The 121,896-nt window shown below is 39.6% G+C and overlaps 3 protein-coding genes across 13 annotated transcripts; 1 reads left to right on the forward strand and 2 right to left on the reverse strand.

Moving 5' to 3' along the window:
• Positions 1-16,103: 16,103 nt before the first annotated feature.
• On the reverse strand, positions 16,104-61,657 carry MRPL42 (mitochondrial ribosomal protein L42). 9 transcript variants are annotated; one of them, XR_012324263.1, is made up of 7 exons: positions 43,628-43,808; positions 42,311-42,342; positions 39,378-39,441; positions 38,097-38,181; positions 32,170-32,248; positions 16,429-16,571; positions 16,104-16,274 (listed from the first exon to the last, which is right to left on the reverse strand). XR_012324263.1 is itself a non-coding variant. In XM_073788353.1 (7 exons), the coding sequence occupies exons 3-7, from the start codon at positions 43,695-43,697 to the stop codon at positions 16,229-16,231; spliced, it is 429 nt and encodes a 142-aa protein (XP_073644454.1). In that variant the 5' UTR covers positions 43,698-43,766; positions 46,417-46,589; positions 61,517-61,657; the 3' UTR covers positions 16,104-16,228. The 9 variants fall into 9 exon arrangements, 7 of the variants coding, with proteins under 7 accessions (XP_073644454.1, XP_073644456.1, XP_073644455.1 ...); XR_002179934.3 differs by having other exon boundaries at positions 32,085-32,248; positions 43,628-43,798; XM_073788353.1 differs by lacking the exons at positions 16,429-16,571; positions 42,311-42,342 and adding exons at positions 46,417-46,589; positions 61,517-61,657 and having other exon boundaries at positions 32,085-32,248; positions 43,628-43,766.
• A 146-nt stretch (positions 61,658-61,803) lies between these two features.
• UBE2N (ubiquitin conjugating enzyme E2 N) lies at positions 61,804-96,453 on the forward strand. 2 transcript variants are annotated; one of them, XM_019952685.3, is made up of 4 exons: positions 61,804-61,971; positions 93,984-94,230; positions 94,424-94,564; positions 95,424-96,453. In XM_019952685.3, the coding sequence occupies exons 1-4, from the start codon at positions 61,942-61,944 to the stop codon at positions 95,462-95,464; spliced, it is 459 nt and encodes a 152-aa protein (XP_019808244.1). In that variant the 5' UTR covers positions 61,804-61,941; the 3' UTR covers positions 95,465-96,453. The 2 variants fall into 2 exon arrangements, with proteins under 2 accessions (XP_019808244.1, XP_073644453.1); XM_073788352.1 differs by lacking the exon at positions 61,804-61,971 and adding an exon at positions 74,898-75,146.
• Positions 96,454-103,468: 7,015 nt separating this feature from the next.
• On the reverse strand, positions 103,469-119,788 carry NUDT4 (nudix hydrolase 4). Of its 2 annotated transcripts, none has more exons than XM_033866262.2 (5): positions 119,288-119,788; positions 109,359-109,469; positions 108,524-108,568; positions 106,576-106,663; positions 103,469-106,283 (listed from the first exon to the last, which is right to left on the reverse strand). In XM_033866262.2, exons 1-5 carry the CDS (start codon positions 119,384-119,386, stop codon positions 106,081-106,083), a joined length of 546 nt encoding a protein of 181 aa, XP_033722153.1. In that variant the 5' UTR covers positions 119,387-119,788; the 3' UTR covers positions 103,469-106,080. The 2 variants fall into 2 exon arrangements, with proteins under 2 accessions (XP_033722153.1, XP_033722154.1); XM_033866263.2 differs by having other exon boundaries at positions 106,576-106,660; positions 119,288-119,787.
• Between the last annotated feature and the right edge of the window lie 2,108 nt (positions 119,789-121,896).

Consider the following 121,896-nt stretch of genomic DNA (forward strand, 5'->3'; position numbering starts at 1 on the left):
AAGAGATCCTTGGGACACTGCATGGATAGGTGTTCTAATATTAGGCATAGATAGAAAAAAATCATTTTGGACAACTGCAACTCTTATTAGGAAAAATACAACAGCATTTATGGTCACTTTACTTCTTACCATTTTGGGTGGGATGTTTGAGATGCTTATCAAAATGAAGTTAACTTTCTTTTTTTTTTTTTTTTTTTTGCGGTACGTGGGCCTCTCACTGCTGTGGCCTCTCCCGTTGCGGAGCACAGGCTCCGGATGCGCAGGCTCAGTGGCCATGGCTCATGGGCCCAGCCGCTCCGCAGCATGTGGGATCTTCCCAGACCAGGGCACGAACCCATGTCCCCTGCATCAGCAGGCGGACTCTCAACCACTGCGCCACCAAGGAAGCCCTGAAGTTAACTTTTGACAATATAAGTGAAGTTAGCTTTTGACAATGTCAGTTAAACACAGATTTACTTGAAGTCATATGAGTGAGGTCTCTCTCTTTGGGTAAAAAGTGACTGAAACCCACATCAAACTAGCTTAGGCAAAAAAGAATCTATGTTGGAAGGCTCAGATAGTCCTGAGATGGCAAGGACACACCTGGGCCTCACAGACAAGGAATCAGAGATTCAAACACCACCCAGAGTCTTCTCCTTTAATCCCTTATCTCTGTTTCTCTTATGCTGGCTTTATTCCTAGGAATTATGCCAAAAACAAATCGAATGTTCCACTTCTCAATTTGTCTTAGGGAGAGAGTAAGCCTCTTTGCCCAGGGCCAGTTTTTCAAATCCTGAAGAAGGACTCTCATTGGCCTGGTTTAGGTTATCTGCAAACTCAGGACCAAAACACCGTATTTTGATCAGCCCTACTTGATATGGTTACTCATCTCTAGTCCAATTTGCTAAGGCCAGGAGTTGGGACTCCCTACAAGATGTCTGTGTTAGAAAAATAAACATTTTCCAGAAGAAAGAGGGTTGAAATGCTAGGTCAACAAAACCAGAGATGTTCACATCAAACATCCAATTTTTTCCTTAATAATAAGGAATATTAATGCCAATAAACATAATTATCACTTTAACAAGTAGAGAGTTACAATTTCAATGCTAAAGACCACAAACCAAGATGAAATGCTTGGCACAGGTAGATAACCAAACATTTCACAGGTGGTGTCAGGCTTTGCTGGCTGTCCACCCTTGTCAGATGGCCTCCCTACCCTGCTGAGATCATGTAGTGTCTGTTGAAAGTCAGAGCTCTGCCCAGATTTCCTAAAATGAATCCTAACCTTAACCTTGGAGTTCTATGTGCCACTCTGGGACTCAAGATCAAATCATCTTTCACCTGCTTTTGACCTTAAGTTTCAATTCTAATAATCAGACCTCTGCTTTGCTCATCTTTACCTAAGCCAAGTTTCCCCCTCTCTCCGTCCTTCCATTCTCTTATGTGACACTGCAGAGCCACAGCCCTTCACAGACATGCTTCTTAAAAGGAGTAGTACGCAAGATCTTGGTTTCTAAGTACGATTTTCCACTCAAAGGAAACAGGAGTCCTTAGAAATGGCTGATTCCAAAGCTACAGGAAGGAAGTACAAGAGGAGCCTGAAACACCTTATTGTACCAGCAAATAAAGAGGCACTCAAAACTGATGGGGAATGTCAAAGAGCTTGTAGGGCTCCTTATCTTAACTGAATTCTTAGCAGTATATAAAACTATTAATCTCATCCTCCTTCTTGAAACTCTCATGTCCTCTAACTTCTGGTCATTTTCTCAATAACAGCTCCTTCTAAGAGTCTTTTCTGGGTATCTCATTTTCTGCCCACCTCATAAACACAGGTGTTCCTTGGGGTTCTGTCCTCAGCACTTTTCTCATTCTATTCCCTCCCTGAGTGATCTTAGCTAATCCCACAGCTTCAATTATTATATAAACAATGGCTCTCAAATATATACTTGCAAGTATATTTATATGTAGGTAGCAGAGGAGAGATAGATTTAGCACAGACAACTCTCTTAAAGCTCCAGAACCGTAAGTCCATCCAATTGCCTCCTGGATATCTCCACTTAGTTAACTCACTGATATCTCTAAGATAACCTGTTAAAAACTGAAGACATTTTTGTCATCTCGTCTAGTATTCTTTATTTCTATTACCGATGCTACCAACATCTGACTGTCTAAGCAAGAAACTCTGGGGTTATTCTTAATGTCAGTGCACTTCAGCCAGAGATCACCAGAAACACATCTCTAGTTGAACAAACTGAATTTATTACTCATTGTAGTGAAGGAGGAGACACAGCCTAGGGAACCCCAGGACTCAGAAAGAGAGTGTTTGAAAGAACCTATTAGAGAATTTGAGATTTGGTTGAGTGAGCTGAGAGAGGGCTGAGGCAGCAGGGGTCTGCTCTAGATCGGCCACTGTTGGAAAGAAGAGGCTAAATTTTACGACCGGCATCTCAATACATCTTATCTACAGGAAGGACGCCCCAGAGCAAGGATAGCACTATATATTGGTAAAGAAGTAGCTGTCACTCATTTCAGCCGAGAGAGGGGCGGGGTGTTTTGTGTTTTGTGGATGGCACAGTGACCCTGTTTTTGTCTGTGCTTCAACAAAATTATCAACTGGACTTGTTTTGTCTCATGTTGTGATGGTCTCAGAATAATCTTATCTGATGCTGGTATTCTGTGAGATTCTTATGCCAACAGAAAATAACATGGCCTAACTCTGAATGCCAGGTCAGATTCTGCATGTCAACAGCTGCTTTTTTCCCCCTCTTTCTCATTCATTACTCTCTGTCATTCACATATAAATTTCTTACCAAGTCCTATTAATTTTACTTCCTACATATCTCTAGAATCTGTCCCCTTCTCTCCATCTTCTTTTCTGCTTCTCTAATCCAGGCCATTATCATTTGTCATCTGAATTACTACATCAGTCACCCCACATTTCATCTTGCTCCTGTTCTAGTCCATCCTCTACCCTCCCCCAGTTAGCCAGAATGAAGTTTCTAAAAATATCACCCCTGCTTAAAATCTTCTTTGGTTACATTATCAGTCATGTTGCTAACATTTAAATGGTAAAATTAAAAATCACTGAGGTTAGCACTGAAATAAAACTATTCTTTTCTCCCTAAAAGGAATTAAGAAGGGTGGAAGAATTTACTTTTACACAAGGAATCAGCTGAATTTGGACACTATTTTGATACGCCTTATGACTCAATACAAATCAACAGAGTGACATGACTGCTAAAAAACAATGCATTATTGACACCATTAGCAGAAGTATACTGTCCAGAACAAGAAAGTGATGTTCAGTTCAGTTCTAGGTAATACATTTTCAGACATTATTTTTAAAATATGTCCAGAAGAGGGCAACCAGGACAGGGAAACCATGTCATATGGATAATCAGAAAAAGTGGAGCTTAAAGAAAAATAGGGATATGACAAGTATTTTCTAATATCCAAAGAGCTGTCATATGTAGGAGGGACTAAATATATTTTGTATAGTTCTGAGGACAGGATCAATTCTGAGAATTACAAATCATAGGAAGATTGATTTCTACTCAGTATAAGGAAACACTTCCTAATAATTGGAACTGTCCAATAATGAGTTAGCTGCCTAAAAAGGTAATGAACTCCTGGTTACTAGAAGGGTTCAAGCCAAAGCTGAATAACTGTCTGGAAAGAATGCTATAAAACAGGAGATGTCAAACCATCTGTGATAAAGGTACAGTTTTTTTAATCCATTGTGGTCCAATACTTTTATAAATTATAATAAAACTAAATTGGTAGAATGAAAAGAAAAAAATTAAAAGTACAAGCTCAAAAGTTTTATTACCTAATTCAATGAATATAAACTTAAATTTTAATAAATAGAATTAGAACAAACATAAAGGAAATAAAAAAGAATGATAAAACTTGTTCATTGAACATGTACATTTAGGATTAATATAGAAAATTTCTATAACTATTAACATTTTGTTGTTCTTCAATTGTAACTGAAAAAAATTATGAGTGAATTAGCAGTTTTCTAGATTAGCCCAATATATGCATACTTTGAATAAATACCTTGCATATTAATATTGTAAAGTTTTAATATTTTAAAACACCGTGTGACAAATGAGCTTGTTTCTTTCTTGTTAAAATATCTACAACAGGGCTTCCTTGGTGGCGCAGTGGTTAAGAATCTGCCTGTCAATGCAGGACACATGGGTTCAAGCCCTGATCCGGGAGATCCCACATGCCGTAGAGCAACTAAGCCCGTAAGCCACAACTACTGAGCCTGCGCTCTAGAGTCCGTGAGCCACAACTACTGAAGCTCACATGCCTAGAGCCCGTGCTCCACAACAAGAGAAGCCACCGCAATGAGAAGTCCGCCCACCACAACGAAGAGTAGCCCCCGCTCACCGCAACTAGTGAAAAGCCCGCGTGCAGCAACAAAGACCCAATGCAGACCTAAATAAAGTTATTTAAAAAAAATTTAATCCAGGTTGGATTGACGACAATGGTACTTTCAGGGAATGATGTACATCTAAACTACTTCTATGAGATGTTTTAATATCATTCATAAGAAAGAAGTGAGTTTAAAAATAAGAAACAAAACCTATGGCTCATATCATAAAAAAAAAGAGAACTGAGTGTATAAAGGGATGATGATGGGAATGGAAAAGAGAGGTTTTAAAATAATTTCAGCATGCTCAAACTATTCATTTTTAACTTTTCTCCAAAATGAAGGGAGTGATCCTGTAATTTCAAATTTTATTTTTAATTCTTCATTAGTTGCCAGTTAGAACAATGTATCCTGTAAGCCTATAATTAAACTTAAATCATCTTTTGATGAAATAAATGGATACCACATCTATGAATTTACTGTCTGGACATTCTTTTAATGGAAAATAAAATTCTAAGCATTCTATCAAATTAATAATAGTTTGATGATAACTTTTTGCAGATGTGCAACATCAAGATAATCACCTCTTTCACTGACAATTGTTAAATTATGGAACATGTAATCACGATCTGTAGAAACCCTGTTCTTCCAGGCTTCTACATTTTGTTTTTGCCCTTTGATTTTATCTTCCACTGAAAAACAGCTTGCATTCCTCCTTTGAGTGGACAAATTCTGAAGATTCAAATTCTGGAGATATCAAACAAATTAATAACTCTAGCTGGCCAATTTATATCTAAAAAGTTGGGCCGTTGCAGGGGATGCGGGTTCGTGCCCTGGTCCAGGAGGATCCCACGTGCCACAGAGCGACTGGGCCCGTGAGCCGTGGCCGCTGGGCCTGTGCGTCTGGAGGCTGTGCTCTGCGGCAGGAGAGGCCGCAGCGGTGAGAGGCCCGCGTAGCGCAAAAAAAAAAAAAAAAGTTGGGACCAAGCTGGCTTCTTGCAATGATGCTAAATATTCAAATATACTCAATAGAATTTTCCCCCAGATAACCATCATATCTCAGCATGAAATCATAGTTCTTTATGATGTTTCCCAATTATCACATAATAAAGAGTAATTTCAAATTTATTGGATTAGCCTTTACATAATTTATAATATTTACTAAGTCACTAGCACACTTTAATTCAGCTGATGAGCTTTTTATACAAAGACTTTCTGAAAGAAAGAAGTGGTATGTTAACTTATATTCTGGGTCAAGGTCCTTAATTTAAGCAACTACTCCAGAATGTTTTCTTATCATTGCAGCTATTCATCTAATTGTATTCCTACTCAAAATTTCAAACCACATTCATTAACAATGTAATCTTTCACAGCTTTCTGTTGTTTACAGTTAGTTATGTTTGTCAGCAATGAAGCTGAAAAAGAGAATTCTTTGGACTTGTCTCTGATCGTCTAAGGCTGGGAGTTGGGGAGGAGAGGCAGCAAAAGGAGCAAGAGGTCAATCTGAGGGATGATGGAAATGTTCTCTATCTTGCCAAAGCAATCTTAAGAAGAAAAGAGCTAGAGAAATCATGCTCCCTGACTTCAGACTATACTACAAAGCTATCGTCATCAAAAGAGTATGGTACTGGCACAAAAACCGACACATGAAACAGAACAGAGCCCAGAAATAAACCCACACGTTTATGGACAATTAATTTATAAAAAAGGAGGTGAGAATATACAATGGGGAAAAGACAGTCTCTTTAACAAGTGGTGCTGGGAAAACTGGACAGCTACATGTAAAAGAATGAAGTTAGAATGTTTTCTCACACCATATACAAAAATAAACTCAAAACAGATTAAAGACTTAAACGTAAAACCAGAAATCATAAAACTCCTAGAAGAAAACATAGGCAGAACACTCTTTGACAGGCACACGTAAAGATGCTCAACACTGCTAATCATCAGAGAAAGGCAAATCAAAACCACAATGAGAAACCACCTCACACCTGTCAGAATGGCCATCATCAAGACCACCAATAACAAATGTTGGCGAGATTGTGGAGAAGAGGAAACCCTTGTGCACTGTTGGTGGAATGTAAATTGGTACAGCCACTATGGAAAATGGTACAGTACGGAGATTCCTCAAAAAACTAAAAATTAGAACTACCGTATGATCCAGCAATTCCACTCCTGGGTATATATCCGAAGAAAACAAAAACACTCCATGGAGAAGATACACGCACCCAATGTTCATAGCAGCATTATTTACAATAGCCAAAATATGGAAGCAACTTAAGTGTTCATCAACAGGTAAATGGAAAAAGAAGATGTGGCATATATATATATATATATATATATATATATATATACACAATGAAATATTACTCAGCCATAAAAAGAATAAAATTTTGCCATTTGCAACAACATGGATGGACCTGGAGGGTAATACGCTTAGTGAAATAAGTCAGACAAAGAAAGACAAATACTGCAGATTATGACTTATATGTGGAATCTAAAAAAGTAAAAGAAATGAATGAATATAACAAAACATAAACAGACACACAGATGCAGAGAACAAACTAGTGGTTACCAGTGGGGAGAGGGGAGTGGCAAGACAAGGGTAGGAGATTAAGAGGTAAAAACTACTATGTATAAAATAAATATGCTACAAGGATATATAGTATAGGACAGGGAATATAGCCAATATTTTATAACTTTAAATGGACTATAATCTATAAAAAATTTGAATCACTGTGTTGTACACTTGAAACTAATATTGTAAATCAACTATACTTCAATTTTTAAAAATGTTCTCTATCTTGGGCTTCCCTGATGGCGCAGTGGTTGAGAGTCCGCCTGCCGATGCAGGGGACACGGGTTCGTGCCCCGGTCCGGGAGGATCCCACATGCCATGGAGCGGCTAGGCCCGTGATCCATGGCTGCTGAGCCTGCGCGTCCGGAGCCTGTGCTCCGCAACGGGAGAGGCCACAATAGGGAGAGGCCCGCGTAACGCAAAAAAAAAAAAAAAGTTCTCTAGCTTGCTTGTGGTGGCAGTTACATCAGTGTATACATTTAACAAAGGTCATTAAACCCTATGTTTAAATATGTGCATTTTATTGTATGTAAATAATATCTCAATAAGGTGGATTTAAAAAATGGTTCTCCAAGAAGCAATCTTCCTCAACTAATCTAATCCTCAGTGACTGCTTCTTTTCCTGAACTTGAATGACGGTACTCAATTCATCAGTTGATTACTTAACATCTTATTCTGGCCTCCAATTGTTAAGCAGACCATGCTGCTTTATTGTTTAGCTCTCTCCCACCCCCACCACACCCTTAGCTAACCAGTGTGTGTGTAAAAGAGACAGTATTAAAATATATGGTTTAATTGAAGGAAATTATCAGTTATTGAGCATATCAGTGAGTGATCATTCAAGGAGAGCTGGTTTATAAGTAAAAGAAATTGTCCGAATTTCTTCTGGGAAAGAAAACTTCAATTTCTCACTAAAAGCCAACCATACCATGTGCATTCAGCTCTGTCCTACAGACACGTGATGATCTAAACGCAAAAGTAAATCAGTTAAGATTAGTGATTCCTATTGTGATGGAAGGGTCATCATATTTGCTGCTTCTCTTTTCAAAAGGCAGAGTCTCTTTCCCCACTCCCTGAACCTGGGATGGCCTTGTGGAAGTGATGCTGAGCCAGTTCAAAGGCTTGGCCTTAAGAGACTTTACAGCTTCCAGTCTTGTACCCTTGAGACCCTGAAGCCATGTGAACAAACCAGGGCTGGCTTGCTGGATAATGAGAAACACAAAGGTCCTCTTATTGCCCCAGCTGACAGCCATTCAATCGCTGTTGACATACAGATGATGCCATCCAAGACTAGCCAGTCTCATCAACCCAATTAATAACCAGATGTATAAGCCCAGCCTACACCAGAAGAGTACCCAAAAGAACTGTGAACTAAGTTGTCGTTTTAAGCCAATGAGTTTTGGGGTAATTTGTAACTTAGCAATAAATAACAAATACTCAAGGATTCATACAAGGTTCTCTTAAAAGACAGACCAAGTAATTTTAGACACTTATCAACAAGTCATTAAATCCTTAAAAGAAACTGAAAGTGAAGGTTGAAGCTGCCACGTAAGGAATAGTTTTTCTCCCTGGAAATATTAATCAGAAAATAAGGTAAAGTGTCTCCGAATAGATAACTAGAATGAGTGAGGAAATAATCCAATGTTTTAATAGTAAGTGTATGATTTCAGGGGTACAGCCAGAGGAATGCTAGAGCTAGTTCACACCAACCTGTGAGATCCAATTATTAAATTTTCAGAAATTTTGTGAGCCAGTTGCTAAACCACTGGTAGATTAAATCAGCCATGATGAGTATACTTACACCATGGAAATTGGCAAGCACTCCCAATCAGAGCCAGTTGTTAAACCTTTACTAGTATACCACTGGGCACATCTGCTATTGGAGGCAAATTTCATCATCAGTAGGTGTATACATACATATATACATTAAAACATCCTTAGGGTTTCCCTGGTGGCGTAGTGGTTAAGAATCCGCCTGCCAACGCAGCGGACAGGAGTTTGATCCCTGCTCCGGGAAGATCCCACATGTCGCAGAGCAACTAAGTCCATGCACCACAACTACTGAGCCTGCGCTCTGGAGCTGTCAAGCCCACAACTACTGAAGCCCACGCACCTAGAGCCCATGCTCCGCAACAAAAGAGGCCACCACAATGAGAAGCCTGTTTGCCACTAGAGAAAGCCTGCGTGAAGCAACGAAGACCCAATGAAGCCAAAAATAAAATATATATATAAATTAATCTTAAAAAAAAAAAAGACGATGACATTGGTTGGTTCTGCCATGATATATGACCTTGGGCAAGTCAATTAGTCTTACTGAATCTGTTCCCATATCTGTAAAATCAGTCTATGCCTAAAAATCATCTTTAAAGGTTTCTTTCAGGTCTACTATTCTATCTTCTATGATCCTAATGATAGTAATTATACCTGGATGGCAATGACGGAAAAGGCCAATGGGAGCAATTCAAATATCACACTGACCATGCTACTAACCACAAACTTTGCTCTAATTCAATACAAACTAAAGTGGTGGTATAGTAGTAATTAAATGTGTTTTGGGTTATGGAGGAGGAAGAGGTGAATTCTGAGTAGAGGGGAAAGAAGAGAAGGTCTGGGCAAGATATTTTATCAATCAGGAATGAGATCTCATCTTTGAATCCACAGTGGCTTGAACTCTGTAGGTGCTTAATAAAATTTGCTGAAATGATTAGCCCCTGAATAAAACTTTAGAAGATACTATCCTGCTGAAATGAAGTTCTACTTGAGATTACCAGGTGTAACAGTGAGATTTTGCCTCAGTTTCTCCATCTAAAAACAAGCACTCATTTTTTAAGCAAAAATTCAGGCAATCATGACTGTGAAGTATTTTAGGCTTCCTGCAGGAAAATGTTATATAAATGTGAGGTGATGTTACTAAATCTAAGTAGATGCCTTTCTGCAGAATTAGAAAACACAGTACATACTCTTTCTGAGCATTTCTTCCCAGTGCATTTAACTGTTTAACTTTCAAAGGTTAAACAGCACATGAGAAAATAGTAAGGGGCTAATAGCTGAGCTGTAATAGGGAAAAATGTCTTTAGCATTGGAATATTTGCAAATTATTTTGGTAAAAATATTAGCAAGTAATTTTGAACTTCCGTGGAAAAAAAATCTAAGAAATCATTCCCTTTGACTATAAGCAATGGAGACATTTATTTATGCCTTCAGCAAAAGAAATGGTTTGCTAACTTCTTGTGTTTATGCACTGATATCCAAGCTGACTCATTTCCAAATACACATCTGAAACTGGAAAAATATTCCTTGATGGAATTATCCCATCCAAAATGAAGGCACATGATGTCTTGTTTTCCTCTTTTCTTAAAAATGCTGGAATCTAATTAAGGTTGCTTCTGAGAATATGTGGAAACCACACTTTCTTTCAGGCATATCAGTATCATTCCAGTACTAATGTTACTATGTGCTTAGCTGCAGGCAAATAAGAACTAGAGCATAATGTGACATAGTCTTTAAGGAACTGCTGAAAAACTATTCCTAGGAAAAACCACAGACAAAAAATTCTCAAAATTCTACACAATTTCAGGAGTTTCATAGATAATCCCAACCCCAAATCCCATTTACAGAATCCTTAGGTTAAAATCTCTGCACTAGAGTAATTTCTTTTACAAATCATATTAAGATGCTTGTGGTACAATGAATGTACCAGGCCATATTAGGCTCTAGGGACATGGTGGTACACATAGCCACTGAGGGTCTTTGCAAGTCATGGAGTTTACAGTCTACTAGGGAAGATGGACATTTATCAAATAATCACACACACGCAAAAATGCCTAATTAAAAACTTTTATCAAGTATAATGGAGAAAAGAATTACATCTGATCTCTCTTCAGACACCATGCAAGAAAGAAGAGAATGAAGTGAAATATTTAAAATGCTGAGATTAAAAAATCCACCAACCTAGAATTCTGTACCCTGCAATATTATCCTTCAAAAGTAAAGGATAAATACTTTCTCAAACAAAAGTTGAGGGAATTTTCTGCCAGTAGATCTGCCTTGTGAAAAATGCTAAAAGAAGTTCTTTAGAGAAAAGTAAAATGATATAGGTCAGAAATGCAGATCTACACAAAGAAAGGAAGAGCAGTGGAGAAGGAATAAGTGAAGGTGAAATAAAAACTTTTTTTGGAACTTCCCTGACAGTTCAGTGGTTAAGACTCCACGCTCCCAATACAAGGGGCCCAGGTTCAAACCTCAGTCAAGGAACTAGATTCCACATGCAGGCTGCAACTAAGAGTTTGCATGCCACAACTAAGGAGCCGGAGAGCCGCAATTAAGGAGCCCATGTGCTGCAAATAAGGAGCCAGAGAGCCACAACTAAGCAGCCCACCAGGGAGCAACTAAGACCCGGCACAACAAAATAAATAAATAAATAAAAATAATAACAAAGTATTTGATTATGCATATATATGCTTGTGTATGAGAAATGAATGACAGCAATGATATAAGGGATAGAAGGGAGGAATTGGGGTTTTGTTATTATAAGGTTCTTGCACTACCCATGAAGCAGTATAGGGTTATGGGGTAGTGCAAGAACCTTATAATAACAAAATAATCCAGCAGTATGGGGTGGACTTGGCTTAGTTGCAAATATGTATTGCAAGCTCTACGGCAATCACTATAAAAGGTCTAAAAAAAAAGAAGTATGAGAAATATGCTAAGAGAAAACAGAATCATATAAAATTATTATTTAAAACCAAAGGCAAGGGCTTCCCTGGTGGCGCAGTGGTTGAGAGTCCGCCTGCCGATGCAGGGGATGTGGGTTCATGCCCCAGTCCGGGAGGATCCCACATGCTGCTGAGCAGCTGGGCCCGTGAGCCATGGCTGCTGAGCCTGCGCGTCCGGAGCCTGTGCTCCGCAACGAGAGAGGCCACAACAGTGAGAGGCCCGCGTACCGCAAACAAACAAACAAAAACAAAAAAAAACAAAGGCAAAAAAGAGTAGAAGACAAAAATAAGAACAAGGGCAACAAATAGAGAACAGTAACAAATATGGCAGATAGTATTCCAACTGTATCAATAATCACTTTGAATGTCAATGGTCTAAATGCACCGATTAAAAGACAGACATTGTCAGAGTGGATCAGAAAACAAGACCAACTATATGCTGTCTGCAAGAAACCTATTTTAAACATACAGACACATATAGGTTAAAAATAAAGGGATAGAAATGACAACAACAAAAAAACAAACAACCCAATCGAAAAATGGGCAGAAGACCTAAACAGACATTTCTCCAAAGAAGAAATACAGATGGCCAACAGGCACATAAAAAGAGCTCAACGTCTCTAATTATTAGAGAAACGCAAATCAAAACTACAATGAAGTACCACCTCACACTGGTCAGAATGGCCATCATCAAAAAATCTACAAACAATAAATGCTGGAGAGGGTGTGGAGAAAAGGGAACCCTCCTCCACTGTTCTTGGAATGTAAAGTTGTACAACCATTATGGAGAACAGTACAGAGGTTCCTTAAAAAACTAAAAATAGGGGCTTCCCTGGTGGCGCAGTGATCGAGAGTCCACCTGCTGATGCAGGGGACACAGGTTCATGCCCTGGTCCGGGAAGATCCCACGTGCCACGGAGTGGCTAGGCCCGTGAGCCATGGCCGCTGAGCCTGTGCGTCTGGAGCCTGTGCTCTGCAATGGGAGAGGCCACAACAGTGAGAAGCCCGCGTACTGCAAACAAAACAAAACAAAACAAAACAAACAAACAAAAAAAACCTAAAAATAGAACTACCATATCATCTAGCAATCCCACTCCTGGTCATGTATCTGGGGAAAAACATAATTCAAAAAGATACATGCACCCCAATGTTCACTGCAGCACTATTTACAATAGCCAAGACATGGGAGCCACCTAAATGTCCACTGACAGAGGAACAGATAAAGAAGATGTGGTACATACATACAATGGAATTTTACTCAGCCATAAAAAAGAATGAAATAATGCCATTTGCAGCAACATGGATGGACCTAGAGATTACCATGCTAAGTGAAGTCAGACAGAGAAAGCAGAATATCATATAATAGCACATCTATATGTAGAATCTAATTTTAAAAATGATACAAATGAACTTATTTACAAAAGAGAAACAGACTCACAGATCTTGAAATCAAACTTACGGTTACCAAAGGGGAAATATGGGGGGAGGTGATAATTAGGAGATTGGGATTAACATATACACACTACTATATATGAAATAGATAACTAACAAGGACCTACTGTATAGCACAGGGAACTCTTCTCAATATTCTGTAATAACCTATATAGGAAAAGAATCTGAAAAAGAATGGAGATACATATATATATATGTATAACTGATTCACTTTGCTGTACACCTGAAACTAACACAACATTGTAAATCAACTATATTAGAATAAAATTTTTAAAAATTAAAACGGCTTTCAATAAAAAGTATCTACCAGGATGTTAATAAGAGCGTTCTTCCTAACAGGGAACAAACAGAAACAACGATTATGTCTAACAGTACGGAGTTAATTAAATTATGACAATCCACATTATAAAATAATATGAATCCATTAAATGAGAGTATTTACTGATATGGCAAAAAAAATTTTATGATATTAAGTGAAAAAGCAAGTTATAAAACAACATGCATAATAAATATAATTTTTTTGAAATATATTTATGCAGCAAAATAACAAGAAAGAAAGGTAGCAAAAATGTTAGTGTTATCTTTAGCTGGGGCAATTATGGGTAATTTTATTTTCTATTTATTTAGTCTCTAATTTAAAAAAATAATGATGCATTATACTCATGTTTAATAAGCAACGTTGGACTTCCCTGGTGGTGCAGTGGTTAGGAATCCACCTGCCAGTGCAGGGGACGCGGGTTCGATCCCTGGTCCGGGAAGATTCCACATGCTGAGGAGTGGCTGGATCCGTGTGCCACAACTATTAAGCCTGTGCTCTAGAGCCCACGAGCCACAACTACTGAGCCCGTGTGCCAGAACTACTGAAGCCCGTGTGCCTAGAGCCCATGCTCTGCAACAAGAGAAGCCACCGCGAGGAGAAGACCGCGCAACGCTACAAAATGTAGCCCCCATCGCCGCAACTAGAGAAAGCCCGTGCACAGCAACAAAGACCCAACGCAGCCAAAGATTAATTAATTTAAAAAAAAGAAAAAGCAACGTCATTAGAAAAGTTAAGTAGCTCAATAGATACTAGTTAAGTAGATACTATGCTCCTTAAGAAGGGCCTATTTTTTGTTATTGGCCTGCCAAAAAGTATAATGCCTCTCCATATGTAGTAGGGGTTCAATAAATGCTTAATGACTAGATCGATAGCATGAATACAATAATGGCCTCACTTAATTTCACTACGTCATTTACTCTACTAGTCATTCTTACCTAAAGAAATCCACAAATTGTCTGTTGACTGTTAAGTCACTATCCTTTGGTTGAGGAATGTTCAAATTAAACCCTATGTGAGAGTGCCCTCTGGTGGTTTCACTGACAATGCTTTTTATCAATTTGAAGTGTGTTAATCCCCCGCACCAATGGAAAGAAATATGAGAGTAAGAACAGGGTAGTAAGATTTTCATGAAGCTAAATTTATTCCATTTAAAGAACCATCAGACTTTATGTACTTTTTAAATTTCTGAAAAAAACAAACTGACCTTTCACAAAGTGTTAGTGATAGTGGATAATAGGTTACTCCTCTGAGGTGGAGAAGCAGAGGGGAAGTGATAGTGGTGATGAAACACGTACTTATTCAGCAACTCATGAAGACCAAAATTCCAGGAACTACAATGTTAACTACAATGTAATATATTTCCAGTACAACAAGAACTAACTTAATTCTCCAAAGCACTGACATGTGAATGTGTGGTTTGGGCATCTTACAATTGAACAATCTCTATTTAGTAGATCCTTGTACTTAGAAGAAAATTTGTTATTTAATTAATTTAGTTTTTATTCTTCCTACTTTTATAACATGGCATATCTCAATCTTTGTAAAAATTTGGATATAAATCAACCAGAAAAAAACTATTTTCGAAGCTATGTCACCAAACACAGCCAGTTAATATTTCTGATTATCCAACTCTATTGACTTGTTTTTCCTTTGATCTTTCCCCCCAAATGAATAATATATTAATGAAAAGAGCATAAACCACTTAAAAACACTTCCTTTCTGTAATAGAGGGTGGCCATTATTATTTTCTTTACTCTTTCCTATTCACTATTCCTTACATTTTACTCAACACTTGACCCTTCACCTTCCTCTATTCAAAGAACTAGATTAAGCAATAGACTTTGAATGTGAAATCATTTTTCACACCAAATTTTAAAATATCACAAATATTGCACAAGTTTGAATAAAGCACCTTTTCACCTTCTTAATAAAGACTCCTCACCTCCTAAATAGAAATCACAGGGGCATCAATGCTATTAAGGATCATATATAAGCTGGTAGGGATAATCAACAGAATAGACTATTAACATTTTTTAAGACTACTTTAGTAATATTAACATTTTAATCACAGAGTTGTATGTGCTCTGAAGCAAGCATAATTTTTAAGACAGCCAGAAAAAAAATCTCAAAATGAATAATATAATATTCTTTCTAGGAAAGCACATTCTTGGGTGAAAGAAAACACCTCTTGTCATAGTGATGCCTTGTAAAAAAGGCTCTGGACAGTTTGGATCCTGGCTCTCCCACTTGTTAGGTAGGTAGGCTTCAAGTCACTTAGCCTTATCTGTAAAATGGGGATGATGCACCTTCTTCAAAGGATTATTGTGAGAATTTAATAATAATGTAAACTAAAGACCTAGCAGGTAGTAGAAACTGATTAAAATGTAACTATTTCCTAGAGCCACAAAAACGGAAACATTGTAACATCTATTTTCTGTGTGGATCTCATGAGTTTCTTTTCAAAGGCAGTTTAAAACTCTTCAGGAGAATCATGCACGTTTTTATTCATCATATTTATACTACTATTCGGCTGATAATGTAAAAGTACTTAATCATACCAGGCGCATAAAAATAAATAGTAGACTTTAATAACTCAAAAGGAAAATAAAAATAGGCTTCCGTAAATAAGAATGTGAAATCCAGAACTACTTAATATATATAAAGAAATACACATTCTAATATATGAGAAGACATTTTATTATTTTACTATATAACGTATTAATGAATATACGCAATTTGTATTTTCTCAAATGGCAAATGAGACGCAGGATAACATTTCTCTTTGATTCCTGAAAACCTCAATATCATCTGTCTTTTGGAGGATTCAGTTTCCTACGACGTCTATGATACCTTGAAAAGAAGAAAATATTTAAGATAAGATTATTTTAATACAAGTTAACTGTTTCTGATAGAAATATCAAATTTCTATTACCCTGCTGTTTACTGGTATTCAAAAAAATCAGTGAAACCTAATACACACACACACACACACAGTTAGACACACCTCAGGTAGAAGATACTTCTTAATAATAAGTCACATTTTCCTGCTGTGAAAATTGTCTTCTATTAATTAAGCATTTGGAAAGTCTTTTTTTCAGATCTTGAGGTAGTTTCAATACGGCAATCTGGATGACTGTTCATTAAACACTGTGAACATGCAGAACGTGCTCTATTAAAGTTTTATTCAAAAGGGGATGATCAGCTCTAAATGGAGGCCTCTAAAGCTGCAAGATCATGTTTTTATAATAAAATACGATTAGTAATATGTATATGGAAAAATGTGCAATATCACAAAAATGGAAGAAATGCAAATTAAAACAGTGAGAAACGTTTTTACTTTTTTTTGCAATCACAAATATTTTAAAAATTATAATGCACAATCCAAGTATGAGTATGGTGAAGCAAGTAATATCAGACCCAACTGCTTAAAGTATTAATCAGTATAACACTTTTGAAAAACAGTGTGGCAATACTTAAAAAAATTTTTTTTAATAATCATAATTTTTGACCTAGTAATTCCTCTTCTGGAAATCTATCCTAAAGCAATAAGTAAGCAGTTAAAATATTAACTATTTTAATATTAAAATATTAATGGGGAAAGGGATGATACAGGATGCAAATTTATATATACAGTATGATAAAAACCATGTAAAAATTTATGTGAACTAATAAAGATTAAAACCATGTAAAAATTTATGCAAACTAATAAAATTTATGTATAGAAAGAAAAAGAGAAATAAAATGCATTGTTAGCAGTGACTAAGTGATTTCGCCATGAAGAATTCTTTCTTCTTCTCAACATTTCCTTATTTTCTTTATTGAGTTAAGAAAATGTCTGCACAGAGTACATTTGCTTTCGGTGATGAATTCTCTTCAAAAATTCCCTTAAGGCCAGAATCTTGCAAGTTGGTCTGAGCTAATTTTTAACTTTTTTTGCTAGTGTGGACATTCACTATAAAGATCTCTACACCATAAATGATAAGACATGTTCTTATGCTCTTTCGTTGTTGTGATTAAGATGATCTGGGGGGACTTCCCTGGTGCTGCAGTGGATAAGACTCTGTGCTCCCAATGCAGGGGGCCTGGGTTCGATCCCTGGTCGGGGAACTAGATCCCACATGTATGCTGCAACTAAGATTCACATGCCACAACTAAGGAGCCCACATGCTACAACTAAGGAGCCCATGTGCTGCAACTAAGGAGCCAGCGAGCCGCAACTAAGGAGCGCACCTGCAGCAACTAAGACCTGGTGCAACCAATTAAATAAATAAATGAATTAAAAAAAAAAGATGGTCTTCAGTATTTTTTGCTTATCTTACGGTTTCATAAGGCAACTTTCCTATACACTGTTTTTTGATATTGATTTTTTGACAAATTGCAAAATACAGAAATTAACTTAAAAAAATGAAGCATATCTATATATACTAACATGGAACCCTAAGCTGTAGAATAATACATATAGCATAATATCAATTATCTAAATAAACATTTCTGCATGTACTTATATTGGCATTGAGAAAATTACGGTTTTCTTAAGGGTTCCAGTTATGTGCCAGATAATCAAGGTTTTACTAGTGCAATAGTATCCCTGAAAGGTGTTCTCTCAAAGCAGTTAGATACCAGAATAGGGCGGTTTGGGAGTCACAAACTTACTGAAATTATTTATAAAAATTTTGTATATGTGTTTTTCTGGGAAGTGGATTCATAGGTTTCATCAGATTCTCAATGAAGTCTGTGGCCCTAAAAATCTAAGCATTATCCTATAAAAATGTGATTCAGCTTACAATGCTCAACCATTTTCACTACCCAAGACTGACTGAAAATGCCTGAGACCCTGATAGCCCTAAACCTAACAAAGTCGAGCTCTGAAATATGCTCAATAAATGTTAAATAGCATTTACAGATTTCTTATCATGCATGAATGTCAATATATGCTATAATCACTCAGAAGCAAGCACCTGAATTTTAGGGTGCCCTTATAACTTATCATCCAAACTGGGATCCTTTAAAGAATAAAAACCCACTCTATTAATAATTAACAAAAGAGTTAAACTGAGACTGTCCCTGGGAAACCAAAACATATTGTTACCCTTCTTAAATTACACAATGACTCAGTGGTATCTGAAAGATCTGTCTACAGTTCTTAGTCCAAGACAGAACTTCACCTCCTGGTTCACAATGCAGCTAGATGTTCAAATGTCTCCTACTCATGGTGGTAGCTAATTTTTGTTGCCTCCATGGAAAAATATTAAAGTAGTCCTTTAAATAAAGTCGTGCAGCTATTCATACATTTATAGAATTGCTTTATATTTCAGAAATTTAGAATTACTTTCCAGATCCTTCTTACTTTCTATCCAGACTTCTTTCAATCCTTCCATCCTTCTTTCTTTCAACATAACTTTACATTTAGTGGAGTTATGTTAGCTATTTTCTTTTTTAAGAGATATTATGAAAATCAGAATCATTCGCTCATTCATTTATTCATTCATTTTAAAGGTGTGGAGCATCTACCACATGCCAGGCACCAATTTTAGGCGCTAAGGTTTCTGTGGTACACAAAACATGACAAAATCCCCACCCTCATGGAGATTACATTCCAGTGTATTAGACAGAAAAACAAGATAAACAAGTTGACCAGGGAAGGCTTCAGTGAGTAAAAACGCAAAATAAGTAAGACAGCTATCTTTGCTGGTATCAGCAGGAAAAAGTATTCTATATAGAGTAAACAGCAGGTATAAGGGCTCTGAGGTAGAAGGAAGGGCATGTTCAAGGAACAGAAAAGAGGTCATGTGGCTGGAACAGAGTGAAGAAAGAAGAGAATAGTAGGAAATGAGAGTGGAAAGGTAAAAGAGGGTCAGATCACATAGGTTCTAGTAGATAATAGTTAAGGTCTATAGCTTTTCTCTAAATAAGATGGAAAGCTGTTGGAGGGTTTTCAACAGAAAAATTATAAGAACTAGTGGAATTTTTAACAGGATTACTCTGGCTGTGTGCTAAGAACAGACCACAGGGAAGCAAAGGCAGAAGTAGGGAGACCAGTTAGAAAGCCAGTTCTATGAACCAGGCAAAAGATGGTGGCGTGTACCAGGATGATGGCAGAGGGAATGGTGATAAATGGTCAAATCCGGATACATTTTGGAGATAGAGCCAACAGGGTTTGCTTATAGACCAGATGTTGGGTATGAGACAAAGAGAAAAGTCAAAAATGGCACCAAGATTTCTGGCCCAAGCAGCTAGAACAATGGAACTCGCATTAACTGAGACAGGGAAGGCTGCAAAAGAAGCTGGTTTGTGAGGGACCACGAAAAGCTCAGTTAGAGACACATTAAGTTAGGGATGTCCGTTACACAAGTAGGCCCGTGGATATACAGGTCTGGAGGTGAAGGGACAGGAAGAGATAGATTTGGGAGCCAATGCAGATGGTATTTAAAGCCATGAGACTGGATGAGATCACTGTCTTAGGGAATGGGAGAGAAAAGAGAAGAGAACCAAGGACTGATCCTTGGGAAACTCCAGAATTTAGAGATAAGGGAAATGAAATGGAATCAGCAAGAGAAACCAAGATAGTATATGAACTTTGGGTACATAAACAGAGTTTCAACAAACTTATTAAGGTTGAATTAATGAGAAAAACAATGGAAAACTCAAACAAAACCATTAGGAACTCTGCCATATTGCTAAAATGATGTATTTTGCAAAGAATTATAATGGAAGGAATGCTCCACTGACTTTTTAATTTTTTTCATGCCAATTGAGGAAGACTGAAAAAAGGAAAAAGAGCTTGTACACAGATGCTGGCAAGTGAAGCACTGATATGTCCTGCTTCCTGAGTACTGGCAACACTAGAGGCCAACAGGAGATACCTCAGGGGTTGCAGAGAAGGGCAAAACAACTCAGAATCATGTCCCCAGCAACTATTTACAGAGGAGCTACCTAATGCAAATTGCTACAGGAATACAAAAAAATTGATTTGCATAAGGAGCACCTTTCAAAGAATATGTTCGAAGCCCCATTACTTCAGGTAAATTATAATGTAGTGGCTAAGTTAGTTTAATTTGTTTTCATCACCTGTAATATCATCAAACAGGAAGTAGCAGGAGCCTCATGGTTACAGATGCTATTTTTTTAAACCAACCTTTGCACAACTGAATATAAAAATAGTCATTCAGGCAAAGGCAGAGAACAGGGAACTAAAAGTTCAATTTAACCTCAAGTCCAATGTCCTGGATTTCCTCACCACTCATCTCTCACACTAAAAATTCAAATAGTTCTAGTATCCAGTTTCAGTATAAAGCCTAAATCTAAGAAGACTCTTTGAATTGCCATCCTAAAGCAAACAGGATCACCAGGATTAGGAAACAGTAATATCCAAATCATAAATTTAGTGGTAACAATTTTAACCTTCGATCTCCAGACTTGAGATAATCTAATCTCCAGTGCTTATTGCCTACTAGACTATTTCAGCATCAATTCTGTATAGTCATACTACATATACTCTCAGTCCACCCCACCCTGGGTGAGGCCAATAATTAAATGCAGGTAGGTTTGGGATTGGATGAGGTGGGCAACACCCTGGGATCATAAAGCCTCTGCTGACCTTGATTCAGAATTTGATAATGAAGAACATCTTAATCCACAGGTGACCTACCTAGATAAAATGGAAATTAGATAAATCCACATGACTTGATAGCTGAACTCTGGGAATAAAACTTCCAAGAATCACTGGGAAATTTACCAGCAGACCAACCCAAAGACTAGCATAAAGTATGGTCTCAAAGAAAAACTGAACACCTTCAAGAAGCTGTGAAGATAATTAGGTAAGATAATATTCCATCAGACAGTAACTTAACACACATACATTGTATTAAAGATATTGTATTAGAGGTCTTCTGGTAAACTACAAAACAGAAGTTGCATCCCTGATAAAGACAGAATAATTGAGAGCAAACGATGAAAACAAAAAATTACCCACAAATATAACATTAACAGATCTCTAATAACAGATATCTAATATCTAATATAGTTGCATATAGTTATGCTAATAGGGGTGGTAGCTATTCAAAGTGACTATAATCAAATTAAATTTCATGAAAAAAGTGAGCTAAGGGCAAATGGCAGAGGAAGAGTGAAAGTCCTGAAAATCAAAACAGAATGCACTTAAGATGACTTGACACTGAAATGAGAAGTCACATTGGATAAAAAAGCAAAATCCAACTATATTCTATTCATTAAAAAAGACCCACTTTAAACTTAAAAATTTTTACACAACAAAGGAAACCATAGGGCTTCCCTGGTGGCGCAGTGGTTGAGAGTCCGCCTGCCGATGCAGGGGACACGGGTTCATGCACCGGTCCAGGAAGATCCCACATGCTGCAGAGCAACTAAGCCCATGCACCACAACTACTGAGCTTGCATGCCGCAACTACTGAAGCCCGCGTGCCTAGAGCCTGTGCCCTGCAAGAGAAGCTACCGCAATGAGAAGCCTGCATGCAACAAAGAGTAGCTAGTCCCGGCTCACCGCAACTAGAGAAAGCCCACACGCAGCAACGAAGACCTAACTCAGCCAAAAATAAATAAATAAATAAAATTTATTTAAAAAAAAAAAAAAAGACCCATACTGAACATCATAGTTAATGTTTAGATGATTTTTTTTAATTAATTAATTTACTTTTGGCTGCTTTTTAATATGTTCCTAGGAGTTTTCTGCATAGATGATCATGCCATCATTGAATAAAGACAATTTTACTTCTCCTTTTACAATCTGAATGCTTTTTATTTCTTTCTCTTGTCCTATTGCACTGCTTAGGACCTTTAGTATACTGTTGAGTATAAGTGTTGAGTGTGGACATCATTGCCCTTTTCCCAGTTTTAGTGGGTCTTTAAACATTAAGTATGGGCTTCCCTGCTGGCACAGTGGCTAAGAATCCACCTGCCAATGCAGGGGACATGGGTTTGAGCCCTAGTCCAAGAAGCCAAAGCAATCTTGAGGGAAAAAAACGGAGCTGGAGCAATCAGCCTCCCGGACTTTATACTACAAAGCTACAGTAATCAAGACAATATGGTACTGGCACAAAAAAAGAAATATAGATCAATGGAACAGGATAGAAAGTCCAAAGATAAACCCACACACCTATGGTCAACTAATCTATGACAAAGGAGGCAAGGACATACAATGGAGAAAAGACAGTCTCTTCAATAAGTGGTGCTGGGGAAACTGGACAGCTACATGTAAAAGAATGAAATTAGAACACTCCCTAACACCATACACAAAAGTAAACTCAAAATGGATTAAAGACCTAAATGTAAGGCCAGACACTATAAAACTCTTAGAGGAAAACACAGGAAGAACACTCTTTGACATAAATCACAGCAAGATCTTTTCTGACCCACCTCCTAGATTAATGGAAATAAAAAGAAAAATAAACAAATGGGACCTAATGAAACTCAAAAACTTTTGCACAGCAAAGGAAACTATAAACAAGATGAAAAGACAACCCTCAGAATGGGAGAAAATATTTACAAACAAATCAACGGACAAAGGATTCATCTCCAAAATATATCAACAGCTCATGCAGCTCAATATTAAAAAACCAAAAAACCCAATCAAAAAATGGGCAGAAGGGGCTTCCCTGGTGGGGCAGTGGTTAAGAATCTGCCTGCCAATGCAGGGGACACAGGTTCGAGCCCTGGTCCAGGAAGATCCCACATGCCGCGGAGCAACTAAGCCTGTGCGCCACAACTACTGAGCCTGCGTTCTAAAGTCCACAAGCCACAACTACTGACACCAAGTGCCAAAACTACTGCAGCTCTCACGGCTAGAGCCCATGCTCTGCAACAAGAGAAGCCACTACAGTGAGAAACCCGCCCACTGCAACAAAGAGTAGTCCCTGCTCACCGCAACTAAAGAAAGCCTGCGTGCAGCAACAAAGACCCAACACAGCCAAACTAAATAAATTAAAAAAAAAAAATGGGCAAAAGACCTAAATAGACATTTCTCCAGGGAAGACATACAGATGGCCAAGAGGCACATGAAAAGTTACTCAACATCACTAATGGCTAGAGAAATGCAAATCAAAACTACAATGAGGTATCACCTCACACCAGTTACAATGGGCATCATCAGAAAATCTACAAACAACAAATGCTGGAGAGGGTGTGGAGAAAAGAGAACCCTCTTGCACTGTTGGTGGGAATGTAAATTGATACAGCCACTATGGAGAATAGTATGGAGGTTCCTTCAGTAACTAAAAATAGAGTTATCATATGACCCAGCAATCCCACTACTGGGCATATGCCCAGAGAAAACCATAATTCAAAAAGACACATGCACCCCAGCGTTCACTGCAGCACTATTTGCAATAGCCAGGGCATGGAAGCAACGTAAATGCCCATCGACAGACGAATGGATAAAGAAGGTGTGGTACATACGTACAATGGAATATTACTCAGCCATAAAAAGGAACAAAACTGGGTCATTTGTAGAGATGTGGATGGATCTAGAGACTGTCAATACAGAGTGAAGTGAGTCAGAAAGAGAAAAACAAAAATCGTATATTAATGCATATATGTGGAATCTAGAAAAATGGTACCGATGAGCCGGTCTGCAAGGCAGAAATAGAGACACAGATGTGGAGAACAAACGTACGGACACCAAGGGGGGAAAGCGGGGGCGGGTGGGGGGGTGGGGGGATGAATTGGGAGATTGGGATTGACAATATATACACTAATATGTATAAAATAGGTAACTAATAAGAACCTGCTGTATAAAAAAAATAAATTGAAAAAAAAAAGCTACTAGAATTATCTCAAGATCACAGGATACAATGTCAATATACAAGAATCCACTGTATTTCTACATATGAATAATAATCCACTGAAAATTTAAATTAAAAATACTATTTACAATAGCATAAAGAATACAAAATGTTTGGGATAAATTTAACAAAAAATGTACAATATTCATACACTGCAAACTATGAAACACTGTTAAGTGATATTTTTTAAAAGACCTAAATAATGGAGAAATATACTATTTTAATTGATGGGACGATTCAATACTGTTAAGACATCAATTCTCCTGAAATTGATCTAGAGACTGAATGCAATCTCCTTCAAAATCCCTGCAGGCTTTTTGTAGAAACGGATAAGCTGATTCTAAAAGTTGTAAGAAAATGCAAAAGACCTATGACTGCTAAGACAATTTTTTAAAAAAGAACAAAATTAGAAGACTTACTCTACCTGGTTTCAAGACTTTAGTTATAATAGCCCAAACTGTGTGGTATTCCAAAGACGAACATATATTAATGGAACAAAATAGAGTCCAGGACCCACATATATGGTTTCAATAAGGGTGTTAGGGCAATTTAATGGGGAAAGATAATACTTTCAACTAGTGGTGTTGGGACAACTGGATATACATAAGCAAAAAAGAAAAAGATCCCCAACCTATGCCTCACACCATACATAAAAATTAAAACTTTGGGAAGAAAACATAGGAGAAAGTCTTAGTGACCTTAGGTTAGGCAAAGATTTTTTAAGTAGGATGCAAAAAGTCTGAAAAATTTGTAAACTGAACTTCACCAAAATTTTAAAACTTCTGATCTTCAAAATACACTATTAAGGACATAAAAAAGCAAGCCACAGACAGGGAGAAAATACTTGCAAAACATTTGTCCCATAAAGGACTTTGATCCACAAGTTTTACACCTTAATAAGAAAACCAATCTGCTTTTTAAAAAACAGGCAAAAGATTTGTACAGATACTTAACCAAGTAACAAAAAAAACCAAAAAACAAATGTATGCATTGCCAATAAGCACATGAAAAGATGCTCAAAATGATTAGTAATTCATTAGGGCAACATAAATTAAAACCACAATGAAATACTACTACTCACCCAACAGAATGATTGAAATTTTAAAAACTGATGATATCAAGTGTTGGGAAGGATGTAGAGCAACTAGAACTCTCACACTGCTAAGTGGGAATGTAAAATGGTTCAGCCACTTTAACTGTGGCTCATGAATTTAAACATGTCCTTATCACATGACCAAGTAATCCTACCCTTAGATATTTACTGAAGAGAAATAAAAACATGTCCATACAATGACTTGTACTTGAATGTTTATGCAGCTTTATTTACAGCCAACAAACTGGAAAGAACCCAAAATGTCCAACTGGTTAATAAACAAACTGTGGTCTATCCATACAAGGGAATACTACTCAGAGTAAAAAGGGACAAACTACTGGTATACACAACAACATGGATGAATCTTGAAAGCATTGTACATAGTGAAATAAGTGAGACACAAAAGGTTATGTACTGTATAATTCCATTTACATGAAATTCTAGAAAGGGTAAAACATGAAATTCTAGAAATCCATGAAATTCTAGAAAGTGATAGAAAGCAGAGAAGTAATTGCCCAGGGTGAGGGTTATAGGAAGGGAACTGACTGCAAAAGGGCATGGAAGAACTTTCTGGCGTTATGAGACTAGTCTATATTTATGATTGTAGTAGTGATTATGAAACGTAGCAGGATGCTATGGTCCTTGCCCCCCATGTCCTCAGCCTGCCTTATGTCTGTGGAAAAACTTTAGCCAATGAATAAGTTTAATCAGAGAAGTGAGAAAATGCATAAACAAAGGAAAACAGCCCAACAAGACTAACAGCCCAACAAGACAAGTTTAGTCATTAAGCATAGTCTAGGACCTTTAGTTCCTCTTCAAGGGATGTAGATAATATTCTGAGCTGTATCCTGTGAGCTGTCTTATAGATACTGAAACCCCCACCAGGAGGAAGAAGTTAATTAGATGATGACCAGACTGTAGCCATGACATAAGCTGCCACAATTCCGAGAGCTGGACTCAAAGAAATGGGAACAAACCAACCCTGGAACTGAAGATTAACTGTACTTAAAACAATCAAAATGATGCTGGCCAGACCACTGATAACCAATTTCAAGATGACTGTCAGAGCTGACTGTGCTGTTTCTGCATCTAGCTCCCTCCCTCTGTCTATAAAAGCTTTTGCCCATTAATAGTCAGTGGGGGGCTCAGCCTTTGGACAGGCAGCAGTAAACCACCCCCACCTTGGGTGCCAGCCTCCAAAATAAAGCAAACTTTCCTTTCCACCAACCTTGCCTCTTTATTGGCTTTTGAGTGGCAAGTAGCTGGACCCCCATTTTCGGTAACAATTATACAACTGTATACATTTGTTAAAACGCATCGAACTGTGTACTTAAACTGGTGAATGCTTTACTTAAAACATTTGTCAAAACTCATGAAGTTGTACCCAACGCAGCCAAAAATAAATAAAATAAATAAATTAAAAAAAAAAAAAGGGCTTCCCTGGTGGCGCAGTGGTTAAGAATCCACCTGCCAATGTAGGGGACACGGGTTCGAGCCCTGGCCTGGGCAGATCCCACATGCTGCGGAGCAACTAAGCCCGTGCGCCACAACTACTGAAGCCTGCGCGCCATGCTCCGCAATAAGAGAAGCCACTGCAATGCGAAGCCCGCGCGCCGCAACAAAAACCCAACGCAGACAAAAATAAAATTTAAAAAAAAAAAAAACAAAAACCCTCATGAAGTTGTATACTTAAAACTGGTAAATTTGAAGTATGTAAATTATACCTCAAAAGAGCCTAGTTGGGCTTCCCCAGTGGCGCAGTGGTTGAGAGTCCGCCTGCCGAGGCAGGGGACACGGGTTCATGCCCCAGTCTGGGAAGATCCCACATGCTGCAGAGCGGCTGGGCCCGTGAGCCATGGCCGCTGAGCCTGCGCGTCCGGAGCCTGTGCCCGCAGCGGGAGAGGCCACAACAGTGAGAGGCCCGCGTACCGCAAAAAAAAAAAAAAAGCCTAGTTAAGAAAAGATGCTTCAGGGAGTTCCCTGGTGGTCTAGTGGTTAGGATTTGGCACTTTCACTGCCATGGCCCAGGTTCAGTCCCTGGTCGGGGAACTGAGATGCCACAAGCCAAGTGGCACAGTCAAAAAAAAAAAAAAAAAAAAAAGATGCTTCTAAGAGAATAAGAGAAAAACTATGAGTAGGAGACAATGTTAATAATTATCATTACCACATTATTACTGTACATATACTGTATGCCAGGTGCTTAACTTAAATGATTATATTTTATCTCAAAACCACCAAGTAAATTAGGCATTATTATTTCTACTTTCTTTAATAGATAATAAGATTGAATAACTAGCTAGTAAGTAGCAGAGACAAGATGATTTGAGTCAGTCTGGCCTCTTTAACAAAAACTTGTACTCTCAGAAAAGTGTTCTACTTTATTGGAGTTCAAAAAGCACAAAACTGAGTATAATATGAGGTTGGGCTATTCACAAAGGTAGAGTTTAACAGTGTTCATCTATGGGGAATAGGGCATTAGTAGGTATAAAAAAGATTTTTATTTTATACTTTAAATACTTCTGAATTGTTTAAAAATATTTCTTAAACAAGCATTTTATACCTTTCAGTAACATATTTAAAAAGATGTTATAGGGGGCTTCCCTGGTGGCACAGTGGTTAAGAATCTGCCTGCCAATGCAGGGGACACGGGTTCTGTCCCTGGTCTGGGAAGATCCCACATGCCACGGAGCAACTAAGCCCATGAGCCACAACTACTGAGCCTGCACTCTGGAGCCCGCAAGCCACAACTACTGAGCCCATGTGCCACAACTACTGAAGCCCATGCACCTACAGCCCGTGCTTCACAACAAGAGAAGCCACCGCAATAAGAAGACCAAGCATCGGAACGAAGAGTAGCCCCTGCTGGCTGCAACTAGAGAAGGCCCGCGTACAGCAACAAAGACCCAATGCAACCAAAAATAAATTTTAAAAAATGTTTAAAAAGATGTTATATATCTCTAATTATTAAATTCATAATGGGTCCCATTCTTCTGTTATAAATCTAAAATTGTGAAATATTTAGTAAAACATCCTTCTATATACTGCCTGATGTTTAAGAGGTGCTAACATCTAGAAACCAACATTTGAAATGGCTTACATTAATCCAAAATATATATGTAGATACCAAATAAATACTTGTTGAGTATCAGTAATCACACATTAACTTATTTAAAATTTTGAAAGATGATGCATCACAAGGATAATGCCTACAGGTTAAAATTTTCCTTATACACATAAGCTAGCATCTAGAGTTTTCCTGTTGAACTCTTTATTAGGAGAGACACTGGGATAATCAATTGTATCTAATTAAAGTCTGCTTATAACTGAAAGTGCCTAGAAATCCTGATGCAAGAAGACATACCATAGAGATTAAATTAATTAGCAGTCAAAGCTAATTAGCACTAATAAGATTAAATAAGTAATAAGATTAAACATAGGTGGGGTACTAGACAAAAATGTCTGGAGATAACATGTTTGGTTTTAAGACTCCCCAATGGTCTTCTTGCCTTCAGTCTTGCCCCCTTTACGTTACACATCTACAGAGGATTTTCATAACTTCAGCGATTTGGTTATGAACAAAAGATGGCAAGAAAACTGCAGCAACATGAAACATGCAGGAAAGAAACAGGTACTGAAATCCATTATAGAAAAATTTCAAGGTGGGGCTTGAACTAAAGTATCTACCTAATAGGACAGAAATAAAAGATAAACATGAACAATGTTATGAATCATGGAAAGAAATCTTAGAATACAGCAGTGATTTAGATACGGGGCTATATAATGGCTTGCTAATTTGTTTTCCCATAACCTAACTTACAATTACAAAGAGGGAATGCATAAACAAAGTGGATACAAAATAAGAAAGAAAAATCAAGGAAGGGGACATAAAACAGATGCAGAAATTGAAAGACATTATGGTGGTCAAGAGATGAATGGATAAGGAAGATGTGATAAATACATACAATGGAATATTACTCAGCCATAAAAAAGAACGGAATTCTGCCATTTGCAGTGACATAGATGGACCTAGATAGTATTATATATTTTTTTAAAACTTTAGTTTTATTTATCTATTTATTTTTGGCCACGCAGCGTGGCTTGCGGGATCCTAGTTCCTGACCAGGGATTGAAATTATGCCCTCGGCAGTGAAAGCGTGAAGTCCTAACCACTGGACCACCAGGGGATTCCCAGTATTAAGTTTAGTGAAACAAGTCAGAGAAAGACAAATACTCTATGTTATCACTTACATGTGAAATCTAAAAAGTAAAACAAACAAATGTATATAACAAAACAGAAACAGAAGACTCACATATATAGCAAACAAACTAGTGGTTTCCAGTGGGGAGAGAAAAGGGGAAGGGGCAAGATACAGGTATGGGATTAAGAAACACAAACTGCTATGTATAAAATAAATAAAAAGGATATATTGCACAACACAGCAAAATATAGCCATTATTTTCTATTAACTTTAAATGGAGTATAATCTATAAAAATATTCAATCACTATGTTGTACACTAATAATGTAACATTGTAGGTTGACTGTACTTCGACAAATAAATAAAAACAAATATTGTTTTACCTTAAAAAAAAAAAAAGGCTCTACAGGAGAGTTCCCTGGTGGCACAGTGGTTAAGAATCTGCGTCCCAATGCAGGGGACACGGGTTCGAGCCCTGGTCTGGGAAGATCCCACATGCCGTGGAGCAACTAAGCCCGTGGGCCACAACTACTGAGCCTGTGCTCTAGAGCCCATGTGCTACAACTACTGAGCCCGTGCGCCTAGAGCCCGTGCTCCACAACAAGAGAAACCACCACAATGAGAAGCCCGCTCCCGTTTGCCACAACTAGAGAAAGCCCGCATGCAGCGACGAAGACCCAAAACAGACAAAAATAAATACATAAAATAAATAAATTTATTTAAAAAAAAAAAAAGGCACTACAGTGGTCAAAAAAAATCACAGATTTTTTCCTTGGGAAATTGATACAGAAATATCACTTCTATTCCAGGAAGATTATTAAGGGAGGGGCTTTTTTAAGATAGGAAAAGAAGAGTTGTGTTTTGTTATAATGAATTTAAAACTTTGGACAGTTATCTAGTTAGTAATATTCTAAGAACAATGACATTGGGAATAAGGCTGAGGAAATTAAAAAATGTATAATGGAGCAGGTTGCATGTCATCTATATAATGAATGTAATTGAAGCTCTCAGAACAAATTTTAGCAAGACATGGAGTATAAGGCAGAGCCCTGAGGAATCTCTACTGTAACTACAGATAAGGGAGAAAGTACCTTTCTAAAAAAGTACTAAAAAAAAAGAAACTAAAAAAGTAAACCAAGCTCCAGGTCCATACATGCCCCTGCTTTCAGAACTGCTCCCCACCAGATGATCCAGAGTCTTCAGACTCAACATAACCAACAATAGGTTCATCTTCCTCACTCTCTACTGTTTCCCCACTTGTATGAGTGGCACCACCATCCACCTGAACACCTCTGTCAGAAACTTGAGAGGTCTCCTATCTCTCTAACTTTCCCCCTTTCTGTTCCCGTTGCTAGTCCTTTCATGTAGATCTTCAACAAATTTCACCTGGACTATTTTAACAGTTTCATAGCAAGTCCCTCTGACTCCAATCTTTCCACGTATCACCTTATCCCAAATACAGAACCTACTAAAGGATCTCCTAATGCATAAACTTTGGGGATGTCAGTTTGATTCTTAGAATTTGGCAATGAAAATAAAACCTAAACTCCTCAGCACGACACAAAATCCTTCATAAGACCCTTCTTACATTCCCTCCTCATATTCTGGGTCCCATCCAAACTGAACTACTTGCAGTTTCCCCAGCTTACTCTATGACATACTGTTCTCAGCCTGTGAAGCCTTTTCCCCATTCTGCATGGCTAGCTCCTAACCATCCTTCAAATGTCAATCTCTTGATTTGTTTATTTACTCTACTATCTTCCTTCCTTGACTATTAACAACTTACAAACAACGATTGTGTTTCTGATCACCCATCACTTCAAGCAGCTCAATGACTGCATATTCATTAATTCCATAAGCATGTCCTGCCATAAATATGCCAGCCCAGTGCTAGTTACTGGGTGAGTAAAAGCAAAGTGAATAAAACAAGTGAATAAAAACAAAGTTTGCTCAAACAAACAATTTTAAAAAGCCACTTCTTAGTTTTAGCTTCTTAGTTTAGTAGGGAATAAGATAGATATGAAAGAAATAAGAATCAAAAGAAGTAAACAAATTAAAGCCAGAATTAGATACGAGGTAAGAATCAATGTAACAAAATGTGAGTACTGGGAAACAGAGGGGCAACTGTAGTTCCTAAAGGAACTGAGAAATATATATACTTCCCAATCATTTGCTGTACCCCAATTTTTTCTGCAATAACTCAAAATCTGTTAAATAAATGGATAGAGGGCTGAGGACAAGATCAAGTATTCATCAAGAAGATGAATAAAAACAATACATAAAATGACTACATCACGGAATGGAAAAATTTTCAAGAACTCTTGCAAAATTCCCTGAAAGCTTTGGTTAAACTCCCCCACTAAAATAAAGGAAAAGAAGTACTATTTCATTTTAGCTATATATATGTAGATTTAAAAATACAATTTAATAGGTGATATACTGGGTGTTAATTCCTTCATGCAAAGTACAACCTCAGAAGTTTGTCAATAGAAGTAAAGTTATGTATTTCTGTAGGGTTCAGTGAGAGTTGAAGAAGAAAAGAAAATAGAACTTACTGTCCACGAGGATACCAACGGTGCTTAGTAGTAAAGAACATTTTGCTAAGTTGTTCTATCATGGGTCCTTGCTCTAAGTATTCACCTTTTTCTTCTAATCTGGTTTTCAGCACTAGATCATGTGTTTCTTCATTATTCTGCACAGGATCTGGCCGAGGGATAGGCTGCAAAATAATCAGCAATGAACAAATCAAAATGTAGGAATGTTAGCCAGCATCTGATTGAGTTTACAATAAAATAATTACCACACTGAGTACTTCATTATCGTACCTAAAGGTGGGTAAATAAGTCATCAGAACAGTTTCACTTAGCTGTACTATTCATTAAAGAATCAGAATTTTTTTTTTGGCCACACCAGGCAGGATCTTAGTTCCCTAACCAGGGATCGAACCCATGCCCCCTGCAGTGGAAGAACAGAGTCCTAACCACTGGATTGTCAGGGAATTCCCCAGAAATATTTTTCTTCTCATATCAAGTTTTGGGTTCCCTTTCCAATAATAAAGTTCTTAAAGTTATTTTCCCCCAATAATAAAACATATTTTAGTTTCTATTTCTCAAAACTATAAATTGTGCCCATTATTTTTTAACTTAAAAGTTTAGTCTCTACCTTGCATACCATTAAAGTGAGATACAATGAAAAACCTTTAATAGAAAATGACATTTCTTATATCCAAAAGAAGCAGGAAATTTTTCAATGTTTTCATTTTAGGTACCTGAAATGCCATCAAATGATGCTTTATGGTAATTCGAGTAGTTTTTTCCCCCAAAGACATTAATTACTAAAAAAAATCTCATCTCCTCCCAACACATGAGTGATATAACATATGCCCATCAGCAACGCTGGCTGACTAAAGCCCTTAAAAATCAGTATCTTGGAAAGTCAAGCTACCTATATTTTAAATATTAAGTGATAACATATGTAACACAAGACTGTAACATTGCCTTGCTTTACAAATACCATAGATATGTATTACAACACAATGAAAACCTAAATTTACCATCAAAAAAGAAACAATTCAAACACAGATGTCTTCTTTACATTCACACACTATTAACGACAACTGCTACATTCTACCACTGTACTGAATGTTACAGCATAGACTCATATTTATTTAGTTTATGTACAGGAAAAACTGAAACCTCTTTAAAAGGCAATATATAAGTACATGATGGTGGCACAACTGACTAAGTACTATAGAGATGCAAATTAACAAAGATATTAGTGAGAAATAGAACAGGAGCCAAGTCAGAGCCTTGTCACAGAGTGCAGAATGAATTCTAGAAGGAATAACAAACATTATACATAAAGCAAAGTAGGTAAAAACATACAATAAGCAGGTGATCTTAAAAAATGGATCTTGAGAAATCAGATTATGAAAAGCTTTCAAAGTTAGATTTAAGTGTAACAATTTCCTTTAAGTAGGAATAAGGAACCACTTCCTTAGTGTGAGAGGGAATAAGGAGAAAGTATAATGAAGAGGTTAAGAATTGGGCTTTGGTCAATAACTACTATCTCTGTGACCTTGGAATAGTTATTTAAGCTCTTAATCTCCCTTTTGTAAAATCTAAGGAGTAATTACCTACCTAATAAGGGTTTGATGAGGATTAAGTGAAATAATAACATGCTGAGCTGTCCCTTGTACTCTTTGAGTTCAATAATGGTAGGTAGCTGTTAACATTTATTTTAAGGCCTCAAACAGGAAAACAGTGATATAAATTTATTTTAAAAAAAGTGCTCCTTAGACATTTTAAGTCATTTTATATGATCATCTCTTACATGTAGAATGAAATATTAATATTCGTGTCTTTGCAAGTTACTATCAGACCCTGAGGTATACTAGCAAATGCTAGATTAGAGCCTATAGTTTTCTCTTTTAGGTTACTACACTTGTTGCTAAAGGTCAAATGTTTTAACTATTATCAAACAGTTATTTTCAAGTGTTAATAAAAGTTCATTGTCTCTCTTCCTATTCCCAACAGGCTCAATTCTAATATATAACAAATTCTCTCTGCTTTGTATTTCTTTTCCAGGCACACAGATAAAAGACATTGGAATTAATGGCTTCTTAGAAGTCTAAACCAAAAGCCTCTGCAGACTCAGAACTGATTTTTAGGTTGTATTTGATCTCCTTGATCAAACTTCAAAGAAAGGGTACATGAATATTTCAGTAAAAAGTAAAAACTAAAATAAAACTGAATGTCAACTTTAAAAAAAAAAATTCAGAACTGTCATCCTGAATTTCCCTTGTTTTTCTTAATAATTTTCAAATTTGACTTTTGAAAATTTCCACTAAATCAACCACTAAAAAGAATTTTGAGTACTTACATTTTTACTTTATTTTTCCAAATCATTATTTTTTGCCCCTGGTTTAAAATCTTTATCTTCCTAAACTAGAAATCCTAAATTCTAGAAAAATATTTTTAGTTTTAATAAAACACATACCTGGCTGAAACAGAAAGAAGGATCTTTTTACCTGGATCCATGGAAAATAATCAACATCTTTTAGATTCAAATGTAAATTACCAGAAAACCAAAGATACAAATCATCTTAACTTTCCTAAAGCCAGTGTCAGTAGGTATTTCTACTTATGACCAGGATCTCTGTATGCAATATGCTTTCCAGGGCCTAGAGAATGAAAGGGCTCACTAGAGTTGCAGCTACTTCCTTGAGAAAAGAAGAAAATCAAATCTAAATTTTAAGTCACCTTTAAATATAGTTATTTAATGTTATACACTATCTTCATGAAATTTGTAAATCTGGATTCAAAAGGAACATATTTTAACAGTAACATGTTTTCGAGAATGTTTCTTATTGTAAATAAAGTCCAATCTATAATTTATTACTTTAGAAGCAAAAAATTTCCATGCTTCTCCATGTAAATATCTCTTAGCCTTAAAACAGAAAACCCTTAAGCATGAAGAGAGAGGGCCAAATTTATTTATTTAATCAACAATATTTATTGTGCACCTACCAAGTACAGGTATTATTCCAGGTGCTAGCAGGGAACAAAACAGACAAGGCCCTGTCCTCATGGAGCTTACATTTTAATGGAGGGAGACAGACAGAAAAGCAAGAAAATATCCAGTGTGCCAGAAATGATAAATGCTATTAAGAAAAGCAAAGCAAAGTGAAGGACAATAGGGATTCCAGGGGCAGGGGTACTATTTTAAATGTAGTGGCAAGGAGGGTCTCTAGGTAACAAATATGGAAAGATCTAAAGGAAAGGGAATAAACTATGAGGATTTCTGGGGGAAAAGCACTCCAGGCAGAGGAAGCAGTAACTACAAAGGCCCTGAGGCAGGAGCTTCCTAAGTACTTACCTTAAAGAACAGCATGGAGGCCAGTGTGGTACCAGTAGAGAGATTAGTGTGAACTGACAGGAGTGACCTCCTAGACTAGAGAGAGGAATACTGAGGACATGGGAGAGGAGACAACTGATACAACAAAGGGAGTTCAACAAAAAAAGAGGCAGGGACATGGATATGTATGCAAGGGAGTGATTATGATGATGACCATGGAATCTATGCTGGGTAAAGAAAGAAGTGAGAATGTACAAGATACATGAAGGACTGTGAACAAGTGGTTCGATCAACTGATGCAGATCTTAATGAGGGGATGAATAATTCCTGAAGCTGGGAAACTAGGGGGAGTTGGTAGTAAGCTAGTGGAATTCTTAAAAATCTAGATTGGGAGGAAGGAAGAGGAGTTATTTGTGATTAAAACATCTCTAGGGTACAACCACAGGAGTGGGGGGGGCTCCACTCCCATGCAGAAAAAAGATCAAAAAGTTAAGAGGCTGGGGTAGTAGACAGATCATCTACATGGACACTGAAATAACAAAGAATTAGGACACAGTGTTGGAGAGTGTGAGAGTACATCTAAAATCTTCAAAGAAGAGTGGAGGGATGGGGGCACGTGAGGGTGAGGAGAAGTGAAATGCGTGATGACAGATAACAGCAAAAGAAAAAAGATAAGTAGATGGTATGGTTTAATGATACAAACTACAAAGCTAGAAATTGTTACGGAGGAGGAAAGATGATCTGGATATGACAGTGAAGAGCCACAGGGACACCTATTCCATCTCTATGCTCAGTAGTAAAAGGGTTTAGGAGAGAAAAGCACAACTACTTAAGAGTGCTAGGGAAGCAATGACACCAGGGTACAGCCAAGTTTCTGTTAGAGTCAGAAGGTGAAGGCAACATTCTGGAAGAAGTTAAGGTCATGAGAGATTTTAATGATGATAGTAAGTTCTAAAAGTACAGTGGAAAAGTTTTGAGAGTTGGGAAAGATAGGAAAATCATCAGATTCAGGGATGCAAAGAGCCATATGGGGATGAGAGTTTGGACACTGAGAAATGATCACACAGTCCTGGGCTTCTTAGTATAAACTGCTAAAACAAGGATAAAGCACGCGACCAGAAATATAACAAAAAATAACAATGTAAGAAGGCACAATATAGTATGAGCTAGAGGTTTACAGGCCAAAAGTCAGTGACTTACTCCTATTTTCTACACACTGTCCAAAGAAATGAAACAAAAAAGGAATACTGGAATACTGCCTACAGTATCTAGCTAGAATACAAAGCAGGCAGACAAAATGGTGAGGTTTTAAAAAGGGGATACAAACTAGTAAAATAACATTAATTTGTTTTGTCAAACCGGTACTCTGGCCCTAATGATGATTTTTAAAAATAGGTATCACTAGATGCATCATGTGACGAATTATTTTCTCCTCAAAAAGCAAATCAAACATTACGAAATATAGCAGAAGAGGGCTTAAAGAAATAAGAGGAAGCTATTCATATATAAAATAATAAAAAGACTTGGGTCAAGTTAAATTATATTAAAAATAAAAACAAAACCTCCTTTATCTAGTGCCTGGCTTTTGAAGATATATGGAAAAAATTAAACTAGGCCAGTTAAAATATATGCCCATGTTGGCCCATTAGAAAAAAAAAACCAGGGGCTTCCCTGGTGGTGCTGTGATTGAGAATCCACCTGCCAATGCAGGAGACGCGGGTTCGAGCTCTGGTCCGGTAAGATCCCACATGCCGCAGAGCAACTAAGCCCATGCACCACAACTACTGAGCCTGCACTCGAGCCCGTGAGCCACAACTACTGAGCCCGTGAGCCACAACTACTGAGCCCACAAGCCACAACTACTGAAGCCCACACGCCTAGAGCCCATGCTCCGCAACAAGAGAAGCCACCGCCATGAGAAGCCTGCGCACCACAATGAAGAGTGGCCCCCCTTTCACCACAACTAGAGAAAAGCCTGTGCGCAGCAACGAAGACCCAATGCAGCCAAAAATAAATAAATTTATTTTTTTAAAAAAAAGCAAAAGAAAAAACTAACCGAAAAAAGAAGAAATTCACCAAACATGAAAAGGATTATCAAAACCAACACAATATAAAAGTTATGTAACAGTACACTAAAATACAAACTTTTCATAATTTATTAGATTGCAATATATAGTAAGTAGTATGGGACAATGTGGTGGTGTTTTTTTTTTTGCGGCACGCAGGCCTCTCACTGTTGCGGCCTCTCCCGTTGCGGAGCACAGGCTCCGGACGCGCAGGCTCAGAGGCCATGGCTCACGGGCCTAGCCGCTCCGGGGCATGTGGGATCTTCCCGGACCGGGGCACGAACCCGTGTCCCCTGCATCGGTAGGCGGACTCTCAACCACTGCGCCACCAGGGAAGCCCGGGACAATGTGTTTTTAAAATTTATACTAGGTGTGTTTGATCCCTAGTCAGAAATCTACCAAATTTTAGACCAGAAAACTAATGTTGTAATTGTGTTTAAATGTTTCACTTTGTGTACTGAAAAAAACCTTTAGAGAAAAATGATGAAAAGAAATAAGAGAAAAATCAAAACAGTAAAATAAAAAAGCCAAAAGATCTAAACCAAATAAAGAAAATCAAACAATTCCCTTCTCTTTGGATACTGTAAAGAAGGGTGAATAGTCCAACAACAAATTAAAAATTACAAGAGATTTTCTTATACATACTTTTGTGTGTTCATACGGAATGTCCACAGAAGGGTGATAGCATACTATTGTCCTGCCATCAGATGTCAAAGCAAGCTCTACTTTGCTAAAAAAAAGAATGTTTTAGAAACAGAGTTATACTGTATTCAAGGCAAAATGATTATTAGAGCCAAAATTTGTTAATCACAAATCCCTGAAGAATAAATGCCATCATGTCACTGGACTGGCAAACCAGGTACCCATATTACAGGGGACAACTCATACCATCCCACAAAATATATCAGCTTAACTACCACAACAAACCTTTACTGCATTACCCACTATTTTATCTAAATTATTCTTCAAATTATTTGTTTTGTTAAAGTTACTTGTTTTCTTAACCTTTGGAAGAGATCTTCAAGTTCATTCATCACTATTAATAGAACTTCTTTTCCTTATCTAAAAGCTACCTTCAAAAAGCTGTAAGGAGATTACTTAAATTATTAAAACCAAAGATCAGCAAAATACATAATCTTCCAGGTAAAGGATCACCTGAATTTCCAATCATAAAGACTGTAGCTGAGCACTTTTTCTAGATCAGCATTTCTCCAAGTGCATTTGGCATAATGCAAAACACGTCACATAAGACTCAATCTTTTCAGGTTCAAAAGTGCTACCTATTTCCTAGTCTTATTTCATCACTATCTTAATACTTACTAAATTTACAATTAAAACTGGTATCAAGAGGGAAGAAAATACATTTTTACTAAAATTCACAATGAAAACAATGTAACTTAAGAAAACACGTTGTAGTTTCTGCACATAAGACGCTGCTATAGAGATAAAGGACAATATTTCATTCATATGTTATTCCTAGTTCTTAGCATACTGACTAGAATAAGTACCAAATAAATTGTGGTTGAATTAAATATTTGTAATTTAGGATTATTCAATGTTAACAAAAGATAAGATAAATAACTGCTTAAGCTAATACATATGAACCCTAAGAGAAAACCATAAAAAGTATTTAGTTTTTCCAAAAAGCTAAAGAATACTTCAGGAAGAAAAGACAGCATTTCTATCAGCAAGTCTGTCTTACAACAAATGAAGTATTCAGTGAAACACAATGATAATGATTTTTATTTAAACCATTTATAAGCCCAGACACTGGGTAAATAAGATCACTGAAATAATTTTTAAAAACAAAATTAAAGAAAGAATAATCAGAAAAGAAAGCAGAAAATACCAAAACAAGAAATAAAATTAAATCATTTCAGATAGAGCTAACGAACTTTTTTTTTTCAATTGGATTTCAATACATACCAATTATAGTCATCTGGAAGAGAAGAATACGTAGTTTTATGACAAACACAATATAAGGCTCCATCTGCAAAAACCCCAAACAGTAAGATGGATTTAGTTAATTTGAGCATATGTCCTCACACCAATGTAAAGCTAGTTTTACTCATTCAACCACTATTTACTGTATTCACTATGAAACAGGGCTGTACGTGGAGCTAGGGATTCAACAAGTTAACATCCAGTCCCTGACCTCAAAAAGGGTACAAGTCTGGTGAGAGAGAGACAAGTAAACAATTCCAATATAAAGATAAACCCTGTTAGGAAGGGTAAGCATTGGAAGTGAAAGGGACACACGGACAGATTACAAAACAGGAGTGTACAGGTTCAAGAATGCTTTTCCAGTGGAGATGATGTTTAAGGTGTTCTGAAGGATGATGGAGTAAGCTGGAGTTGTTAGGGGATGAGTACAGTGTTCCTTGCAGAGGGAATAAAAAGTGCCAGGACCAGAGGAAAGAAAGAACATAAAGTTTCTGAGTATTCTAAAAACTTTAGTGTTGGGAATTCCCTGGTGGTCCAGTGGTTAGGACTCAGCACTTTCACTGCTGGGGTCTGGGTTCAATCCCTGCTTGGGGAACTAAGATCCCGCAAGCTGCACGGCTCAGCCAAATAAATAATATAATAAAATAAAAACTTTAGTGTGACTGGAGTGCGTAGCTCATAAAGGGCAAGTGCTTAAGTAATGAAATACAAAATAAACTGTTCAAAATCAACTTTTCTTAATCAAAATGCAACACTTCAAAGCATATTTTCCGTTTTTAGAATACCTGCAAATTCAAGAGCCATAACTACTTTTTTTAAAGTTTGTGAAAGTCCCTCTATGTTCAGAGCAATTATGTTCTTTTAAATATAAAGAAAAAATGTAAATGTAGCTCAGTACGGTTAAAAAAAAATTCTGAATATATCTTGGCTAAAACCAAGGATCAACTTCCCTCAACTGAGCCACTTGCTCCTGAGTATGGAATGCCATCCCCACTTTGTTCAAATACCACTCATCTTTCAAGAGTCAAATGCTACCCTTCCATGAAATCCTTTTCCCCCTTCCTGCCCTACATCCCCATCACAGAAAGAGTTGTCTATTTTACATGTCCCACAACCAACACTCCATATGACATTGCTATACCATCATTGTGTCCTTTTTTTTAATGCATCAGTTATTTATATGTATCAAAGATGTCTAAACAAAGATTTGTAAACTCTCCTTTCCCAAAGGATTGCATATACTTAGAGGTCTAAATATAAATTCTTACTCCAATGCATTAAAAGTACCTTAACAAAATTCATTAGTATCATAAAAGATTACTCAGCAAAATGTCAACCCCAAAATTCTATTGATATAAAGATAACAAAATACAAAGAATTAGAAATATAACCTCATCTTTCAAAAGATTTATTAATTTTCAAATATCTGTGCTAGTACAGAAGAGCATTTATTAAGATAAATCAGAGGGTAATGTAAAAATCATTTACACATATTTTATTTTCTTGTCTGACACTGTTGGGGATCTTCTTAATTATGTATGGATTAATATTAAAAGCAGTTTGTATTCTCTGAATACACCAGCTAAGTGATGTACATGTTTGCTGAAAGAAACAGGGTTGGGTGGCAGAGGCAGGACAGACAGAATCTACCATTCTTAACTAGGCAGGAGGGAAAACTCAAGACAACAGTATTTAGTTCAACAGGAAACTGCAAAATTTGTACTCTGCACTAACCTAGACATTTGTTTGTACCCTCATGACATACATCACATTCTACCACATCATATTCCAGGTATTGTTTCCATAGGTGTCTGTTTCAACTACAAGTCTAAATAAGTTCCTTAAGGCCAGGAATCCCACCTTGTTCATTACTGTGTCCCCTATAGTTCCTACTAATAAAGAAGAGATTGTCAAACTGCCTCTAAAATGTTAATTTCTGCATAATTAATACTTGAAAAATGCATTTGACATTTTATCAAGAGAAAAATTCTAGATATGGTTAAGTATCAGAGGTTCTAAATGCATAATTAGAACTGATGCCAAAGTTAACATCAATCAATCCAAATCAACTCAATGTGCCGAAAAGAATTTCAATGAGAGTCAGCTCTCCACAACTCACAGGCTTTTCTTGTTTTACATATATATATTTATACACACACACATTTAATTGCATTTTGACATGATCTATAAAAGCTGATAGTCCCACTTCATTTTCAAATGTTGAATATTTTAAATTACAACAACAAAGAAGGTATAGCAGAAAATATATTGGGAAGACATAGGTTTTGATCATAGGTCTAATTTACCAGATATGCAACTTTGGTTGAGCTTCTGAGGGCAAGAGAACCCAAGTTCCTTCATCTTCAGAAAGAGAATAATGCCACGTGATAGGTAAGTTATTGTAAAATTCAAAGTTGTAAAGACCAAATGACTTAATATGCTTAAAAGCTGTAAAATTCCCACATTGACTGTATATTTTGGAAGGTTTTAAATGTTCCTTCTGGAATACAGGGAGGCCTTTTTATTTGTGCTCACTGAACTTTCCAATCACAGTTTTGCTTTGCCTCTAATCTTAATGTCCTTCCTTTTCATATAAAATATCAATAGTAACAGTAATAATACTTTACCTTCAATAGTAATAATAAAAATTGTGTAAAACAAGAGGCTTAAGGATGCAAGAAGTTAGGTAGTCATTAATTACTAGGATGACTGAGTGACAATGGAATAATTTTCTGGGGTAGCCCAAATTCATTCTTCACTAATCAGATATTTTGACAACTGCGATTCACTGAGATCCATTCAACAAACTTTTATTTATCACCTATCATGTATGAGAGGCACTGAGGACACTAAAATAGACACTGTACAAATTTACAATCTAGTTGGTAAAGTATACACAGACAATTTTAACTTACCCAGGGGCAGATGAACTGGTTTGCAGATTAACCTGAGTGAGGACAAATTGCTGTTTCAGGACATGAGCTAGGTAAAAACTGATTACGTCTGAGTTCCCATCAGCCTTGAGGCTGAGTTCCTATCAGGGTAAAAGGGAAACTAAGCAGCAGAGGTCTCTCTCCCAATTCTCAACAACAACAACAAAATGCTCCTAGGTAATCAAGAGCTGACTACAGTTTTGTTTTCACTATGATTTTAGTGTATACCTACAGTCTCTTGGCAATCTCCTCCTCTGTTTACTTAATTATACTTTCATTTATACAGCTTTTTACCCTAGTCTTCAAACAACTCTTTTCCTCTTAATTCAATAAAAATGTTCAATTACAAATGGTATTCAATAGGAAACATGAAGGAAGCAATTAAGGTCAGGCAGAGATGTGTAAAAAAAGTTGGCTCACTAAACATGAAAAAGCAAACCTATTGTAGCCTCTAACCGTGTCTTCTTTACAAATGGGAGAATGCAGTTCACAGACAGAGGAAAAGTAAAGTGAAAAGAAGGTTGGTCAGGAAATAAGATTTTAATAGACTATTTATATAGATCAATTTTTGACTATCAAACATGTGTTAATAGGCTTTGAAGAAAATATGTGACTACGTTTCTTCAGAAATTACATTTTTTTTTAAATTACACAGAAAAAACACAAAAGAACACACCAAAATAGTAACAATAATCACCCTGTAAGATGGAATTGTGAATTTGCCCTTTGCTAATTTTAGGAACTACTAAAAAAAGCAGTATGTGAAAATATAAATAAAAGTGATTCAAACTAGAAAAAGTTCCTCTTTATCAATCCCTCCCTTGCCCTCGGTTAAATCCCACTTGTGGTCTACAGAGATAACTTATTTGGTTCACATCTTTTACTCTGCATTTATACATATATACACACACACATATATGGTCGATCATCTTTTAAATGCACAATGAGATCATACGATATATACTGTTCTATGACATACTTTTTCCCCCTTCTATACAGAGATCTTTCCACGTTACACTCCTATACAATAGCAGGCATATACAATAACTACATTAAATGTTCTTCAATGAACATGTATTACTATAATATTTGAAAAAGTTTAAAACTTTTTAAATATTGGACTTCCCTGGTGGTCCAGTGGATAAGACTCCATGCTCCCAACGCAGGAGGCCAGAGTTCAATCCCTGGTCAGGGAACTTGATCCCGCATGCATGCCAAAACGAAGATCTGGCACAGCCAAAATAAATTAATAAATATAAAAGAAACAAACACTTTTTAAACATTAAAAAACTCACTTACTTTGAATTGGAAATAAATGTTTCAAGATAGTTCTGCTTGATATAGCCCATTTTACTGCTGCCAACGCCATGGTGAATCAAGATGCTTATCAGGTGGTATGAAAGATGATTTGAAGAGAAACTGCTTTTAAAATCTGCTTCTAAAAAAAAAAAAAATTGCTTCTAGGTATACTATTTTCACCCCTGCATAAGAGAGAAAGAAAAATCAGTGCTACCTATGATAAATTAAAGTGACACAATACACTGAACACTACAAAATAGGATCACTGCCGAGAACTACAGTTGCCTAACACAAAACTTTTAAACAACTTTCCATTTCCAGGCAATACAGTACAAAAAGCAACATCATCAAAATGTATAGTAAGATCAGAAACCCAAGAACTATGTCCATTACTATTTATCTTAAATGCAAACTTCTCAACACCTAGTGTAGTTCTTTCCATTCAATGAGTGCTCAGCCAATGTGTAATTACTCTTAGAAACAGTCACTCACACATGCTACACAGAGCATTCTCCTTTCATAAAGCAAATGTGTCGGTGTACAACCTCCCAGGTACCATACACAAGATTTTATTACATCTCTTAAAGGGGTATTCTGTTTCTGATTAAATGAAATATTAAACAAGAAGGCCTAGCCTTGGCTTATTAAATATTGACTTGGAGAAACACATATAAACACCCAAAATCCCAAATAAAATTTCACCCTTTTATATAAGCTTTTTAACTTTCCAAGGTGCTTCCACTACCATTCATTTTACTCTCATCCTAATCATAAGAGGCATCTTTATTTTGATTCATGAAGAAACTAAGGTACAAAATTTAACTAAATTGCTTCCAAGAACTTCAGAGTCAATCCCTTACAAACGGGAAAAGTTTGGGCAAGTCATTAACGAAGCATTCCACGGTAAAATGGGGGGAAACAACCCCAAGCTCCAGGTCTGTTGTGAATAAATGACATACATCACTTGTTTTCAATTGGCCTCGATGACTATTCCCCTCCCACCACCCCCGCACAGTGATAAAAGCTTATTTCATCAGTCTTAGTCGTTGAACTACGCAGGCTGATTCCTTGCACTGTCGGTACATTAGCACTGCCATCCCTGAGTACCTACAGTGTGCCTCCTACACTTTACGACCCATTTTCCTATACATTATATGCTCCTTCACAAGTCTGTGAAGTAGGCGTCTCCATTTAAAACACTAAGAAGCGAGGCTCCGAAAGCTCAAACGGTTTACCTGCCACTTTACTGCTGCTTAATAGGTACTATGGGTGTAACGCAAGCCCACAGCTTCTGACCACGAAATGAGAAACAAAACACTTGAGGGGACGTTAGGTCCCCTCTGTCCGAAACCCAGAGGTCACATTATTCACCCCAGAGAGAGAATTCAGAGGGTAAACCCCCTGGCCCGGAATTCAACGCTGGAGCAATAGAGGACTGCGGAGAGTCTGGGAGGGACTGAGGCTTGAGGAACAGGCTACCAGAACCAGACCCCACGGTAAGCGCGCAGCCACACGCCGGCCCTTCTGCAGGACGGACCGAGTCTGGTAATGCCAGAGGCTTTATCTTGCCGCAAACGACAGGCAGGAGACCTCGACAGCTGCCTATAAACTTTCTGGGCTTGCCCAGCTCTTAGGGACTCCTAGACGGGAGAAGGAGAGGGAACTGGTTACCTTAACTGCAACTCACCGCGAGCCCGCCATCTTACCTCAACCCGGGTCCTAAGAGACACCTCTCCACGCGCCTTCCTGGCTCGCGGGGCACTCTGGGAAATGTAGTCTCCGCGGGAAAGAGCCCCGGTTGCCGTGGGTAAGGCGGGGATCCACCCAACGTGCGCCCGCGTTTAGTTCCAGCAGTTTGCCTGCAGCTTTACCGGCGCTACCCAAGAAAACAAATTCACTGCCCCCACACATATCCTTAGAAAGTAACGAACGCTATTTTTTAAAGTTTATACTAATAATTAGAGCAACTTGAGATCCCTCCTTGCATGAGTTAGGTTTCCCAGGGGAAGAGGCATTTCAGAGAAGTACTGAAGCGGGGTGTGGTTGGATTTGACGTTTGAAATGGGGAAGCATGGGACAGGCTTCAACCTATGTTCTGAGAACTGTGCTAACCAGAACAGTTATTCATTATGGGAGGAGGACGTGCAGGATCCTGGACCTCGCCATGTACCTTAGAGGGAAGAAAAGCCCCCTGGGACTGGGCCCTTTCTGTTCTCATTGCCAGCAATGGTCTTCTCTCACTGCTTCTCATGACCACTGACTTAGTTTATGCAGCTCTTGCTCAAATATAATTTCAGAGAGGACCACATCATTAAAATAGCTTCACCCGCCCTTGTCCCATTGCCCTCCTTTATTTTTTTCATAACATTTACCATTATATGACATTATATTTTCATTTGTTTCCTTGTTTAATGTCTGTCTCTTATGCCAGAATTCAAGATCCATGAAGGCCAAGAGGGACAGGTATGTTCTATACGGTATACAAATCTAATATCTAGAACTGTGCTTGGCCTCATCGTAGGCCTCCAATATTTGTTGAATGAATAAAACAATTAAATAACACTGCATGTATTCAAGATAGTAGGTGATTGACTGATAAAGCCTAGTTTCACCTGGGAATTCCTTTCCTTCATGATCTGCAAAATTTCGGATTTATGTACATTTTTCTGAAAAGGATTCATAGCTTTTAACATGTAATCAAGGGGGTTAATCAATCTCTCAAAAATTTAAGGGCCATAGTCCTGAAGTAGTCCTTAATATCGAAAATAAGTGAATGTAAGTTCACTTACATTCACAGCATAAATTTGGACTGCTGTGATGTCTCTCTTCACTTCCCACAGAATATCAGGCTGGTTCTGCTGCTTATCTTTGCTCCTATGGAAGCTCACATTGAGGACCCATCTCTGTCCTTTCCGAATCTTGTCCATCCTTCAAAGCCACCCCGTAGTCTTTCTGGACTATGCTGTAGGGAGAGACAGAGAGAAGAAACATACTTGAATGAACTATCAACTGGACTTGTCAAACATTCACTGTGCAAAGCAGAAGAGGGACGGATCAAAGATGATTCCACAGGACATGTCTTGATGGCTGTGAGTAGAGTGGGGACCACTGACCAACAGGGAGACTCAGTGCAGCCAGGAAAGGTTCACAAAGCTGAGACCAGGAAAGAAGCCAGCCATGTGCATGTGAAAGAGAGCAGAGACAGCTCTAGGCTGAGGGAACAATTTAAAAGTCTAAAAGGGGGTGGAAACAGCTTATCATATGCTGGAGTATGGTGTGGAAGAGAGCAGCAGGAGATGGGGTAAGGTGCAGGTCATGTTGGGCTTTATAGGCCTTGGTGGTAATAACATGGAATTAGGACACAGATTCATTTGTGTAGATGTTATTTTAATACAGTAGGGCAGGGCTTCCCTGGTGGCGCAGTGGTTGAGAATACGCCTGCCGATGCAGGGGACACGGGTTCATGCCCTTGTCCGGGAAGGTCCCACATGCTGCGGAGCGGCTGGGCCCGTGAGCCATGGCTACTGGGCCTGCCCGTCTGGAGCCTGTGCTCCGCAAAGGGAGAGGCCACAACAGTGAGAGGACCGCGTACTCCTAAAAAAAAAAAAAAAAAAAAAAAAAAAAAGCACTAACACAGGGAATTCCCTGGTGGGCCAGTGATTAGGACTCTGTACTTTCACTGCTGTGGCCCCGGGTTCAGTCCCTGGCGGCGTGGGGTGGGGGGGACGAAGATCCAACAAGCTGCGCAGTGTGGCCAAAATAAAAGTGCTAACACAGATTTTAAAAACAAAACCCAAGAGATAATCACTGCTAATATTTTGATGTAAAACCTTTCACTTTTGTCTCTTCGTATATCTATATTATGATAATAGCTAACATTTATTGGACACATGATGTGTACTATTTTAAAGCCCTTGGCCAGTGATGGAGCTGAGATGTGAACCAGCCAGCCTGGTTCTCCTTCAGCTCCCCTCTCTTTCACACAAACACATTATATTTAGGTTTTCTTTTATTACTGTTAATATACATGTACAGATAAACATGCATGCACAATAGATTTTCTTTCTTAATATATCTTTTTTCCCACTTAACCGTGTATCATGAACATCTTTCCTCTGAATAGCTTAAATATTGTCAGTTTCAAACTGCAAGGCTCCTAGAGATCATCAGGACTTACTTTAGATTATTAAAGATCCTCACACTATAGTCTAAAGTTATTTCATTATTAGATGCTTTCCTGCGACTCCTAAATTTTAACTTTATTCTACTTTGTTCATTCATTCAATAACTATTTATTGAGCACTTATTAGATGTACCAAACACCAGAGCAACAGTTTATGTCTTCAGAGATTATACATCAAGTGGGGATGACAGATAGTTAATGTATAATTGTGTAATTAATTATTTTATTATCATTGTCCTGAGTGCTCAGAGGGAAAAAAATGCCGTGGAGCATATAACTAGTCTGTTGGTGTCTGACTAGTCTATTAGGGTTAGGAAAGGCTCCCCTGAGGATATGAATTTAAGCAGAAATCTGAAGGAAGGGTAGAAGTTATAAAGATGAAGAGTACAAGAGAGAACAGCCTGAGTGAGGGCCCTAAGGTAGGAAGTAGTATGATTCTTACAAGAAACAAAAATAAGGTCAATGTGACTAGAATACAGAGTGCTAGCAAAAACAATGAGGCTGGTGACAAAGGCAGATCTATTTTATATTTTTAAGAACTATTTCACACTTGGCAGGTAATGCTTATAAAGGGCTTTCTGGGAGACCACATATATTTGAAACTTATCCAAAATAACAAGACCCCGTTTTTCTAGTATGCATTGAGTATTGTCCTTAAGAAGTGTTTGTTTTGCCTTGTGAAGATAAATTGCACACCTTTAATTACATTGATAAATAATCTCACCAGGAACTGTGAGAAATTTACAGCAGAAACTGTTATTCCCCTATAGCTATTTCTCCCTTTCTTCCATGTTAATAGAACCCCTAATCTTCTACTGAGTGTATGTCTACTCTGAATTAAAAAATCTACATTTCCCAGCCTCCCTTGCAAGCATAGATGTAGTCATGTGACTAAGTGCTGGCCAATGAAATGTAAGCAAATGTGTCTTGCAGCAGCTTTGCTCTCTTCCTTAAAGATAGCTGGTGGGCACTCTTTGCCCCTTACTCCATCCTTTCTCCAGGAGAGTGGATGTTATGGTCACTATCTTAGAACACTAGCATTTAGAGGGCCTAGACTTAGGAATGATGGAGTAGTCAGCTGGAAGGAGTCTGGGTTTTTGATAACTTTGTGGACCAGCGCTCCTAGTCCCTGCACTTCCTACTTAGGGATTTTTACAAGAGAGAAGTAAACTTTTATCTTGTTTAACTCAGTGTTACTTTGAGCCTCTTTTCTAATAGTGGAACCTAATCCTCACTGAAATGACAGAATGAAAATAGTTCAAATCACAAATGATTCAAGAAAAATATATCTAAAGGATTAGTACTGATTAAAATGTAAGGGCCTTGGACTTCCCTGGTTGCACAGTGGTTAAGAATCTGCCTGCCAATGCAGGGGACACGGGTTCAAGCCCTGGTCTGGGAAGATCCCACACGCTGCGGAGTAACTAAGCCCATGCACCACAACTACTGAGCCTGTGCTCTAGAGCCCGTGAGCCACAACTACTGAACTCGTATGCCACAACTACTGAAGCCCGAGTGCCTATAGCCTGTGCTCCACTGCAATGAGAAGCCTGCACACCGCAACCAAGAGTCGCCCCTGGGCAGCAACAAAGACACAACATAGCCAAAAATAAATGAATAAATAAATAAATTTATTTTAAAAAAAGTTGTTTCCTGAAGATGGAAATTTCTTCTTAAAAAAATTAAAAAAATAAAGTAAAATAAAATGTAAGGTCCTCCATAACACTGAACATAATACGGAGCACAAGTTATAAACGGCTTTTCCTTCAAAAGCTCTCTTATGAATGCTCCAAGTGGTTTTTACATTTATGTCTTCTCTACCCATAAGATCTTGGGCTTCCTGCATGTAGGTGAACCTTATTTTCCAACTATAGAGCTCACATGTATAGCATAATGTTAAGGAGGCAGTAGAGTGCAGAGGTTAACAAGTAGATTCTGAGAATCTCTGCCTAAATTTGAATCTTGATTCCATGACTTCCTAGCTATGATATTTGGGGAAATTTATTTTCTTAATATTTTTTAGTCTCAGTTTACTCTTCATAAAAGGGGGAATAATAATTATATTCCCTACTTTATAGAATTATTGGGTAAATAACAGAAGGTAAGTAAAATGCTTTGCAAAGTACCTGACATGTAGTAAGCACTCAATCAATACTAGCAATAATTGTATCTTGTAGGTGCTTAATAAATATTTGTATAATAAATTTTTATGAACATCTGACCCAAAGAGGTTACTTATTTCTTTGGCATTAAAATATATATTTTGACTGTCAGGAATAATCTACTGAATGTAATTAAAAATGAATAAATGGACTTAGTCTAAAATGGACAATAATTATTTCTAGCTTTAAGTTGGCATATCACTTAGTCTCAGAGGAAAGCAAATGACATACTCAAACTGGTATCATTCCAGGAGCAGTAGTGGTATAACCTGGGCTTAGTACCACTGGCTGTTCCTTCCAGGCCAGAAGGGACAAAGAGAGGGAGCAGTAACTGGATCCCAGGAGAGAATCCTGTAGTTGGCTACCTTGAGGAGAGCAGTCATCTGTTGAAGGGCGTAGCCAGCCTGAGGTGACCTTGCCAGGAGCAACCCAGGGTAATAATTAATCTGACTTCCCTATCCTTTCCTTCTCTAATCTCCTGCAAGGGCTTCTCATTGGCCCAAACCAAACAGAAACCAGAGGTGAAGGAACCCCCTCCATATAGTGTAGTCTATTCGAGTCTGCTTCCTGGGCAGAGAGCAGAGTGGACAAGATGAAGAGTGGATTTGGAGGAACAAAAGGGAGGTTCCTGGCACCATGTCAGAATAAGTGTCCTTAGGACGCCTTTGGTATTCTGACTGTAAAGCCAGAGATTGGTTTAGTAATCCAATTGGATGTTATTTAAATATAAACAGCCCATACTGATAGAAAGTGAAAAGAATTCTGAATAGCTTCCAGCAGTAAATACCTTTATTGAATATGTTGATAAATCAAATAAGTGAAACAGCTTGGGTAGGAGGTTAGAAACTCAAATCACACTGAAGATTTGGTAAAATGTATAACGTGAATTTAGGTGACATGGGTGGTGAGACCACTCCATTTGGAGAGTGTGGACTGGAATTCCTATTGGCACAGCAACCATAAAAGAGGGCTCTGTTTCTCCTTTCAGGTCATATAGAAGACTGCACTTCCAGACCTCACCCTCACAACCAACCTGGAAGGCACCCCAAACTGCTTGCATAAGTTACCCCAGGTTACTTGGGGGTTACTTGTTTCCTTGGGTGTAAGTGACTTTTAGCTCCATAAAGATTTTGAATTAAATGTAGAAATGATGATGTAAATCAAACCCACCTAGTAATATTATTTTCCAGTTAGCATTGAGAATATAACACACAAACATGTGTATTCTACGTTTACATTTAAGTATTTAGAATATATAAAAGAATTTGGACTGTTAACTTTGCTGTTAGATAGCTTTTTGATTCTAATTTTTAAAAACTTTTTATTACAGAAAATTTCAAACACATACAAATTAGAAAGAAAAGTATAATAAACCACCATGTACCCCTCATTCAGCTTCAACAATTGTCAGCTTATGGGCAATTTTGTTTCATCTATACTCCCACCATTGGGGACTTCCCTGGTGGTGCAGTGGATAAGAATCCGCCTGCCAATGCAGGGGACATGGGGTCGAGCCCTGGTCCGGGAAGATCCCACATGCCGTAGAGCAACTAAGCCCGTGTGCCACAACTAGGAAGACCATGCTCTAGAGCCCGCGAGCCACAACTACTGAGCCCGTGTGCCACAACTACTGAAGCCCGTGCGCCTATAGCCTGTGCTCCACAACAAGAGAAGCCACCGCAGTGAGAGGCACGCGCGCCGCAACCAAGAGTAGACTCTGCTTGCCACAAGTAGAGAAAGCCCGCGTGCAGCAACAAAGACCCAACACAGCCAAAAATAAATAAATAAGTGAATTTATACTCCCACCATGTTCCTTCTCCTATATCATTTTGAAGCAAATTTCAAATAGCCTATTATTTCATCTATAAATATCCCAGTAAGAAATGCTAAAAGATAAGGCCTCCTTTCTTCAAACATAACCACAATATTACACAACTTAAAAAAAAAGATGATGATTATTTAACATCATTAAATATCCAGTCAACATGCAACTTTCCAAATGGCTCATGAATGTCATATTTTCTATTTAGTTTGCTTGTTTGAATCAGATCCAAATTAGATCCACACCTTTCGTTTGCTTAATAACATTTTTAAGTCTCTTTAACTTATAAGTTCCTTCTCCATTTGTCTTTCTCTTTTTTCCTTGTACTTATTTGTTAAAGAAACCAGGTGTTTTTCCTGTAGAGATTCTGACGATCTGGGCTTTGCTGAGTACATTCTGGAGCAAACTTTAACATGTTCCTAAGTCCCTTGTGTTTTCTGTAAGTTGTGATTCCAATTTGAACTTGTCATTAGGTGACTGATTTAGGCTTATGATTCTGTGTTGAAGGGTGTGAAAGAATTATATTGTTTGGAAGCAGTATTACAATACTTAATAGAAGACTCACTGTATTAGAATTTTTTTTCATTTATAAGAATTATTTAGGTGCTTGGGAATGTTTGTCAAAATTGAAGGGCTGGAAAATAAAATTGAATATGTTAAATTTACAAGTGCAATTTAAAATGTTTAAACGTAGGTAATTTACTTTTATGAAAAATTCCCTTAAAAGAGTTTTATTTTAGTTGCTAGTCTTATAAACAGAATAATAAGATTTGTAAACTGAATTTGAAAGCTTAAGGAAAAACTAGACTTTACTGTCACTACAGTAAATTGAATGTTAATTAAAAACTAATCTGTGAAATATCTCCTTGTGCAGGAAAACTGCCTCAAAGACACCAAAAATACTCTTGTCAGCATAAAGATGTTTTTGCCCTCCTCTCTCAAAAATTATACTCAAACAACAATGAGAACAAGATGGGAAAGTCAAGAGATGCAGGAATGGCTCCTGACTTAGCAGAGCAGAGGAAAGTTAAGCATGCAGGTTGTACCAAGGCTCAAGTAATTGGTAGCACCATATATTCAGGAAGAGGGAGTGAGGAAGGGGCTGAAAACTGATGGAATATTTGAAGGTCAGTATAAGGTGCAGTTAGACCCAAGACTCCCATACACGCCAGCCCATCCTCGTCAGAAATGGGAATCTGAATCTGAGAAGCTGTAGACTCAGGAACACATACCTGGAGGAGGGTAAGGGAGAAGCGTCCAACAGGAAACTGACCAGGCAAGTCCCCGGGCTCCCTTCCTTGCCCACCTCCAGAATGCCAGCATCCTCTGGTCTGCAGCCTTCCCTCTGACCATATGAAACACCTGATGTCCTCCCAATAAATTCTGTATCTGTTAGTCCGAATCAGCTTCTATGCCTGCACCCAGGAACCCTGACTAAAATAACATTTCACACTTACCTTGTATTAATGTCATTAATATATATTTGCATCCATTCTCTCCCAGGGTAATTCCTTGTCTGGTTTGGCTCATCATTTTCCCTGCAGAAACTAATATTGTGCCTAGCACTTAGCAGGCTTTTACTAACTGTTTATTGAATAACTGAGTGAATAAAACCTTCCCTGTGTCTTACGTATACTCTTCACTGTATCTTATGTGGTATCTCAATTACAGAACTTATCACATCAAATATATTAATTTGTTTAAATGTCTGTCTCCCCTATAAGAACATAAGTTCAAGATCAAAGATCCTATCTTGCTCATTTAAAAAAAACATCTCCTAGGGAAGGTCTAGTACATAATAGGTAGAGAATGAAGGAAGGCAGGAAGGAGGGGATATGTGCTAAGCATTATGTTACCGCTGGACACACAGCAAATAAGAATATGGGTGGATAAAAAGGCAACATGACATCAGTGACAAGGCAACAAGATGTGAAAATGATGATGTTAGAGAGAGAATATGTATGATGGATCACGGGATATTCAAAGCAACGATGAGATTGTCCATATTGCGGGCTGAGGTTGCCTTTGGGGAACTGGGATAGAAAGTAAGCAGTAGTTTAAGAAAATGTCAGGTGGTTTTGTGATTAGAAGGTGAGAGGAGTAAGTTTTCTAATTGGTGAATTTAAAATAATGAGCTGGGTCCTCTCAGCCTTGTCTCCTTCCCTCCTTTCTTTTTCTCCCCTCCCTCCCTTTTCCCTCTCTTTTCCTTTCTCCCTTCTATTTCTTTCTCTCCTTCTTCCTTCCTTCCTTTTTTTTTTTTTTTAAAGCAGTCTGTCTTCTGCTCTCATGCATGCGCATCTGCTCTGTCTTGGCTTAAGGGGCCTGCAGTTGTCTGGCTGTGCTAAGTGACTGGGTGGCTGTGCTTGCAACTGGGGAGCTGGTGGGAGGACTATTAATAAGCCCAAATGACTGCCCACTTAGAACTGTTTTCTCCAATCAGCTTTATTGGTAATGAAGGCAACATTTTGGTCTCCATCTCTTTCAACTGGTTATAATTTCAGGAGTGGAAATTGGGTGTTATTTATTGGCCTCTTCAAAACCCAGCAATCTGGAATACTGAACACGTGGGCCAACTTAAACTCCAACTATCTGGAATATCTAACACTTGGATCAAGAGAATTAGAACAGACAGGAGGAAAGATATGGGTATTGGGCCAAAAGGAATTAGAAAAACAGGAACAAGAAATATAAGTCCACAAATATGTATAAAATAGATAACTAATAAGAACCTGCTGTATAAAAAATAAATAAAATAGGGCTTCCCTGGTGGTGCAGTGGTTGAGAGTCCGCCTGCTGATGCAGGGGACATGGGTTCGTGCCCCAGTCTGGGAGGATCCCACATGCCGTGGAGCAGCTGGGCCCGTGAGCCATGGCCGCTGGGCCTGCGCGTCCGGAGCCTGTGCTCCGCAATGGGAGAGGCCACACAGTGAGAGGCCCGCGTACCACAAAAAAATAAAATAAAATTTAAAAAATAAATAAAATAAAATTCAAAAAAATATAAAAGAAATGTATAAGTCGAGGTTGCTCTTGGAACCGTTTTGTTTTCTTGATCAGATCAGATAATATGGGACAGTGACTCTCAAGCTTTGAACCCTTCAGTGGTGCGGGGGGTGGGGAGCTTGTTAAAATCACAGATGCATAGGGCCTGCGACTTGCATACGGAAGATCTTGGGTGGGGCTCCTGCAGCTGTATGTTTAACCAGCCTAGGAGGTGGTTAGCACTCCAAAGTTTGAAAACCTCTGCTTCAGAGTATATCAGATCCCAAATCATTGTACTCAGAAGCAAAACAAAGTTTTCAAAACATTTCTAATCACATTGGAAGCAGGTGGGCAGTTTTCTGCAGAAAGCAAGAGACACAAGTGAGAAGCATATGAGAAATCAGTAGGACTGGAGAGAGATTGGTGATGGTGGGGAGGAAGAAACGTGATGGGAGTGTACTGACAAGAAGCTTGGGCGGGGACAACAGGCGGGAAGAAGTGGGGGAACAGTTTAGGCTGGATAGGCTGAGTAAGCACTTCACAGGTGGAGTCACAGAGCGACTGGAGCCCAAGGACATGGAATGTAAACAGTTCTCTTGGGAACCTGAAAGGGTGACACACAGAGGCATGGGAAAGAGCCTTGCTTTCAGAGTTCCTGTTCCATCCAGGCTTCTGGCCAAGCCTTGAGTCACCATCCTCTGGAATCCTGTTTCCACTGGGAACTGGCACAAAGAGAGGAATACCCCCCTTCCTCTACCTTTATAGAAACATCGCAGAATCAGTGATGGGTTTTGCAGAATGCCTCCAGTGGTGCATGCACTTAAAGCTCTCTGTGGATGAGATAACATTCAAAAATGCTTTGTACAGCATGAAGCGCTAAACACAGGTCAGCCTTATTACTCCAGTTCTCTTGGGTGTCTTCTTTCCAGAGTCCTTCCACTTTGAGATAGTGCTCCTATGACCCTGGATGACCCCGCTCAGATCCTTCTCATGGGCTGGCATTGTGTTGGTTAACCGTTTGTAAGTACTCAGCTATTTATGTTGAAGTCATGAATATGAGGCAGCAGGTGTTTTTCAGTTTTTTTTTTCTTTTTAAAAATCAGTGTGCAGCCTTTTCATCCTCCCCACCCACTTCGAGTCAGTGTTCAGGAACCCTCTTCTCACAGATACTTCTGCTTGATAGCCCACGAAAGTTTTCCTATGCTGCAAGAAACAATATGGGTATTGCAAACAAATACATCTCCATGAAGACTATTGCTCATAATGGAAACAGGACCTCTATTAAAGGTGACTGATCTATCATTTTCCAAACTATTCTATTTTGTCTCTGCAAAGTATGAGAGAGTTTGTGAAAAAAGCTCTGTTGTCTTCCAGGAAGTCAAGTTGAAAAGTTTAGGGATGAACATAAACATCCTGTGTTTCACTTATGGATCATGAATTTAAGGCAACCATTCTCCAACAGGTGTTTATCTTCATCCTGCACTCATGCATTCATTCCCTTGACCAGTACTTTTTGAGAGCTCTCATGTTGTAGGCCTTGAGCTAGCCCCCAGGGATCCAGGGGTGCCCAAGATGGAAGAGATCCATGGCTCTGAGGAGCTCAGGTATAAATGTCTTAAGACACTACCTGCAGGGTAAACAGTACTTATACATCTGCTATTATAGGGCCAAAGTAGTGAAACTGAAATATTTGTGGGTAGGGGGTGGGGAAGGAACAGGAGGCACTAAATATTATTCTGGGGAGTAAGATTTGCATAGATCAGGATTCCTCTAATTTCTTCAACACAGTGTTCTTGGGCCCTCTTTCTTATATTATAATGCAAAGGCACTTGGAGTTTGAGTCCTGAAGGAAGCAGAGCCTGGAAAAAAAATCATGGCCAAGAATGAGGCCTGATGAAGAGCCAAAAAAAGATTAGCCAGGGGACTTCCCTGGTGGCGCAGTGGTTGAGAGTCTGCCTGCTGATGCAGGGGACACGGGTTCGTGCCCCGGTCTGGGAAGATCCCACATGCCGCGAAGCGGCTGGGCCCGTGAGCCATGGCCACTGAGCCTGCGCGTCCAGAGCCTGTGCTCCGCAACGGGAGAGGCCACAACAGTGAGAGGCCCGCGTACCGCAAAAAAAAAAAAAAGATTAACTAGCTAAGAGTTCTGCCTAGCACTGTTCAGTTTAGTGAAGCTATTTGGTCACTCTTATTTATTCCATACCATGGACGAGAATCTTTTGAATTTTGAGTATATGATATAATTCTTTTTCTTTTTTTAAATTATTTTTTCTTTTTTTCCCCTTTAGTTGTATGATATCATTCTTGATCAGCATGTAAAGAGCATTGAACACCTTTTAGATTAGACTGTTGAAATTAGTGAATTGGATTATTTTATGTTTTGAATAGGTAACACATTCGTATAGCTCAACATCCAAAAGGTACAAGAGTATAAAGTAAAAAGTCTGTTTTACCTCTATTCTTCAGCTGTCTAACATCTCTGCCTTGAAGGAATTAGTTTTGTGGATATCTTTATTTTAACCATATTTTATGGGTATAGTAAGTAGGATTCTTAACCAGCTTTCTAACCTGAGAATAAACCCTGCATCTCAGCCATGTGGCAACATGTCCTTCTAGAATATATCCTGTTCTACAGGACTTACATGAATCAGAAGTTCGGATTTTATTTTCCAGATGCGTATAGTGTGAGTTGTTCTCAAGGGGGAAAAGAATGGGAAAGGACATGGGAAAACTGGACAGGTACATGTAAAAGTATGAGATTAGATCACTCCCTAACACCATACACAAAAATAAGCTCAAAATGGATTAAAGACCTAAATGTAAGGCCAGAAACTATCAAACTATTAAGAGGAAAACATAGGCAGAACACTCTATGACATAAATCACAGCAAGATCCTTTCTGACCCACCTCCTAGAGTAATGGAAATAAAAACAAAAATAAACAAATGGGACCTAATGAAACTTCAAAGCTTTTGCACAGCAAAGGAAACCATAAACAAGACCAAAAGACAACCCTCAGAATGGGAGAAAATATTTGCAAATGAAGCAACCGACAAAGGATTAATCTCCAAAATTTACAAGCAGCTCATGCAGCTCAATAACAAAAAAACAAACAACCCAATCCAAAAATGGGCAGAAGACCTAAATAGACATTTCTCCAAAGAAGATATACAGACTGCCAACAAACACATGAAAGAATGCTCAACATCATTAATCATTAGAGAAATGCAAATCAAAACTACAATGAGATATCATCTCACACCAGTCAGAATGGCCATCATCAAAAAATCTAGAAACAATAAATGCTGGAGAGGGTGTGGAGAAAAGGGAACACTCTTGCACTGCCGGTGGGAATGTGAATTGGTTCAGCCACTATGGAGAACAGTATGGAGGTTCCTTAAAAAACTACAAATAGAACTACCATATGACCCAGCAATCCCACTACTGGGCACATACCCTGAGAAAACCATAATTCAAAAAGAGTCATGTACCAAAATGTTCATTGCAGCTCTATTTACAATAGCCCGGAGATGGAAACAACCTAAGTGCCCATCATCGGATGAATGGATAAAGAAGATGTGGCACATATATACAATGGAATATTACTCAGCCATAAAAAGAAACGAAATTGAGCTATTTGTAATGAGGTGGATAGACCTAGAGTCTGTCATACAGAGCGAAGTAAGTCAGAAAGAAAAAGACAAATACCGTATGCTAACACATATATATGGAATTTAAGAAAAAAAAAAGTCATGAAGAACCTAGGGGTAAGGCAGGAATAAAGACGCAGACCTTCTAGAGAACGGACTTGAGGTTATGGGGAGGGGGAAGGGTGAGCTGTGACAGGGCGAGAGAGAGTCATGGACATATACACACTAACAAACGTAGTAAGGTAGATAGCTAGTGGGAAGCAGCCGCATGGCACAGGGATATTGGCTCGGTGCTTTGTGACAGCCTGGAGGGGTGGGATAGGGAGGGTGGGAGGGAGGGAGACGCAAGAGGGAAGACATATGGGAACATATGTTTATGTATGACTGATTCACTTTGTTATAAAGCAGAAACTAACACACCATTGTAAAGCAATTATACCCCAATAAAGATGTTAAAAAAAAAAAAGAATGGGAAAGGACATTAAAAATTATGTATTTATCTAAGAGAATTTCATGCCATCAAATGAATCTCTGCCAAACAAGGTTATACTGTCAAATTTTAAAAATCTGGTTTCCTAAAGAAAACTATACCTGGTTCTTATCAAGATTACAAAAATAATACCCCCTCTAAGTACTTAATATATATTGAAACTTCACAACAAGAACATGAAGTACATTTTATAGGTGAAAAAAACGAAGGTCAGACAAGTTAAGCAAATTCTAAGTTTTCAAATCCAGGCAGGGCTTCGGGGCCCTCACTCTTAATCTGCAGGATACTCACTATCTATTCCAATAGAGAATAGCCAAAAGAAGGCACATGGCAACAATTTTTGTTGTTTATTCAAAATCTTTTGTTCTCAAATTTTAGGATCTATCAAAATTACCTGTGATGTTTACATGCAGAGTCCCAGGCCTCAGCAATAAACTAGAATATTAGAATCTCTGGGAAGGGCTCCAGGAATGCTTATTTTAACCAGCATTGCAGGTGACTGTAAGCATGGTGGCTTGTAAGCATACTGTGATAAATATACCTGTGGCAGTTGGTGTTTTTCGAAGTTGGTCACAACTGTATCTTGTATCACACATACCCAGCTAGTTTCCAGAATCTTGGACTCTTCTTTCAAGAGAGGGGGTCCATGTCCCCTACTTTTCAAACTGGGTGGGCTTTTGTGATGAGTCAACCAATAGATTATGGTGGGAGTGATGCTACGTGACTTCCAAGATTGGGTCGAAAAAGGTGACAGCTTCCACTTTTGCCTGCTAGAACACTCGTTCTTGGAACCCAGCCACCATGCAGTGAGGAAGCCCAAGTAGCTCCAGGGAGACGCCCACTCGGAGAGGAACTAACAGTCTGTACCAACTTGCCTGCTATGTGAGCCATCCTAGAAGTGGTTCTGGTCCCAGTCAAGCTGCCCAGGCTGACACAGCATGGAGCAGAGATGTGTCTTTCCTGCCAAGCCCTGCCTACATTGCAGATTCAAGAGCTAAACAAATGATTATTGTTCTTTTAAGCACTAAATTTGAGCTGAATTGTTATGCAAGAGCTAACTGGACTAGTACCCTTCTAACCCCATATTCCCTCTGCCTTTCTTTCTATCAGGGCGGGTTCCAGACCCTCTCTAAAATATTCTGGAAGTATCTTTCTCCAATGTCATTTACTTTCCCAAATTCTTCTAAATACAGAAGAACCACTCATTTCAGACTTCTGGTTATTTGAAGTTCTCATTATTGCCTCTGAGTCTTGGTTTCTCATCTAAAAAGCAATAGTAATAAGAAAGCCTACCTTATATACTTTATCATTAAATGAGATAATCCATGTAATTATTTAGCATCGTGCTAATGATAATGTTTTCTCTTATTACTCTTACTAGGTTTCTTGCATTCATATTCTCCATTTCTTTAATGCACTTTTTTTTTTTTTTTCTTATAGCTCAATGCCATTTCACAGTCTTTTTTCTAGGCCTGGCATGCTCCCCCAACCAGGTCAGTTAGATTCTTACTCATCCTTTAGGATGCCACTTCTCATTTGAGAAGCCTTCTCTGACTTCTCAAGCAATTAATGCCTCCCTTGTGCTCAAGTAGCACCTTGGAGGAATCTCTATTACGGCCCTTAACACACCGGATTGTAATTATTGTTCACTAGTCTCTCTTCTCCGATGGACTCTAAGTTCCTGGAAGGCAGGGTCAGCCTCTTTTTTGTTTTGAGTTTTGGCCACCTGGCGCGGATTGCGGGATCTTAATGCCCCGACCAGCGATTGGACCCGGCCGCAGCACTGAAAGCCCCGAGACCTAACCACTTGACCGCCAGGGAATTCCCTAGGGTCAGCCTCTTTGTATTCTCATCCACTAACATAGCATCTGGCACATCTTTATTCACCATCTACTGTCTGTGCTACTGTGCTAGGAAACACCGTGGCTAAGGAGTTAAGGGGTCCACGTTTTGGCAGACCTGCGTGGGAACAAAACAGCTCCATTTCCCTCATAACCTTGGAAAGAGTGAATGTCTCCGAGCCTCATTTGTAAAGTGGAGGAAGCACTTTAAGATTGCTATGACGATAAAGTAAAATAATTCTCGCAAAAAGCCCATTACAGAGCAAGCAATCAATCATCAGGATGTTAGGAAATGCCTTCCCCAACAATCCCATTTCCGGGCACCCTCACTCTAATCCTCCTTTAGGGCCCCGCACTCTAAAGGTAATCCCTCTTTTAGGGGTTACGCTGGGATCTCTAATCCTCTCCTGGGTCATTCCTCCAGCTCTCCAATCCGCGAGTCAACCACTAGGGCCAGGCGTTCAGAGGCCATTCTTCTTCCCCGCCCCCCAACTCTCTCCAAACCCTTTTAGCTTTTCCTGGTCTAAGGGGTGTGTCAAAGACACCCGATTTATGCGAAATTTAAACATCAAAATTCTGGCTAGGCTTTTCCTGGATAACTTTCGAGACCCACAGTTGGGAGCTTTGCTACTGACTTTCGGTCTTCCCCTACTTGTGAGGAAGGAGCTCGCGGATCAACTTGACCTCAGGCGTTCGGCCAGCGCCAGCCCCGACCGCGCACCCTGCAGTAGCGTTGAATGAACGAACGAACGAATGGGCTACCTCTACGGCCAGGCCTCTGTTACGTCGCCCATTGGCGCGGGCGTGGCCGCGGATAAGAGGCCTGCTGGTCGCAGACCTCTCAGTCCCACCAGCGCGCACCAGGACCAGCCACTAGCGACGGGGCTCTGTGGGGCTCCGCGCCGCTCCGCGCCGCGCCGCACTACCTCTCCCAAATCCCTGCTCCGCCGCGGCGCGTCACTTCCGCCACCCCCAGGCCGCGGCTGGGGCGGGGAGCGCGGGGGAGGGGGCCAGGTCCGAGGGAAGTCCGCCCGCGCCCGAGCAGGGACTACATTTCCCGGGGGGCCTCGGCGCGGCAGCGGCGGGCGCGGCAACGTTCCCCGGAAGTGGAGCCCGGGACTTCCACTCGTGCGTGAGGCTAGCGGAGCCGGAGACGAGACCAGAGGCCGAACTCGGGATCTGACAAGATGGCCGGGCTGCCCCGCAGGATTATCAAGGTAACCGCCCGGGCCCGCTTCCGGCTACCCGCTCTGCTCTTGCCCTCTCGGCGGACCGGGCGGAGCGGTCCCTCGCTTCCTCCGGCCCGCGGCCCGCGCTGGGAGGCCCGAGGCAGCGCGGAGAGGGTCTGGCCGCGGCGGCGAGGGAAGTCGGGCGCTGGGGAGGGGGCGCCGGGGAGACTTCCGGCCGCAGTGGGGCAGCCCGGCAGCGGGGATCGGGGGCTCCCAGGCGGTCGGCCCGCGAGCGGGGAAGGCCTGGCCCGCGCCCTGGCAGAGGGTGGGGCCGCGGGCTTGCGGGGCTCTGGTCTTGGGAGCGGGCCTCCGCGGTCTCTAAGACCACCCCCGAGCGGAGGCCGCGGGCGCGCGGGAATCGCGGCGGGGCCCGCACTCCAGGCGGGGGCTGTGGCCCGACATGGTCCCTCGGCCTCGGATCCGTGTCTCGGCCCGGGCGGGAGCGCGGGGGTGCGGCAGCTGCAGGTTCAGAATGAATGAACCGGGAGGGTGAGGCCGGGCGGGGCCCTGTGCCACGGGAGGCGGCTCCGGGAGGGCCGCGCATCCTGCAGCCGCCGGCACATGCTCGCCCCTGGCTGCCGGGGTTCGGGGGACGTGGGGGCTCCGCGCCCCGCCACTCGCGCTTCCGTGATCTCCTCTTTAAATGCGTTTCCGCTCGTTATCTTCGCGAAGTGAGTTTACTCTAGTTGGCAAACTCTTTTAGGACTGTTTCTGTTTAGAGGAAATAGTTCTAACACGAGACCGAGCGGGGATTGGGGGAGGGGGTGCAGTACAGGTACGGGGGACCTTGTGAAACCTTTTGCCTCTCGATTTTGTGCGCTTTAAATTATCAATACCGTTTTTTAGCTCTTCATGAATATGTTCTTTGACAAGTATCAATGGAACCATGAAAAATTCATCTTGGTTTTGTAAACTCTTTACATAAATATCAAGTCCTCAGACGTGAAATATTTCTTGCAGTCCACGAAGACAAAACCTTTAGGTTTTTTTGGTCAATTTTAGTGAAGGAAATTAGTTGAACCTCTGTGTTGCTCAGTATGCGAGTTAAAGTGTCTAAATTGCAGCATCATTTTGTTTGCTGTAACTCTGAACGTGTATTTAATCTAGTTTGTCCTTTAAGTTTGGGGGGAGATGCATGCTAAGTGATTGAAGGATGGTGTATTGTGTAGTGCGATTGCAATGAAATATATCTGAGATGGGGGTGTCTCTGACCTAAAGGTGCTTAATTTAGAGAAATAAGACGTGTTTTGTAAAGTAGCAAGTTTTAGCAAGTGGAGAAGTAGAACAGATTGTCATTGTGCGCTGGAGTCTAATGATGTGAACCTTCATAGTGTTGTGTAAAACAAAATCTTCATTTGTTGTGTTAAAGATTTGTCTTCGACTCCGTCCAAGGCAGTTTAATGGCTGTGTGTTGGAGGGTACTTAACAATGTGGTTGTAATACAATCACATGGCCCCAGTGGTCATGTTTATTGAGGCCCCACTTGAAAATGAGGGGTGGAAGATAGAGCTGTGTACATCAGATATCCTTGGATTTTTATTTACTGTTATTCAGGTTATCGACTAAGTACCTAGTACACATTGACATTCAAGATAATTCTCCAAAATACATAATGAATGAAAGACTTTACATATTTTTTTCATTTTTGCTTAATGCTGGAGATATTCTGCAATAATATGAAAGTCTTAGATGGAAAAATAAATTCTGTGGGACCTTGTATATAAACTTATAGATATGACTTGAAGCAATAAGTTGAAGTCCTCATAACTCAGTTCATTTGGCATACAATAATTTAGTTTACACCAGGCTTTTGCATTTTGCTATTTAAAACAAGACAGTGATAAGTCATATATAAAGTCTTAAAGTCTTGTTGATAACATCTCTCTAATGAAAGGTCCCTTGGTTTGGGTATTATCTTGTAAGAGTTCGGTGGTTTTACTTTAATGCCATTTATAGCAAAAAGAACTGGTTTCTCCAATCCCTAGGAAGGATTAAAAGATTATACTATTTTCTTTCTAGTGCCCATGCTTATATTATGTAGGCTTTTTCATAATCTGTGAAAATGTTTATTTTTTATATCAGAATTTAAAAAAAGAAGCTTGTCTCTTCTATGTCAACTACAATACAAGGTTCTGTGTGGAATATAATGGTGGCAGTGGAATATAATGGGGTAGCACTACTGTCCTGAATGATGGGAATGTACCATCTCTCATTGGACAGTGTGATGCTTTCTACCTCAAAATGGGCATTATTTACATTTGCAAAATTCTTCAACCACTTGGTACTTGCAGAAGTCTTGTGAAGTAGACAATACATTATATAGGCTAGAAACCCATTCAAAGGACTTTCCTAGGGTCTTAAAACTGGCAGGAGGCAGAACTTGGATCTTGACCCAGTGTGACCTTCCCCTGCCCTTTGTTATTATGAAATGACGTAATATATGTCAAAGTACCTTAACAACTGTAACCGTACACATAAAGGTGATTTTTTGAATTACTATTCACCCAGTTGCTGTCCCACTCAGATTCCCATTTCTAATCCAGTAGCAAATTCTGTGGGCTCTATTTTTCAAATTATATCCTGAATCAGACACATTTCCCTATCTCTCTGAAACCACTGTTCAGTTCCATCATTTGTTACCTGGCCTACTGTATTGATCTCCTTTTAAACAGTAGCTAGTGTTACTTTTAAAAACATAGATCTTGTTACTTCCCTGCTCAGAACTCCACAGAGGTTCTGCAGCACACTTAAAATCTTGACTTTTTTTCCCTCCTAGCTACAAGGCCCTCCATCCATCTGGGATCTGCCTACCTCTGAGATCATCTCCCACACTTCTCCCCTTGGGTCACTCCATTGCAGCCACACTGTTGCTCTGCTGTACCCTGAACAATAAGAGGCTACGCGTGTTCCATTCACAGGGCTTTCCTCCTGTTTATTGCGTTGCTTGCTTTGTCATAATGTTCAGTTCTTGGCTCACATGTCATATTCTCAGAGAGGATTACCTTAACTGTCCTAAAACACAGTCCTCCCTCCTCCCCCATGGTTGCTCTTTAGCCCCTATTTTGTCTCTTCTGTATAGCACATATCATCACTCAAAGTTATATTATTTACTGTTTATCTCTACTCCCACTAAAGCTCCATGAAAGCAGGAATTCTTGGATGACTTGGGCATTGTTGAAATGCCTAGAACACATAACCTGCAAATCTAATGTCTCGGCTCTGAAATACTGATTGAATGAATGAATGAGCTTCAGTCTCTTTGAAAGAAAGTTTCAGGAGAGTTATTCTATATAATTTGACATTGTTACTGCTCAGTAGATTCTATCTGAATCTGTGCCTGAGCTAAAAGTTTCTAATTCTACCCATAAATTCATTAAAAACAAAACAAATCAATCTTTTATTTTGTTGACTGGGAAATACATAGAGCACCTTTGAAAGGTCCTAAAGGGTACATAGAGGAAAATTAAGACTCATCTGTCCTTCAGCATTCCAGTTTCCCTCCCCAGACAGCCACAACTTTTATTGTATATTCTTCCCAAAAGACCAGAGAGACTTAGTGCATATATGTTAGGCCTATTCCCCTCCTCCCCAAGTAAATGCTGTACCTGATTCCTCCCCTTGCCCCCACCTATGTCTTCGAGGTGACTAGTTTTCTAAAGAGGTGTTTTGTGGAACCTTGTGGTTAGGCCTTAATTTAACTAATTGCATATTGATAACTATTAGATTGTTCCCCATATTTTGCTATACAAACAGTGCTGTAATGAATGGTCTTATATATAGTGATATTTTGCACATGTATGAGTTACACTGAATCTTGGCAGTTACGTGTTTAGCTACAATTATAGGATTTTTTTTTCTCTCTCTTTTCCTGGGCAAAACCTCTTTTAGTCTCTAAAAGTGACAGAGCAATTAAAGCTTAAAGTCACATAAGTTGAAAGCCACCTAAAATAAGAGATCCTCCTTAATCTATCTGTCATAAAGAACCGGAGTATTTTGCGAACAAATAAATGAAATCTGTAGTTGTGGCTTGGTCAAAAACAAATTATTTCAGCTTTACGTGTTACACTGACAGAATGACATTCCTTTAATTTTCTTCTCAAAATTAATCATGAAGTCAATAAAATATAGGCTTAGGAAACAGTTAACTTACTCAAGCAGTTGACTTATTTGATTAAAACCTAGCAAACCAACCTTCTGAAATTAGAATTTCACCAGTCTTCCCTACAATTTATTTTCTCTTTGGTGAGGTTTAGTTTCAAACTCTTAAAAACCTGTTATGAGCTGACTGAGTCTTGAGTTCTGTTTTTTACTTTAATAATTTTTATTTTAAAAAATACAGATTTTTAAAATTATAGTTTATAATAAATTTATTTTATTTATTTATCTTTGGCTGCGTTGGGTCTTTGTTGCTACACGCAGGCTCTCTCTAGTTGTGGTGAGCGGGGGCTACTCTGTTGCGGTGCGCAGGCTTCTCATTGTGGTGGCTTCTCTTGTCGCAGAGCACGGGCTATAGGTGTGCGGGCTTCAGTAGTTGTGGTGCATGGGCTTAATTGCTCCGCGGCATGTGGGATCTTCCTGGACCAGGGCTCGAGCCCGTGTTCCCTGCGTTGGCAGGAGGATTCCTAACCACTGCGCCACCAGGGAAGTCCCTCTTATCACCATTTAAAAGCCACTCATTTGATATGTATTTTAGTATATAAGGTAGTTTTTAGTAAGAAAAACGATTCAGAAAACTGACCCTTTTTTTAAGCCCTGAGAATCTTTGGCTCATAATGTTTTTTCCCATTTAAAAAAAAAAAAGGCATGAAAACTTACCATGATGAAGATGGACTTGTTATAAATCGTAATTAAAACATTCTTAGGAAGCAGATAAACTCATATAGTAAAAACTTGAGTAGAGGACTTCCCTGGTGGCGCAGTGGTTGAGAGTCTGCCTGCCGATGCAGGGGACGTGGATTCGTGCCCCGGTCCGGGAAGATCCCACATGCCGCGGAGTGGCTGGGCCCGTGAGCCATGGCCGCTGAGCCTGTGCGTCCGGAGACTGTGCTCCGCAACGGGAGAGGCCACAACAGTGAGAGGCCCGCGTACCGCAAAAAAAAAAAAAAAAAACTTGAGTAGAAACAGTGTAGTTTTTAGCTCTTTTGGTTGTTGTCCCAATTTAAGAGTTTTCTGACCTTCTTCCTAGTACAATAAACCATACTTTTTGCATATGACTCCTGGGGATTCAGATTCTTGACAAGCTTATTCGTGAATCCCCTCGATCTCCACGGATTCCAGGTTAAGAATCCCTGAACTACTTTTGGTAGTGATTAAACTTTCAGGCTATATGGATATTATTTAATATACTACCTAATGTTTTTTTTTTTTTTTTTTTTTTTTTTTTTTTTTGCGGTACCGGGGCCTCCCACTGTTGTGGCCTCTCCCGCTGCGGAGCACAGGCTCCGGACGCGCAGGCTCAGTGGCCACGGCTCACGGGCCCAGCCGCTCCGCGGCACGTGGGATCTTCCCAGACCGGGGCACGAACCCGTGTCCCCTGCATTGGCAGGCAGACTCTCAACCACTGCGCCACCAGGGAAGCCCCCTACCTAATGTTTTGATTATGGAATGTAGGCATAACTGAAAGTAGGTTAAAAATCAAGTGTTGTTTTTTAAGCTTTTCTTTGTCAAGCACTTTCTTCAGTCCAGATTGATCAGCTCTCACACAATAGAAATTGAGAGTTGTCAAATTATTAAGTACTTCCTGAGTATCCAGCATGCTAAATAATGATATCAGAAATATTATGCATTTGCTTTGTAGTAATTGAGTTTTTTCCCACACTTGTGATGACTTACAGCCATATACAGTAGAGAACACTATCCTTTTCCTTCTCTGATGAGGAGACTGTAGGCCAAAGAAATTGGATGACTGAGATTCCTGGCCTGCAAGTCAGTATCTTTGCTTTTTTCCCTATGCTGTATCTAGTGTTTCGGTTTACCTATGTGTAAATGGATTTAAGAAGAAAATAACTTACGCACCTCAGATTCAAGTAGTATGGATTCTGAACATACATTTGAATGTGCTATCATGAACATTGATGCATAAGCACTGTAGAAATAAATAGCAGAACCAAGGAAATGAGGATGGCATGCAGCAGGAGCTTTGGACATTATGGTTGTAGTCATCACAGTTCTAATGTGGGTGCCTAATTACTATATTATATAATTTTACTTTCTAAAAATGAAATAGATCTGAAAGGCATAATATATGTAGCAATGTTACATCAAGAAATAAAAATTCTTTTTTTCCTATATGAAAGAAATGTAATGTATGAAGGACATCAGCATGGATATACAAATTAGGAGATGAATAATAGGGAATCAGTTAACTTCAGGTAAAATCTTAGCAACTTTTAAAAATGCTTCCCAAGTTTTTTTTATTTTAAATACTAAGTAGTCATCTTCAATTTGTAGATTAAATAGGATGTGGGATCACCATAGTCTGAGAGTGAGATCTGTGGCCCTGGCATCTCTGGTGACAGAAACCATGTGTGATCGGAAGAAATGGGTAGGTAACTGGTTAAGAGCCCTCAGAGAATCAACAGAAAGCATTCTTTATTATCCATTTTTCCAAGAGCTACACCACACCATTCAGGGCATTGTATGTTTGTTAAAATCCTGGATGTAGCTATTCTAAAATCCCCTAGGGATACTTAGGCATAGAAATTTTTATAGTTCTGAGTTGACCTGTAACTCAGATGTTTCTGAATAATTAAGATTAGGCTATAATTTGAAGTACTTCTAGGCATTGGTTTCAGAATCTAATGTTGACATATTTTTCTTTTTCTTTTTCTTTTCTTTTTTTTTTTTTTTTTTGCGGTACACAGGCCTCTCACTGTTGTGGCCTCTCCCGTTGCGGAGCACAGGCTCCGGACGCGCAGGCTCAGCGGCCATGGCTCATGGGCCCAGCCGCTCCGTGGTATGTGGGATCTTCCCGGACCGGGGCACGAACCCGTGTCCCCTGCATCGGCAGGCGGACTCTAAACCACTGCGCCACCAGGGAAGCCCTGCTTTTTTTTTTTTAATTGTCTATTTCCTCTTCATATTTTCAAACTCCTTTAGTTTTCAGTACCATCACAATATGTCACTGTCAGAGGTTTGGTCTGTTTTGGGCAAATCAGTTTTTATTTTTAAAGTCTACAATCCAGTGACTGAAGGCACTGTAGTGGAGAAAATACTAGAAAGAAATCTAACAAATGTTATCTTTGTGTCTTGAGACTATGGGTGCTTTTTATTTCTTTAGAGTTTTCTAAGATTTCTTTATAGTTTATACTAAGGAAAATGCTATTGCTGTAAAGTCACTGTGTTTTTAGTGACCTTTAAGGACCATTGGGATTACCATCCCCTTTACCCCCTTACTATGGAGCAGGGGCAAAAGTGGCTTTAGTAAGCTAGTAAGAGCCCAAGGCCAAATTTCAATCTTCCATGACATTGCGATTTGTCTGCCTTTTTATTATCCATTCATAAAACATGTTTCAGTTCAATTAAATGGACATTTATTGAATGCACAGTATGTATTCACTAAGCCAGTAAAAAAAGATAGGCATCGCTGTCTGGTGAAAAATGGAGCTGTGAAACAAGAAATTACAGTGAGGTGTGTTATAAAAGAAGGAATATCTGGGATTTACCATAGTCTGAGAAAAGGTATCAATATCTGTTGAGGAGTGTTTTTAAACTTGAAGAGCAGTGGGGAGAGTGGACACAGGGAATAGTAGATATGAAAGCTGGAAGGAGAGAGAGGGAGAGAGAAAGAGGGAGAGAGGGAGAGAGGGAGAGAAAGCAAGCATGAATGCATTATATATACCAGAGATCCATTATGTGTGGTGGATAGTGTCTTATTGTAGTTTAATTACAGGCTTTTGCGTGAGTGCTGTTTAGTAATATAGTTTACCTTAAGATGGACTGCCTCTCTGGGGTGGCATATTCCTCTCCTGCTCTCCTGGGTCCCTGGATTTGGGGAAGTTCGGGGTTCCAGTGAGAAGGAACTAAAGAGCAGGTGGAAAATACATTTGAGGTATCACTGCATCAGACCATAACCACTCTAATGTGAGTTTTAAACAAGACGTTTTTCATTCAGTAAGCCTAAAGATAGAATTATCTTACACTTGTTTATATATTAATTTGAATTTCGTGTTTTCCACTAAGTGGAGGGTATTTGTACCTACTTAATTTCCTCACTTGTATTTAGAGAGAATAAGGAAAAGTGCTTTCCAGTAAAATTCCCCCTACGTTTGCACTGCAGTTCTTGCTTTGGCTTTTTTAAAAAAGTCATTTCTTTTCACAGTTGGAGGCACAGTGATTTACAGCTATAAAGCTTGAAGTTTCTTACCTTTAGCTGTAAAAGAGCTATTCCCATTAAGTAAATTTTTTTTTTCCCCCTGAACGAAGTACTCTGTCTACCCTGTCTTTATTGTTGTGGTTCAGATAAGGGTTAAACTAAAAGTGCTGCAATCTCCGTTCAGGTTCCTGCCACTGACTGTGATTAGAGGTCAGTAAACACTTGGCCAAACCTTGCCTATTTCTTATCAGAATCTTCCCTTAGTTTAATTGGGTGGGCTGCTGATGTCTTGAGTGGTAGGAAGTAGAAGATATTTTCTGTGAATATTGGTCTGTAATCTGAGCAGTTTATGGTAGTGCATCAGAATTACCTGGGTGTTTATAAATTTAACAGTTGCCAACCCCAAAATTTTTTTTGTTATGTTTTGTCTTAAGATCTCCAGATGATTTTAGTGTGCACCTTGCAGAAACAATGGCCTAGTATATGCTTGGCTTCAATGCAAAGTTGGGTAGAATGTGGTAGAACTAAAATCATACATAAAGCCAGTAGTTTCTCATATAGAAAACAAAAGCATCAGTGGGAACACCGAAGATGTGACATTCTGGATGGGGAAACCCTCCAAGTTTGGTTTAGGGAAAGAAGTTTTTAGGGGGGTGACATTTGAGCTGAATTTTGAAAGATAAGTAGAAAAACGGGGTCGGGGGAGAAGAATGTCATTCCAGGTTAGACATATCAAACTCTAGGAAGATATTTGAGCAGTGCTAAAACTGTAACGTGAGTCAGCACTTCTTCGCTTGGACCACAGACACTTCAAATGCAGTCTTTAATTTGAAAGAGTTTTTTTTCCTTTAGAAGTGTAATTCATGGATATATAGTCATTACTAAAAAGTCAGTATACAAACTGTTACAAACTAAAAATAATCCAGTAATACAGATGATTTCCCCTTCACTTTCTTTTGCTATTCCAGTCTCCACTTCATAGAAAAAATGCTAAAATCTTACTGAATATGAAAGGAAAACCAAAATGCTTCATATTTTTGAGATACAAATCACATATAAAATTCACCTTTTCAAATGTACAATTCAGTGGTTTTAACATTCACGAAGTTGTGCAACTATCACCGCTTTCTAATTCCAGAACTTTTCCATCATCCGAAGAAGAAACCCTCTACCCTTTAGCAGTCCCTCTCTGTCCCTACTCCCTCAACCCCTGGCACCCGTGCAGCTACTTTCTCTATGGATTCACCTATTCTGGACATTTCATATAAATGGAATCATACAATACAGCTTTTGGTGTCAGACTTCTTTCACTTAGCATGTTTTCAAAGTTCACCCATATTGTAGTATGTATCAGTACTTCATTCCTTTTTAAATTTTTTTAGTTGAAATTTTTCTAAGTAAATACTTTTAAGAAATTACAATGCTGAATGAAGCAAAGCAGAAGTTTTAGCAGGTAAAAATCTGTATTGGTTCCTATAAAACTAATCACATTTGCAACCTGCATTTCTTTCTAACGTTTAAGAAGTATCCTTTAGCCTTGTGAGCCGTTGTTATTATTTTTTAAATTGTCAGCAGCCAGTAAATTTTTATCGTTAAAGATTGGATTTGGGGAATTCTTCGGCAGTCCAGCGGGCACTTTCACCACCGGGCCTGGGTTCAATCATTGGTCAGGGAATTAATATCTTGCAAGCTGCACAGCACGGCCAAAAAAAAAAAAAAAGATTGGTTTTGATTGCTGGAGAATGAAAAACTTGAGCCAATTCTGGTGAATAATGGGTAGGAACAGCACTGACTTTTATTTTTGTCTTAAGTATTAAGAAACTTTGTGACCTTGGCCAACTCACTTTTCCTGGGCCTCCATTATTTCTAGTTCCTTTTTAAAAAGTTCTCGTTGAGACAAAGCCATGATCATTTAATCCTGGAACTGACTTTCCTTTTTGGCTTTTAAATTGGACTTTAAGCAATTCTCAAAAAAACAAAAAAACAAAAAAACAACCCAGGACAAATGCTGAGTAGTAGCAATATTCTGAAATTTTGAATAGCTTTCCAGTATAGCTAATATGAAGGCCTGTATCCTATCTGCTATGATAGTTTTAAAGCCTTTAAATGTTCATGTTCTCTTGGGGTTCAGACCTTGGACCTTTTCTCATTATATATTCTCCTGAACACATTTATTCATTTTCTTGGCTGCAGTCAGCATTGATCAGTGATTCCAAAATCTAATGGTGAGTCTCAGGTCTCTCCAAGTGCCTACTTTTTATCTCCACTTAGATGTCTTGCACACATTTTAAAATCAACTTTATTTTACAGTGGAATGTATTCATTTTGCTGTCTCCCCCTCCCTTGCATTAGTACCTTTGGTGTTTCTTTTCTTTATTAATTACATTAACATTACCCAGTTGCCTACAATTTACTTCTGTTTCCTCTTCTCTCCTCCCCGCTCTTCTCTCTTAGACATTCGGTCATAAGCCGACTGAACCTTAGAAATGCCTGTCCTTCTCCTAACCCATTCCTGTCTCCCATCCTCTCAGGTTCTTACCCTCTCCTGCATGTTTTTGCAGTAATCGGAGAACAAATCTTTTTGTCTTCACTCACACACACACACACACACACACACACACACACATGTGCTGTTTCTCTCTCTTCATTTTCCACATTGCCACATTATTCTAAAAACACCCAATGTGATCATGTTACTCTCTACTGTGTTCAGGCTAGAGTTCAGATTCCTAAACTTGGCATGCAAGGCTTTTTCACAACCTGGTCTTTTCATCTTAATTCATTGCCATCTCCTTCCCTGTCTCCCCTCTCCTATACAACGTCTGATACTGATGGTGTTTACCAGTTAAAATGATGTATTTTCCAACTTTTGAATTATGCCATGTTGGCAAGGGAACATCCTTTGTATGAAATGTGACTGCCCAGCACTCTGTGTTGGTTGGGATTGGGTTTTTTTTCTCCTTCTGAGACAATCTTGACTGTAGTCATCTTGCTTATATTCCTAGTATGAAGTATATTGTGGTACAGAAACTAGAAATACTATTTTCTGCGTGAAAAGAAAATCAGGGATAAAATTTAAGTCATTTGCTTTATTTTCTGAAATCCTGTAAAGGCACTCTAGGAAACAAATGTTGGACGTATTGTTAATTGAGTCATCATAGTGAAAAAAACTTTTTTTAATTTTTGACAAATAAAAATTGTGTGTATTTAAGGTGTACAAGGTGATGTTTTGATATATGTATACATTGTGAAATGATTACCACAAACTAACATTATCTGTCACTTTCCTTACTTACTTACCTTTGTTGTTTTTGTTCTGGTGGTCAGAGAGATCTCTTAGCAAATTTCAAGTATATAATACATTACTATTAACTATGGTCAGCATGCTATACATTAGGTCTTTCATCTTCTAACTGAAAGTTTGTATCCTTTGATCAATATCTTCCCTTTCCCTCCACCTTCCAGACTCTGGTAACCACCTTTCTAATCTGTTATTTTGAGTTTGACTTTTTTTTTTTAAGGTTCTGCACATAAGTGACATGCCTATTTGTCTTTGTGTCTGGCATATCTCACTTAGCATTATGTCTTTTGGGTTCATCCACATTGTCACAAATGGCAAGATTTCATTCTTTTTTAAAAACTGGTGAAAAGATATTTTAATTTGCTCTTTGTAGCCATCAGAAAAATAAAATATTTGACACTCCTTGGGTCAGGGTTTTGAGCGCCATGTATACTTTTTTAAAAAGCCTGTATACCCTTGCCCTCATGGTTCTCATACATACACACTAGCCTTTTGTTTTCTACTGCTTAATTGATAATAGTGGGTTAGTTGTAACAGGGCCATAAACATAGGAGTTGGAGAAGACCAATGTCATCTCCATTTGTTGTAGGGATTGCACTAGCAGATTTTACTGTATTAGTATGCAATGGGACTCTGATAGCCAAGAACTCAGTCCTACTCAGCAGGCTTTCACTCCCTAAGCCCCTCAGGTGTGGATGTAAAAATGCAGATATTTAGGTCCACTATAATGAAAAAAGAAAGTAGGTCTTGCATATGTTCCCTCTTATGAGTAATCAAGTTATAGCAATTTTAATATTTTAAGAGTGCACAAGTTACAGCAATTTTAATATTTTAAGAGTGCACACATACACTTCTTTACTGCAAAGTGCTACTTTATTTTTTTCTTTTTTTATAAATTAATTTAATTTATTTATTTTGGCTGCATTGGGTCTTCGTTGCTGCGCGTAGGCTTTCTCTAGTTGCGGCGAGCGGGGGCTATTCTTCGTTGCAGTGCGCGGGCTTCTCATTGCAGTGGCTTCTCTTGTTGCGGAGCACGGGCTCTAGGTGCGTGGGCTTCAGTGGTTGTGGCACACGGGCTCAGTAGTTGTGGCTCGAGGACTCTAGAGCGCAGCCTCAGTAGTTGTGGCGCACGGGCTTAGTTGCTCCACGGCATGTGGGATCTTCCTGGACCAGGGCTCGAACCCGTATCCCCTGCATTGGCAGGCGGATTCTTGACCACTGCGCCACCAGGGAAGTCCTGCTACTTTATTTCTTTGGTTGAATCATTAAGCCAATTGGGGTTATGTATTTATGTAAATAAATTATGACCAATGTATGTTAATTTTTAAATTTATTTTTATTTATTTTTATTTTTTTGTGGTACGCAGGCCTCTCACTGTTGTGGCCTCTCCCGTTGTGGAGCACAGGCTCCGACGCGCAGGCTCAACAGCCGTGGCTCATGGGCCTAGCCGCTCCGCCGTATGTGGGATCTTCCTGGACCGGGGCACGAACCCGTGTACCCTGCATTGGCAGGCGGACTCTCAACCACTGAGCCACCAGGGAAGCCCTGTATGTTAACATTTTAAACATTACGAGTATTAGTGAGTACACTGAATATCTACTGTGTTCCTTGTACTGATTGTTGACAGGTCCCTCTATTGTTTATGGCAGACTAAAACAAATACTCAAGATAATTTTTTCTGCTTGGTACATATCAGCTACTTCATTTTGCCATTAGCTGGCATGTGTAGTAGAATGATTGAATTCAAATATTTGACTTTAGTAAAATGAAAGCCAGTGTATGGCTGGAGCAGGAGGAGAGGGGTAGTATAGAAACACACTAACATTCATTAAAAAAAAAAAAAAGAAGATTGTATTTTTTAAAGCCCCAAATGTTGCAGTCCAAGTCCAAAGATTCACCTTATAATTATAAAATTGTAGGTGTTTACATTATCATACTAGTTAGTCTCTCTTATTTATATCACAGAGTTAATCATATAACTTCTGTTGGAAAACAGAAAAATGTGATTGCGAACTACAGAAATATTGCCCATTTTGCTCAGTATCAAGAGTCTTATTGTTCTTACATCTACTGAAAAGCTTTATAATGGAAGTGAGAAAGACTGAGAAAGGTTATTTATATCCTCTGGCAGGAAGATCACTTTCCTTAATCTTGATTTGTGCAGCTTACCTTTTTCTTTAGATTCATTTGATGCCCAAATATGTGAAATTGTTGCCTCAAAGTATTACCAAGCTGTGTGCAGAATTGCTGGACTTTAAATATTTATTTTTAAATAAATTTATTTATTTATTTTTGGCTGTGTTGGGTCTTCGTTTCTGTGCGAGGGCTTTCTCTAGTTGCAGCGAGCTGGGACCACTCTTCATCGTGGTGCACGGCCCTCTCTTGTTGCAGAGCACAGGCTCCAGACGCGCAGGCTCAGCAGTTGTGGCTCACGGGCCCAGTTGCTCCGCGGCATGTGGGATCTTCCCAGACCAGGGCTCGAACTGGTGTCCCCTGCACTGGCAGGCAGATTCTCAACCACTGCACCACCAGGGAAGCCCGGGACTTTAAATCTTTTATCAGGGTACTGGAGAAGTATGGTTGGGGAGAAGTTGGTTGGATAGTGATTGGGAGTCTCAGAATTCTCCCACGTTTGTGAAATTCTGTTTGGGTCATTCACACTTGGGTGAGGCTTACTTAGAACACATTATCAGATTGTTCTCTAAAGAGCATCTAGCTGAGGTCCTCTGCTTTGAAAGGCGAGGAAAGGTGGCTTTTAGTTAGTATAGGGTTGGTCCTGACTTCTGTGAAACTCACTTTGATACCAATAAATCACCTTTGAATCCCGAATTTGATTATTTTCTAGTTGTTGGATATGGGCACTGTGGCTTCTGCCTGTGTCAAGTGGAAAGGCTCCCAGACATCTGTGGGCCAAGGTGCTTGTGTGGGCTCCCTCTAGACTTGTCATTTCCTTAACTGGCACAGCTGCCCTCTTGCTTCCCAGCTGTCCTTTGTGTCTTTTGCTGAGTAGAGGGCCAGAGGGGTGGGGTGGTACTAGGTGGAGTGCAGGCGGCTGGGCTGATCCTTACTCTGTCAGTCTGTGAACACCTGGGAGCTGTCACATATGTCAAGTTGTTACTTAGGTGACTGAAAGATGAAAAGAGAACTTTAAGGTATTGTGGAGCTAGCAGCTATAGGAAGCAGCTACATCTCCTAAGTCTGGGGGGAGAAATGAAGAGAAAAAGTTGAAGTTATTAAAATTTAGAAACTTGAGAGAAGGAGCCCTAGCTGGGATCCAGACCTCTGAAGAGAGTCTCGCCTTCTTGTGGGGGAGCCTGTGGGGCCGTGCAGGGAGAGGTGCTGTGACAAACTGGCTCTCTCAGTGTGGGATAAACTGCGAATTGGATGAATTGCTGCAGGGATGTTGGGTGATGCTCACAGGCACTTCAGGTGGACAAGAAGCCTGGAAGAGGCAAGTCCCCTCTAGCAGCTTTAGCACTGCCCACCTCATTTGCTGAGTTTAACAGGGAGCCCCTGGCAGAGCAGAAATGTGGTTTGCAGAGTCCCACCTCCAGAATCACAAAGTATAGAAGGATAAGTGAGAGATACTTACTTTACATCTGGCACAGATATAAATTTCCCAGTGTAGAGGGTTTTGGTTTCTTTTTTAATTTTTAAAAATTTATTTATTTATTTATTGGCTGTGTTGGGTCTTAGTTGCTCCGTGTGGACTTTCTCTAGTTGGGGCGAGCGGGGACTAATCTTCATTGAGGTGCGCGGGCTTCTCATTGCAGTGACTTCTCTTGTTGTGGAGCACAGGCTCTAGGTGCACGGGCTTCAGTAGTTGCAGCACATAGGCTCAGTAGCTGTGGTGCACGGGCTTAGTTTCTCCACGGCATGTGGAGTCTTCCCGGACCAGGGCTTGAACCCGTGTCCCCTGCATTGGCAGGCAGATTCCTAACCACTGCACCACCAGGGAAGTCCCCAGTATAGACGTTTTAAACATAGAAAGCTGCCTGACCTTCTGGTCCAGCCCATGACAGGGAAGGGCAAGAAGCTCTTGAGATATGGCAGTATTTGGCTTGACTTCAGTCCTACAGTATTAGGAATTTATAGTTTTTTAAAATGTGTGTATTTGTTTTGATTTTTTTTGTAAGTATTATATACTACAGAGAAATGCCTTTGTACCAAATCACTGGAATCCCCCACTTTATTTGGCCAGCCCTCAAATCTCAGGAAAGACAGAACTGCATACCTTCAAGTGGGGATTAAAGAGAGAAAATGCCAAGGGGGACAAGTTCCGCCTGCCTTTGACTCTGCATTAGCCCTAAGGACAGGGCTTCATATACTACCAGAGCAAGTTAAGAGACGTATTTTCTCTTTACACCTTTCAGTTATAATTTTCTCTTTACACCTTTTAGTTATAAACTCTTTGTCATTCACCTAACGTGAAGGCAGAGGTGTGAAGCACTGCTGGATGCTGAGGATTCCAGGCTCTAATTGTGATGTGTGAAAAGAACCCTTGGCTCTAGAGTGGACTTCTACTGGATAGGCTTCTGTGTGCATTTATGAGAATTAAATGAAACAATGTATGTGAACATCCAACTCAATTTTAGGGATTAATCCAGTTGTCAGTCCCTGCACATTGGAGTTTTAACTAAATTTATCTAGCTCTCCAGTTCTTTAAGCTCTGAAAGTCTAATGTTCTGCCCAAAGTTTGGCCATTTATTAGTAGTTTAAGGTCTTGAAGTTTCCTTTTTTTCTGTGTGGTTCTGGGATTGTACATGCTATTAACTGAGACAAGAATCCATTAGTTGCAAGCGTTTTGCAAGTTTAGTGATTTTTATTGAGTTAGGAGTTTAGCAGCAAATGGTGTAACTCACCTTGTTGGCTCTCGGTTTTCTCTTTTCTCATTTCTCTCCACTTGCATTGCTCCGCTGCTTAGATTCTCTAATGCCTGGTCAAACTGTGCAGCTCCTGCCCCCAAATCCTGGCAAGTACGCAGGTGAATGAAGAACCCTGTTTCCCTAAATTAGGACCCAGTTCCTTCCCTCAGTAAGCTTAAGGCACGGTACATACTGTACTTTTTTTTCTTTTAAATCAACTTTATTAAGGTGCAATTTGCATACAGTTACACACACTCATTTTAAGTGTACAATTTGAGTTTTGACAAATGTATACAGCTGTGAAGCCCATCTCAGTTAAGATTTAGAACATTCCATCACCCCAGCACAGCACTTAAATTAAAAGATCATACTGTTTTGAAGTGTGTTTTCACTTTATATAGAAGGAATATTTTTCTACACTGTTAACATTACAGTATCTTTTTTCTTTGTTGTGATCGTTATTTCTGGAGGTGTACTTTTGAGCACATCCACAGTTTTTCTTTAGGATAGGTTCCAAGAGGTGGAATTCTTAGAGGTTGGCCAGCGTGTAGTCCCACCAGCCAAGTATATGAGATCCAGTTTTCTCCACAGCACTAAATAGCATTGTTTTTTTAAATCTTTGACTATTCTGAGTTTTAAGGATTGTCTTGATAATGAGACATTGTTACTTTCAAAATAGGGTTACTCAAAATGCACAATTTCTTTAGATGATTTTATTTTAAAACTTTTTTTTTTTTGGTCTTGCACATGTTACAGAATTCAACAAAGGGGGGTACTCATTGAAAAGTGTCTCCACTTTCAGGTAATTCCTTTCCTCAAAGAAGCCATTGTTTACTTGGACAATTTAAATCAGTTATTTTATGGTTCTGTAGCCTGTTTTTTTTATTGTTGTTGTTCAGATGTATTTTTACATAATATATTAGCTCACATTGCCAGCAAGCCCTAAGTCTAGCATTCATATTCTTTAGATGTATGGTTGCATTGTTTCAGAGACTCAGGCTATCCACATGAAGTGGATGAATTTGACCAGTATTACTGTACACAGGTGCTGTATCATATAATACTTCTGCCTTAGTATGTAAATTTGTGCTTATTTCAGTTATGTTAAAATCTGAGTTGTCATGGTCATTTTCTCCTGTGGCTCAGTAGCACAAGACAAAATAATCACCTGAAATCACAGAAGAATAAAAAAAACTTATATGTACTAAGTTATACTCCAGCTGGATCTCTTAAGATTACTTAACTTTCAACCAAATTGATAATCTTTGAAATATTAAAATCCTTAACCTCATGTTAATTTGGCTTCTTGAGAAATTTCATTCCAAATTCTTCTAAAAACCTTGAGGTAGAGGACTGAATCTTTAATATGTCAACCAGTTAGTACTGAGCAAATGATCATTATTAAAGTTGAGGAAGATGACTATTGGATCTTCACAGTTGCTAAAGGGGCAACAGAAACTTAAGCCTGCTATCTCTGCTGCTTAGTATTTGGTCCTTTAAGTGCACAACCTGTAGGGAAGGTACCAAGGCCAAAGCTTTTGAGCAAAAAGTTTGAAATAGTTTGTGAAGATTGGATTTGGAATTTTTAAAAAAGTCCTTTTTTTTTTTTTTTTTGGCATGCTCCAGCCATATACAGCCACCATCTGGCTCCTTAAAGCCTTGGGCCTACCATTTTTGGAAGTTCTTGGATCCTCTTTACCCAGTCAGTAGTAGTTAGATCTGTTCATTCAGCTGGTACAGAATGTGAGACAGTGTGGTGCTCAGCATTGGGACTGCAAACATTAGACCTGGGCCTTGACCTATAGGAGTAGGTGTAGTTGGGAGACCAACAGTAGGGTGGCGAAGTGTGTAAGGGATGGCCTTCTACAGAAGGTACACCCCTGCTTCCCAACAATTTTCAGTAGCATTTGAGCTTCCCTGGTGGCGCAGTGGTTGAGAGTCCGCCTGCCGATGCAGGGAACATGGATTCGTGCCCCGGTCTGGGAAGATCCCACATGCCGCGGAGCAGCTGGGCCCGTGAGCCATGGCCGCTGAGCCTGCACGTCCGGAGCCTGTGCTCCGCAATGGGAGAGGCCACAGTAGCATTTAGTCAGTTGCTTACCTCTTAACTGTCAGTTGACTTTCAAAATTGTAGAAATGCTGCTTTGTGGGCAAAATAATGTTTTATGGCTTAAATGGCTTAAGTCTACTTCCTAATTCTCAAGAGCAAAAGGATTTTGTGTATATGGAGATGTGTGGTTATGTGTGGAAGGAGTACAGAATCTGGGGCCAGGCTCTCTGGGATTGATTTCTAGCTCTGCCAAATACTAGCTTGGACATCCTCACTTGATCTCTCTGCTTCTTTATCTGCTTAATATACTAATCTAGCTCTAGAGTGGTTGGGAGAGTTGGATTGCATAGAACAGAGCCTAATGTAATTCTGACCCTTTTTTAATATTGCTTACTACTGTTTTCTGATTTTGCAAAGATACTGCCTCACTCTAAGAAGAATGAACGTATTTTGTTTGGGAAACCTATGATTGTCATTTCATATTTGTTCAACAAAATAGATAATATTAAACATAACTCTGAAATGGGGCATAGATTTTTTTTTTTTGGCTGCATTGAGTCTTTGTTGCTGCGCACGGGCTTTCTCTAGTTGGGGCGAACGGGGGCTACTCTTCGTTGCGGTGTGCATGCTTCTCATTGCAGTAGCTTCTCTTGTGGAGCATGGGCTGTAGGCGTGCGGGCTTCAGTAGTCGCGGCACGTGGGTTCAGTAGTTGCGGCACGCAGGCCCTAGAGTGCACGGGCTTCAGTAGTTGTGGCACACGGGCTCAGTAGTTGTGGTGTATGGGCTCAGTAGTTGTAGCTCGCGGGCTCTAGAGCACAGACTCAGTAGTTGTGGTGCATGGACTTAGTTGCTCTGTGGCGTGTGGGATCCTCCTGGACCAGGGATCAAACCCGTGTCCCTTGCAATGGCAGGCGGATTCTTAACCACTGTGCCATCAGGGAAGTTCCATGGGACATAGATTTTTAAAGCATAGTGAACACCATTTGTCAACAGTGGGTAGGGAAATGGGATGTTTGGGGTAAATAATATATTTTGATTTTATTAGAATTATCATATATGTAGTCAATTTTCCATGTGTTAGACAATACTAAACTTTATTTTTACAGGTGCTAAACTGAAGTTTTATTTTTAATCCAGAGTATTTAGGATTTTGTGCTGCACAACTTCAAGGGGTGTCATTCATGCAGACTGTGATGTGAATGGTCCTCTCCTGGAGCTGTACAGTGTGGCAGACTTGTTAAAGGATGCTTATTTGGGGGAGACAGACCCTAATATCGGATTGCTTCCTAATTTATCACACAGTTGCATGCAGAGTGTGAAAAAAACTTAATTTTTCCTTTCTGGTGGTTTGGATTTTGGACAAAATTATGTCAGTGACACAGATGGATTGAGAATTCAAATCTGGACCAACTGTAACTTGTTTTTGTTTGCTTCACTGAAAATTTTGACTGCTGAGCTTCCATCTGTCTTCTTGTCTGTTAATATCAACAGAGGCCTTTCCTATTAGTGGAGTCCTTAGGCATTTAGCACTTAAATTTTGCTGTGATTGCCACATTTGAAACCTGAAATAACTAGTAATCAAGGAAAAGGATTGAATAAATAATATATAGGAGTTGTAGAAGTGTAGCCACTAGCTGGTAGGCCAGGAAAAATGCCTGTTTATGTCATATGGTTTTCAAAGAATATTGATTATCTATAAAGCAACCAGGAAAGCACCGTGCAGGGACATAATAAGTGAAAAAGTGTAAACACATTAAACTGTTTTTAAGCATTTTGTCTTTGTCAGAACAAATACAAATATACTGGAATATTAACCGGATTTTGGTTATTAGGAGTAGAGCGATTTTAAGTTGATTTCATATGTATTTTTCTTTAATAAGCAGGTGAAATAAACTTGGGGGGAAAAGCAGGTATCATTCGCAACAGATTTCTTCCTTATTTAGGTATTAAGCATTGTCATAGATACTGGGGATACAGTATATTCATTTATATCCCTTCCCTCAACAGGGAAGATGAAGTAAATACTGGGTATTGAACAGTAATTACAAGGCTAAAGCGTATTACAAAAAGGGACCGTCCAGTAGAAGGAAGCATATAGCAGTAAGATTTAACGCATTCCAATGATGAAATGTTTAGCCAAGTTTGGTGCTAGAGAGAACCTTTGAAATGTTCAAGGGACTAAATTTTAGTAGATTGGGGAGGTAAAAGAGTTTGTGAGGTTATATAACAATTTAGCACAATTAGAACTGGGATTAAGTTCAGATTCCTAGCTCTAAAGTTTTTTCCCTAGTAGGTACACGAGGATGCCTAGTTGAAGTTAGCTCTCTAACGTAAATTAGCTCCCTCTTTAAAGGCTCTTAAACTAGGTAGAAGTTCTTCTTTTTTTTTTTTTTTTTTTTTTTTTTTTTTTGCGGTACACGGCCCTCTCACTGTTGTGGCCTCTCCCATTGCGGAGCACAGGCTCCGGACACGCAGGGTCAGCGGCCATGGCTCACGGGACTAGACGTTCCGCGGCATGTGGGATATTCCCGGACCGCGGCACGAACCCGTGTCCCCTGCATCGGCAGGCGGACTCTCAACCACTGTGCCACCAGGGAAGCCCGTAGAAGTTCTTTGATAAAGAAATTAGCCAGCTTCACTGCTCTCCTCCTTTGACCCCATTTAATTCCAAAGAGATAGCTGCTTCTTAACCTCTTCATTTTACCCGCAGTCTATTAGCTCTTTTTTTAAAAAAATTAATTTATTTTATTTTTAGTTTTGGCTGTGTTGGGTCTTTGTTGCGTGCGCAGGCTTTCTCTAGTTTCAGCGAGCGGGGGCTACTCTTCATTGTGGTGCACGGGTTTCTCATTGCGGTGGCTTGTCTTGTGAAGCATGGGCTCTAGGCACGCAGGCTTCAGTAGTTGCAGTACGCAGGCTCAATAGTTGTAGCTGGCGGGCTCTAGAGCGCAGGCTCAGTAGTTGTGGCGCTTGGGCTTAGTTGCTTCGCGGCATGTGGGATCTTCCTGGACCAGGGATCGGACTTTTGTCCCCTGCATTGGCAGGCGGATTCTTAACCACTGCGTCACCAGGAAAGTCCCCAGTCTATTAGCTCTTAACCTTTCCTTCACTTTCTTTTCTAACTTAGACTTTGTTTTCAGCAAAAAATGGAAGCCAACTTTGGCTATTTTAATCCGCAGTAGTATTTATTGAGTTATGAGATATCTAACACAGTCTTTAGGAGCGCCAAAGAGAGAGGCAGTCAGGAACAAGGCTCGGACTCACATCACGGACTTCACTGTGGGCATCGCATGCAACACACACTACAGTGTGATTGCTGATGCCAAGTACAGGAGGCTGCACTTGGTTGTCTAGAGGTAACTACTGCTGTGCCCTCCAGAATGGATCCTTATTTCTTAGCTTCTGATGCACAGGTTTTTGACTGAGCCTAGGTCTCACATGCTAGGTTGCAAGAGAGTTAGGAAATAAGACTAAAGCTTCTGTTGAGGGAGGTGAGGATCCATGAAGGTTGGGGAGTGTGCTTCCCAAAAAAGGGTGTTCTAGCTGTTGGGTAGCCAAAAGCAATGATGAATGTCTACTACGAACCTCATTTTGCCTTCTGCTGCCAGGCAGTCCTTCTGTGTGACCACAGATAAGTTTTTCTATTTTCTACAACAGTTACTTCAAATTTTCGCATTCTTTTTTTTTTTAAATTATATAGTGGTTATGTTTTTAAAATATTTATTTATTTATTTTTGGTTGCGTTGGGTCTCCATTGCTGCGTGCCGGCTTTCTCTAGTAGCGGTGAGTGGGCGCTTCTCTTCGTTGCAGTGTGCAGGCTTCTCATTTTGGTGGCTTCTCTTGTTGTGGAGCATGGGCTCTTGGTGTGCGGGCTCAGTAGTTGTGTCTCACGGGCTCTAGAGCGCAGGCTCAGTAGTTGTGGCGCATGGGCTTAGTTGCTCCGCGGCGTGTGGATCTTCCCAGACCAGGGCTCAAACCCGTGTCCCCTGCATTGGCAGGCGATTCTTAACCACTGCGCCACCAGAGAAGTCCCTCACATTCTTCTTAAGCTCCCAACCTGAACATTGCACTAAGGAAGAGGAGCGAAAGGTATGAACAAATGGGGAATTTTTACCGTTGCTTAATAGTGGATAGATTTACAGACAACTGTCTAAACTCACACATAAGGGCCTTAAAATGAATTATCAACTTCAAACAATGAGTTAAAACTTTGAGAAAGAAAGAAACCCACAATCTAGATCATTTCTAACTTAAGATGAATTTTTTAAAAAGTACGTGTTCACTGGTTTTTGCTAATGTATCACTCATAATTAGTGTTCACCATACAGGAACAGGCATTTAAAATTTTTCCCTGTTTCCATTCAGGATGAATTCAGAAGACTTTCCCTCCCCCACCTGTTAAGTTACACCCTCCCTACCAGAATCTTAAATATGCAAGTTTTTTTTTTTAAATGGGTTTATTAACAGTGCCTTAAGTACCTTGGCACAATAGCAATCCCACTGATGAAGTGTTACTAAGTTATTAGGTCCTCTCTTCATTCAGAGGTGTAAAATATCATTCCTAAGACACAGAATTCATTAAGATGGACAGTTGAAGTATTCAAATCACTAAAGACTTAGTTTTGGAGCTGGTGCTAAAGTCATTTCAAGCCATGAAGTGTTATGGCATCATCAAATAAGAAACCAAGAGAAATGGGGAAACGTAACTTCTATCAGTCTACTAATTACAGTGCTGGGTATTCAAAGGACATTTTTACCACCAAGAATTTCATGAGTGCTATATGAAGGAGTAGTTGATACTGTCTTTAACTGTGATGCCAATATTTAGAAATCTTTCAAAAAAACAGGGAAAAAAAGATGGAGATGTAAAGTTTCTGTCTTTCCAGAAAACTTTTAAAGTGTCTTTAGAAATAACCAAGAAAAAATATGCCCCCAATCTAGTCCTGTTGTTCATATAGTGTCCCTAACTCACACCTGTACCTACTCTAAGACCTTGAGATACCCATTCTAAAATGCATCTTCCAAAAACTGACTTTTGGGAGGGGGAAGGGTAAGCTGGGACGAAATGAGAGAGTAGCATTGACATATATACACTACCAAATGTAAAATAGATAGCTAGTGGGAAGCAGCTGCATAGCACGGGGAGATTAGCTAGGTGCTTTGTGACCACCTAGAGTGGTGGGATAGGGAGGGTTGGGAGGGAGACGCAAGAGGGAGGAGACATGGGGACATAATGTATACGTATAGCTGACTCACTTTGTTATACAGCGGAAACTAACACAACATTGTAAATCAATTATACTCCAACAAAGATGTTTAAAAAAAAACTCTGACTTTTGTGTATATTTATACTCACATTGAAATAAATTCCTGGGGTGGGAGGGGGCAAGGGACTCTACTTTACTCTTACTTAGAGTTAGTTGATGCCACAATACCATGAGCAAAATAAGGAATTAATACATTTGTTAGTAAGTTCATATTTCAAAGTCACAGAACATTTCAGAGCATAATGGTTTTTGTAATATCAGAGACAGAATGACTTACCATATAGCAGATAGTTAGGGTCACACGCCCACGCGCAGCAATGAAGACCCAGCGCAACCAAAAATAAACAAATAAATAAAAAATAACCATTATTAAAATTTAAAAAAGAATGCAAAAATTGGTCTATACCAATTTTTAAATCAAATATAGCAGATTTTTTTCCCTACCCTATTTATCTTAGTAAGACTATATACTTCTTCAGTTGACAATCCCAAAAGAAAAAAATTAGTGACATGGCTTAATTTACCTTTTTCATGAAGTACTTCCTCATGATTATGAAGCCCTTCCTTAACTTCTGTGCTATTTATTGTCCTACCAAACATTTGATATTTACTGTTTGTATTAATTGTCTTTCTATTTACCATTGAGATTAAGAAAACAGGCTCTGAAGCTACAGTGAGTAGAGCCCAATAGCCTGGATTTCAAACCTGGCTCTGTCACTTGCTAGCTTTGGTTATACTGTTAAGTGGTCACTCTTAGTTCCTCATTTTCCTCATTTGTAAAATGGGTCTGAGGATTAAATGAGTTAGTAATACATTTAAAGCACTTAAATTGGTATTTGACCTAGTTTTTTTTATTACTTGAGCTTTTATAGATTCTCTGCTGATTTGGGAACATTGCTTGATAATTGCATAAAGTCCCTGACCTTTTGGAATTTACAGGCTAGTGATGCGGGAGGAAAAGAAACAGATTGCAACATAACCTGATGCGTTTAGGGGGCAAAAGAATTGGGGGTAGTAGACAAGGAAGACAAGGAATTCAGCCTAATAGTTTTCCTTGTTGGATGCACAGTTTGTTAGTAGGATTTTCAGATTTTTGTCCATTGTCACTGATTGGAATAATTGTATGTGCCGTTCCTGGGGTAGAAGTTACTAACTGACAGCAGGTATAGTAATCCTTCTCGTCAGCTGTGTGGGACCTGAGTGTGCATGCATTTACTCCTGGAAGAAGCCTTTATTTAGCACTTCACCACCACCATTTGCTAGCTGGAGTTCCCATCTTCCAATAGTGTAGGGTCTGACAAGTAAACCAAGTTATTGTGCTAGTTATAGTAAGAGGAGTGGAGGTACTAAGGTGCCGGAAACTGGAAGTATAGGGAGATGCTTCCAGACAAATTCAGACCTGAGAAGTAAGTTGGTTGGATATACTTAGCCTTTGAAAAGTTCTTCTCTGGCTCCTAAGTCTCCATTCCTTTTCACTGAACTTAACAGAAGTATTGATCTGGTCTTGGGTTGAGGAGAAAAATTAGAATGGAGAGATTTCTTGCCCAAGTCATCCCACCCTATCTATTGGATGTTACTCCAAGTGGAACACAGGAGTACTTTCCTAACTGTTACTTATCAGTCTGACTGGAAATAAAGCTTTTCAACAAAGTGATATCTTGGTATCCAGAGCCTTTGAAACAGTTACCTCCATTTTTCCGTCTCTGAGTGTACCACCTAAGAAATTATGAGATTTAAGTGTGTGGGAGTAGAGGGAGAAAAAGGAGGAGGGTGTGCCTTTAGAATCATTATTCTCATCTAACTTTAGGATAAGCATTTTAAAAAACAGTGAATTAGGGTAAAATAATTAACTTATATGATTGTCAGATTTTTCATTTGCCAAGGAAAAGGGGTTGATATAAGTAGATGATGTCTTATGTCCACTAGGGGGTAGTGTGAACCATAAAAATTAAAATTATTTCTCACCGATTAACCCTTATTTCATTGTGAACTTGCCTTGTTTGAATTAATTTTTCTCCATGCAGTGTTTTTTTTTAATTGCTACAAATCATTTTCAAACACAATCTTGTGACTGTAAAAACAGTAATACACATTCCCGCCATTAGTGATTCAGATGTCTGACATTACTTTTTTTTTTTTTTTGGCCGTGCTGTGTGGCTTACAGGATCTTAGTTCGCCGACCAGGGATCAAACCTGCACCCTTGGCAGTGAAAAGCCCCGAGTCCTAACCACTGGACTGCCAAGGAATTCCCTGACGTTACCTTTCATAAAGAATTTTTTGAGGGGAATATAGTGATGCTTTAAAATTTCTCTACCAAATTTTACTCACTATATGAAGTAAGTTAAATTATTCTTAATGACCTGTAAGTAAAATCATCACATAACAGGATTGTCTTGTGTTTCACTGTCCTATATGGTAGCTACCAGTCCCATGTGGAGATTGCAGTTGAAAAGTGTCTAGTTCAAATTGATATGTGCCCTAAGTATAAATTACACACTGAATTTTGAAGACTCAATATAAAAAAAGATCATAAAATACATCAATAATTTTTATATTGGTTACGTGTTGAAATGCTATTTTGAATATATTGGGTTAAATAAAATATTAAAATTAATTTTACCTTTTTCTTTTTACCACATTACTTTTAAAAAATTAATTAATTTATTTTATTATTTATTTAGCTGCACCAGGTCTCAGTTGCAGCACGTGGGATCTTCGTTGCTGTGTGCAGGATCTTTAGTTGCAGCATGCGAACTCTTTTTTTTTTTTTTAATTTATTTATTTTTGGCTGAGTTGGGTCTTCTCTGCTGTGCGTGGGCTTTCTCTAGTTGCGGCGAGCGGGGGCTACCCTTGGTTGCCGTGCACGGGCTTCTAATTGTCGTGGCTTCTCTTGTTGCGGAGCACGGGCTGTAGGTGCATGGGCTTCAGTGGTTGCAGCACGTGGGCTCAGTAGTTGTGGCTCGAGGACTCTAGAGCACAGGCTCAGTAGTTGTGGCGCATGGGCTTAGTTGCTACACGGCATGTAGGACCCTCCTGGACCAGTTATCGAACCCGTGTCCCCTGCATTGGCACACAGATTCTTAACCACTGCGCCACCAGGGGAGTCCCTGATAGAGTTATTGAGTCAGATCTTAGGCGAGATGAGCTAAAAGATCCACAATTGCAGTTTTGTGTTTCAGAGAATATTCTAAATGGGGAAAACTCTAATTGCTGTACATATAATGTGTTGGGGGTATATACAGTTAATAAGTGGGACAGCTTTTCCTACATGAAAATTACCACTCTTTTTCTAAGAGTGGTTTATTATCTAAAATTTTACTGTACATAATTCATTGCCTTAAAATTTGTAAGACCTTACATTGTTTCATAGTGCACACAAATTATTACTGAACCTAAAAACAGGAAAAGTCCTAGTTAATGGAGTTTAGTTGATTGAATGTCAAGTGTTGTCATTACTGTGGTGTTATTCTGGGATTTGCTCTTTGAGTCCCAATAGATCTGTTGATAATCAGATCAATTTGATGTTATTTAAATCCTTTAAAGTATTTGTAGCATGAACTGCTATATGCATTCTGTAAGATGACATAGTTTCCTTGCGACCTAATCTTGTTGCCACTTAAATTCATGTTGTCCTTTTATGTACTTCCTTTTCTACTTTTTGTAACCAGTTTTCTAAACTAGTCTACATTACTTTCTATTCTGCATGGCCTAACCTAAGTTCTACCTGGGATTCAGTCCCAGGATTGCTTTTAAACAAATAGGATCACAAAATGCAACTACAGGTTATTGTTTTCTTTAAAAACAAACACTGTTATTTAATAAATCTTGAGACTTGTTACTGTGCTTTGTTCTTACCCTAGATTCTTTTTGAGTTGGTTATAATGTGACTGTGGCCCTCTTATGTGACTTCATTTGCCAAGTCCTTTTACAGTGTTACCTCATTTGCTCTTCATAGCACCTCTGCATGAGAGGTAATGTTAACTATATAGATGAGGAAGCTGAGGCTCAGAGCAACGTAAATTACGTGCTCAAAACTGTAGTTAAGCAATGCACTAGTAATTTGAACCCATTATTTCTAGACTTGGAGAATACTTCACTGTCTTTCTACCAAAGGATAGGATAAAACTAGAACGTGTTTCACAGTTATAACCATGTGTGAGAGTAGTAGCAGGAAGGATTTTATTTCCTACCCAGTTTTTGCCTTTTTAGGGAAAAAAATCGACAACTTCTGTGGGAGAGAATTGTTCCATTTGGTTTGGATTTTATTCTTTTTTTCCTCCTGTAATTTATGCTGTGGGTTTGGGAAATCAGTGCTGTGTAGTCAAATAATTATGCATCTGTTCATTATATCAAAATCCGTTAGGACTTGAGAGCATATAAAAACTATTTCAAAATGTTTTCGATACCCAAGAGCTTATTCTAGAATGTGTTCCGATTAAATCTGATACTTGATCAGGCCACATGATATATTTAATATGTACGTTCTTTAGAAAGACTGTCTGATTTTGAGGGTGAACTGAAGATGAGGAGAATGCCCTCTCTGCCTCTGACAATGTCTACAGAGAGTGATTTTGAAGCTATTTTGGGATGTGATCTTGGAGGCCCTTCTGGAAGCTTTTTATAGCTTTGAATAGAGCTACTATTTCGTTTAACCAGGGAATGGTGTTTTGGGGCTCTTGGACCCCAGCTTTCTCTTTTTTTCCCCCAGTCTCTCTCTTTATGGCTTTCTAAAAATATGAAGACCTGGGGTAAAAACCAAAGGAGGATGGAGCTGAGGAGTCAAAATTCAAGGAATTTTACCATCCACTTCTTTTCTCATTCCTTCACGCCTGCTGTTCATCCTGATATTTTTACTTTTTCTCTTTTGTTCTAGTTACATGTTGGAGGACTTCCCAAGATGGGAGGCTTCTTTATTGCCTCTTGAGATTTTTAATGCTCCAAAAAATGTTTTACTTTGTTTGAATCTAAAGAATATTTTGCTGAAAGTAGTGTATATCATTTCAGTTTTTGATTTGCCCTTGCATTGCCATGATTAAAACAAAACAAAGCAAACTAGTCTTGAATTAAAGTACTAAAAGCATTACTTTAAATGAGTTTAACACATTTTGGGAAAGGATTTGATTTTGTATCTGCATCTTGTGACTATTTCAATATATAACCGTGCTGACAGAGAAATCTTTTTTTAGTATATGCACTGCAGGCTGTAGAGTGAAGTAGTGTAAGGTGTATAATTTTTCTTAAATGAAGGCAGTGTGAATACAATATTCTCATTCATTGATTTTCATACCTAAATGTTTAGATACTGCAGTGTTCTAAATGTTTTTGACTACACATACGTATTCAAAGTGTTGAAAATACATTACTAATATATAAAACTACATATACTATTATTGTCAGTTTGTATATTGAATATTAACATTTTTCTGGCTAAATAATTTATAAATATAAATTAGATTACTTCTTCCCACACCTGAGTGGATTTTTTTTTTTTTTTTTTTTTGCTGTACGCGGGCCTCCCACTGTTGTGGCCTCTCCCGTTGCGGAGCACAGGCTCCGGATGTGCAGGCTCAGCAGCCATGGCTCACAGGCCCAGCTGCTCCGCGGCATGTGGGATCTTCCCGGACCGGGGCATGAACCCGTGTCCCCTGCATCGGGAGGTGGACTCTCAACCACTGCGCCGCCAGGGAAGCCCCTGAGTGGATTCTTTTTCTTCTTGTGATGTGCTCATCCTGCTTTGAATAACATTAATGTTAAAGATGAAATTTCTGATTGTTTATTCCTCGTTCTTTGTAACATTAGATAGATTCATAAATCAGTAAGATATTTACTGAACATCTATGGTGCCAGGCACTGTTCCAAATGCTGAGGATGTAGCAATAAATAAACACAAATCTCCCCTTCTGTGTTACTTACATTCCAAACAAAACAAGTGAGATGTAATATGTTCAGAGGCCCTGGAGATACAGTTGGTGGGGCGGGGGGAGCAAGGATAGAGGGGGAGGGTGTGGGATAGGGTGGAGTGGGGTTTGCAGATTCAATTATGGAGGCTTCACTGAGAGAAAACACATTTGAATGGAGATCTTGGGAACTGGGTGGGTGAGCTCTATAGAAAGTTGGGGGAAGAAAAGTGAGCACAAAGTACCTGAGGGAGGAGTATGCCTCGCAGGTTGAAGAACTACATAGAAGCTAGTCTGGCTGGAACAAAGCAGATGAGATGGGGGGATAGGGTGGCAGAAGCATAGCTGAAGATGGCTAAGAGATAGGTGGAATGAGGGGATCACGTAAAGCTTCTTTTGGGGGGCATTATAAGGACTTTGATTTTTAAAAGTTCTATGGAATACAGATGGGGGTTGAGGGTCAGAAGCAGGTAGAACAAGTTAGTTGGCTGTTGAAGTCTGCCAGGTGAGAGCTGATGGTGGCTTGGATCAGAAGTGTAGCAGTGGAGTGATGAGACTTCTGTCCAATTCCGGGTAGATTTCGAAGTTCAAGCCAACAAAATTTGCTTATCAGGTTAGATGGGTGGGGTATGAAGGAAAAGGTGGATCAGTTGGAAGGATGGATTTCTGGTTAACTGACTCGAGGAAGGCTTTGAGGAGGAGCAGGTTGAGGGTGGGGAAAGGTCATGCTACATTTGGGATGCGTATTAGACATTTAAGAGCAGCTGTTGAGCAGACAGTTATGGATAGGAGAGGCATGATTCAGGGAGATATCTGTGCAGGATATGCTTTTGGGGCTTCAGCATATATGGAGTGGATTGAGTATTTAAATTCATTGGACTGGATGAGATCACTCTGGAAGTGTGTAGGCAGAGTAGAAGACCTAGGACAGAGCCCTGGCGCACGTCAATATTGGAGTATTGGGGAGGTGGGAAGAAACTGCAAGGAGCTGCTGCCATACAAGTAGGAAGAGAGCCAGGAGAGTGTACAAGTAGGAAGAGAGCCAGCTGCAAGAAGCTGGATGAAGCCTTGCAGACCAAGGAGAGGGCAGACCAGCTGGGTAAGACATTGTGTTTAAGTCAATTAAGATGAAGATTAAGCTTTAGCCATTTGATTTTACCATGTGGGAATCACTGATGACCTCAACAAGCAGGTTGGTGGCTAGAGCCTGATTGGAGAGTTGTGTTCAAGATAGGAGGGGAGGAGAGAAATTGGAGACATCCAAGTATAGATAACTTTCAAAGAGGAGCAAAGCAATGGGGCAGTAGCTGGTGGGGGAGAGTCAGGTCAAGGTCATTTTCTCCTTTTTTGGGTGAGAAATTACAGTAAGTTTGTACAGTTTGGGGAAAGATCCAATAAAGAGGGGAAACTGATGATTCAAGAGAGGAAAGCGATGCTAGAGCAATGTCCTTGAGTAGGTGAGAAGGAGATAAGATCTAGAGGAGAGGTTGGTTTTAGCCAGTGACAGCCATTATATCCTTAGTAACAGGCGAAAAGGTACAGAGCACATGGGCACACACATGCGGGTTGGTATACAAATGCTACAGTGGGAACTTAAGGAGGTTTCTATTTTCTCATGAAATACAAAGCAGAGTTACCAGCCAAAAGTGAGGATGTGGATGGAGATATTGGAGGTTTGAACAGAGAGGAGGAAGGATATTACAGTTATTTAGGAGAGAGGGAGAAAGATGGAAAAGAGAACTAATGATACGATTGCTGAGGGAGCAGGAAGGGTCCATTTGAGTCGTTGTCAATTTTAGAGACTAATCAGCGTGGTTGTGTATATTTCTCTAGCCCTGTTTAAATGCCTAGGCACTTGTACTTATTTTGTTCCATTATATTTTTCAGAGGGGAGATTTTTCAATGGCTTTAAAAACTAATTTTACTTTTTAAACAGCTTGGTTTTGGTAAAGTTTAAACAGAGCAAGTTACTTTACCTATGTAGTAATTCTAGTGTTTTTTTTTCTTTTCCTTGAGTATAAGATCAGTTTCATTAGTCTAATTTTATTCTCAACGTATTTGTAGACATTTGTAGCTGGAATTGTATATGATATCATCAGTATTTGCTTGCAGTTGCTTTCAGCTGATTGTGATTATTTATGTTTTTTCCTTTGAACTTTGCATTTTATTAAGCTAAATAAAAACTATTTAGGAGATTGGAGAGGTTCTTTTATGTCCAATTCCAAGAGATAAATTTTCTAACTTTTATTTTGATGTTTAGCAAAATGATATTTGTTTCACAGATGTGTTATGTTTTTCTGTTGTAGGAAACCCAGCGTTTGCTGGCAGAGCCAGTTCCCGGCATTAAAGCAGAACCAGATGAGAGCAACGCCCGTTATTTTCATGTGGTCATTGCTGGCCCTCAGGATTCCCCCTTTGAGGGAGGGACTTTTAAACTTGAACTATTCCTTCCAGAAGAATACCCAATGGCAGCCCCTAAAGTACGTTTCATGACCAAAATTTATCATCCTAATGTAGACAAGTTGGGAAGAATATGTTTAGATATTTTGAAAGGTAAGTGTTATCTTTATCATTATATGCTATTAAGATTTCTCCTTTTTCTCTTAAGCATTCCCTTTTGAGAATCTGAATATTGTAATCTTACCTTATATAATATGAAGACCACAGAACTCTGTAGGAGGGAAATGCAGCAGTTCTGTGGCTGTTTTTTTCATGCTTGGTCATTCTGGGCCTGTTGCCTTCGTAGATAAGTGGTCCCCAGCACTGCAGATCCGCACAGTTCTGCTATCGATCCAGGCTTTGTTAAGTGCTCCCAATCCAGATGATCCATTAGCAAATGATGTAGCGGAGCAGTGGAAGAGCAACGAAGCCCAAGCCATAGAAACAGGTATTTAATGTTCATTCTCTTTCACTCCACTTCCACTTTAAAAAACAACCTGTACCTTTTTTGGGGGGGGTGGGTTGGGCGGGGGCTGCACTGTGCTCAGCTTGCCAGATCTTAGTTCCTGGGCCTAAGGTCTCCTGGGCAGTGAGAGCACCGAGTCCTAACCACTAGACCGCCAGGGAATTCCCCTGTACCACCGTCTTAAAAACATCATTTAGAGTCTTAACAAGAAAAAGAAAAAATACATTAAAAGGAAAAAAATCAGATCTTTCTTATAGTATGTAAATAACCTCTTAACAAAAGATGTTCAAACGCCATCTTATAGCCTGCTACATGACTCCCAAATTTAAAGAGGAACTGTAATTGGGAGATCTTGGACTCTTGCATAACTACACATGATTTAACAAATACCTGAGTGCCTGCCATTCATCTAGCAATACTTAAAGATAATGGAAGACCTTTAAGCTTCTTTGAGCTGTTTTTGCAATCTGTTTGATTAAACTAAACTATGTGTCAGTTTTTAGTTAGGGAGTTTGAAATCAGTAAGCTTCTTGCTACAGATTTTAACATAATTAATGAGGAGGATTATATGTCTAGAAATGAAGGAGACAAAAGAAGACAGCTCTTTTCATCCTGTTGAATTTTGTAGAACTTTAAAATTCTATTGTAGTGTTTTGGTAATTAGACACATAGACAATCTTTCTGCCCTGATCCAGATTATAGAAAATGGCATGAATTTAAGGGATTACAGCATGCTGTTTCCATAATTAACTTAATACTGTTTGTTTACTTTTTATAGAGTTTGGAAAGGAACATATTGAAGTAAGTAAAGTAATAATTGCGTGTTTGTTTTTGTCTGCAGCTAGAGCATGGACTAGGCTATATGCCATGAATAATATTTAAATCGATCCGATCATCAAGTGTGCATCACTTCTCTTGTTCTGCCAAGACTTCTTCCTTTTTTGTTTGCATTTAATGGACACAGTCTTAGAAACATTACAGAATAAAAGCCCCAGACATCTTCAGTCCTTTGGTGATTAAATGCACATTAGCAAATCTATGTCTTGTCCTGATTCACTGTTGTAAAGCATGAGCAGAGGCTAGAAGTGTCATCTGGATTGTTGCGAAACGTTTAAAAGCAGTGGCCCTTCTCTGCTTTTATTCATTTCCCCATCATGGTTTGAGTATAAAGCACTGTGAATGAAGGTAGTTGTCAGGGTTAGCTGCAGGGGTGTGGGTGTTTTTCTTTATTATTATTATTTTTTTGGTGGTGGGGGGGAAGGTAGTTTTATTTTAATTTTATGGGCTCCTTTCCCCCTTTTTATGGTGATCTGATTGCATTGGTTAAAAGCAGCTAACCAGTTCTTTAGAATATGCTCTCTAGCCAAGTCTAACTTTATTTAGACACTGTAGATGGACAAGCTTGATTGTTTGAACCAAAATGGGAACATTAAACAAACATCACAGCCCTCACTAATAACATTGTGACTTTGCTGTCAAGTGTAGAATCCTCCCTTCAAGAAAAAGCTTGTGACCATTTTGTATGGCTTGTCTGGAAACTTCTGTAAATCTTATGTTTTAGTAAAATATTTTTTGTTATTCTACTTTGCCTTTGTACAGTTTATTTTACTGTGTTTATTTCATTTTTCCCAATGTGACAATCGTATTTAAAAATTAAAACTGATGGAACATTCTCTTTTGGTCTTCAACGTCTGACAAATTGAATGGCGAGAGGAGGATTTTGCCAGTTTCTTTTCACTAATGCAAAATTTGTGTTAAGATATATCACTGAATGGAGTATTTATACGCTGGCCCTGAGCATGCCTAAAGCATCAGTATGTGACATTTTTTACCTCCTAGAAATTTGAAATAAATGTGTTTGTGTTGTCTGATTAGTTAGATGATCATTGGTGTCTTGCCACAATGTTTGAAAATTACTGTAGAGGAGAGAGAGTCACAGCACAGCCACACTTGTGACTGGCTTTATGTGGGACTTTCACATGTGCCACATTTGTGTCTGGCATTTGCATTATGACTTTGCTCTTAGTTCTTGTCTCAGAACTTCATGTGTGACCACTGGTGTGTGTTATTAGGAAACACCAATCTGATAATCACTTGGGGTTTGCTCAGGCCATTTATGAGTCTTTCTTACAGACCTGCTGAGCAAATCTCAAGCAGCCAGCTTGCATAAGTGTCATCAGAAAGGTTTCTCCCTTAGAGGGCATCATATCCTCAATTAATGATTCTTACTGTCATCCCTCTAATATTTGCTACGGGAGCTCCTTTTATTCTTTAATTTGATAATCAACTCTTTTTTCTGCATTGACAGAGTTCCTCCCCCACAAAACTGTTCTTTCCCACCCTTCCATATCTAATTCCTGATTCTTGTTATTTTTAAGACATAAATGTAGTCAGTCATAAGTATGTAAATGTTAACCTGTGGGTTGGAACCTTTGTCTCTTGCAGTTTAAGGTAATGGATATTGTAGCCCATCTGAATTTTCCCCCCTCTTATTCTCGTAACTTCTGGAGTTTTTTCAGAATGTGGTGTATTTTATTGTGCTCCTATGTAAGATGAAGAATTATCTATTAAAATTACATTTTCAACATAAAAAAGTTTTTGATGACTGGTAACTGATATCCTTCCAAATAAATGCATTGCTTGGAAACAAATGCTAGTTTAACTCAGAATAAAATTGTTCATAACCCTAATATTGTAAATTTAAAGACTTAAGAGCAGTTGTCATTTATAACAATTCTTGAGCTGTTTAGAAGTTGTCTTGCCGCTAAGGAAACTGAATCTCATTCTGGGGCCAAAATGAGTGAACACTTCAAGCAGTTAAATAGAGATCAGCTTTATTTATTGCAGATGGCACTACTCATGATGATAGCTAGTATTACATAGTGATTTACAAGTTATAAAATTCCAGATTTAAATCTGTTGCTCTACAAAATGTATCTAAAATAGGCCTCTGAGTTTTTGAGTTCTAGAAATACAGAAATGAAATAATTCACTGTTTTTATTTCAAATACATGAATTCCTAATTTCATGGCATCATGGTTTTTTCCTTTGTAATTTTGATAAGAGTCCCCATTGTTTTGGTAATACTTCCTTTCTCAACCAGTGAGATGAAACAAGAACCAGTGTGTTGAGCTTTCTTAGGATTTAAGGGGCTCTGGAAGAGTCCAAGATAAGAGTTCGAAAACTGAGAGCTACATCTGGCTTTGGGGCCTGTTTTCCTTGGCCCACACAGTGTGGTTGGTTAAAACATTTTGAATTCAGTGCCAACGTTTAAAAAAATCAGGAGACTCACATGAAAATCCAGAATTCTGGTAACTTGAATGATCTGAAGTTCTGGCAGCAGCAGACATGACCTGGCTTATGTAGGGTACCTTCTGGGAGGAGCTGAGTAGCAGCCATCCTAAGAAGAGCTTATCATTCTTCTCTTAATTCAGTGACTCTCCAGCTGGTTAGAGTCCTCTCCCAGCCCACCTGCTCCTTTATGTAGTTCTTCTCGCTCGTAAATCTTTGATTTTGTAACTACTAAGCTTATGGACACAGTTATTCGTCAAGTAAGAGTGCCTAATATGTGCCCAACACTGTACTACTTGTTGGGGATGATTAGGTGTATGAGACTGGCATGGGACGTTCCTTTGTGGACCTTCTAATCTAATGGGGGAGGGGGGCATGGACAAAGAGCAGTTTCCACTCTGATGGAGAAGGGAAGTAAGCACTTGGGAGGGGCCGCTCTTCTGGATTCAACACCTCCAGGCTGGGGAACAGCATGTGCAAAGCCCTGCGAGAGGAAAAGAATCTGAATATATTGATAAGTGCTTCTTGAAAGTCAACTGTGCCCATTCAGAAGCTTTTCTGAAATCCTGAGGTATTAATAGGAGCTTTGTTTTTCATGTGATTTTTAAATTTTGTTGTCTCCTTTGCTGTGATTTGCTTCCACAGTAGTTAGTCTTGGTCCTCTCAGAGGCTGTCTAATGAGATCTCAGATTTGAAATTATGTAGAACCTAAACCCTGTTCTACACCAAGAACACACTTTTAATACAGTTTCAGAGCATTTAAAAATAAATCAATACACAGCAGCCATAGGTGCTATGGTTTAGCACTATTAAAGGAGAGTGTGGCGGGGAAATCTGGTATCCTTTAAGACGTAAACACAATTTTAGCTAAATGGAACTAAATGGTATCATGGGAATGATAGGAATCGGCTTTATTTTTCTATTTGATGGTTCAGGAATCTTTTGGCTACTTACTCTAGCCACATCAACTTTTTGTTAGTTGCAGTAGCAAAGGTTTAAAAATACAGCCTTACCTACAAAAGGTGGCAAAAAAAAAATGCCATGATTATAGGGCAGCTAATTCAACAGTCTATTTAAAAAAAATATTTCATTGGAATAATGTATTTGGGGGCTGGGGGCAACATTTCATTTAGCTATTTAGCATGCTGCTTAGTTTAAGAAATATCAGGGGTTTATTTTTAAATGACTTGATCACAAAAGCAAAATAAGTTGACTGTAATAACTTGAAATATTAAGAATAAAAATCTGTACTCCACCATCCAGACTGGTGATACTTTGTTTCCTTAACCAAATCCCCCACCCCCTGAGTTAATTTCCATTTTTATCATTGAGGTTGGAAATTGGGAGGATTTGTTCCAAGAGTTGGCTTTGCTACAGCTTTATGTTACAAATTGGACAAGTTCCCATTGGCTGCAAAACTGGGAGTTGGATTAAAGTTTTTCCTGTTAAGTATGGAACTCAACATCAAGAGTCTGGGTCCTCCCTTCTCCCTGCAATTTCACCTTTGCTACCCTTTAGCTGATCTCATTTCGTATGTGCCAGTTGGCGTAGCATTTCGAAAGCGTATGAATGCAGACTTGCTAACCAAGCTGAGCCGCTGTGGACTTGATGTAGTTGTTTCTGGTTGGTTGGAGAAGCATATGGTAATTGTCTGAATATTTAGACCTTCCTTGTCTCGTAGCAGAGCAACTGAAATCCCATGATCTCGTAGACGTACATTTTATGGTGCTCATTAAGGAGCTTTAACATTGCTCTGCTAAGCATTTTTACCTATGGGACAAAAAAAGTTTTAGAAATTATGAAAGATTTGATAACTCAGGTTCCTATCATGTGGAATAACTAGCACATTTCCATTTTACATATTCCTGATCCATACTCACCCACCATGTGACTCCTTTTGAAATAGTTCATGATCTAGATTAGTAAATCCCAATAACTCTTGTTTCATTATAACCTAGCAAGTTTACAAAGTATTCTGGCTTAGGTTCAACAGTAGACTACTCAAGACGATTTACTCAGAACTGTCAAAAGCAGGTTAGACACGATATGTTGGTTACACTAAATTGGAACTTGGTGCTGTTTTCCTTATGTTTCGGCAGGAAGCATCAGGACTGTGAGTAACCAAAAGAGTAGGGCCAAATTCTTGTAATCCGTGTTTTTTCATTCTGAAACGGTAAATATTTTGGGCTCTGCAGGCCATAAGTCTGTCTCTATTACTGAACTCTGCCAGTGTGGTGAGAAAGGATCCATAGACAATTTTAAACAAATGGGCATGCTGTGCTCTTCTCTAACAAAACTTTAATTTTCACATGTCACCAGGTATTTTTTTTCCAACCACTAGAAATGTAAAAAACATTCCAAGTTTGTGGACTATACACAAAACAGGCTGGGGACTCCATTTGGTCTGTAGGCTGAATTAACCCCTACCTCCTTGGCAGTGATTGATTATTCCACTGCTCTTGTGTTAGAACCGACGGAGATGTGTCTCTCCTCCCCCTTTTAAAAAGTGATACGGGGCTTCCTTGGTGGCGCAGTGGTTGAGAATCTGCCTGCTAATGCAGGGGACACGGGTTCGAGCCCTGGTCTGGGAAGATCCCACATGCCGCAGAGCAACTGGGCCCGTGAGCTTGAGCTTGCGCGTCTGGAGCCTGTGCTCCACAACAAGAGAGGCTGCAATAATGAGGGGCCCGCGCCCCACGAGGGGCGCCGCTTGCCACAACTAGAGAAAGCCCTCGCACAGAAATGAAGACCCAACACAGCCAAAAACAAACAAATAAATAAGCCAAGCATTTGAAGCCCTTTAAAAAAAAAAAAAAAGTGATACGTTACTGTTACTCCAATAACGGAAAAGATTTGTGGTGCAGATTTCCTTTTTCTGCTTTGATAGTAATATATATTTTGATAAGTTATATACAGGTTGGGCACTTATAAAACCCAGTTTTTTCATTTGAGATTATTGAACATTTTCACACTGAAAATTTCTCAGAACGTTCACTTAAAAACTATACAGGATTTTATTTTTTTGGCTGCGCCTCTCGGCATGCAGGATCTTAGTTCCCCAACCAGGGATCGAACCCGTGCCCCCTGAAGTGGAAGTGCAGAATCTTAACCACTGGACTGCTAGGGAAGTCCCTATACAGGATTTTTAAAGGAAATCTGAAATCTGTACAGGCTCCTTTAAAAAATGTGACCTTAACAGGTAATGCTGTATTCTTTTTCAATTAGCATTATTGAAAGGACCTCCATCTGTGGCAGCACATTTCTTTGGTAGCTGTATAGTGTCTATCAAGTAGATGACCATAATTTAATCCCCCAGTTTGTACATTTAAATTGATGCCAGTTTTATAAATAATGCAATACACATCTTTGACCATATTTTGATTTTGCAACTTGTTGAAGTATTTTTGTTGACTAGATTCCCAGAAGTGGAATTGGTGAAAGGGCTATATGCATTTAAAATTTTGATAGTTACTACTACTGTTGCTCTCAAAAAGGCCATACCGGTTTACTCTGCATCCTTAACCTGAATGCCATTTTTATGTCTATAATATTCCATTATATGGCTATATTACTAGTTAACCATTACCCCTTTGGGCCTGGGCATTTTATTTCCACATCTCACCACTTTGGTTGCCTTATCTTGGTAGGTACATCGGTGTCCACATTCCTGGAGATTAGATTCCTAGTGTAGTAACTTGATTAAAAGGTATTTTATTTCTTGATGCACAGTAATAGCCAAGTATTTTTTATTTCACTAATTTGATTAAGGAATGAATTTGAGTAGAAATTGAGAAAAGCAGTTAAGAATTACTGCTTTTATTATGCTATTATAATGTCTGGCACTGGTGTTTAATTAGAACCAGGAAATGGGATGTCCAGAGGGTAGTATTCCACATATTGGGAAGAGTAACTTTTGGGATAATTAGTTGAAATCGCATCAAAGTAGAGGAATTTAAGACTAGCTTCTGGGGACTTCCCTGGTGGTGCAGTGGTTAAGAATCCGCCTGCCAACTCAGGAGACACAGGTTCGACCCCTGGTCCAGGAAGATCCCACATGCAGCGCAGCAACTAAGCCCATGCGCCACAACTACTGAAGCCCACACGCCTAGAGCCTGTGCTCACAAGAGGAGCCACCGCAGTGAGAAGCCCGTGCACTGCAATGAAGAGTAGCTTCTGCCTGCCACAGCTAGAGAAAGCCCGTGCACGGCAATGAAGACCCAACCCAGTCAAAAAAAAAAAAAAAAGCTAGTTTCAGAGTAAATTAGGGTCTTTGACATAATGCAATGCCAAGCTGGCCCTTAGAAGCCTTCTCATCTTACTGCTAGAATTTAGCCAATGGCACTAGTCAGGAAGGTATTAAAAATGAGAGAAAGTAGCACCAGGGATGAGATCACTTTTCAACCTTTGTTCTACAATTCCATATAAAAATGTATGTATAAAAGTATTTGATGGGGATCACATTTTTATATAAAATTTTGCTTTTGAAGATGGTACCTGTATGTCTTAAAAAATAGATCTAACACGTTGAAAGACATTTTCTGATGTATAAATAATTATCACTCATCTCTACTTCACTAGAATATAAGATCCTTGAGGGTACAAACCTGTTCTGTAGCTCTAATGCTAGGCATAAAGAAGGTGCTGACTACTGTGCAGCTAATGGTAAACAGTTGCATTAAGAATTTATGAAACAAGGTATTGGATGGAAACTTCGAGACAATCAGCTACACAGCAACGTTCCAGCTGTCACAAATCCATTACAAATCATACTTCGATAAATACTCAACTCGTGTTTAGTCTGTGTAAGAGATATGTAGAGAATTCTTGTATTCCAACATGAAGACATTAGAAAATGCCAAGTTTTCTCTTTTCCTCCAATTTAACAATCCTAATCAAAAACCAAATGAGATTTGAGTAGAACTTTTATGTGAGGATTCTAAAGCTCATCTTAGGTAAATAATATTTTGGGTAAATATAATGGCCTCACCAGTCACCCTTTTAAAACAGAGCTGTAATAATTAATATGGGGACATCCCAGGTGGTCCAGTGGTTAAGACTCCACACTCCCAATGCAGGGGGCCCGGGTTTGATGCCTGGTCAGGGAACTAGAGCCCGCGTCCAGCAACTAAAGATCCTGCAGGTGGCAACGAAGATACTGAGTACTGCAACTAAGACCCAGCGCAACCAAAATAAATATAAAAAAAAAAAAAATGTGATGGTAGTGTAGAAAGTGTCTGCAACATATTACAGCAAAATACTCACAGAATAAGCCAAGAGCCCTTGAAAATTGTTAAAATAATTATAACACAAACCCCATTAGGAAAGGGGACTAGCAATAAATAAGACAACCACAGTGGCATGACTGGTGTCCAATAAGATGGAAAACATATATTAGGAGCGTAATGGCAACACCTTACTGGTGAGCTGTTCCTTTTAACTCAGTTCCACTAGTAAGGATCATAAAAGGGAAGTGTATAAATGAACTACTACTAAGAGATAATTATATGGCCACCCATGGGAAAACAGTAAAGTTGTTACTGTAGAATGCCAGACAAGTTTTCACTTGGACAGTGTTAAGATATGTTAAAAAAAAAATTCATTCCCATTTTTTATTTGATGTTTCCAAATATAAAAAAAGTCAAGATTCTTACACCAATTATCTCAAATGAGACCATGCAAAGCAATTTAAAGTGTATACAACAATCATTCCCCCTTCAGTTTTGCTGCTTTATACAACTGTATGATCAACAGAAAATTGAATGGCATGTGCCTGGTTGGAAAATTTCACCGGTTTACAAACAAACAAACGAACAAACAAAAACCCAGCAACACACATGCAAGATAGCTGCTACTTTGTGTCTGCGAATCAACTTACAAACTTTTTAAAATTTAGGAGCCACACGGAACTGAAAATTTTAGCTGCCCAATTTTATCCAACTACCCCACAGAAAGCACAAATGACAGTCCCAACACTGTAAACTTTTAAGAGTTGAGATAGTAGACAGTATTTGTTATTTATAGTAGATTCAACTGTTGAGTCTGCAAATGTAGGCTTTTTTCTCTTAACAGAAATAAATCTCCTTAGCGCCTTTCCTCTAATTTTGCTAGGCTGGGTTCCAAAAGAATAGTGAAGAACCCTTCATGTGAAATTTAAAGTGTGACGACTGAAATATTCTGATGCATTATACAAATTTTTGCTAGTTGCATAGTAAAGACAGGTAGTTTGCTAAATGGCACTGAAGAAAACCCGACCCAGTGGCACTACTTAGTCCAAATGTTTCTGACCAAAGAAAATTATACAACAATATTTATAGGCTCACTTTTAAGAAATGGCTGACATTAATACTGTACATATTTTACATGTCAAATACATAGTCCAAGGGTTTATAAAATAAGTTCATGCATTATTACTTCTAATATCATATACAAGATACCCAGCCCTCCCCCCCACTCCCAGTACTTCTGACAACATTTCAGGTGTACACAGTCTTATATACAAAAACAATCCAGTTTCTCTGCTGTGTTAAGTATATAATTTAAAGAAACTTCAGAGATCACTGAGGAAAAAACCCTTAGTCCATTGAAGATTGATACAAAGTGTCAATCTGTGGGATTTAAAATGTTTCCTTTTAAAAAAACACCCAGAATACATAACCTCTGTACAAAGAAAAATATAAAAATTCTGGATGATCACGTTTGATCACACTACATAATTTAGAATGAAATAGCAGTGGTTAAAAGTTTTTCTACTTCACTCATTCCTTTGACAGCATTAATTTGTGAACTAATATTTATATTTAGTTCAGCTGCATTTATGGCACAAGATCTCATTTTCAAAACAGTGGCACCAATTTTCCTTAAGTGTAACAGCACTCTATTTTTAGCAGCAATTATATTTTTAAAGGTTAACAATTTATAGAACAAATGTATAACTATGCTTATTTTCTACTTTATATTCCACCAGTTACAATTATTTACAAGAAGCTAACGAATGTCTACATATGGAATCATCTTTCACTCGCCCCACCTCATTTCTGACTTGGTCAGGGAAGTATAGGTGTTTCAGACAAGGTATTTATGTGTTTTAGATGGGATTCTTGGATTTAAGTGAATATAAAGACAAGTGTAAGACAAAGTAATTCTTAATTCAGGTATGTTCCAGTGCCCCAATATTTAGTTATATGATAAATAGTACCTACTAACCAGCTGTAAAAGATGAGATGTTCTAAGGTGCCTTAACAATCTAGGTCTGTAACAGCTGAACAAGAGGCCATTTCACTCAATTGTGATGCAGTCAGCACTGACTGGCATTTAAGGTGGTAACCAGCAAGTTTAACTAAAGAGATGTCACTAAATTAAAAAACTGGAAATATGTTTTTAAAAGCAATTTACATTGAGGGAAATGTGGTTCTCATGTATTCTGTGTAAGGAGAGATTATGGATGAAGGGGATTGGCAATGGAGCATGCTAACTCAAATTCCATGAATACAGTTTTCGTGATGTTATGTACTACATGCATTTTGCTTACTGTACCTGCCCTAACAATCACCAGCTCTACAGAGTTAAACTTTGTGTTAAAGAACTATTGAGTTTTAAGGGAATTGGCCATATCAGGTAGTTAGGGACATAATACCGGTTGTGAAAATTGAGACAAATGAGTTGACAAATTCCCGAAAATAGGGCCATATAGAAATAGTCCAAATCTGGAATCTATGAATCAAAATTGTGATCCTATGAAACAAGTTTTTGGGTTGATGGACTGCTTTAATATCAAGAATTACTGTCATAAATTACCACAACAGTAGGATTTGTTGAATATGTTAATACTGTGAATGAGAAAACAATTTAGGGGAAAAATATACCCACGAATAAGCTGATCTGACAAAAACCACAGACTGACATCAAATGGACAAAAAACTGAAAAAAAAAATGCTGTGAAAATGCCAACCAAAATAATAAGGTTGGTGGGCTGGGGGCACAGTTAAGGCATCTAAAAAAAATTCCACATGGCTTTGGCTTATTAAAATATTTTACACTATTTTTTTTTTTAAAGAAGATTTGAAAGCATCTGAAAAACATGCAGATTGTTTGAAAATCCTGCATGGCAAATTCAGACAGTTTGCAAGCGTCATTCAGATGTTTGCCAAGGATAATAAAGCCTCTGCCCACGAGACTGCACATGGTGGAAGAGGTCCTTCCAATTCTCTCTATCTTACACTAGATGGCAGCCCAGAGGTCTGTGCAGCAGTTACAAACAGGGTGTTATTATCTGGAAGGGAAGGGACTGTGGAATTTCCATTGGTTGGAGAACAACCCAGCTTTAGTTTTTCCAGGTACTCGGCATGTACAGGCTTATGACACTGGAGAACTTTGATGGCATCTTCTACTTTGAACCACTCTCTCTTTCTTCCTAAAAAACAGTATGAAATTGGTTACTAAAAATAAAAAATAATGAGGTCAATTTTAAAAAGCTATACACTATTAACAATGCCCCCTCAACTGTCTCCACAAATAATGACTATGTTTTTGGGAATGGCTTAGACAACAATATATTGGGGAACAATTTTAAGATAATTCAAATTTGAAGATGTATATTGATCTTCTCTAAAAAGTAACCCAAAATAATTTAAGATGAAAACTGAATACACATATGTAGTATTTGAATTAAGAGAATTCAGATAGCAAAAGGAAAGGGAATTTACCTATATTAACAGAATCTTCCCAGTCTTCTAATATTTCAGTGACAGTAAGAACATAAACATATGTTCTGTGCTTTCGGTCTTGGTTCTGCTTGAATGTAAAAAGAAAAGCATTTTAATCTACAAGACCTAGCCATATACACATTTTCGTGTGAAAAATTCAGTGTGGCATACATTAGCATAGTCTATTTGCCAATATAGGCAAGTATACTCAGTCACATAACCCAGCCTAAAAGTGAGTTTATATGAGACAAAATATTTAAAATGGTGAAATTAGCTCCCAATACTAAACTTTTAGCACTTTGATTTCTGTCCATTAGACAATTTTCATGAAGAAAATCTTAAGATTGGAATGGAATCTATATTAAAAGAACTGCATTCCTGTCATCTTTATCCTAGGTCCTATTCCTGTGGGCTAATCCCAACAGTCTTTTGTGACTATGGAAACTGCTTCCTTTAGGACCTCTGTAGAAGAGCAAATAGCCCCAGTTCCTTTAGAACATGCCTCTTAGAGGGTCACAAGATGCATACAGAGCACAGCCCTATTAACCTAGACCAGGGCCTCTCAACCTTGACGATCTACTTCATCACCCAGGATGAAAATTTTTTTTAAGAGACACTGATTCAGTGAGTCTGAGAGGAGGCCTAAGTATTTAAAAGCTTCCAGGTGAACTATGCGCAGCAATGGTTGAGAATAATACCTAGGATAGTCCATTTCTGGAATGTTACATTGATATTTTAGTCCTATATGCCCAAACTCAATTTTTAACCATATTAAAACTGCTGCCTAGCCTTGTCTCTAGGTTCAAAATTAAACCCAAGTTGGCCTTAAGATGAAGGGGCTCATCTTCATCTTGACTAAAGTTAGCCTTGTTTGCTATAGTCTAAGACTTTAGATAATTGCCCTATTTTTTTTCTACCACAAATCACCTGAGCAATCCACTCATTCAGTGTCTTATGTCTTCGAGAATGAAAGAAAACTCGCAATATGTTTTCCAGTTTAACCAGGAGATGGTGCTATTTAACTGGCTAAAGCAAGTGCTGAATTCTGCAAAATTTTGAATAGTATCTTAAGAACTTTATTCTTAACAATTACTGTATTCTGGAAGTCATCAATTCTATCAAGTGCTGTACAATCAGAATTTTTTCTGAATCCCTGTAAAAGACTTAAAATTAAAATCTGTAAGGACTGTATTTACATAGTCCTACCAGCAGGACTAAACTAACACTTAATCTTGGGGGAAAAAAAGGTCACAATGTGTCTGATATACTATGTATCTAGGTCTGAATTTTGGATGAAAATATATTTGAGAACAGCTTGGGTCTCATGACCTGACCTCATTTCTCCCCACCTTCCACAGAATACCTGTCACTTCCAAATTTCCTCTCCACAAATTCCATTCTGACTTCAGTCATAACAAATTATACAAGAAAATTCTACGCTTCTAGTATCTAGTCTGTGTATCTGAATTCTGCATCCTCATGGTGTCCTTTCAGGATACCATGATACCTTTCAGGATACCATGTCATTATGTATATCACCCAATGTTACATGCTGAAGGCAAAGGGTACATTTCAAGACAGTATCCATGAGAAACGTAAGCCCTTAGGTGATACTGAGGATATCACCTCCTAAAAAGTCTATACCTAAACTGTATACAGTGAACCAAGAGGTAAGTCTGTCTATATCAGCCCCACTGTATTGTCATATAAAACAAATTACCACTGTAATAATGCTGTATAAAATTAATGGTATACGAAAGTTAAGCAGCTTTTACTTCCCTCCCTCCTAATCCTTATGACTTGCTTGCCTACTGATAGTTTTAGAGGAATGTCTAGTTCAGGCTGCTGCCAGAAGTAGGAAATGTCTGGTTCAGGCTGCTGGCCTGTTAGGAAGGAAGAAATCATTAATTCTATCATCAGCAAGATGAGGATTACTTTTGTAACTCACCTCAAATATGCCCAGGAGTCTGCCCAATTTTCCTTTGACTCCAGCCTATTAAAAAAAGATGAAATGTAAAATTTTTACCTCTACATAACAAAATTTATATGCAAGTTATTTTCTTTCTATGTGTTACACTTCCACTGCACAGTCCTGTTCCTTTTACCTAGTACTGTGACACTGGAACTTCAGTGTGTGCCCCATTCAAACCCATACTGCAAAATAACAAACTGGCACATGCTGTCTCCTAGAGGATGCTCATCCCTTAAGACCCGTCTCTAGGAAACCTTTCCAATTATGCACCAACACCCAATGAGAGCCTTACCATTCACTTCTCATTTATGCCCTAAATGCTGTTCAAGTTTTTATGGCACTTGATCTATGCTGTTTTGCCCCTGGGTAACAGCAAGTTCTATCTCTCATCAGGTGTGAGAAGACAGGCAGGCCAAGTGTGCTTCTGTGCACGTGTGTGCCCTTATTTTACTGAACTTTAAGAATAAGCCAGTAAAATAAAAGCAACTGGCTTTTTTATTCATTTGAAAAGGAATTGTAGCATATGAGGAATGTCTCTGTGCATTTTTGCTCAGTTAATACAAACCTTGCTCTGGGGCAAGGCCATAATGTTATATGTTGATCACCTATCAGACTTACTGTCTATTTTTACCAGGTAGAAAAAAAAATCTGCTTAGCAAAGCACTAGCTGTAGTCACATGCTTTAAAATGTTGAATTAGACAACCAAACAGCACCTGTGGGATCTGCCTGTCTTCTTGCCTTCTCCCCGGTGTACGCAGCAAAGTGCCTTGTTTGTGAATCTCACCCAGAACGTGCTACTCTTCATCTTACCTCTTCATAAACCTCCCTCACGGCAGCACCGCCAGGCTCCTCCTCGGGCTCCATTCCTCCTCCTGGGACAATCCATTGATCTGGGTACCGACTGCTGCTCACCAACAGCACCTGCAAGATCGACCATAATTGTAAACCCCAGCCCCAGAAGCACATTCACATTCATTTCCCCATGCTACAACAGCAGAATTGGGCAATTGCAACAGAAACGGTATGACCCACAAAGCCTAAAACACTGTTTGGCCTTTACAGGAAACTCTGCAAATCTGGGTCAAGAACAGCATTAAGATTGAAATGTGCACACACTTAAAAACAAACAAACAAAAACAAACACTATATTATCACAGAGTAGTATCCTATTAGTTCACTTTTTAATGGTATCTGAAACAGGAAATATATATTCATCCTATAAGTGAAAATTTGTGTGCCAGGTTAGGTTAGAATTCACCGAAGTTGGGGGGGTGGAGAAAGGCTATGATAAATAACCAAATAATGTTCATGAAGGTAACATCTTGACCAACTTGAACAAAAATGTCTGCAAAATTACCTTAGTATATTGCCTTCAAGTAAACGCAAAGAATTCTCACCAGAAATCAATCAACTGAGGGCAAAGCTTGATCCCCAGTGCAGGTTCTGGTTTTCTGACACTGTGCCAGCTGTCTGCCCAGCTTCCTCCCTACTGCCAGAGGAACGGATGGCCCTCAGGAGTTCACAGCCAGCCCAGAATTCACCTACTTGAGTAAGTTGCCAGAACTCAACCTTCCCCAAATGGAAAGTTCCAGGCTGACAGTAGTAGTTTAGCAAGTCCCACACCTTTCCCCCAAACCTCTAAAACAGGGTTGGAAGATGAGGGAACACCTGTCCAGGTGCACAATCCCCCTCAACTTGAAAAAAGCAGCACACCTTTGCCTATGGACACACCATCACCACAGAGCAGTGGATCAACTAATGCTCCAGTGATCTGAGCTCCGTTTCTCTCATTCTCGATCTGGATAGGACTCTACTGCTCCTACCAGCATCACTCCTCCAAGTATATAACTGGCAGAACAGTGGCAAGTCCAGAGAAAGCACTGTAAATTAACCCAACAGTTGACAAAGCCTTAGCTAAAGTACTAATGGCTGACACTGAGGGAACCACCAAGTCCAAATATAGCAATTTTGGTAAAGTAAAATGTAAGACAGCCTTAAATTTAAGCTTTCTTAAGTATTAGCAAATAGGGCTTATGTATCAAAATTTGAAACTAAAGAGCCAGAGTAAACAAATCTAGCAAGAACTAGAAAGCACAGGTTTCAACTTGAAGATGTTTATAACTCTACTGATCATAAAGAAGATGTGTTTCATTTCTTGATGCACATGGTGATGGGTACCAGTGTCGTCCTCTGTAAAAAGAAGTAACTATCCTTTCAAGACTGTTGAGTGTTAGTATTAAATACCTTAGATCCTAGACTAAATACTCACTGTTGGCCATTACTAGCTCTTCTGCTTTCCCACCAATTGAGTTGAATTAGCCTATCAAGACAAGCTTGTTGGGATGTCCCTGGTTGCACAGTGGTTAAGAATCCACTTGCCAATGCAAGGGACACAGGTTTGATCCCAGTACAGGAAGATCCCACATACCGCGGAGCAACTAAGCCCGTGTGCCACAAATACTGAGCCTGCGCTCTAGAGGCCGCGAGCCATAACTACTGGGCCCGCAAGCCACAGCTACTGAAGCCCGTGCGCCTAGAGCCCATGCTCTGCAACAAGAGAAGCCACTGCAATGAGAAGCCAGCACACAGCAACAAAGAGTAACTTCTGCTCTCCACAACTAGAGAAAGCCTGAGCACAACAAAGACCCAACCCAGCAAAAAATAAATAAATTTAAAAAAAAAAGATAAGCTTGCTTCCCAAATTTTGCCAGTTGTACTTGTTTTTATAATTACTGACAGTTAATGATAAATGACAGCAAGAAGGAATTACCAAAAATGGGTCTGCAAAGATTCATTAAAAATGTGTTATTAAAAATTGCTATCAAGGACTTCCCTAGTGACGCAGTGGTTAAGAATCTGCCTGCCAATGCAGGGGACACGGGTTCGAGCCCTGGTTTGGGAAGGTCCTACATGCTGCGGAGCAACAACTACTGAGCCCGTGTGCCACAACTACTGAAGCCCGCGAGCCTCAACTTCTGAGCCCACGAGCCACAACCACTGAGCCCATGTGCTGCAACTACTGAAGCCTGCACACCTAAAGCCCATGCTCCGCAAGAGAAGCTACCACAACGAGAAGCCCGCACACAGCATGCAGAGTAGCCCTTGCTTGCTGAAACTAGAGAAAGCCCGCATGCAGCAACGAAGACCCAACACAGCCAAAAATAAATAATAAAAAAATAAATTTTAAAAAATTGCTATCAAATTAAGTATGGATGAGATACTAAAAAAAGACTACAAGAAGGAAATTTTAAAAATCCAGAAAGTTAAAATTCTACTCTGTACAAAGCGAACTGCAAATCAGATTTCACCTTTGTATTTTATTCAAAAACGAGACTTGCGAAGAATCTACGGTATTCAAAGACTCTGACCCTATTATCAAGACTGGCAAATGAATGTAAGTTTTTAAGTTAAAACAAAAATGTTTAAGGCACCAAAGTGTTATATCTTACATCAAGGGAGAAGTAAATGGTAACCACCAGTCCTGACCACAGAGTTGGAAGCCTCTTTTCCTGGTTACTAGGTGTGAGTTAGGGATAATCTGGTTTCTATTATCCAAACAAAATTCTTACTACACAATGCTATGCTCTCTAAGCAACCTCCTTGATTACCTTCATAATGGAACAGGACAGTGCAGGTGGCTAGCCACCAGAAAAGTACATCTTCATTTAGTAAATAGGGAGTTTCAAAACCATCAATATTTATAATGTTTGAGTTCTGAAAAAATGAAATTCAGTGTCATATATCTAGGTAAATGACTATTATGTTCCTATTTGACCAAGACAGTCTTTAAGAACTAAATTACATAAGGTTAATAATGTTGAAAAACAATTAGTACAGTCTGTGCCTGTTTTTGAACTAACACTTAAGCTTCCGATTTAAAACCAAATCTTTATCTACAGGATATCACTATCATATGACTAAGCTTTTCTTCCAAATGATTTAGCTGAAATCAAGAACTTATGATGCTGCAAGAGTCTCTTGACATTCCAAAGTGATTAAATTTGATTAAACCATTAACTTCAAATGTATCTTTTAAAAAAATGGTCAATTTAAAATGAGTAATACCTAAGGTATACCAACTAAATGTTTAGATGATCAGCATCTAAACAACTAACTTAAGAGATCTGATAACGAGCCTTTGGTGATGGTACAGATTTGGAAACCAGTATGTTATTAAGTACTTGCCTACTCATCCTGAGTACTTTATTTGGAGTTCAAATGAGGTCAAGGCTACATGGGGGGTGGGGGGGGAAGGAGGATGGTGATTAAGAAAGAGCAAGAGGGCTTCCCTGGTGGCACAGCAGTTGAGAGTCCACCTGCCGTGCCGATGCAAGGAACACGGGTTCGTGCCCCAGTCAGGGAAGATCCCACATGCCGCAGAGCGGCTGGGCCCGTGAGCCATGGCCGCTGAGCCTGCGCGTCCGGAGCCTGTGCTCCACAACGCGAGAGGCCACAACAGTGAGAGGCCAGCGTACAGAAAAAAAAAAAAAAAAAGAGCAAGAACTGAGGGATATATTCCATAGACAAGAATAAACAGAATTATGGCAGAGGTCTGCCAGGGTAGAAGAAACAAATCTGAACACCATAAGCAGAAACAAGGACAATTAAAACCCCTTCTACACATTGGAAGAATCAAAACCTATAGAACCATATCACAAAGCATTATTATGCAATATCTCCCTCTCACCCCCTGCAAAGCCATCTAAACATTCTATAACATCCCCAATGTAGTAGATCTATAATGTAGCTTTAGCAATGCTAGCTAATGCTCTAAGAATGGTGTTACTAAAAACAAACAAAAACTTCTAGAGAAAAGGGTTCTCAGACTATCCACTTCCATCTATACTTTGTCTCAAAATAATGCTTATCACAATTTTAAATTCTATGGTTGCATTAACTTTTACAAACTTCTTTCTTCCCTCAGACTTCCAAAAAGGATCCATAATTTTACAGGCTCCAAAAATCCCAGGTTGCCTCTTAGACGTCTGTGATGCAAAATCTGAGAGAAAGTGGTGAAATTTGCTGGAGGTTAAAACAATCTACACTGTAAGGAAGTGAGAGAGAGTGAAGGGAGTGGGGATAAGGTGTAAAAGACAAAAGGGATGAGGGTACAGAGCAGTTGCTATGAAGTAAGTCTACTGATATTTGCCACTAAACATATATATGGATATGAATATATTTATACTTATATATTACCGTTATTTATTAAGGAAATGACCAATGCTTTAAAAAAAAAAGAACGGTATTACTGAAGTAACAAAAGATAGGTTACAAAAGCTTATTCAGTAAGAGGATACATCAACAGCTGACAGATCCATACATGGTCATTCACAGGTTTTAAATTCCGTTTCAACTACTTTTCTAGGCATATAAGATTTTATGCACCCAACAAGTTGACAGTCTGTCACATTAGTGACAAGATGACAAAGATGAAAGTAGACATTTTAACCTTCCAGATAAGCCAAAGCTGAGACCAAAGGAAAGATTTATAAAAAGGAGGCTAGTCCACCCACCAAGTTGCAGTGCTGGACTTGAATCACACTCAAACCCCAAAGCCAATGGCATTAGAGTGGTGAAAAGTGAAGACACTTCTTCCCCTGATTCAACCTGACCACCTTCACATCAGCATTCCTCCTACTGCACTATCAGACCTTATCCCTCTTCATGTACTGGGCAATTTATCAGAATAAAACACTATTCACCTGGCATTGTTGAGAAGTCATTTCTCACATTTGTCTTTTTCTTAGATACCTAATGTTTTAAGATTTGGAACAGAAGTATTCTTCACTTTTAGTAGCAACAGTATAGTGATAGTGGTCCACTTGGAACCAGTCCTGAGTCTTGCTGGACAAAGCTTTGTCTGTGAATTGGAATAACCTATAATATAGATTCTATACCCTATATTGCCCAAGTCCTCCTCACTGGGGATGCGTAAAAGCGTGTAACCTAGAAAACGCTGTTCAATGTCTATATAATGTAGTCATGCCCTCAGAGGCTGGAGGTACATGGGATTGTTAGTTCCCTACACCAAGGGGCCCCAAATTGCCCTTCGTGTTTCAGCTTTTACCCTTAGAACCGCTCTGGGTCATGGCCCCCTGCGGCGAACAACTAGTCACTACAAACTACCGCTTCTTTCCTAGAAAAAACAAAGCTATCCAGAGAACCCCTCAAGTGATGCCTAAATCTAAGAATGAAGAATTTTATTTTGTGAATTGTAGCTATTTAGAAGCTGTTTTGGGGTTGTTGTTCTTTCTTCCCACATTATCATGAATAAGGATAGCATGAATGGTTAAAACAAGCTCTACCGTACTTAACTGTTTCATAGGCATTTAGCCAAAATTAGGCCCGCAGCATATTAGGAACACCTACTACACACATACACATTTTAAAAGATAGTAAGTTACAAAAATAGTTATTATATCCACTAACCACTACCAACTGCTATTACTAAGCAAACTAGTACTACTTTTTTGGGCTATAGAGGCAGAGTGCTATAAGAAGATCAGAAATAACAGTGCATTGTGTTGAAAATGTGTTTAACCCAAATTAGATTATATGGATTGGTAGATAATGGTAAGTTGGGTTGACCATGACTTTTTCTCCTAGCATGTTAATGTTCTGAAGTGCTGAGGTAAACTTTTACAAAAGCAGAGAATGCCTTGGCGCTAAACCAAAATCACAAGAATAAAACCAGAGGTGAATCGTACAGAAGTGCCTTCCCTTGAAGGAAGTGGCTGGCCGAGTAGGCGAAGTAGCCCTTCTCTAGGTCTGGGAGAGCTGCGGGCACGGATGAAGAGGGCTGGTGACATTTTCCTGGATTTAGAAAAGGCTACCTTTGGATAGTTAATTCTGATGAAAGTGGTTTCCATTTGAAGCATCTTCAAGGAGTTAAATCTCTGAGGAAGTAAGAGTCCCAGAATATATGTCTGAAAAGGATTGTTGATCCTAGGGGTTAAAATACTAGTAGGGAGAAGTATTAATATTAGTTTTTGTTTATGAGAGCTCTGGTTTTAGAGTTCCGTAGGCTTTGAGACTCTACTCTTCCCAGCAAGTCTTAGTTTTAGTGCATGATTTTGTAGAATGCAGACATTTTGGAAACATACATTCTGCATTGAGATTCTACTATCTGTAGAATGCAGCCCCTGGCTCAGGGAGCTTAAAAATTAATTGGGGGCTTCCATGGTGGCGCAGTGGTTGAGAGTCCGCCTGCCGATGCAGGGGACACGGGTTCGTGCCCTGGTCCGGGAAGATCCCACATGCTGCGGAGCGGCTGGGCCCGTGAGCCATGGCCGCTGAGCCTGCGCGTCCGGAGCCTGTGCTCCGCAACGGGAGAGGCCACAACAGTGAGAGGCCCGCGTACCACAAAAAAAAAAAAAAAAAGTTAATTGGAACAAAAAGTCCAAATGGAAGTTCTTAAGACTCTTTGTCTATGTTTCCCACTTGCAACTGTGCCTGGATTCCATCCAGGATCAAGTCATTTCTATTTCTCTCTTTAGAATTCTAGCCTATTTTGCTGCCAGATCATTCTCAAACTTGAATACATCTAAAATCAAAATATTCCTTGTCCAAAAGTAAGAGTTCCTTTCTCGCCTAGCAACTCCTTAACCTTACATTTAAGGTGCTCATTGTTTTTCAGCCATTATTTGTTCTATGCTATCCTAAGCTGCAGCTTAACTAGACCACAGCCCCAAGTCTTACTGTTTGTGAGGCTTGGTTCTTCCTTTCCCACTCACTGAAATCCAACTCCAAATGACTTACGTTGAATCTTAACCCTGGAGTACCTGATGGTACTTTTAACCTTATTTTATTTCCTTTTTATCAGTTATTTGTCTAACCTCCTGCTGTACAGCATGTTCCTTACCAGGTGACACTTTTCATCTTTGCATCCCTGTTCCAACTATCATATCTGCAAATATGTTCAATGGAATCCATTTCGGGTTACCTTCTGTGAATGTATTGTCCACTTTCACTGCACAAGCAGAGTATCCCAGCTACTCTATGGAACACTTACTTGTTGCCTTGACTGGAAGCCCAACTGTCAAAAGAAAGGGTGGTTCCCCACAGAAATAACTAGCTGGAGAGAGGATCAAGTGAATATGAGATTTAGAAATAAAGGGGCTCAAAATGATCTGCCAGCTTCTGTGACCTCGAGACAAGTTACTTCTGCTGCCTAATTTCTTCCTATACAAATGCTAATGCTTATTATTTAGCTCACAGGGCAGAAAGAGATACAATGGGAAAGTACATAAAACCACACCCAAAAGAATAAAGACTCCTGCTGTTAGAACATCTTTCCTTCCTACAATAACCTATTCTAAAGTAAGGTCTACTGAGACCCCCTTCAGTACAGACAGCCAGACTAGAATACTGCATAGCTTTTGAGGGTCAAACGGCAATTACTATTTTATTTCAACTTACATTCTATAAACACAACTACAGAAATGAAGATCTTGAAGATCTAAACCAGACATTAAAGAGCATATTCTCTAACAAACCGATTCACTTGGTCTCACAACCTCCAGGTTGTCAAAGTTTTATGCAATGAACTTATCCACTAAATTCTCCAAATCTTGCTCTTTACTTCATTTTATAATGGCACTGGTCTCTTGAGTCGACCAGAGGCTAGGAATTTAGCATTTATTACAGTAGAAACAATTTCAAAGCACAAAAACAACTCATTTATTTGCTAAGGTTAACTTCTGAAGCTCTCCTCAGACTTTGCTTTACCATTCACACAATACAGATCATTTCAATTTCCTCCCATTTCCCATATCTTCCCCTGGGAACTTTTGTTTTTACAAAGCCTGAATTCCAAGTTCACGTTATGGCAAGACTTCAAAGTCACTACTTTCGCAAAGTCTTCCAAGCTCAGCCTCACAAAATCTCACTCATTCAAGCAAATCTCCATGTGCCCAGTCGCTAGGGACTGAGCCCTGTGTTAAGAGCCCAGCATCAGGAGTAAGGACCCGATGCTGAATTCCGACTCTACCACTTCCTAATTACGTCATTTTGGGCAAAGTACTTATGCTCTGCAACTGTCTCCTCACCTATAAACCTGCACTAAGAGGATTAAATGTAACAAACTTAAAGGTCTTCAGGCAGTGCCCAGCACCTAGTAAGCACCCAACTAAGAAAATAATTACACAATAGGGAGCCAATCAGGTAAGATTCTTGACCTATCTTGATCACTTCTGGCTACTGTATTATTTTATATTCAAAGTTTGCCTTGTCCTAACATGGTCCTTCCCTCAAGGACCTTCTAATCTTTTTAACAGAATGCACTTAAAGCTTGTTGACTTTGTAAATGCTAAAAACCTTTCCCTCTCTACTTTCTGGCTCTCCTAAATAGGCCCAGTTCAAAGACACCAATTTCCCTTGAAAACTCTTCTGGAATTTAAGTTTAACCACTTAGAGACCCCCAACTGAGCACCGGATCAGCACTAAAGGGCTTGGTTTCTTTTCAAAAAATAAAGGCAAGACAAGAGTTTGAAGAGCACCATTCTGAGGCACTTTGATCTTTGTTAGCATAGTAAGAACAACTAAGCCACTGAGAGTACGCTATGTCATACTCACCCTAACTACAGGGACTGGCAATAAGGAAGCCATTAAATTCCCGTCTCCAGCTTTAGCCTGTAATTTTATTGGACATAATTGGTTATGGAAGTAGAACTCAGAATGTTAATGCTTTCCCTGTCTAACTATTTTAGAAGTGGCAATGCTGAAAGATTTTCATCGGCTACCAATCGACTATTATTGCTCTATGGAAATTTAAAGCAGTGAACCATTTTTAAATTAAATAAATGTAACAAATAAATAAAAACTGTTCTCCAGGAAAACCTCAACGGCCTCACTATCAACCCAATGCTGATGGGTGAATTACAGAAGACTGACTGCTGCTTCCTTTTAGAAAAAGACTGCTTCTCTCCAAACGTCAAGCCAAACATAGCAAAGCAGCTCTGATAAATATGCAGAGAGCTAGAGATTACTGTCTGAAAATGGCAACTTTGCCCAACTCTAGTCCATCTTCTCCCTTCTGGTGTGACTCCACATTTTTCACTACCCATCATTCTATAGCCAGAAAACTTTCCAAGAGTAGGCCTTGTTTAAAAAAAAAAATCAAGTATAAATATGCCAAGTGCTTGGAAGTTAAAGGATCCACTTGAAAGTGGAAATGACAAAACTAGATCGAATGAGTTTTTATTTTAAAGCACGGGGACTGGATATTCCATAATCATGCCTACATTTATCTGAAACCGCAAACTGCTGTAACGGGAGGAAAATGTAACAGAGGCAGAAGGGCTTGGGCTGCAACACTCACGCCATGGCTACCCTCTCTGTTACAACTCAAGGTTTTATCTTGCTCCACGCTCAGTTCGCAGGTTAAAGTGGTAACTCCCCCTAGGCGGGACCTAGACGGCCCGGGACCTTTTCGGGTGCCAGGAGGCGTCTCGGCCTCCTGTCCTAACCACGACCCAGTGGGAGAGCATAGGGCTGGGCGAGCCCCTTTGTTTCCACAATCAACCCAGAGAAAGGAAGGAAGGAGGGAGGGAGGGCGGGAGAGAAGGAGGGAGTGGGCTAATCCCTTCCAGCCCTGGGGCCAGACGGAGGGTCGGCTGGGAAGGGGATGCAGAAAGGGAAGGCAAGGGCAAGGACCCTCCTACTCCGGCCAGCCCGAACACCCACCCCAACCCCGCCCCGGCGCTCCCGAGGAGGGCACCGAGCGCGCCGACCGCCCTCACCTCGTCCTCCTGCTCGCTCCGGAAGCACAGGCACGCAGCCCGCTTCTTGAAGCCCTCGCGGTCATAGGTCCGCGTCTGGTTGGGCTTGAACTTCATCATAGAGGCGGGCTCTTGCTGCCGCTGCTGCTCCGGCCGCCGCCGCGGGGGCCTGGCCGCCGCCACCCGGCCGGGGAGTGGGGGCGAGGGCGAGTCGGGGAGCAAGAAGGCGAGGCGGCGGCGCGGCGAAGGGCAGCGAGGCCGGGTCAGTCCCGGAGCCGGCGGCCGTTCCGACGCGGTGCAGGGCGCGAGCGCCGGTCACTGGAGCCCAGGTGCCGGGGAGGAAGCGCCGCCTCTTCCCGGGCATCCGCCGCTCTCCATGGAGCCCGCCGCCCGCTCGCCTCCGCTCTCTCCTGCTGCTGCAGCCGCCGCCACCGCCGCAGCCGCCGCCGGAGAAAGAGCGAGGCTCGAGGATCGCGCCACGAGAAGACAGCAGAAAGAACTGGCGCCGACTGGGCAGCAGCGCCGCGGCAGCTTCGCACCGCCCCCTCCGCCGTATTTAAGAGGACCGCGCACGCCCCGCCCCCAGGCGCGCCGCCAGGCGCGCCGCCCTGCGCGCGCCTCCGCGCCTGCGTGCCGAGACCGCTGAGGTGGGGGAGGGGCGGCGGGGACGGGGCTTCGGCCTTCAGGCTGCTCGATTTCGGCGGGGTCGGAGGGCTAGAGCTCCAACTCGGCGTGGGAGGACCGGGATCCAAAATGCCAGCGAAGGGACGGAAGCAAAGACCCTTACCTCCCTGTTTATAAATCCCGTTATTTTCCCCGTGACGGTCTTAAATAGCCTCTCCGTGAGAGGGGGTCTAACCACATACCTCCTCAGAAAAGTCGCTCCCTGGTCAGAAAATGCCTGGCGGCGTCGCCGCGATGGCAGTCTCCGCAGTGACTGTGTACACGTCCAGAGAGCGCCCGTCAAGTGCGGGGACAGAAGACAGTGGAGACCTGGAAAGGTGAAGACGTTGATTAAGAGGTTTTACTGTTTTTGTTTTGCAGGGGAAGGGAGAAGGCAGATTTCCTTTTTGTTTTTCACTCTTTAGTTGGGGGTAGCGTCGCTTATATTCCCTCAAGAGTCAACTCAAGCTTAAACGTTTGTTTGAAGCCCTGGATAACGTCTCTCACTTTGTCCCACCCTCCAGAATGCATTCATTAATGCCGGCAATGGCTAATATCTCCTAAGTGTATCTCGTGCTGAGTTAACAGGCACAGCCAGGTGCTGGGGGCACAACGCTAAATAGAGTGGAATGTCTGCTCTCTAGGGGCGTACAGTCTCTCGGGGACTTGGGACAAACAACTCTTACGTTTTCAGGCAAGCGCCAAGATGGGAGCCAGGAGGCCTGTCTTAGTGTTAAGGAAGGTGGTAAGGAAGCTCAGGGGAGCCCCTCACCCCCTCCATCCTGTCCTGCCCACAGAGCCCGGGCCGCTTAGGTTCAGCCCCACTTGACAGTTCAGTCTTCATTCCTGGAGGGCCTACTGAGTGCCAGGCGCTGGCATCTAAAACCAGCCCCTGCCGTGCCAGGAACGTAGGCACCTGAGAGCAGACAGTCAATCACACAAGTACATGTAAAACTACAAATGTGACAAGGTCTCAGGTGGTAGAGGGTTTAATGGAGAGATTTGACCAGTTCTGCAAGTCAGAGAAGGCAGCAGGGCAGGAGCTGAGGTTGAAGGAGGAGCTAAGTAGACTGGGAGCCTGGTGCAGTTTTAAGGCTGGGAGAACTGGGACTTACGCAAAGTCCAGAGGGGGAGGGAGTGAGGAGAGTTTGTAGAAATGAAAGAAAAAGGCCAGTGTGCCTGCACCACGGGTGTGGGGAGGTGGGTTCCATCTCTGGCCCAGGGAACTCTGGGGGCTGACTGTTCAGAGCCTGGGGGCCCTTGGAGAGCTCAAAGTGGGCATTGGTCTTCTTTTTCTAGGCTCTGACCTCCTTTAGGTTAAGAACTGTTGTGTCTAACTCATCTTCTTGAATCAGGTGCAAGTTTGTACAATGACTTAATGTTGAATAAGTGATTTAAAAAATGAGATTTTTACCAAGGTACAATTGGAAACCTTATCAAGTCTATGCAGAGACATTTTCTAAGCCTTAGCTTTCTTAAAGAAACCACTTGAAGTTTATTTCCAGAGTTGCAAACAGGGATAGAGCACAGCTAGCTAGGGACCCCAGTACAGCTAATATGCAAATACGATTTTTAGATAATTGGCTCAAATTGATAAAGTGATAGTCTCACTGTAGTCTTTTTAAGTGACAAGGAAGATTACGTTTCTCTTTGCTTAAAACTCGTCAAAGGTCTGGCTCCTAGTTGGCGTTCACTAAATGCTGATTGACTGAATGTTGGTTCACTCAAGTCCTTCCCATTTTAGTAATTACATGAGCCGAAGCACGAATCAGAATTAACTGGGGAGGACTGAGGAGATGCCTGGAACCAACTCACCAAAGGCAGGAAAGGCAGCAGCACAAAACTAGTGAGCAGGAGAACAGGGCCACTTGCTTCCAGCTCCAGACCATAGGGCTTGGTTGAAAAGATCTTGAGTTCAGGTCTCACATATACTCAATTACTATATGTAGCTTTTCTCACCTCTCAAG

Source organism: Tursiops truncatus, chromosome 11 (assembly GCF_011762595.2).
Source record: "Tursiops truncatus isolate mTurTru1 chromosome 11, mTurTru1.mat.Y, whole genome shotgun sequence".
Taxonomy (NCBI): Eukaryota; Metazoa; Chordata; class Mammalia; order Artiodactyla; family Delphinidae; genus Tursiops; species Tursiops truncatus.

Bases quoted from the DNA above. Each gene is read 5' to 3' on its own strand.
- MRPL42 (XM_019952686.3), bottom strand. From the start codon at position 43,677: ATGGGCTATATCAAGCAGAACTATCTTGAAACATTTATTTCCAATTCA. The intron at 42,343-43,627 runs GTAAGTGAGTTT...GTCCTCACTCAG, and splicing joins ACATTTATTTCCAATTCAAA to GTTAATCTGCAAACCAGTTC. The intron at 16,275-32,084 runs GTAAGTTCTATT...CTTCTTTTCAAG, and splicing joins CGTTGGTATCCTCGTGGACA to GTATCATAGACGTCGTAGGA.
- UBE2N (XM_073788352.1), top strand. From the start codon at position 74,913: ATGTTAATTTTTAAATTTATTTTTATTTATTTTTATTTTTTTGTGGTA. The intron at 94,231-94,423 runs GTAAGTGTTATC...TTGCCTTCGTAG, and splicing joins ATGTTTAGATATTTTGAAAG to ATAAGTGGTCCCCAGCACTG. The intron at 94,565-95,423 runs GTATTTAATGTT...TTTTGTCTGCAG, and splicing joins AGCCCAAGCCATAGAAACAG to CTAGAGCATGGACTAGGCTA.
- NUDT4 (XM_033866262.2), bottom strand. From the start codon at position 119,386: ATGATGAAGTTCAAGCCCAACCAGACGCGGACCTATGACCGCGAGGGC. The intron at 109,470-119,287 runs GTGAGGGCGGTC...TCGATCTTGCAG, and splicing joins GGAGCGAGCAGGAGGACGAG to GTGCTGTTGGTGAGCAGCAG. The intron at 108,569-109,358 runs GTAAGATGAAGA...TTTTTTTAATAG, and splicing joins TGAGGGAGGTTTATGAAGAG to GCTGGAGTCAAAGGAAAATT.